Genomic DNA, 144,179 nt, shown 5'->3' on the forward strand with positions numbered 1-144,179 from the left:
TATATAATACTCCACAGAGGGGTAATTATTGCCTAGGCAGTTTAAACCCCACTCACATATTTTTTAAAATATTAGTTGCCGGTACATCAAAGGTGGCTTGTTGTTAACACACTACATAGTACTCTACAGGGGGGTAATTATTGAATCGGCGATTTATACACCCCTCCAATATTTCATTAAATACACGTTGTCGGTACGTCAAAGGTGGCTTATTGTTAACACATTGCATAATACTCAGCAGGGGGGTAGTTATTGGCTAGGCAATTTATACCTCCCTACGATATTTCATTAAATACTAGTTGTCGGTACATCAAAGGTGGCTTATTGTTTACAAACTACATAGTACTCTACAGGGAGTAATTATTGCATAGGCAATTTATACCTCCCTACCATATTTCATTAAATACACATTGTCGGTACTTTAAAGGTGGCTTATTGTTAAAATATTACATAATATTCTACAGGGGGTAATTATCGCCTATGCAATTCATACCCCCTCCCATATTTTATTAAATACACATTGTCGGTACATCCAAGGTAGCTTATTGTTAACACAATACATAATACTCTACAGTTGGTAATTATTGCATAGGCAATTTATACCTCCCTACCATATTTCATTAAATACACATTGTCGTACATTAAAGGTGGCTTATTGTTAACACACTACATAATAATCTACAGGGCGGTAATTATTGCATAGGCTATTTATACCTCCCTACCATATTTCATTAAATACTAGATGTCGGCTCATCAAAGGTGGCTTATGTTAACACATTATATAATATTCTACAGGGGGGTAATTAATGCATAGGCAATTTATAATTTTCTACCATATTTCATTAAATACACATTCTCGGTACATCAAAGGTAGCTTATTGTAAACACACTGCATAATACTCAAAAGGGGGGTAATTATTGCCTAGGCGATTTATACACCCCTCCCATATTTCATTAAATACAGTTGTCTGTACATCAAAGGTGGCTTATTGTTAATACACTACATAATACTCTACAGTGTATTATTATTGCCTAGGCAATTTATAACTCCCTACCATATTTCATTAAATACTAGTTGTCGGCTCATCAAAGGTGGCTTATTGTTAACACATTACATAATACTCTACAGGGCGGTAATTATTGCATAGGCTATTTATACCCCCCTCCCATATTTCATTAAATACACATTGTCGGTACGTCAAAGGTGGCTTATTGTTAACACACTACATAATATTCTAGCGGGCGGTAATTATTGCATGGGCTATTTATACCTCCCTACCCTATTTCATTACATACACATTGTCGGTACATCAATGGTGGCTTATTGTTAACACATTTCATAATACTCAGCAGAGGGTAATTATTGCCTAGGCAGTTTATACCTTCCTACGATATTTCATTAAATACTAGTTGTCGGTACATCAAAGGTGGCTTATTGTAACACACTACATTATACTCTACGGGGGGGGTAACTATTGCATAGGCAACTTATACCTCCCTACGATATTTCATTAAATACACATTATCGGTACATCCAAGGTAGCTTATTTTTAACACAATACGTAATACTCTACAGGGGAGAATTATTGCATAGGGAATTTATACCTCCCTACCATATTTCATTAAATACACATTGTCGTACATTGAAGGTGTCTTTTTGTTAACCCACTACATAATATTCTACAGGGAGGTAATAAATGCATAGGCTATTTATACCTCCCTCCCATATTTCATTAAATACACATTGTCGGTACATCAAAGGTGCCTTACTGTTAACACATTGCATAATACTCAGCAGTGGGGTAATTATTGGCTAGGCAATTTATACCTCCATACGATATTTCATTAAATACTAGTTGTCGGTACATCAAAGGCGGCTTATTGTTAACACACTACATAATACTCTTCTGGGGTTTTATTATTGCCAAGGCAATTTATACCCCACTCCCATATTTCATTAAATACTAGTTGTCTGTACATCAAAGGTGGCTTATTGTTAACACACTACATAATACTCTACAGGGTTTAATTATTGCCTACGCAATTTATACCTCCCTACCATATTTCATTAACTACTATTTGTCGGCTCATCAAAGGTGGCTTATTGTTAACACATTATATAATATTCTACAGGGGATAATTATTGCCTAGGCAATTTTTATCCACTCCCATAATTATTGCATAGGCAATTTATACCTTTTCACCATATTTCATTAAATACACATTGTCGGTTCATCAAAGGTAGCTTATTGTTAACACACTATATAATACTCCACAGAGGGGTAATTATTGCCTAGGCAATTTATACTCCCCTCCCATATTTCATTAAATATTAGTTGTCAGTACATCAAAGGTGGCTTATTGTAACACACTACATAATACTCTACAGGAGGAAATTATTGCCTAGGCAATTTATACCTCCCTACCATATTTCATTAAATACACTTTGTCGGTACATCAAAGGTAGCTTATTGTTAACACACTACATATTACTAGACATGTGGATAATTACTGCCTAGGCAATTTATACCCCCTCCCATATTTCATTTAATATTAGTTGTCGGGACATCAAAGGTGGCTTATTGTTAACACTCTACATAACACACTACAGGGGGTAATTATTGCCTAGGCAATTTATACCTCCCTACCATATTTCATTAAATACACATTGTCGGTACATCAAAGGTGGCTTATTGTTAACACACTACATAATTCTCTACAGGGGAATAATTTTTGCCAGGGCAATTTATACTCCCCTCCCATATTTCATTAAATATTAGTTGTCAGTACATCAAAGGTGGCTTATTGTTAACACACTACATAATACTCTGCAGGGGTAATTATTGCCTAAGCAATTTATAAAACCTCCCATATTTCATTAAATACACATTGTCGGTACATCCAAGGTAGCTTATTTTTAACACAATACATAGTACAACACAGGGGTGTAATTATTGCCTACGCAATTTATACCTCCCTCACATATTTCATTAAATTCTAGTTGTCGGTACATCAAAGGTGGCTTATTTTTAAAACAATACATAATACTCAACAGGGGGGTAATTATTGCCTAAGCTATTTATAACCCCTCCCATATTTTTTTAAATATTAGTTGCTGGTACATCCAAGGTAGCTTATTGTTAACACACTATATAATACTCCACAGAGGGGTAATTATTGCCTAGGCAGTTTATACCCCACTCACATATTTTTTAAAATATTAGTTGCCGGTACATCAAAGGTGGCTTGTTGTTAACACACTACATAGTACTCTACAGGGGGGTAATTATTGAATCGGCGATTTATACACCCCTCCAATATTTCATTAAATACACGTTGTCGGTACGTCAAAGGTGGCTTATTGTTAACACATTGCATAATACTCAGCAGGGGGGTAGTTATTGGCTAGGCAATTTATACCTCCCTACGATATTTCATTAAATACTAGTTGTCGGTACATCAAAGGTGGCTTATTGTTAACAAACTACATAGTACTCTACAGGGAAAAATTATTGCATAGGCAATTTATACCTCCCTACCATATTTCATTAAATACACATTGTCGGTACTTTAAAGGTGGCTTATTGTTAACATATTACATAATATTCTACAGGGGGTAATTATCGCCTATGCAATTCATACCCCCTCCCATATTTTATTAAATACACATTGTCGGTACATCCAAGGTAGCTTATTGTTAACACAATACATAATACTCTACTGTTGGTAATTATTGCATAGGCAATTTATACCTCCCTACCATATTTCATTAAATACACATTGTCGTACATTAAAGGTGGCTTATTGTTAACACACTACATAATAATCTACAGGGCGGTAATTATTGCATATGATATTTAAAACCCCTTCCCATATTTCATTAAATACACATTGTCGGTACGTCAAAGTTGGCTTATTGTTAACACACTCCATAATATTCTATTGGGCGGTAATAATTGCATAGGCTATTTATACCTCCCTACCATATTTCATTAAATACTAGTTGTCGGCTCATCAAAGGTGGCTTATGTTAACACATTATATAATATTCTACAGGGGGGTAATTAATGCATAGGCAATTTATAATTTTCTACCATATTTCATTAAATACACATTCTCGGTACATCAAAGGTAGCATTATTGTAAACACACTGCATAATACTCAAAAGGGGGGTAATTATTGCCTAGGCGATTTATACACCCCTCCCATATTTCATTAAATACAGTTGTCTGTACATCAAAGGTGGCTTATTTTTAATACACTACATAATACTCTACAGTGTATTATTATTGCCTAGGCAATTTATAACTCCCTACCATATTTCATTAAATACTAGTTGTCGGCTCATCAAAGGTGGCTTATTGTTAACACATTACATAATACTCTACAGGGCGGTAATTATTGCATAGGCTATTTATACCCCCCTCCCATATTTCATTAAATACACATTGTCGGTACGTCAAAGGTGGCTTATTGTTAACACACTACATAATGTTCTAGCGGGCGGTAATTATTGCATGGGCTATTTATACCTCCCTTCCATATTTCATTACATACACATTGTCGGTACATCAATGGTGGCTTATTGTTAACACATTTCATAATACTCAGCAGGGGGTAATTATTGCCTAGGCAGTTTATACCTTCCTACGATATTTCATTAAATACTAGTTGTCGGTACATCAAAGGTGGCTTATTGTAACACACTACATTATACTCTAAGGGGGGGGGGTAATTATTGCATAGGCAACTTATTCCTCCCTACAATATTTCATTAAATACACATTATCGGTACATCCAAGGTAGCTTATTTTTAACACAATACATAATACTCTACAGGGGAGAATTATTGCATAGGGAATTTATACCTCCCTACCATATTTCATTAAATACACATTGTCGTACATTGAAGGTGTCTTTTTGTTAACCCACTACATAATATTCTACAGGGAGGTAATAAATGCATAGGCTATTTATACCTCCCTCCCATATTTCATTAAATACACATTGTCGGTACATCAAAGGTGCCTTATTGTTAACACATTGCATAATACTCAGCAGTGGGGTAATTATTGGCTAGGCAATTTATACCTCCATACGATATTTCATTAAATACTAGTTGTCGGTACATCAAAGGCGGCTTATTGTTAACATACTACATAATACTCTTCTGGGGTTTTATTATTGCCAAGGCAATTTATACCCCACTCCCATATTTCATTAAATACTAGTTGTCTGTACATCAAAGGTGGCTTATTGTTAACACACTACATAATACTCTACAGGGTTTAATTATTGCCTACGCAATTTATACCTCCCTACCATATTTCATTAACTACTATTTGTCGGCTCATCAAAGGTGGCTTATTGTTAACACATTATATAATATTCTACAGGGGTTAATTATTGCCTAGGCAATTTTTATCCACTCCCATAATTATTGCATAGGCAATTTATACCTTTTCACCATATTTCATTAAATACACATTGTCGGTACATCAAAGGTAGCTTATTGTTAACGCACTGCATAATATTCAACAGGGGGTAATAATTGCGTAGGCAATTTATACCCCCCTACTATATTTCATTAAATACACATTGTCGGTACATCAAAGGTGGATTATTGTTAACACACTACATAATACTCTACAGGAGGAAATTATTGCCTAGGCAATTTATACCTCCCTACCATATTTCATTAAATACACATTGTCGGTACATCAAAGGTAGCTTATTGTTAACACACTACATATTACTAGACATGTGGATAATTACTGCCTAGGCAATTTATACCCCCTCCCATATTTCATTTAATATTAGTTGTCGGTACATCAAAGGTGGCTTATTGTTAACACACTATATAACACACTACAGGGGGTAATTATTGCCTAGGCAATTTATACCTCCCTACCATATTTCATTAAATACACATTGTCGGTACATCAAAGGTGGCTTATTGTTAACACACTACATAATTCTCTACAGGGGAATAATTTTTGCCAGGGCAATTTATACTCCCCTCCCATATTTCATTAAATATTAGTTGTCAGTACATCAAAGGTGGCTTATTGTTAACACACTACATAATACTCAACAGGGCGGTAATTATCGCCTAGGCAATTTATAAGACCTCCTATATTTCATTAAATACACATTGTCGTTACATCAAAGGTTGCTTATTGTTAACACACTACATAATACTCTACAGGGACGTAATTATTGCCTAGGCAATTTTTAGCTCCTTACCATACTTCATTAAATACACATTGTCGGTACATCGAAAGTGACTTATTGTTAACACACTTCTTAACACTCTACAAGGGGGTAATTATTGACTAGGAAATTTATATCCCTTTCCATATTTCATTAAGTAAACTTTGTCGGTACATCCAAGGTACCTTATTGTTAACACACTACATAATACTCCACAGGGGGTAATTATTGCCTAAGCAGTTTATACCCCCCTCCCATATTTTTTTTAATATTAGTTGCCGGAATATCAAAGGTGGCTTATTGTTAACACACTACATAATACTCTACACGATTGTAATTATTTCTTAGGCGATTTATACACTCCTCCCATATTTCATTAAATACTAGTTGTATGTACATCAAAGGTGGCTTATTGTTAACACACTACATAATACTCAGCAGGGGGTTATTATTGCCTAGGCAATTTATACCTCCCTACGATATTTCATTAATTACTAGTTGTCGGTACATAAAAGGTGGCTTATTGTTAACACACTACATAATACTCTACAGGCGGGTTATTATTGCCTAGCCAATTTATACCTCCCTACCATATTTCATTAAGTACACATTGTCGGTACATCAAAAGTAGTTTATTGTTAACACACTGCACATTACTCGACATGTGGGTAATTATTGCCTAGGCAATTTATAACCAACTCCCATATTTCATTAAATATTAGTTGTCGGTACATCAAAGGTGGGTTATTGTTAACACACTACATAATACTCTACAGGGTGTAATTATTGCCTAGGCAATTTATACCTCCCTACCATATTTCATTAAATACACATTGTCGGTACATCAAAGGTGGCTTATTGTTAATACACAACATAATAGTCCACAGTGGAATAATTGTTGCCTAGTCAATTTATACCTCCCTACCATATTTCATTAGATACACATTGTCGGTAGATCAAAGGTGGCTTATTGTTTACACACTACATAATACTCTGCAGGGGTAATTATTGCCTAGGCAATTTATAAAACCTCCCATATTTCATTAAATACGCATTGTCGGTACATCCAAAGTAGTTTATTGTAACACTCTACATAATACAACACAGGGGTGTAATTATTGCCTACGCAATTTATACTTCCCTCCCATATTTCATTAAATACTAGTTGTCGGTACATCAAAGGTGGCTTATTTTTAAAACACTACATAATACTCTAGAGGGTGGTAATTATTGCCTAAGCTATTTATACCCCCTCCAATATTTTTTTAAATATTAGTTGCTGGTACATCCAAGGTAGCTTATTGTTAAAACACTACATAATACTCCACAGAGGGGCAATTATTCCCTAGGCAGTTCATACCCCACTCCCATATTTTTTGAAATACTAGTTGCCGGTACATCAAAGGTGGCTTCTTGTTAACACACTACATAGTACTCTACAGGGGGGTAATTATTGCATAGTCGATTTATACACCCCTCACATATTTCATTAAATACTAGAAGTCTGTACATCAAAGGTGGCTTATTGTTAATACACTACATAATACTCTACAGGGTATTATTATTGCCTAGGCAATTTATACCTCCCTACCATATTTCATTAAATACTAGTTGTCGGCACATCAAAGGTGGCTTATTGTTAACACACTACATAATACTCTACAGGGCGGTAATTATTGCATAGGCTATTTATACCCCCTCCCATATTTCATTAAATACACATTGTCGGTACGTCAAAGGTGGCTTATTGTTAACACATTTCATAATACTCAGCAGTGGGGTAATTATTGGTTAGGCAATTTATACATCCCTACGATATTTCATTAGATACTAGTTGTCGGTACATCAAAGGTGGCTTATTGTTAACACACTACTAATATTCTACAGGGGGTAATTATTGCCTAGGCAATTTATACCTCCCTACCATATTTCATTAAATACTAGTTGTCGGCTCATCAAAGGTTGCTTATTCTTAACACATTATATAACACTCTACAGGGGGGAATTATTGCCTAGGCAATTCATACCTCCCTACCATATTTATTAAATACACATTGTCGTTACATCAAAGGTAGCTTATTGTTAACACACTGCATATTACTCGACATGTGGATAATTATTGCCTGTTCAATTTATACGCCCCTCCCGTATTTCATTAAATATTAGTTGTCGGTATATAAAAGGTGGCTTATTGTTAACACACTACATAATACTCTACAAGGGGGTAATTATTGCCTAGGCAATTTAGACCTCTCTACCATTCTTCATAAAATACATATTGTCGGTACATCAAAGGTGGCTTATTGTTAACACACTTCATAACACTCTACGGGGGGTAATTATTGCCTAGGCAATTTATACCCCCTCCCATATTTCATTAAATACACATTGTCGGTACATCCAGAGTACATTATTGTTAACACACTACATAATACTCCACAGGGGGGTAATAATTGCCTAGGCAGTTTATACCCCCCCATATTTCATTAAATACACATTGTCAGTACGTCAAAGGTGGCTTATTGTTAACACATTGCATAATACTCAGCAGTGGGGTAATTATTGGTTAGGCAATTTATACCTCCCTACGATATTTCATTAGATACTAGTTGTCGGTACATCAAAGGTGGCTTATTGTTAACACACTACATAATATTCTACAGGGGGTAATTATTGCCTAGGCAATTTATACGTCCCTACCATATTTCATTAGATACACATCGTCGGTACATCAAAGGTGGCTTTTTGTTAACACACTACATAATACTCTGCAGGGGTAATTATTGCCTAGGCATTTTATAAAACCCTCATATTTCATTAAATACAAATTGTCGGTACATCCAAGGTAGCTTAATGTTAACACTCTACATAATACTCCACAGGGGGTAATTATTGGCTACGCAATTTATACCCCTCTCCCATATTTCATTAAATACTAGTTGTCTTTACATCAGGGGTAGCTTATTGTTAACACAGTACATAATATTCTACAGGGTGGAAATTTTTGTTTAGGCAATTTATACCCCCCTTTCATATTTCTTTAAATACTAGTTTTCGGCTCATCAAAGGTGGCTTATTGTTATCACACTACATAATACTTTACAAGGGGTAATTACTGGATAGGCAATTTATACCTCCCTACCTTATTTCATTAAATACACATTGCAGGTACATCAAAGGTGGCTTATTGTTAACACATTGCATAATACTCAGCAGGGGGTAATTATTGCCTAGGCAATTTGTACCTCCCTACGATATTTCATTAAATACTAGTTGTCGGAACATCAAAGGTGGCTCATTGTTAACACACTACATAATACTCTACAGGCGGGTAATTATTGCCTAGCCAATTTATACCTCCCTACCATATTTCATTAAATACACATTGTCGGTACATCAAAGGTAGCTTATTGTTAACACACTACATAATACTCTGCAGGGGTAATTATTGCCTAGGCAATTTATAAAACCTCCCATATTTCATTAAATACACATTGTCGGTACATCCAAGGTAGCTTATTTTTAACACTCTACATAGTACAACACAGGGGTGTAATTATTGCCTATGCAATTTATACCTCCCTCATATATTTCATTAAATTCTAGTTGTCGGTACATCAAAGGTGGCTTATTTTTAAAACACTACATAATACTCAACAGGGGGGTAATTATTGCCTAAGCTATTTATACCCCCTCCCATATTTTTTTAAATATTAGTTGCTGGTACATCCAAGGTAGCTTTTTGTTAACACACTATATAATACTCCACAGAGGGGTAATTATTGCCTAGGCAGTTTATACCCCACTCACATATTTTTTAAAATATTAGTTGCCGGTACATCAAAGGTGGCTTGTTGTTAACACACTACATAGTACTCTACAGGGGGGTAATTATTGCCTAGGCGATTTATACATCCCTCCCATATTTCATTAAATACTAGTTGTCTGTACATCAAAGGTGGCTTATTGTTAATACACTACATAATACTCTACAGGGTATTATTATTTCCTAGGCAATTTATACCTCCCTACCATATTTAATTAAATACTAGTTGTCGGCTCATCAAAGGTGGCTTATTGTTAACACACTACATAATACTCTACAGGGCGGTAATTATTGCATAGGCTATTTACACCCCCCTCCCATATTTCATTAAATACACGTTGTCGGTACGTCAAAGGTGGCTTATTGTTAACACATCACATAATACTCAGCAGGGGGGTAATTATTGGCTAGGCAATTTATACCTCCCTACGATATTTCATTAAATACTAGTTGTCGGTACATCAAAGGTGGCTTATTGTTAACACACTACATAGTACTCTACAGGGGGTAATTATTGCATAGGCAATTTATACCTCCCTACCATATTTCATTAATTACACATTGTCGGTACATAAAGGTGGCTTATTGTTAACACATTACATAATATTCTACAGGGGGTAATTATTGCCTATGCAATTCATACCCCCTCCCATATTATATTAAATACACATTGTCGGTACATCCAAGGTAGCTTATTGTTAACACAATACATAATACTCTAGAGTTGGTAATTATTGCATAGGCAATTTATACCTCCCTACCATATTTCATTAAATACACATTGTCGTACATTAAAGGTGGCTTATTGTTAACACACTACATAATAATATACAGGGCGGTAATTATTGCATAGGCTATTTAAAGCCCCCTCCCATATTTCATTAAATACACATTGTCGGTACGTCAAAGGTGGCTTATTGTTAACACACTACATAATATTCTAGCGGGCGGTAATTATTCCATAGGCTATTTATACCTCCCTACGATATTTCATTAAATACTCGTTGTCGGAACATCAAAGGTGGCTCATTGTTAACACACTACATAATACTCTACAGGCGGGTAATTATTGCCTAGCCAATTTATACCTCCCTACCATATTTCATTAAATACACATTGTCGGTACATCAAAGGTAGCTTAATGTTAACACACTGCATAATACTCAACAGGGGGGTAATTATTGCCTAGGTAATTTAAACCCCCCTCCCATTTTTCATTAAATAATAGTTGTCAGTACATCAAAGGTGGCTTATTGTTAACGCACTGCATAATATTCAACAGGGGGTAATTATTGCCTAGGCAATTTATACCTCCCTACAATATTTCATTAAATACACATTGTCGGTACATTAAAGGTGGCTTATTGTTAACACACTACATAATTCTCTACAGGGGAATAATTGTTGCCAGGGAGAAGTGGACCATACTCATGGTTCTTAAAAATACAGTTTCTACATGCCTTACACCTCACGACCACGTTTCTACGTTAGCAAGTAAGAGGTTTCTGTTTAGGTTAGGCTGGTCAATAGTTTTGCAAAGGGGCCCGGTTTAGCTCTTACACACCACAGGTGCGAAAAGGGAGCAAAACACTTTTTCTCTCTCTCTCTCTCTGTGTCTATTTATCTATCTATCTGTAACGCTACTTGTGAATGCCATAACTACAATAATTTTCAGCGGATTGATTCGAAACTTGGCACAAACATTAATTGTTCAAATATGTTGATGAGTTCGTTAACCAGAATAATCAGACGAAAATGTTCAAAATGGCGGCCCTTCAAACTCTTAAAAACTTGTGTGCAGAGACTTATTGAAATATTGGACCCGAATAATCGCATAAAGAAGGTTCACGCCCTTTTGCTACGGTCAGGATTTTTTTTTTTTGCAGGAGGGGGTTATTTTCGTATCGGAACAAGATGATTGTTAGTGATGATAAGAAATTACACATTGAAAGTGAAGTAACTTGTGAAACGTGTTATTTGAAAGAATAATATAATAAATGTGCTTTCCTCTAACACAGAGAACTGTAAATCATGTATTTCGAGTTCTGGGGCGTGAATGGCGAGGAGTGTTATTTGATTTGCTTTTTAGTAACACATTGCATTGCAAATAAAGGTAGGCAATATTAGTGGTAAGTAAAACTAAAACAACAACAACAACAACAACAATAATAATGATAATAATAATAATAATAATAATAATAATAATAATAATAATAATAATAATAATAATAATAATAGTTGTTGTTTGTTGCAAGGCAATATCTTCCTCAATTCTTCTTCAACCGTAATGATTGTAACGCCATATCTCCCTTACAAACAAAATACTAGCAATTTATATCGAGAGAACGGGAAATTGTAGAGTGATGGGAGCAACGTTGGATAGTAAGCACTCATAGTACTCAGAAAAATAAGCGATTTCAATGCAAAATGAACGAAGAGTCATTGTCATGGATAGTCATGTAGCCACGGCAGAGCCGTCTTTACGCAAAATGTCAATAACTTATATCGAGAGAACAGGAGGTGATAGTGAGATGGCATTAACGTTGGACACCGTGGACCCATAAGGCGCATCGAAAAAATTAGGAGGGGGGGGGGGGGCAACCAGCCTTACTTATTTCCACATAATAATATAAAAATATATTGTCGAAATACACACACGAGTTAGCTAGTGATATTTCTTATTATTATTATTATTATTATTATTATTATTATTATTATTATTATTATTATTATTATTATTATTATTATTATTTTGACAGTGTCTTTTCATTACGTGTGCATGTTTGACATGAAGCCAAAGAGAAGATCCATCATTCGTAGAAAGAATAAGAATAGTCAGTTACTTTAACTTTGAACGATGCCGAAAAATACAAAAAGAGTGTCTACCTGTAGCGAAAATAAACATACTTTCTCTCAAATGAATAAAAAATAAGCAGAGATAGATTTGAACTTGCATGGACGGCGCGAAAAGCCAGTTCATTGTCCACCTTTTATTTTAACTGACTCACCGAACGTGTTTTAGTAACTTACTTATTGCTAATTTTACTTGCTTCACTCGTTGAACTTGCTTTTTCTAATAACTTATAACGACACGGACACGAACACAGAAACATCGAGTACAGTTAAAAATCATAGATGCTCTCCCGCCGGGAATCGAACCCGGGACACCATACACCAAAGGTGCACGTGCTAGCCACTACACCAGCGGGGAGGGCACGGCTAACCCTCTGTGTCGTTTGGAATTACGACCACTGTATTGCCAGCTATCACTTCTGTGGGTTGTATACTATGATCACATGTTTCTTCTTTGCTAGAAAAGTTAAACCTACATTCTATGTAATATATGATGTATTTAGACCTACATGCTCTTCATATAATGTAATAAAAGGGTCATGCTGATTATAAGAAAAAGAACATTCCTTGGACAAAACGGAAACTATTGGCAACAGAAATATTTACCTACGAGGCATGCGCAGTAGCATATTTCAGAATAGTTACTGTTTAGTTCAGTAAACGAAGAAAGGGGTATAAAAAAGCAAATATTTCGCGTCAACGAGACCGACCAGAGTTGACAGAGGCGAAAGCAGATGTGTAGTAATACAACAACTTGGTTAAATTGATAATTGGTTCTTTATTCTGTAGTAGATCGTATCACAACTTTACGGAGGAGCAAAGAAAGACTTACTAACGCTGTCATGTAGTAAGCTTTAGTAACACGATCATATAGACACAAATGGATGTAACTGTGAGTACTACAACTTGGATTTAACAAAAGCCGTTTAGATATTCAGTAGTTTGCAGGGTTTTATAAGACACAAAAAGATAAGACACAATACAATTCTTCATTCCTCAGCTTCCAGTAACTAGATACATGCAATTTCTGGATAGATACTGAAACTGCTGTTGGATTTTAATACATGACGTATTGCAGGATACAAAATGCTTTGCATTACTTGTATGTTTATAGACAGCTACTAGCTTAGTGTTCTGAAAGGTTCTGTATAAACTAGAGATAGCCAATTCCGGAATTATTACTTTTCGGACTCCCGAAAGTAAAACCGGACAAATTCCGGAATTCGGAAAATTCCGATTTTGGAATAATTCCGGAATTCGGAAAAATCCGGAATTTAGAAATTACTGAAATCCATAATTTTCCGAAATCCGTAAAGTTAAAAATTCGCTTCCAAAAAATGAATTTATTTTGCTTAATATGAATAGTGGCGGAAATAAGTCTTTGACCAGGTAATTGCGACTGCTTTGAAAGAAATGGGGTGTATGAGAGTTCAATCTGAAATATTTGTAGTTTCGTGTGGAGAAAAAACAAACTTGTGAACCAGCGGTTTAAGAACAACTCAAGTTATTAATGTAAACTTTTCCGACTTCATAAAAGAAATATGAAATACATTTTGAATCGAAGAAATATAACATACAAGTTTGCAAGCGGAGACAAAGGAACCTAACGTAACCAGACTAAAACCGAATCTTTTACCGCGTAGCGATCGCAGTTCAGTGGTCAAGGTGCTTGTGCGAATGTATATTGTAATTTTTTTTACTTTAGGATTTTTGATGGCGATTGATCGGCGATAACATACGTTTTATTATATTCAGATATTTGAATACTCGGATGTTTCAATACTTGAACTATCAAATCTTCAGGAATAATAATAGTAATAATTATAAACTAATAATAATTATTATTATCTCGTAGAAGATTAAAAGCTAGTAGCTAATTATCGCTCAGGTCATACCATTACAAGCAGAAACGTGACATTTGGAAAGAATATTTGGGTTTGGATTAATGTTGCTCACGAGAAGAGGAGTTTCTGATCTCGTTTCTAAAACAAATAAAATAACATGAGAATTGACATTTTACATTCAAGACGGGTCAAGGCTAACTCAAAATTTTCGTCTTTCTTTGGAGATGAGAATCGAGACGAGACGAAAAGTATCGTAAACATTTTCTCTCTTGTCTCGATTCTCGAAATAGTGTATGTCCATTCTTTAAGTAACAATTGCTCTGTAGACTGAATCTCATAGGCTATTTCGTTACATTATATTTCAGAGTTCATTGAATTATGCTCTGTGTAGGTATTTTGTAGCAATGCTTTTATATTTAGCTCTGCATATCCTAAAAATTAGTTTATTATATTCCTTACTGTTGCGTGATATTCAGTTATATTTATTACAGTTATTTCAGGCAAGTTTAAAATTATTATTATTACTAGCAGCGTTCACCCCGCTTCGCTGCGGTCACCCCGGAACGCAATAAACTTTGTTACTTAGATAATTTTTACTTTTTCGCTTTCAAGTGATATGATAAAAACCATAGAAGATTGCAGTAAATGTTAACATTATATCGCCTGTCATTTATGTTAACCCGCCCCGCTTCGCTGCGGTCACCCCCGAACGCAATAAACTTTGTTACTTAGATAATTTTTACTTTTTCGCTTTCAAGTGATATGATAAAAACCATTATAACGCCTGTCATTTATGTTAACCCGCCGAGTGACACGGTCATGCGGGTTGCATATACATACGTTTATTTTTATACCTATGATGAACTAACAAAGGATTTGTACGTAATGGACACCTGAATGGTCAATTATCTCAAGACACTGGTAATTGAAAATTAAAGTGATATGATAAAAACCATCTAGGGTCCAAATCCTAATAACCTCCCAAAAATAAAAGAAATTGGTTCAGCCGTATTAGCGTGATGAGCGGACAAAGGATTTGTACGTTCTCTTTTATATATATAGATTATTATTATTATTATTATTATTATATCAACACCGTGTATAATCTTTAAAAGATATGCGGTTTGTATCTGAATATTAAAAGCTAATTGACTGTCGATCTCGGTCGTCGAGAAGTCTTCAGGAGGTAAGGACATTGGTCACGTTCTGGGTTTGAGTTCCGAAGGGGCAAGTATTTGGGCTCGAGCCAAAAATTGTTAAAAGTTATAGGCTTCAGCCAAACATATTCAAAACATCTCGGACCGGGTTTAGGCTTCTCAACGGCTCGAGCGGCTCGGCTTACAGCTCATTCACTATCGAACCGAACCGAGAAGTGAGCCGAGCCAACAGGTCACCCAACCGTGCCGATTTGAGCCATCGGCTTAGTTGAGCTGAATCGAAACGTGCCGATGGACTAGTTTCAACTTTGTTGGCTTGAACCGGTTCACATGAGCCGAGTAGGGGACCCATCCCAACCGAGAAAGCTCGAGCCATCGGCTCAATTGAGCTGAGTCGATGGCTCGTTCCAACTGAGCCGGCTCAGGGCATCGGCTAATCCCAAACGAGCCGACTCGAGCTGTTCGCTCAGTTGATACGAGCCGAGCCGGTTGATATCACTACCCAAGTTGGTCTTCTGCTTGGGCTCAAGAATTCGACCGTGCAGGTCTCAGCCTTGATTTTAAGAACTACAGTATATACTTATATTGGTGATTACGACATTTGAAGTTGTCTCGTAATAATAATAAAAAAACTCTTGTCTTCTCGTTATCTAGACGAGACGAGATACACTGAAATTGCCCCACGAGATGCACTAAAATGACGAGACGAGATACACTGAAATTGAACCACGAGATGCACTAAAATTACGAGACGAGACGCACCCCTGTCGTGAGCTACACTAAAAATATTCCACATTACTGCTTACATTTCTCATGGCTTTCGCTTTCCAGTCTAATCAGGTCATTATTTCAAAACGAGCTAAAACGAGCTGAACTAGCGAGCGAGCCATTATCAAACTCGACTCAACTCGAAACTCGACCTCGAAAACAGCTTGACCTTGATCGCTACGCGGTAAACGATTCGTCTTTAGTCTGGTTATGTTAGGTTTCTTTGTCTCCGCTTGCAAACTTGTGTGTTATATTTCTTCGATTCGAAATGTCTTTCGTATTTCTTTTATAATGTCGGCAAAGCTTTCATTAATAACTTGAGTTTTTCTTAAACCGTTGGTTCACAAGTTTGTTTTTTCTCCACACGAAACTACAAATATGACAGTTTGAATTCTCATAATCTCTATAACTTTCAAAGCAGTGGCCATTACCAGGTCAAAGATTTATTTCCGCCACATTTCATATTAACCAAAATAAATTCATTTTTTGGAAGCGGAACTTTCACTTTACGGACTTCGGAAAAATATGGAATTCAGCTAAACTTCCCAATTGAGAAGAATTCCAGAACTCGGGAAGAATCCGGAATTTAGAAAAGTCCGGAATTCAGAAAAACTCCGGATTTCGAAAAAATCCGGATTTTTCCGAATTCCGGAATTTGTCCGGTTTTACCTTCGGAAGTCCGGAAAGCAATAATACACATTGTCGGTACATCCAAGGAAGCTTATTGTTAAAACACTACATAATACTCTACAGGGGGGTAAGTATTGCATAGGCAATTTATACCTCCCTAAGATATTTCATTAAATACACATTGTCGGTACACCAAAGGTGGCTTATTGTTAACACAATACATAATACTCTACACGGAGGTAATTATTGCCTATTCAAATTATACCCCCTTCCATATTTCATTAAATACTAGTTCTCGGTACTTCAAAGGTGGCTTATTGTTAACACGTTGCATAATACCCAGCAGGGGGGTAATTATTGCCTAGGCAATTTATACCTCCCTACAATATTTCATTAAATACTAATTGTCGGTACATCAAAGGTGGCTTATTGTTAACACATTACATAATACACTAAAGGGGGTAATTATTGCATAGACAATTTATACCCTCCTCCCATATTTCATTAAATACTTGTTTTCTGTACATCAAAAGTGGCTTATTGTTATTCACTACATAATGCTCTACAGGGCTGTAATTATTGCCTAGGCAATATTTACCTCCCTACCATATTTCATTAAATACTAGTTGTCGGCTCATCATAGGTGGCTTGTGGTAACACACTACATATTACTCTACAGGGGGGTAATTATTGCCTAGGCAATTTATACCTCCCTACATATTTCATTAAATACACATTGTCAATACATCAAAAGTGGCTTATTGTTAACACACTACATAATATTCTACTGGGCTGTAACTATTGCCTAGGCAATTTATACCCCCTCCCATTTTTAAATAAATACACATTGTCGGTACATCCAAGGTAGCTTATTGTTAACACACTACATAATACTCGACAGAGTGGTAATTATTTCCTAGGCAATTTATACCCCCTCCCATATTTCATCAAATACACATTGTCGGTACATCCAAGGTAGCTTATTCTTAACACACTACATAATACTCCACAGGGGGGTAATTATTGCCTAGGCAATTTATACCCTCCTCCCAATTTTTTTTAAATATTACTTGCCGGTACATCAAAGGTGGCTTATTGTTAACACACTACATAATACTCTACAAGGGGTTATTATTGCCTAGACAATTTATACCTTCCTCCCATATTTCATTAATTACTAGTTGTCGGTACATAAAAGGTGGCTTATTGTTAACATTCTACATAATATTCTACAGGGGGGTAATTATTGTCTAGGCAATTTATACCGCCTCACATACTTCATTAAATACACATTGTCGGTACATCAAAGATGGCTCATTGTTAACACACTATATAATACTCTACAGGGGGTAATTATTGCCTAGGCAATTTATACCCCCCCTCCCAAATTTCATTAAATAATAGTTGGCGGTACATCAAAGGTGGCTTATTGTTAACACACTACATAATACTTTACAGGGTGATAATTATTGCCTAGGCAATTTATACCCCTCCCATATTTCATTAAATACTAGTTGTCTGTACATCAAAGGTGGCTTATTGTTAACACACTACATAATATTCTACAGGGGAGTATTATCCCCTAGGCAATTTATACCCCCCTCCCATATTTCATTAAATACACATTGTCGGTACGTCCAATTGTGTTAACAATAAGCTTCCTTGGATGTACCGGCAATGTGTATTTAATGAAATATGGGAGGGGGGTATAAATTGCCTAGGCAATAATATTCCTCTGTAGAATATTATGTAGTGTGTTAATAATAAGCCACCTTTGATGTACCGACAATGTGTATTTAATGAAATATGGTAGGAGGGTATAAGTTGCCTAGGCAATTATTCCCCCCTGTAGATAGATATGTATTATGTTAACAATAAGCCACCTTTGATGTACCGACAATGTGTAATTAATGAAATATCACAGGGAGGTATAAATTGCCTAGGCAATAATTATCCCCCTGTTGAGTATTGTGCAGTGTGTTAACAATAAGCCACCTTTGATGTACCAACAACTAATATTTAATGAAATGTTGAAGGGGGTATAAATTACCTAGGCAATAATTACCCCCTGTTGAGTATTATGCACTGTGTTAACAATAAGCCACCTTTGATGTACCGACAACTAATATTTAATGAAATATCGTAGAGACGTATAAATTGCATAGGCAATAATTATCCCCCTGTAGAGTATTATGTAGTGTGTTAACAATAAGCCACATTTGATGTACCGACAATGTATATTTAATGAAATATGGTAGGGAGATGTAAATCACCTTGGCAGTAATTACCCCACATTAGAGTATTATGTTGTGTGTTAACAATAAGCAACATTTGGCGTACCGACAAAGTGTATTTTATGAAATATTGTAGGGGGTATAAATTGCCTAAGCAATAATTACCCCCCTGTTCAGTATTATGTAGTGTATTAACAATAAGCCACCTTTGATGTACCGACAGCTAATATTTTATGAAATATGGGAGGGGAGTATAAATTGCCTAGGCAGTAATTACCCAAATTTAGAGTATTATGTAGTGATTTAACAATAAGCCACCTTTGATGTACCGACAACTAGTATTTAAAGAAATATGGTAGGGAGGTATTAACTGTCTAGGCAATAATTACCCCCCTGTAGAGTGTTGTGTATTGTGTTAACAATAAGACACATTTGATGTACCGACAATGTGTATATAATGAAATATGGGAGGGAGGTATAAATTGCGTAGGCAACAATTACCCCCCTGTTGAGTATTATGCAGTGTGTGAACAACAAGCTAACTTTGATGTACCGACAACTAGTATTTAATGAAATATTGGAGGGGGCATAAATTGCCTAGGCAATAATTTCCCCCCTGTTGAGTATTGTGTAGTGTGTTAACAATAACCCACCTTTGATGTACCGACAATGTGTAATTAATGAAATATCATAGGGAGGTATAAATTGCCTAGGCAATAATTACCCCCCTGTTGAGTATTGTGCAGTGTGTTAACAATAAGCCACCTTTGATGTACCGACAACTAATATTTAATGAAATGTTGGAGGGGGTATAAATTACCTAGGCAATAATTACCCCCTGTTGAGTATTATGCACTGTGTTAACAATAAGCCACCTTTGATGTACCGACAACTAATATTTAATGAAATATCGTAGAGACGTATAAATTGCATAGGCAATAATTATCCCCCTGTAGAGTATTATGTAGTGTGTTAACAATAAGCCACATTTGATGTACCGACAATGTATATTTAATGAAATATGGTAGGGAGATGTAAATCACCTTGGCAGTAATTACCCCACATTAGAGTATTATGTAGTGTGTTAACAATAAGCAACATTTGGCGTACCGACAAAGTGTATTTTATGAAATATTGTAGTGGGGTATAAATTGCCTAAGCAATAATTACCCCCCTGTTGAGTATTATGTAGTGTATTAACAATAAGCCACCTTTGATGTACCGACAGCTAATATTCTATGAAATATGGGAGGGGAGTATAAATTGCCTAGGCAGTAATTACCCAAATGTAGAGTATTATGTAGTGATTTAACAATAAGCCACCTTTGATGTACCGACAACTAGTATTTAAAGAAATATGGTAGGGAGGTATTAACTGTCTAGGCAATAATTACCCCCCTGTAGAGTGTTGTGTATTGTGTTAACAATAAGACACATTTGATGTACCGACAATGTGTATGTAATGAAATATGGGAGGGAGGTATAAATTGCGTAGGCAACAATTACCCCCCTGTTGAGTATTATGCAGTGTGTGAACAATAAGCTAACTTTGATGTACCGACAACTAGTATTTAATGAAATCTTGGAGGGGGCATAAATTGCCTAGGCAATAATTTCCCCCCTTTTGAGTATTGTGTAGTGTGTTAACAATAACCCACCTTTGATGTACAGACAACTAGTATTTAATGAAATATGAGAGGGAGCATAAATTGCCTAGGCAATAATTACCCCCCTGCAGTATATTATGTAGTGTGTTAACAATAAGCCAACTTTGATATACCGACAATGTGTATTTAATGAAATATGGGAGGGGGTATAAATTGCCTAGGCAATAATTACCCCCCCCCCGTAGATTATTTTGTAGTGTGTTAACAATAAGTCACCTTTCATGTACCGACAATGTGTATTTAATTAAATATTGTAGGGAGGTATAAATTAGATGGGCAATAATTCCCCCTGTAGAGTATTATGTAGTGTGTTAACAATAAGCCACCTTTGATGTACCGACAATGTGTATTTAATGAAATATCGTAGGGAGGTATAAATTGCCTATGCAGTAATTACCCCCCTTAGTATTATGTAGTGTGTTAACAATAAGCCACCTTTGAAGTACCGACAACTAATATTTAATGAAATATGGGAGGTGGGTGTAAATTGCCTAGGCAATAATTACCCCCTGTCGAGTATTATGTAGTGTGTTAACAATAAGCTACCTTGGATGTACCGACAATGTTTATATAATGAAATATGGGAGGGAGTATAAATTACCTAGGCAATAATTACCCCCTGTAGAGTATTATGTAGTGTGTTAACAATAAGTCACCTTTGATGTACCGACAATGTGTATTTAATGAAATATGGTATGAGGTATAAATTGCCTAGGCAATAATTACCATCCTGTAGAGTATTATCTAGTGCTGTAACAATAAGCCACCATTGATGAACCGACAACTAGTATTTAATAAAATATCGTAGGGACGTGTAAATTGCCTAGGAAATAATTACCCCCCTGCTGAGTATTATGCAATGTGTTAACAAGAAGCCACCTTAGATGTACTAACAATGTGTATATAATGAAATATGGTAGGGAGGTATGAACTGCCTATGCAATAATTGCACCCCTGTAGAGTATTATGAAGTGTGTTAACAATAAACCACCTTTGATGAGCCGACAACTTGTATTTTAATGAAATATGGTGGGAAGGTATAAATTGCCTATGCAATTATTACCACCCTGTAGAGTATTATTAAGTGTGTTAACAATAAGATACCTTTCATGTACAGACAACTAGTATTTAATGAAATATGGTAGGGAGGTAAAATTGCCTAGGCAATAATCATCCCCCTTAGAGTATTATGTAGTGTGTTAACAATAAGCCATCTTTGAAGTACCGACAACTAATATTTAATAAAATATGGGAGGTGGGTGTAAATTGCCTACGCAATAATTGCCCCCTGTTGAGTATTATGCAGTGTCTTAACAATAAGCCACATTTGATGTACCGACAACTATTATTTAATGAAATATGGGAGGGGCGTATAAATTGCCTATCAATAATTACCCCCATGTAGAGTATTATATAGTGTTTTAGCAATAAGCCACCTTTGATGTACCGACAATGTGTATTTAATGAAGTATGTGAGGCGGTATAAATTGCCTAGGCAATAATTAGCCCCCTGTAGAATATTATGTAGGATGTTAACAAAAACCCACCTTTGATGCACCGACAATGTGTATTTAACGAAATATGGTAGGGAGGTATAAATTGCATAGGCAGTTATTCCCCCTGTAGATTATTATGTAGTGTGTAAAAAAAGCCACCTTTGATGTAACGACAATGTGTATTTAATGAAATATCATGGGGAGGTATAAATTGCCTCGGCAATAATTACCCCCCTGTTGAGTATTATGCAGTGTCTTAACAATAAGCCAAATTTGATGTACCGACAACTATTATTTAATGAAATATGGGAGGGGCGTATAAATTGCCTAGCAATAATTACCCCCATGTAGAGTATTATATAGTGTGTTAGCAGTAAGCCACCTTTGATGTACCGACAATGTGTATTTAATGAAGTATGTGAGGCGGTATAAATTGCCTAGGCAATAACTACCCCACTGTAGAATATTATGTAGGATGTTAACAAAAAGCCAACTTTGATGTACCGGCAATGTATTTTTAACGAAATATGGTAGGGAGGTATAAATTGCATAGGCAGAAATTCCCCCTGTAGATTATTATGTAGTGTTTTAACAATAAACCACCTTTGATGAGCCGACAACTAGTATTCAATGAAATATGGTAGGGAGGTAAAATTGCCTAGGCAATAATTATCCCCCTTAGAGTATTATGTAGTGTGTTAACAATAAGCCACCTTTGAAGTACCGACAACTAATATTTAATGAAATATGGGAGGTGGGTTTAAATTGCCTAGGCAATAATTATCCCCCTGTCGAGTATTATGTAGTGTGTTAACAATAAGCTACCTTGGATGTACCGACAATGTTTATATAATGAAATATGGGAGGGAGTATAAATTACCTAGGCAATAATTACCCCCTGTAGAGTATTATGTAGTGTGTTAACAATAAGCCACCTTTGATGTACCGACAATGTGTATTTAATGAAATATGGTAAGGAGGTATAAATTGCCTAGGCAATAATTACCACCCTGTAGAGTATTATCTAGTGCGGTAACAATAAGCCACCATTGATGTACCGACAACTAGTATTTAATAAAATATCGTAGGGATGTGTAAATTGCCTAGGCAATAATTACCCCCCTGCTGAGTATTATGCAATGTGTTAACAAGAAGCCACCTTAAATGTACTCACAATGTGTATTTAATGAAATATGGCAGGGAGGTATAAACTGCCTATGCAATAATTGCACCCCTGTAGAGTATTATGAAGTGTGTTAACAATAAACCACCTTTGATGAGCCGACAACTTGTATTTTAATGAAATATGGTAGGAAGGTATAAATTGCCTATGCAATTATTACCACCCTGTAGAGTATTATTATGTGTGTTAACAATAACATACCTTTCATGGACAGACAACTAGTATTTAATGAAATATGGTAGGGAGGTAAAATTGCCTAGGCAATAATTATCCCCCTTAGAGTATTATGTAGTGTGTTAACATTAAGCCACCTTTGAAGTACCGACAACTAATATTTAATGAAATATGGGAGGTGGGTGTAAATTGCCTACGCAATAATTACCCCCCTGTTGAGTATTATGCAGTGTCTTAACAATAAGCCACATTTGATGTACCGACAACTATTATTTAATGAAATATGGGAGGGGCGTATAAATTGCCTAGCAATAATTACCCCCATGTAGAGTATTATATAGTGTGTTAGCAATAAGCAACCTTTGATGTACCGACCATGTGTATTTAATGAAGTATGTGAGGCGGTATAAATTGCCTAGGCAATAATTAGCCCCCTGTAGAATATTATGTAGGATGTTAACAAAAAGCCACCTTTGATGTACCCACAATGTGTATTTAACGAAATATGGTAGGGAGGTATAAATTGCATACCCAGTTATTCCCCCTGTAGATTATTATGTAGTGTGTAAAAAAAAGCCACCTTTGATGTAACGACAATGTGTATTTAATGAAATATCATGGGGAGGTATAAATTGCCTAGTCAATAATTACCCCCCTGTTGAGTATTATGCAGTGTCTTAACAATAAGCCACATTTGATGTACCGACAACTATTATTTAATGAAATATAGGAGGATCGTATAAATTGCCTAGCAATAATTACCCCCATGTAGAGTATTATATAGTGTGTTAGCAGTAAGCCACCTTTGATGTACCGACAATGTGTATTTAATGAAGTATGTGAGGCGGTATAAATTGCATAGGCAATAATTACCCCCCTGTAGAATATTATGTAGGATGTTAACAAAAAGCCACCTTTGATGTACCGACAATGTGTATTTAACGAAATATGGTAGGGAGGTATAAATTGCATAGGCAGTAATTCCCCCTGTAGAGTATTATGTAGTGTGTAAAAAAAAGCCACCTTTGATGTACCGACAATGTGTATTTAATTAAATATCATGGGGAGGTATAAATTGCCTAATATGGGAGGGGCCTATAAATTGCCTAGCAATAATTACCCCCATGTAGAGTATTATATAGCGTGTTAGCAGTAAGCCACCTTTGATGTACCGACAATGTGTATTTAATGAAGTATGTGAGGAGGTATAAATTGCATAGGCAATAATTATCCCCCTGTAGAATATTATGTAGGATGTTAACAAAAAGCCACCTTTGATGTACCGACAATGTGTATTTAACGAAATATGGTAGGGAGGTATAAATTGCATATGCAGTAATTCCCCCTGTAGAGTATTATGTAGTGTGTAAAAAAAAGCCACCTTTGATGTACCGACAACGTGTATTTAATTAAATATCAAGGGGAGGTATAAATTGCCTAGGTAATAACTACCCCCTGTTGAATATTATGCAGTGTGTTTACAATAAGCCACCTTTGATATACCGACAACTAGTATTTAATGAAATATGGTAGGGAGGTATAAATTGCCTAGGCAATAGTTACAACAATGTAGAGTATTATAGTAGTGTGTTAACAAGAAGCCACCTTTGATGAGCCGACATCTAATATTTAAAGAAATATGGAAGAGGGGTATAAATTGCCTAGGCAATAATTACCAACCTTTAGTGTATTATGTAATGTGTTAACAATAACCCATTTGATGTACCGACAACTAATATATAATGAAATATGGGAGGGGTATAAATTGCCTAGGCAATAACTACCCCCCTGTAGTATATTATGTAGCCTGTTAACAATAAGCCACCTTTGATGTACCGACAATGTGTATTTAATGAAATATTGTAGGGAGGTATAAATTATCTAGGCAATAATTACCCCAATGTAGACTATTATGAAGTGTGTTAACAATAAGCTACTTTTGATGTACCGACAAAGTGTATTTTATGAAATATGGTAAAGATATATAAATTGCCTAGGCAATATGTAACCCCCTGTTGAGTATTATGAAGTGTGTTAACAATATGCCACCTTTGATGTACCGACAGCTAATATTTAATGAAATATGGGATCGGAGTATAAATTGCCTAGGCAATAATTAACCCCCTGTAGAGTATTATGTAGTGTGTTAACAATAAGCGACCTTTGATGTACCGACAATGTGTATTTAACAAAATATGGTAAGGAGTTATAAATTGCCTAGGCAATAATTACCCCCTGTAGATTATTATGTTGTGTGTTAACAATAAGCCACGTTTGATGTACCGACAATGTGTATCTAATGAAATATGTGAGAGGGCATAAATTGCCTAGGCAATAATTACCCCCTGTAGAATATTATGTAGTGTGTTAACAATAAGTCACCTTTGATGTTCCGACAATGTTTATTTAATGAAATATGGTAGCTAGGTATAAATTACATAGGCAATAATACCCCCTGTAGAGTATTATGTAGTGTATTAACAATAAGCCATCTTTGATGTACCGACAATGTGTATTTAATGAAATAACGTAGGGAGGTATAAATTGACTACGCAATAATTACCCCCCTGTTGAGTATTATGCAGTGTGTTAACAATAAGCCACATTTGATGTACCGACAATTTTTATTTAATGAAATATGGGAAGGGCGTATAAATTGCCTAGCAACAATTACCCCCTGTAGAGTATTATATAGTATGTTAACAATAAGCCATCTTTGATGTACCGACAATGTGTTTTTAATGAAGTATGTGAGGCGGTATAAATTGCCTAGGCAATAATTACCCCCCTGTAGAATATTATGTAGAATGTTAACAATAAGCCACCTTTGATGTACCGACAATGTGTATTTAATGAAATATGGTAGGGAGGTATAAATTGCATAGGCAATAATTCCCCCTGTAGAGTATTATGTAGTGTGTTAACAATAAGCCACCTTTGATATACTGACAATGTGTATTTAATGAAATATGGTACGGAGGTATAAACTCCCTAGTCAATAACTACCCCCTGTAAAGTATTATGTAGTGTGTTAACAACAAACCACCGTTGATGAGCCGACAACTAGTATTTAATGAAATATGGTAGGGAGGTATAAATTTCCTAGGCAATAGTTACAGCCCTGTAGAGTATTATAGTAGTGTGTTAACAAGAAGCCACCTTTGATGAGCCGACAACTAGTATTTAATGAAATATGGTAGGGAGGTAAAATACCTAGGCAATAATTACTCACCTGTAGAGTATTATGTAGTGTGTTAACAATAAGCCACCTTTGATGTACCGAGAACTAATATTTAATGGAATATGGGAGGGGGTATAAATTGCCTATGCAATAGTTACCCCCCTGTATAGTATTCTGTAGCGTGTTAATAATAATCCACCTTAGATGTACCGGAAACTAATATTTAATGAAATATGGGAGGGGGGTATAAATTGCCTAGGCAATAATTACCCCCCTGTAGAGTATTATGTAGTGTGTTAACAAAAAGCCACCTTTGATGTACCGACAACTATTATTTAATGCAATATGGGAGGGGGGTATAAATTTCCTAGGCAATAATTACCCTCTGAGGAGTATTATGTAATGTGTTAACAATAAGCCACCTTTGATGTATCGACAACTAGTATTTAATGAAATATCGTAGGGGACGTGTAAATTGCGTAGGCAATTATTACCCCCCTGTAGAGTATTTTGTAGTGTGTTAACAATAAGCCACCTTTGATGTACCGACAATGTGTATCTAATGAAATATGGTAGGGAGTTATAAATTGCCTAGGCAATAATTAGCACCCTGTAGAATATTATCTTGTGTGTTAACAATAAGCCACCTTGATGTACCGACAACTAATATTTCATGAAATATGTAAGGTGGGTGAAAATTGCCTAGACAATAACTACCCCCCTGTGGAGTAGTATGTAGTGTGATAACAATAAGCTACCTTGGATGTACCGACAATGTTTATTTAATGAAATATGGGAGGGGTTATAAATTACTTTTTCAATTATTACCCCCCTGTAGAGTATTTGGTTGTGTGTTAACAATAAGCCACCTTTGTTGTACCGACAATGTGTATTTAATGAAATATGGTAGGGAAGTATAAATTGCCTAGGCAATAATTACCACCCTGTAGAGTATTATCTAGTGTGTTAACAATAAGCCACCTTTGATGTACCGACAATGTGTATCTAATGAAATATTTGAGGGGGTATAAATTGCCTAGGCAATAATTATCCCCCTGTGGAATATTATGTAGTGTGTTAACGATAAGATACCTTGGATGTATCGACAATGTGTATTTAATGAAATATGGGAAGGGGTATAAATTATATAGGCAATAATTACCCCCCCCCCGTAGAATATTATGTAGTGTGTTAACAATAAGCCACCTTTGATGTACCGACAATGTGTATTTAGTGAAATATTTTAGGGAGGTATAAATTGCATAGGCAATAATTCCCCCTGTAGAGTATTATGTAGTGTGTTAACAATAAGCCACCTTTGATCTACCGACAATGTGTATTTAATGAAATATCGTAGGGAGGTATAAATTGCCTACGCAATAATTACCCCCCTGTAGATTATTATGTAGTGTGTTAACAATAAGCCACCTTTGATGTACCGACAATGTGTATTTAACGAAATATGGTAGGGAGGTATAAATTGCATAGGCAGTAATTCCACCTGTAGAGTATTATGTAGCGTGTAAAAAAAAGCCACCTTTGATGTACCGACAATGTGTATTTAATTAAATATCATGAGGAGGTATAAATTGCCTAGGCAAAAATTACCCCCTGTTGAATATTATGCAGTGTGTTTACAATAAGCCACCTTTGATATACCGACAATGTGTATTTAATGAAATATGGTAGGAGGTATAAATTGCCAAGGCAATAATTACACCCCCTGTTGAGTATTATGTAGTGTGTTAACAATATGCCATCTTTGATGTACTCACAATGTGTATTTAATGAAATATGGCAGGGAGGTATAAACTGCCTATGCAATAATTGCACCCCTAGAGAGTATTATGAAGTGTGTTAACAATAAACCACCTTTGATGAGCCGACAACTTGTATTTTAATGAAATATGGTATGAAGGTATAAATTGCCTATGCAATTATTACCACCCTGTAGAGTATTATTAAGTGTGTTAACAATAAGATACCTTTCATGTACAGACAACTAGTATTTAATGAAATATGGTAGGGAGGTAAAATTGCCTAGGCAATAATTATCCCCCTTAGAGTATTATGTGGTGTGTTAACATTAAGCCACCTTTGAAGTACCGACAACTAATATTTAATGAAATATGGGAGGTGGGTGTAAATTGCCTACGCAATAATTACCCCCCTGTTGAGTATTATGCAGTGTCTTAACAATAAGCCACATTTGATGTACCGACAACTATTAGTTAATGAAATATGGGAGGGGCGTATAAATTGCCTAGCAATAATTACCCCCATGTAGAGTATTATATAGTGTGTTAGCAATAAGCAACCTTTGATGTACCGACAATGTGTATTTAATGAAGTATGTGAGGCGGTATAAATTGCCTAGGCAATAATTAGCCCCCTGTAGAATATTATGTAGGATGTTAACAAAAAGCCACCTTTGATGTACCCACAATGTGTATTTAACGAAATATGGTAGGGAGGTATAAATTGCATACCCAGTTATTCCCCCTGTAGATTATTATGTAGTGTGTAAAAAAAGCCACCTTTGATGTAACGACAATGTGTATTTAATGAAATATCATGGGGAGGTATAAATTGCCTAGTCAATAATTACCCCCTGTTGAGTATTATGCAGTGTCTTAACAATAAGCCACATTTGATGTACCGACAACTATTATTTAATGAAATATGGGAGGATCGTATAAATTGCCTAGCAATAATTACCCCCATGTAGAGTATTATATAGTGTGTTAGCAGTAAGCCACCTTTGATGTACCGACAATGTGTATTTAATGAAGTATGTGAGGCGGTATAAATTGCATAGGCAATAATTACCCCCCTGTAGAATATTATGTAGGATGTTAACAAAAAGCCACCTTTGATGTACCGACAATGTGTATTTAACGAAATATGGTAGGGAGGTATAAATTGCATAGGCAGTAATTCCCCCTTTTGAGTATTATGTAGTGTGTAAAAAAAAAGCCACCTTTGATGTACCGACAATGTGTATTTAATTAAATATCATGGGGAGGTATAAATTGCCTAATATGGGAGGGGCCTATAAATTGCCTAGCAATAATTACCCCCATGTAGAGTATTATATAGCGTGTTAGCAGTAAGCCACCTTTGATGTACCGACAATGTGTATTTAATGAAGTATGTGATGAGGTATAAATTGCATAGGCAATAATTATCCCCCTGTAGAATATTATGTAGGATGTTAACAAAAAGCCACCTTTGATGTACCGACAATGTGTATTTAACGAAATATGGTAGGGAGGAATAAATTGCATATGCAGTAATTCCCCCTGTAGAGTATTATGTAGTGTGTAAAAAAAGCCACCTTTGATGTACCGACAACGTGTATTTAATTAAATATCATGGGGAGGTATAAATTGCCTAGGTAATAACTACCCCCTGTTGAATATTATGCAGTGTGTTTACAATAAGCCACCTTTGATATACCGACAACTAGTATTTAATGAAATATGGTAGGGAGGTATAAATTGCCTAGGCAATAGTTACAACAATGTAGAGTATTATAGTAGTGTGTTAACAAGAAGCCACCTTTGATGAGCCGACATCTAATATTTAAAGAAATATGGAAGAGGGGTATAAATTGCCTAGGCAATAATTACCAACCTTTAGTGTATTATGTAATGTGTTAACAATAACCCATTTGATGTACCGACAACTAATATATAATGAAATATGGGAGGGGTATAAATTGCCTAGGCAATAACTACCAACCTGTAGTATATTATGTAGCCTGTTAACAATAAGCCACCTTTGATGTACCGACAATGTGTATTTAATGAAATATTGTAGGGAGGTATAAATTATCTAGGCAATAATTATCCCAATGTAGACTATTATGAAATGTGTTAACAATAAGCTACTTTTGATGTACCGACAAAGTGTATTTTATGAAATATGGTAAAAATATATAAATTGCCTAGGCAATATGTAACCCCCTGTTGAGTATTATGAAGTGTGTTAACAATATGCCACCTTTGATGTACCGACAGCTAATATTTAATGAAATATGGGATCGGAGTATAAATTGCCTAGGCAATAATTAACCCCCTGTAGAGTATTATGTAGTGTGTTAACAATAAGCGACCTTTGATGTACCGACAATGTGTATTTAATAAAATATGGTAAGGAGTTATAAATTGCCTAGGCAATAATTACCCCCTGTAGATTATTATGTTGTGTGTTAACAATAAGCCACGTTTGATGTACCGACAATGTGTATCTAATGAAATATGTGAGAGGGCATAAATTGCCTAGGCAATAATTACCCCCTGTAGAATATTATGTAGTGTGTTAACAATAAGTCACCTTTGATGTTCCGACAATGTTTATTTAATGAAATATGGGAGCTAGGTATAAATTACATAGGCAATAATACCCCCTGTAGAGTATTATGTAGTGTATTAACAATAAGCCATCTTTGATGTACCGACAATGTGTATTTAATGAAATAACGTAGGGAGGTATAAATTGACTACGCAATAATTACCCCCCTGTTAAGTATTATGCAGTGTGTTAACAATAAGCCACATTTGATGTACCGACAATTATTATTTAATGAAATATAGGAAGGGCGTATAAATTGCCTAGCAACAAATACCCCCTGTAGAGTATTATATAGTATGTTAACATTAAGCCATCTTTGATGTACCGACAATGTGTTTTTAATGAAGTATGTGAGGCGGTATAAATTGCCTAGGCAATAATTACCCCCCTGTAGAATATTATGTAGAATGTTAACAATAAGCCACCTTTGATGTACCGACAATGTGTATTTAATGAAATATGGTAGGGAGGTATAAATTGCATAGGCAATAATTCTTCCTGTAGAGTATTATGTAGTGTGTTAACAATAAGCCACGTTTGATGTACCGACAATGTGTATGTAATGAAATATCGTAGGTAGGTATAAATTGCCTAGGCAATAATTACCCTCTGTTGAATATTATGCAGTGTGTTTACAATAAGCCACCTTTGATATACCGACAATGTGTATTTAATGAAATATGGAAGGGAGGTATAAATTGCCTAGGCAATAATTCCCCCCCCCCTGTTGAGTATTATGTAGTTTGTTAACAAAAAGCCACCTTTGATGTACCGACAATGTGTATTTAATGAAATATGGTACGGAGGTATAAACTCCCTAGTCAATAACTACCCCCTGTAAAGTATTATGTAGTGTGTTGACAACAAACCACCGTTGATGAGCCGACAACTAGTATTTAATGAAATATGGTAGGGAGGTATAAATTTCCTAGGCAATAGTTACAGCCCTGTAGAGTATTATAGTAGTGTGTTAACAAGAAGCCACCTTTGATGAGCCGACAACTAGTATTTAATGAAATATGGTAGGGAGGTAAAATACCTAGGCAATAATTACTCACCTGTAGAGTATTATGTAGTGTGTTAACAATAAGCCACCTTTGATGTACCGACAACTAATATTTAATGGAATATGGAAGGGGGTATAAATTGGCTATGCAATAGTTACCCCCCTGTATAGTATTCTGTAGCGTGTTAATAATAATCCACCTTAGATGTACCGGAAACTAATATTTAATGAAATATGGGAGGGGGGTATAAATTGCCTGGGCAATAATTACCCCCCTGTAGAGTATTATGTAGTGTGTTAACAAAAAGCCACCTTTGATGTACCGACAACTATTATTTAATGCAATATGGGAGGGGGGTATAAATTTCCTAGGCAATAATTACCCTCTGAGGAGTATTATGTAATGTGTTAACAATAAGCCACCTTTGATGTATCGACAACTAGTATTTAATGAAATATCGTAGGGGACGTGTAAATTGCGTAGGCAATTATTACCCCCCTGTAGAGTATTATGTAGTGTGTTAACAATAAGCCACCTTTGATGTACCGACAATGTGTATCTAATGAAATATGGTAGGGAGTTATAAATTGCCTAGGCAATAATTAGCACCCTGTAGAATATTATCTTGTGTGTTAACAATAAGCCACCTTGATGTACCGACAACTAATATTTCATGAAATATGGAAGGTGGGTGAAAATTGCCTAGGCAATAAATACCCCCTGTGGAGTAGTATGTAGTGTGATAACAATGAGCTACCTTGGATGTACCGACAATGTTTGTTTAATGAAATATGGGAGGGGTTATAAATTACCTTTTCAATTATTACCCCCCTGTAGAGTATTTTGTTGTGTGTTAACAATAAGCCACCTTTGTTGTACCGACAATGTGTATTGAATGAAATATGGTAGGGAAGTATAAATTGCCTAGGCAATAATTACCACCCTGTAGAGTATTATCTAGTGCGCTAACAATAAGCCACCTTTGATGTACCGACAATGTGTATCTAATGAAATATTTGAGGGGGTATAAATTGCCTAGGCAATAATTATCCCCCTGTGGAATATTATGTAGTGTGTTAACGATAAGATACCTTGGATGTATCGACAATGTGTATTTAATGAAATATGGGAAGGGGTATAAATTGTATAGGCAATAATTACCCCCCCCGTAGAATATTATGTAGTGTGTTAACAATAAGCCACCTTTGATGTACCGACAATGTGTATTTAGTGAAATATTTTAGGGAGGTATAAATTGCATAGGCAATAATTCCCCCTGTAGGGTATTATGTAGTGTGTTAACAATAAGCCACCTTTGATCTACCGACAATGTGTATTTAATGAAATATCGTAGGGAGGTATAAATTGCCTACGCAATAATTACCCCCCTGTAGATTATTATGTAGTGTGTTAACAATAAGCCACCTTTGATGTACCGACAATGTGTATTTAACGAAATATGGTAGGGAGGTATAAATTGCATAGGCAGTAATTCCACCTGTAGAGTATTATGTAGCGTGTAAAAAAAAGCCACCTTTGATGTACCGACAATGTGTATTTAATTAAATATCATGAGGAGGTATAAATTGCCTAGGCAAAAATTACCCCCTGTTGAATATTATGCAGTGTGTTTACAATAAGCCACCTTTGATATACCGACAATGTGTATTTAATGAAATATGGTAGGAGGTATAAATTGCCTAGCAATATTTAACCCCATGTAGAGTATTATATAGTGTGTTAGCAATAAGCCACTTTTGATGTACCGACAATGTGTATTTAATGAAGTATGTGAGGCGGTATAAATTGCCTAGGCAATAATTACCCCCCTGTAGAATATTATGTAGGATGTTAACAAAAAGCCACTTTTGATATACCGACAATGTGTATTTGATGAAATATGGTAGGGAGGCATAAATTGCCTAGGCAATAATTACACCCCCTGTTGAGTATTATGTAGTGTGTTAACAATAAGCCACCTTTGATGTACCGACAATGTGTATTTAATGAAATATGGTAGGGAGGTATAAATTGCCTAGGCAATAATTACCCCCTGTTGAATATTATGTAGTGTGTTAACAATAAACCACCGTTGATGAGCCGACAAGTAGTATTTAATGAAATATGGTAGGGAGGTATAAATTGCCTAGGCAATAGTTACAAGCCTGTAGAGTATTATAGTAGTGTGTTAACAAGAAGCTACCTTTGATGAGCCGACAACTAGTATTTAATAAAATACCGTAGAGACGTATAAATTCGCTAGGCAATAATTGCCACCCTGTAGAGTATTATTTTGTGTGTTAACAATAAGCTACATTTGATGCACAGACAACTAGTATTTAATGAAATATGGGACGGGGTATAAATTGCCAAGGCAATAATTACCCCCCTGTAGAGTATTATGTAGTGTGTTAACAATAATTCACCTTTAATGTACCGACATTTAATATTTAAAGAAATATGGGAGAGGGGTATAAATTGCCTATGCAATAATTACCAACCTTTAGTGTATTATGTAATGTGTTAACAATAACCCATTTGATGTACCGACAACTAATATATAATGAAATATGGGAGGGGTATAAATTGCCTAGGCAATAATTACCCCCCTGTGGTATATTATGTAGCCTGTTAACAATAAGCCACCTTTGATGTACCGACAATGTGTATTTAATGAAATATTGTAGGGAGGTTTAATTACCTTGGCAATAATTACCCCCCTGTAGACTATTATGTAGTGTGTTAACAATAAGCGACTTTTGATGTACCGACAAAGTGTATTTTATGAAATATGGTAAAGATATATAAATTGCCTAGGCAATATGTATCCCCCTGTTGAGTATTATGTAGTGTGTTAACAATAAGCCACATTTGATGTACCGACAGCTAATATTTAATGAAATATGGGATCGGAGTATAAATTTCTTAGGCAATAATTACCCCCTTGTAGAGTATTATGTAGTGTGTTAACAATAAGCGACCTTAGATGTACCGACAATGTGAATTTAATGAAATATGGTAAGGAGGTATAAATTGCGTAGGCAATAATTACCCCCTGTAGATTATTATGTTGTGTGTTAACAATAAGCCACGTTTTATGTTCCGGCAATGTGTATCTAATGACATATGTGAGAGGGCATAAATTGCCTAGGCAATAATTACCCCCCTGTAGAATATTATGTAGTGTATTAACAATAAGTCACCTTTGATGTTCCGACAATGTGTATTTAATGAAATATTGTAGGGAGGTATAAATTCCATAGGCAATAATACCCCTGTAGAGTATTATGTAGTGTGTTAACAATAAGCCACCTTTGATGTACCGACAATGTGTATTTAATCAAATATCGAAGGGAGGTATAAATTGCCTACGCAATAATTTCCCCCTGTTGAGTATTATGCAGTATGTTAACAATAAGCCACCTTTGATGTACCAACAACTAATATTTAATGAAATAAGGGAGGGGGTATAAATTGCCTAGGCAATAATTACCCCCCTGTAGAGTAGTATGTAGTGTCTTACTACATACATAATAAGCCACATTTGATGTACCGACAACTAATATTTAATGAAATATTGGAGGGGGATATAAATTTCGTAGGGAATAATTACCCCTTGTGGAGTATTATGTAGTGTGTTAACAATAAGCCACCTTTGATGTACCGACATTATGCATTTAATGAAATATGGTAGAGAGGTATAAATTGCCTAGGCAATAATTACCCCCTGTATATTATTATGTTGTGTGTTAACAATAAGCCACGTTTGATGTACCGACAATGTGTATCTAATGAAATATGTGAGAGGGCATAAATTGCCTAGGCAATAATTACCCCCTGTAAAATATTATGTAGTGTGTTAACAACAAGTCACCTTTGATGTTCCGACAATGTGTATTTAATGAAATATGTTAGGGAGGTATAAATTGCATATGCAATAATATCCCCTGTAGAGTATTATGTAGTGTGTTAACAATAAGCCACCTTTGATGTACCGACAATGTGTATTTAATGAAATATCGTAGGGAGGTATAAATTGTCTACGCAATAATTACCCCCTTGTTGAATATTATGCAGTGTGTTAACAATAAGCCACATTTGAAGTACCGATAACTATTATTTAATGAAATATGGGAAGGGCGTATAAATTCCCTAGCAACAATTACAACCCTGTAGAGTATTATATAGTGTGTTAACAATAAGCCATCTTTGATGTACCGACAATGTGTTTTTAATGAAGTATGTGAGGCGGTATAAATTGCCTAGGCAATAAGTACCCCCCGGTAGAATATTATGTAGAATGTTAACAATAAGCCACCTTTGATGTACCGACCATGTGTATTTAATGAAATATGGTAGGGAAGTATAAATTGCATAGGCAATAATTCCCCCTGTAGAGTATTATGTAGTGTGTTAACAATAAGCCACGTTTGATGTACCGACAAGGTGTATGTAATGAAATATCGTATATAAATATAAATTGCCTAGGCAAGAATTACCCTCTGTTGAATATTATGCAGTGTGTTTACAATAAGTCACCTTTGTTATACCGAAAATGTGTATTTAATGAAATATAGAAGGGAGGTAGAAATTGCATAGGCAATAATTACCACCCCCCTGTTGAGTATTATCTAGTGTGTTAACAATAAGCCACCTTTGATGTACCGACAAATAATATTTAATGAAATATGGGAGGGGGTATAAATTGCCTAGGCAACAATTACCCCCCTGTAGAGTATTATATAGTGTGTTAACAATAAGCCATCTTTGATGTACCGACAATGTGTTTTTAATGAAGTATGTGAGGCGGTATAAATTGAATATTCAATAATTACCCCCCTGTAGAATATTATGTAGTGTTAAATATAAGCCACATGTGATGTACCTGCAACTAATATTTCATGAAATATTTGAGGGGCTATAAATTGCCTAGGCAATAATTACCCCCCTGTAGAGTATTATGTAGTGTGTTAACAATAAGCTACCTTTGAAGTACCGGCAACTAATATTTAATGAAATATGGGAGGTGAGTGTAAATTGCCTAGGCAATAATAACCCACCTGTGGAGTATTATGTAGTGTGTTAACAATAAGCTACATTGAATGTACCGACAATGTTTATTTAATGAAATATGGGAGGGGGTATAAATTACCTAGGCAATAATTACCCACCTGTAGAGAATTATGTAGTGTGTTAACAATAAGCCACCTTTGGTGTACCGACAACTAATATATAATGAAATATGGGATGGAGTATAAATTGCCTAGGCAATAATTACCCCCCTGAAGTATATTATGTAGTGTGTTAACAATAAGCCACCTTTGGTGTACCGAGAAAGTGTATTTTATTTAATATGGTAGGGAAGTATAAATTGCCTAGGCAATAATTACCCCCTGTTGAGTATTATGTAGTGTGTTAACTATAAGCCACCTTTGATGTACCGACAATGTGTATTTAATGAAATATTGTAGGGAAGTATAAATTGCCTAGGCAATAATTACCCCCTGTTGAGTATTATGTAGTGTGTTAACGATAAGCCACCTTTGATGTACCGACAATGTGTATTTAATGAAATATCGTAGAGAGGTATAAATTGAATACGCAATAATTACCCCCCTGTTGAGTATTATGCAGTGTCTTAAAAATAAGCCACATTTGATGTACCGACAACTATTGTTTAATGAAATATGGGAGGGGCGTATAAATTGCCTAGCAATAATTACCCCCATGTAGAGTATTATATAGTGTGTTAGCAATAAGCAACTTTTGATGTACCGACAATGTGTATTTAATGAAGTATGTGAGGCGTTATAAATTGCTTAGGCAATAATTACCCCCCTGTAGAATATTATGTAGGATTTTAAAAAAAGCCACCTATGATATACCGACAAGGTGTATTTAATGAAATATGGTAGGGAGGTATAAATTGCCTAGGCAATAATTACACCCCTGTTGAGTATTATGTAGTGTGTTAACAATAAGCCAACTTTGATGTACCGACAATGTGTATTTAATGAAATATGGTAGGGAGGTATAAATTGCCTAGGCAATAATTACCCCCCTGTATAGTATTATGTAGTTTGTTAACAATAAACCACCGTTGATGAGCCGACAACTAGTATTTAATGAAATATGGTAGGGAGGAATAAATTGCCTAGGCAATAGTTACAGCCCTGTAGAGTATTATAGTAGTGTGTTAACAAGAAGCCACCTTTGATGAGCCGACAACTAGTATTTAATGAAATATGGTAGGGAGGTAAAATTGCCTAGGCAATAATTACCCCACTGTAGAATATTATGTAGTGTGTTAACAATAAGCCACATTTGATGTACTACAATGGGGTAATTATTGCCTAGGCAATTTATACCTCACTACCATATTTCATTAAATACTAGTTGTCGGTACATCAAAGGTGGCTTATTGTTAACACACTACATAATATTCTACAGGGGGGTAATTATTGCCTAGGCAATTCATACCCCCATCCCATATTTCATTAAACACACATTGTGGGTACATCAAAGGTGGCTTATTGTTAACAAACTACATAATGCTCCACAGGGGGGTAATTATTGCCTAGGGAATTTATACCCCCTCCCATATTTAATTAAATATTAGTTGTCGGTACATCAAAGGTGGCTTATTGTTAACACACTACTTAATACTCTACAGGGGGGTAATTATTGCCTAGGCAATTTATACCCCCTACCATATTTCATCAAGTACACATTGTCGGTACATCAAAAGTGGCTTATTGTTAACACACTACATAATACTCTACAAGGTGGTAATTATTGCCTAGGCAATTTATACCCCCATCGCATATTTCATTAAATATTAGTTGTCGGTACATCAAAAGTGGCTTATTGTTAACACACAACATAGCACTCCACTGGGGATAATTATTACCTAAGCAATTTATTCCCCCTCCTATATTTCATTATATACTAGTTGCCGGTACATCAAAGGTTGCTTATTGTTAACACACTGCATAATACTCACCAGGGGTAAAATTATTTCCTAGGCAATTTATACCACCCTCCCATATTTCATTAAATACTAGTTGTCGGTACATCAAAGGTAGCTTATTGTTAACAAACTGCATAATACTCAACAGGGGGGAATTATTGCCTAGGCAATTTATACCTCCCTACCATATTTCATTAAATATTAGTTGACGGTACATCAAAGGTGGCTTATTGTTAAAACACTACATAATATTCTACAGGGGGGTAATTATTGCCTAGGCAATTTATACCCCCATCCCATATTTCATTAAACACATATTGTGGGTACATCAAAGGTGGCTTATTGTTAACAAACTACATAATGCTCCACAGGGGGTAATTATTGCCTAGGGAATTTATACCCCCTCCCATATTTAATTAAATATTAGTTGTCGGTACATCAAAGGTGGCTTATTGTTAACACACTACTTAATACTCTACAGGGTGGTAATTATTGCTTAGGCAATTTATACCCCCTACCATATTTCATCGAGTACACATTGTCGGTACATCAAAAGTGGCTTATTGTTAACACACTACATAATACTCTACAAGGTGGTAATTATTGCCTAGGCAATTTATACCCCCATCCCATATTTCATTAAATATTATTTGTCGGTACATCAAAGGTGGCTTATTGTTAACACACAACATAGCACTCCACTGGGGTAATTATTACCTAAGCAATTTATTCCCCCTCCTATATTTCATTATATACTAGTTGCCGGTACATCAAAGGTGGCTTATTGTTAACACACTGCATAATACTCACCAGGGGTAAATTTATTTCCTAGGCAATTTATACCACCCTCCCATATTTCATTAAATACTAGTTGTCGGTACATCTAAGGTGGCTTATTGTTAAAACACTACATAATATTCTACAGGGGGGTAATTATTGCCTAGTCAATTTATACCCCCATCCCATATTTCATTAAACACACATTGTGGGTACATCAAAGGTGGCTTATTGTTAACAAACTACATAATGCTCTACAGGGGGGAATTATTGCCTAGGCAATTTATACCTCCCTACCATATTTCATTAAATATTAGTTGACGGTACATCAAAGGTGGCTTATTGTTAAAACACTACATAATATTCTACAGGGGGTAATTATTGCCTAGGCAATTTATACCCCCATCCCATATTTCATTAAACACACATTGTGGGTACATCAAAGGTGGCTTATTGTTAACAAACTACATAATGCTCCACAGGGGGGTAATTATTGCCTAGGGAATTTATACCCCCTCCCATATTTGATTAAATATTAGTTGTCGGTACATCAAAGGTGGCTTATTGTTAACACACTACTTAATACCCTACAGGGGGGTAATTATTGCCTAGGCAATTTATACCCCCTACCATATTTCATCAAGTACACATTGTCGGTACATCAAAAGTGGCTTATTGTTCACACACTACATAATACTCTACAAGGTGGTAATTATTGCCTAGGCAATTTATACCCCCATCCCATATTTCATTAAATATTATTTGTCGGTACATCAAAGGTGGCTTATTGTTAACACACAACATAGTACTCCACAGGGGATAATTATTACCTAAGCAATTTATACCCACTCCCATATTTCATGAAATACACATTGTCGGTACATCCAAGGTAGCTTATTTTAACACACTACATAATAATCCACAGGGGGTAATTATTGCCTAGAGAATTTATACCCCCCTCCCATATTGCATTAAATATTAGTTGTCAGTAAATCAAATGTGGCTTATTGTTAACACACTACATAATACTCTACCGGGGGTAATTATTGCCTAGGCAATTTATACCTCCCTACTATATTTCATTAAATACACATTGTCGGTGCATCAAAGGTGGATTATTCTTAACACACTACATAATACTGAACAGGGGGGGTAATTATTGCCTAGGCAATTTACCTCCCCACCATATTTCATTAAATTCACATTGTCGGTACATCAGAGGTAGCATATTGTTAACAGATTGAATAATACTCAGCAGGGGATAATTATTGCCTAGGCAATTTATACGTATCTACGATATCTCATTAAATACTAGTTGTCGGCTCATCAAAGGTGACTTATTGTTAACACACTGCATAATACTCTATAGGGAGGTAATTATTGCCTAGGCAATTTCTACCTCCGTACGTTATTTCATTAAACACACATTGTCGGTACATCAAAGGTGGCTTCTTGTTAACACATTACATAATGCTCTACAGGAGGGATTTATTGCCTAGGCAATTTATACCTCCCTACCATATTTCATTAAATACTAGTTGACGGTACATCCAAGGTAGCATACTGTTAACACATTGCATAATACTCAGCAGGGGGATAATTATTGCCTAGGCAATTTATACGTATCTCCGATATCTCATTAAATACTAGTTGTCGGCTCATCAAAGGTGACTTATTGTTAACACACTAAATAATACTCTACAGGGGGTAATTATTGCCTAAGCAATTTATACCACCCTACCATATTTCACTAAATACACATTGTCGGTACATCAAAGATGGATTATTCTTAACATACTACATAATACTGAACAGGGGGGTAATTATTGCCTAGGCAATTTATACCTCCCCACCATATTTCATTAAATACACATTGTCGGTACATCAGAGGTAGCATATTGTTAACACATTGCATAATACTCAGCAGGGGATAATTATTGCCTAGGCAATTTATACGTATCTACGATATCTCATTAAATACTAGTTGTCGGCTCATCAAAGGTGGCTTATTGTTAACACACTAAATAATACTCTACAGGAAGTAATTATTGCCTAAGCAATTTATACCTCCCTACCATATTTCATTAAATACACATTGTCGGTACATCAAAGGTGGATTATTCTTAACACACTACATAATACTGAACGGGGGGGTATTATTGCCTAGGCAATTTATACCTCCCCACCATATTTCATTAAATACACATTGTCGGTTCATCAGAGGTAGCATATTGTTAACAGATTGCATAATACTCAGCTGGGGGATAATTATTGCCTAGGCAATTTATACGTATCTACGATATCTCATTAAATACTCGTTGTCTGTATATGAAAGGCGGCTTATTGTTAACACACTGCATAATACTCAACAGGGGGGTTATTACTGTGAAACCTGTCAACTTGGCCACCTCTCTAAGTTGGCCACCTGCTTATCTTGGCCTAGTTCGTCTTGAACCTGCATTTTCCCATAAGACATTCGTTACTTACTACTCTATAAGTTGACCACCTGTCTATCTTGGAAGTTGGCCACACTGAAGCAATGTTTACCCTGTGATGATAATGATAAATTTACCTGCGTATCTTGGCCACGAAAAATACAGTTTTGTTATTTTTCTTAACTCTTTCGAATTCCCATATGAGAGGCAGATGTTCTGTATTTGTGACTGAACACAAAGGAGCATAGATTCGCACGATTTGTTCTTGGAGGTCAATGGCCAGAACACTACCCTCATAATGGGGTGGTGAAGGAAGATGTGAATAAGAAAAAGCACGTACAGGAATTCAGGAAATGGTTGTACGTATTTGTTTACCCTGTCTGTTTTGGTAAAACCATTAGCTATATCTACTCCTCTCATCAGTGGGGAGCTATAGTAATTCCGGAAAATTCTCAAGATTAAAACTAACCATCTCAATTGTCAACAATTGGCACCTGTCGGCTTGTCAAAAGATAGCGGAGTTTTTTATATATGAATTCCCTCAAGATTTTCTCAAAACATCTTTTGCTCCGAGGGAAACACTTCTTTAGAATGTGCATATCTGCCAAAAAGAAAAAAGCAAATATGTCTAGAATGAACCACCATTCAGTAACAACTGAAAAGAAGTCATATAAATAGCATATGAATTTCTCAATTTATAACTTAGCTTTTCTTGTTTTCAATCTGAATAACTCACTATAATATCAATTTCAATAAACTGCGTACATACACTTCTATTTCATGGTTGTTTGTGTTATTGTGTTTTCAATCCGAATAATCCAATGTACCAGACTAGTTTTCAGGAAGAGAAAAGTATGCATATATATTAAACATACTATCAAGAGCGCCGATCCTGGGGGGACCGAGGGGGCTCGGGCCCCCAAAGCTCATGTGGCCCCTATTTTATTTATGAGTATACAATATTTGGTATAATTTGAGTGCAATTTGTCTTAAAATCTTCATATATATACCTTCTGCATCTGAATTCCCCCAACCCAAATTTACAGAGAAATCGGCGCTCTTGCATACTATAGTAATATTTTCTAGTACTGTATACTTTTATGATTACTCTATATACATTATTTATAAGTAGCTGTCGTGCCACTGCTACAATCAAGTAATACTAGAAATCCTATTCTAAATATACACAAATCACACTTATTTTCTGTAAGTTGGCCACCTGTCTAAGTTGGCCACTTTTCGATGGAACCGATGGTGGCCAACATAGACAGGTTTGACTGTACTGTTAGGCAATTTATACCTCCCTACGATATTTCATTAAATACACATTGTCGGTACATCAAAGGTGGCTTATTGTTAACACACTACATAATACTCTACAGGGGGAATTATTGCCTATGATATTTATACCTCCCTAGCATATTTCATTAAATACACATTGTCGGTACATCAAAGGTGGCTTATTGTTAACACACTACATAATATTCTACAGGGGGGTAATTATTGCCTAGGCAATTTATACCCCCCTCCCATATTTCATTAAATACACATTGTCGGTACATCCAAGGTAGCTTATTGTTAACACACTACACAATACTCGACACGGGGGTAATTATTGACTATTCAATTTATACCCCTTCACATATATTTCATTAAATACACATTGTCGGTACATCAAAGGTGGCTTATTGTTAACAAACTACATAATACTCTACAGGGGGTATTTATTGCCTAGGGAATTTATACATCCCTACCATATTTCATTAAATACACATTGTCGGTACATCAAAGTTGGCTTATTGTTAACACACTACATAATACTCTAAAGGGGGGTAATTATTGCTTAGGCAATTTATACTCCCCTTCCATATTTCATTAAAAATTAGCTGTCGGTACATGAAAATTGGCTTATTGCTAACACACTACATAATACTCAATAGGGGTTTAATTATTGCCTAGGCAATTTATACCTCCCTACAATCTTTCATAAAATACTTTTTGTCGGTACATCTAAGGTTGCTTATTGTTAACACACTACATAATACTCTACAGGGGGGTAATTATTCCCTAGGTAATTTATACCTCCTCCGATATTTCATTAAATAAACATTGTCGGTACATCCAAGGTAGCTTATTGTTAACACACTACATAATACTCTACAGGGTCGTAATTATTGCCTAGGCAATTTATACCTCCCTACCATATTTCATTAAATACAAGTTGTCGGCTCATCAGAGGTGGCTTATTGTTAACACACTACATAATAGTCTACAAGGGTGCAATTATTGCATAGGCAATTTATACCTCCCTACCATATTTCATTAAATACAGATTGTGGGTACATCAAATGTGGCTTATTGTTAACACATTGCATAATACTCAGCAGGGGGGTAATTATTGCCTAGGCAATTTACACGCACTACGATATTTCATTAAATACTAGTTGTCGGTACATCAAAGGTGGTTTATTGTTAACACACTACATAATACTCTACAAGGGGGTAATTATTGCCTAGGCAATTTATACCCTCATCCCATATTTCATTAAACATTAGTTGTCGGTACATCAAAAGTGGTTTATTGTTAACACACAACATAGCACTCCACTGGGGATAATTATTACCTAAGCAAATTATACCCCCTCCCATATTTCATTAAATACTAGTTACCGGTACATCAAAGGTGGCTTATTGTTAACACACTGCATAATACTCACAAGGGGTAAAATTATTGCCTAGGCAATTTATACCACCCTCCCATATTTCATTAAATACTAGTTGTTGGTACATCAAAGGTAGCTTATTGTTAACAAACTGCATAATACTCAAGAAGGGCGAAATTATTGCCTATTCAATTTATACCCCCATCCCATATTTCGTTAAATATTAGTTGTCGGTACATCAAAGGTGGCATATTGTTAACACACAACATAGTACTCCACAGGGGATAATTATTACCTAAGCAATTTATACCCACTCACATATTTCATGAAATACACATTGTCGGTACATCCAAGGTAGCTTATTGTTAACACTAAATAATACTCCACAGGGGGTAATTATTGCCTAGGGAATTTATACCCCCCTCCCATCTTGCTTTAAATATTAGTTGTCAGTACATCAAAGGTGGCTTATTGTTAACACACTACATAATACTCTACCGGGGCTAATTATTGCCTAGGCAATTTATACCCCGTCACATATTTCATTAAATATTATTTGTCGGCACATCAAAGGTGGCTTATTGTTAACACATTAAATATTATCCTACAGGGTGGTAATTATTGCCTAGGCAATTTATACCACCCTACCATATTTCATTAAATACAAATTGTGGGTACATCAAAGGTGGCTTCTTGTTAACACATTGCATAATACTCAGCAGGGGGGTAATTATTGCCTAGGCAATTTACACGTCCCTACGATATTTCATTAAATACTACTTGTCGGTACATCAAAGGTGGCTTATTGTTACTGCACTACATAATACTCTACAGGGGGTAATTATTGCCTAGGCAATTTACACGTCCCTACGATATTTCATTAAATACTACTTGTCGGTACATCAAAGGTGGCTTATTGTTACCGCACTACATAATACTCTACAGGGGGGTAATTATTGCCTAGGCAATTTATACACCCTACTTTATTTCATCAAATATTAGCTGTCGGTACATCAAACGTGGCTTATTGTTAACACTACATAATCCTCTACAGGGGGTAATTATTGCCTAGGCAATTTTACCTCCCAACCATATTTCATAAAATACACATTGTCGGTACATGAAAGGTGACTTATTGTTAACACACTACATAATATTCTACGGGGGGGGGTAATTATTACCTAGGCAATTTATACCCATTCTCATATTTCATTAAATACACATTGTCGGTACATCAAAGGTGGCTTATAGTTAACACACTACATAATATTCAACAGGGGGTAATTATTGCCTTTTCAATTTATACCTCCCTACCATATTTCATTAAATACACATTGTAGGTACATTAACGGTGGCTTATTGTTAACACACTACATAATACTCTACAGGGGGAATTATTGCCTATGCAATTTATACCTCACTACAATATTTCATTAAATACACATTGTCGGTACATGAAAGGTGACTTATTGTTAACACACTACATAATATTCTACGGGGGGATTAATTATTGCCTAGGCAATTTATACCGCCTCCCATATTTCATTATATACACATTGTCGGTACATCAAAGGTGGCTTATAGTTAACACACTACATAATACACAACAGGGGGTAATTATTGCCTAGGCAATTTATACCTCCCTACCATATTGCATAAAATACACTTTGTCGGTACATCAAAATTCGCTTATTGTTAACACACTACATAATACTCTACAGGGGGGTAATTATTGCCTACGTAATTTACACCTCCCTACTATATTTCATGAAATAAACATTGTCGGGATATCAAAGGTGGCTTATTGTTAACACACATTACATAATATACTACAGGGGGTAATTATTGACTAGGCAATTTATACCTTCCTACAATATTTCATTAAATACACATTGTCGGTACATCAAAAGTAGATTATTGTTAACACACTAAATATTACTCTACAGGGTGGTAATTATTGCATAGGCAATTTATACCTTCGTACCATATTTCATCAAAATACAGGTTCTCGGCTCATCAAAGGTGGCTTATTGTTAACACACTACATAATACTCTACAGGGGTACAATTTTTGCATAGGCAGTTTATACCTCTCTACCATATTTCATTAAATACTCATTGTGAGTACATCTAAGGTGGCTTCTTGTTAACACATTGCATAATACTCAGCAGGGGGTAATTATTGCCTAGGCAATTTACACGTCCCTACGATATTTCATTAAATACTAGTTGTCGGTACATCAATGGTGGCTTATTGTTACCGCACTAGATAATACTCTACAAGGTGGTAATTATTGCCTAGGCAATTTATACCTACTTACCATATTTCATTAAATACACGTTGTCGGTACATCAAAGGTGGCTTATTGTTAACACACTACATAATACTCTACAGGGGGTAATTATTGCCTAGGTAATTTATACCCCCTCCCATATGTCATTAAATAAACATTGTCGGTACATCCAAGGTAGCTTATTGTTAACACACTACATAATACTCAACGGGGAGGTAATTATTGCCTAGGGAATTTACACCCACCTCCCATATTAAATTAAATATCAATTGTCGGTATATCAAAGGTGGCTTTTTGTTAACATCCTACATAATATTCTACAGGGGGGTAATTATTGCCTAGGCAATTTATACCGCCTCACATATTTCATTAAATATTAGTTGCAGGTACATCAAATGTGGCTTATTGTTAACACACTACATAATATTCTACAGGGGGGTAATTATTGCCTAGGCAATTTTACCTCCCTACCATATTTCATTAAATACTAGTTAACGGCTCATCAAAGGTGGCTTCTTGTTAACACACTACTATAATACTCTACAGGGCTGTAACTATTGCCTTTTCAATTTATACCTCCCTACTATATTTCATTAAATACTAGTTGTCGTCTCATCAACGGTAGTTTATTGTTAACAAACTACATAATACTCTACAGGGGTGTTATTATGGCCTAGGCAATTTATACCTCCCTACCATATTTCATTAAATACACATAGTCGGTACATCAAAGGTGGCTTATTGTTAACACACTACATAATACTCAACAGTGGGGGGGTAATTATTGCCTAGGCAATTTATACCTCCGTACCATATTTCATTAAATACACATTGTCGGTATATCAAAGGTGGCTTTTTGTTAACATCCTACATAATATTCTACAGGGGGGTAATTATTGCCTAGGCAATTTATACCGCCTCACATACTTCATTAAATACACATTGTCGGTACATCAAAGGTGGCTTATTGTTAACACACTACATAATACTCTACAGGGGTGTAATTATTGCCTAGGTAATTTATACCCCCTCCCATATGTCATTAAATAAACATTGTCGGTACATCCAAGGTAGCTTATTGTTAACACACTACATAATACTCAGCGGGGGGGTAATTATTGCCTAGGCAATTTACACCCACCTCCCATATTTAATTAAATATCAATTGTCGGTATATCAAAGGTGGCTTTTTGTTAACATCCTACATAATATTCGACAGGGGGGTAATTATTGCCTAGGCAATTTATACCGCCTCACATATTTCATTAAATATTAGTTGCAGGTACATCAAACGTGGCTTATTGTTAACACACTACATAATATTCTACAGGGGGGTAATTATTGCCTAGGCAATTTTACCTCCCTACCATATTTCATTAAATACTAGTTGTCGGCTCATCAAAGGTGGCTTCTTGTTAACACACTACTATAATACTCTACAGGGCTGTAACTATTGCCTTTTCAATTTATACCTCCCTACCATATTTCATTAAATACTAGTTGTCGGCTCATCAACGGTGGTTTATTGTTAACAAACTACATAATACTCTACAGGGGGGTTATTATGGCCTAGGCAATTTATACCTCTTTACCATATTTCATTAAATACACATTGTCGGTACATCAAAGGTGGCTTATTGTTAACACACTACATAATACTGAACAGGGGGGGTAATTATTGCCTAAGCAATTTATACCTCCCTACCATATTTCATTAAATACACATTGTCGGTATATCAAAGGTGGCTTTTTGTTAACATCCTACATAATATTCTACAGGGGGGTAATTATTGCCTAGGCAATTTATACCGCCTCACATACTTCATTAAATACACATTGTCGGTACATCAAAGGTGGCTTATTGTTAACACACTACCTAATACTCTACAGGGGGGTAATTATTACCTAGGTAATTTATACCCCCTCCCATATGTCATTAATTAAACATTGTCAGTACATCCAAGGTAGCTTATTGTTAACACACTACATAATACTCCACAGGGGGGTAATTATTGTCTAGGCAATTTACACCCACCTCCCATATTTCATTAAATATTAATTGTAAGTACTTCAAAGGTGGCTTATTGTTAACACACTACATAGTACTCTACAGGGGGGTAATTATTGACTTGGCAATTTATACCTCCCTATCATATTGCATAAAATACACATTGTCGGTACATCAAAAGTCGCTTATTGTTAACACACTACATAATACTCTACAGGGGGGTAATTATTGCCTAGGTAATTTATACCTCCCTACTATATTTCATGAAATACAAATTGTCGGTACATCAAAGGTGGCTTATAATTAACACACTACATAATACTCTACCGGAGGGAAATTATTGCCTAGGCAATTTATACCCCCTCCCTTATTTCATTAAATATTAGTTGTCGGTATATCAAAGGTGGCTTCTAGTTAAAACTACATAATACTCTACAGGGGGATAATTATTGCCTAAGCAATTTATACCCCCCTCCCATATTTCATTAAATATTAGTTGCAGGTACATCAAATGTGGCTTATTGTTAACACACTACATAATACTCAACAGTGGGGGCGTAATTATTGCCTAGGCAATTTATACCCCCTTTCATATTTCATTAAATATTAGTTGTCGGTACATCACAGGTGGCTTATTGTTAACACACTACATAATACTCTACAGGGGGGTAATTATTTCCTAGGCAATTTATACGTCCCTACCATATTTCATTAAATACACATTGTCGGTACATCAAATTTGGTTTATTGTTAACACACTACATAATACTTAACAGGGGGGGTAATTATTGCCTAGGCAATTTATACCTCCCTATCATATTCCATTAAATACTAGTTGATCGGCTCAGCAAAGTTGGCTTATTGTTAACACACTACATAATACTCTACAGGGATGCAATTATTGCATAAGCAATTTATGCCTCCCTACCAGATTTCATTAAATACACATTGTGGGTACATCAAAGGTGGCTTATTGTTACCACATTGCATAATACTTAGCAGGGGGTAATAATTGCCTAGGCAATTTACACGTCCCTACGATATTTTATTAAATACTAGTTGTCGGTACATCAAAGGTGGCTTATTGTTACCGCACTACATAAGACTTTAAATTGTTTAAATTATAGCCTAGGAAATTTATACCTTCTACCATATTTCACTAAATATTAGTTGTCGGTACATCAATTGTGGCTTATTGTTAACACACTACATAATACTCTTCAGGGGGGTAATTATTGCCTAGGCAATTAATACCCCCCCTTATTTCATTAAATATTAGTTGTCGGTACATCAAAGGTGGGTTATTGTTAAAACTACATAATACTCTACAGGTGGGTAATTATTGCCTAGGCAATTTTACTTCCCTACGATATTTTATTAAATACACATTGTCGGTACATCAAAGGTGGCTTATAGTTAACACACTACATAATACTCAAAAGGGGGTAATTATTGCCTAGGCAATTTATACCTGCCTACCATATTTCATTAAATACATATTGTAAGTACATTAACGGTGGCTTATTGTTAACACACTACATAATACTCTAGAGGGGGAATTACTGCCAAGCAAATTTATACCCCCTCCCATATTTCATTAAATACACATTGTCGGTACAAAAAAGTGGCTTATAATTAACACACTACATAATACTCAACAGGGGGTAATTTTTGCCTAGGCAATTTATATCTCCCTACCATATTGCATAAAATACACTTTGTCGGTACATCAAAAGTCGCTTATTGTTAACACACTACATAATACTCTACAGGGGGGTAATTATTGCCTAGGTAATTTATACCTCCCTACTATATTTCATGAAATACACATTGTCGGTACATCAAAGGTGGCTTTTTGTTAACACTCTACATAATATACTACAGGGGGGTAATTATTGCCTAGGCAATTTATTCTCCCTCCCATATTTCATTATATATTAGTTGTCGGTACAACAAAGGTGGGTTATTGTTAACACATTACATAATACACTAAAGGGGGTAATTATTGACTATGCAATTTGTACCCCCCTCCCATATTTCATTAAATATAGTTGTCTGTACATCAAAGGTAGCTTATTGTTAACACACTAAATAATACTCTACAGGGTGGTAATTATTGCTTAGGCAATATATCCGTCCCTACGATATTTCATTAAATACTAGTTGTCGGTACATCAATGGTGGCATATTGTTACCGCACTAGATAATACTCTACTGGGTGGTAATTATTGCCTAGGCAATTTATACCTCCCTACCATATTTCATTAAATACTCATTGTCGGTAAATCAAAGGTGGCTTATTGTTAACACACTACATAATACTCTACAGGGGGGTAATTATTGCCTAGGTAATTTATACCTAATCCCATATGTCATTAAATAAACATTGTCGGTACATCCAAAGTAGCTTATTGTTAACACACTACATAATACTCCACAGGGGGGTATTTATTGCCTAGGCAATTTACACCCACATCCCATATTTAATTAAATATTAGTTGTAGGTACTTCAAAGGTGGCTTATTGTTAACACACTACATAGTACTCTACAGGGGGTAATTATTACCTTGGCAATTTATACCCGGTCCCATATTTCATTTAATACTATTTTTCTGCATATCAAAGGTAGCTTATGTTAACACACTTAGTAATACTCTATAGGGTTATAATTATTGCCTAGGCAATTTATACCTCCCTACCATATTTCATTAAATACAAGTTGTCGGCTCATCAAAGTTGGCTTATTGTTAACACACTACATAATACTCTACAGGGGTGCAATTATTGCATAGTCAATTTATACCTCCCTACCATATTTCATTAAATACACATTGTGGGTACATCAAAGTTGGCTTATTGTAACACATTACATAATACTCTACAGGGGGGTAATTATTGCCTAGGTAATTTATACCCAATCCCATATGTCATTAAATAAACATTGTCGGTACATCCAAGGTAGCTTATTGTTAACACACTACTTAAAACTCCACAGGGGGTAGTTATTGCCTAGGAAATTTATATCCCCCTCCCATATTTCATTAAATATTAGTTGTCGGTACATCAAATGTGGCTTATTGTTAACATACTACATAAAACTCTACAGAAGGGTAATTATTGCCTAGGCAATTTATTCTCCCTCCCATATTTCATTATATATTAGTTGTCGGTACAACAAAGGTGGGTTATTGTTAACACATTACATAATACACTAAAGGGGGTAATTATTGACTATGCAATTTGTACCCCCCTCCCATATTTCATTAAATATAGTTGTCTGTACATCAAAGGTAGCTTATTGTTAACACACTAAATAATACTCTACAGGGTGGTAATTATTGCTTAGGCAATATATCCGTCCCTACGATATTTCATTAAATACTAGTTGTCGGTACATCAATGGTGGCATATTGTTACCGCACTAGATAATACTCTACTGGGTGGTAATTATTGCCTAGGCAATTTATACCTCCCTACCATATTTCATTAAATACTCATTGTCGGTAAATCAAAGGTGGCTTATTGTTAACACACTACATAATACTCTACAGGGGGGTAATTATTGCCTAGGTAATTTATACCTAATCCCATATGTCATTAAATAAACATTGTCGGTACATCCAAAGTAGCTTATTGTTAACACACTACATAATACTCCACAGGGGGGTATTTATTGCCTAGGCAATTTACACCCACATCCCATATTTAATTAAATATTAGTTGTAGGTACTTCAAAGGTGGCTTATTGTTAACACACTACATAGTACTCTACAGGGGGTAATTATTACCTTGGCAATTTATACCCGGTCCCATATTTCATTTAATACTATTTTTCTGCATATCAAAGGTAGCTTATGTTAACACACTTAGTAATACTCTATAGGGTTATAATTATTGCCTAGGCAATTTATACCTCCCTACCATATTTCATTAAATACAAGTTGTCGGCTCATCAAAGTTGGCTTATTGTTAACACACTACATAATACTCTACAGGGGTGCAATTATTGCATAGTCAATTTATACCTCCCTACCATATTTCATTAAATACACATTGTGGGTACATCAAAGTTGGCTTATTGTAACACATTACATAATACTCTACAGGGGGGTAATTATTGCCTAGGTAATTTATACCCAATCCCATATGTCATTAAATAAACATTGTCGGTACATCCAAGGTAGCTTATTGTTAACACACTACTTAAAACTCCACAGGGGGTAGTTATTGCCTAGGAAATTTATATCCCCCTCCCATATTTCATTAAATATTAGTTGTCGGTACATCAAATGTGGCTTATTGTTAACATACTACATAAAACTCTACAGAAGGGTAATTATTGCCTAGGCAATTTATACACCCCTCCCATATTTCATTAAATATTTGTTGCAGGTACATCAAATGTGGTTTATTGTTTTCACTCTACATAATACTCTACAGTGGGGTAATTATTGCCTAGGCCATTTATACCCCCTCCCATATTTCATTAAATATTAGTTGTCGGTACATCAAAGGTGGCTAATTGTTAACACACTACATAATACTCTACAGGGGTGCAATTATTGCATAGGCAATTTATACCTCCCTACCATATTTAATTAAATACACATTGTGGGTACATCAAAGTTGGCTTATTGTTACCATATTGCACAATACTCAGCAGGGGGGTAATAATTGCCTAGGCAATTTACACGTCCCTACGATATTTTATTAAATACTAGTTGTCGGTACATCAAAGGTGGCTTATTGTTACCGCACTACATAATACTTTACAGGGTGGAAATTATTGCCTAGCCAATTTATAACTCCCTACCATATTTCATTAAATACATATTTTCGGTACATCAAAGGTAGCTTATTGTTAACACACTACATAATACTCCACAGGGGGTAATTATAGACTAGGAAATTTATATCCACCTCCCATATTTCATTAAATATTAGTTGTCGGTACATCAAATCTGGCTTATTGTTAACACACTACATAATACTCTACAGGGGGGTAATTATTGCCTAGGCAATTTATACACCCTCCCTTATTTCATTAAATATTAGCTGTCGGTACATGAAAATTGGCTTATTGCTAACACACTACATAATACTCAATAGGGGTTTAATTATTGCCTAGGCAATTTATACCTCCCTACAATCTTTCATAAAATACTTTTTGTCGGTACATCAAAGTTTGCTTATTGTTAACACACTACATAATACTCTACAGGGGGGTAATTATTCCCTAGGTAATTTATACCTCCTCCGATATTTCATTAAATAAACATTGTCGGTACATCCAAGGTAGCTTATTGTTAACACACTACATAATACTCTACAGGGTCGTAATTATTGCCTAGGCAATTTATACCTCCCTACCATATTTCATTAAATACAAGTTGTCGGCTCATCAGAGGTGGCTTATTGTTAACACACTACATAATAGTCTACAAGGGTGCAATTATTGCATATACAATTTATACCTCCCTACCATATTTCATTAAATACAGATTGTGGGTACATCAAATGTGGCTTATTGTTAACACATTGCATAATACTCACCAGGGGGGTAATTATTGCCTAGGCAATTTACACGCACTACGATATTTCATTAAATACTAGTTGTCGGTACATCAAAGGTGGTTTATTGTTAACACACTACATAATACTCTACAAGGGGGTAATTATTGCCTAGGCAATTTATACCCTCATCCCATATTTCATTAAACATTAGTTGTCGGTACATCAAAAGTGGTTTATTGTTAACACACAACATAGCACTCCACTGGGGATAATTATTACCTAAGCAAATTATACCCCCTCCCATATTTCATTAAATACTAGTTACCGGTACATCAAAGGTGGCTTATTGTTAACACACTGCATAATACTCACAAGGGGTAAAATTATTGCCTAGGCAATTTATACCACCCTCCCATATTTCATTAAATACTAGTTGTTGGTACATCAAAGGTAGCTTATTGTTAACAAACTGCATAATACTCAAGAAGGGCGAAATTATTGCCTATTCAATTTATACCCCCATCCCATATTTCGTTAAATATTAGTTGTCGGTACATCAAAGGTGGCATATTGTTAACACACAACATAGTACTCCACAGGGGATAATTATTACCTAAGCAATTTATACCCACTCACATATTTCATGAAATACACATTGTCGGTACATCCAAGGTAGCTTATTGTTAACACTAAATAATACTCCACAGGGGGTAATTATTGCCTAGGGAATTTATACCCCCCTCCCATATTGCTTTAAATATTAGTTGTCAGTACATCAAAGGTGGCTTATTGTTAACACACTACATAATACTCTACCGGGGCTAATTATTGCCTAGGCAATTTATACCCCGTCACATATTTCATTAAATATTATTTGTCGGCACATCAAAGGTGGCTTATTGTTAACACATTAAATAATATCCTACAGGGTGGTAATTATTGCCTAGGCAATTTATACCACCCTACCATATTTCATTAAATACAAATTGTGGGTACATCAAAGGTGGCTTCTTGTTAACACATTGCATAATACTCAGCAGGGGGGTAATTATTGCCTAGGCAATTTACACGTCCCTACGATATTTCATTAAATACTACTTGTCGGTACATCAAAGGTGGCTTATTGTTACCGCACTACATAATACTCTACAGGGTGGTAATTATTGCCTAGGCAATTTATACCTCCTTACCATATTTCATTAAATACACATTGTCGGTACATCAAAGGTGGCTTATTGTTAAAACACTACATAATACTCTACAGGGTGTAATTATTGCCTAGGTAATTTATACCCCCTCCCATATTTCATTAAATAAACATTGTCGGTACATCCAAGGTAGCTTATTGTTAACACACTATATAATACTCCACAGGGGGGTAAGTATTGCCTAGGCAATTTACACCCACCTATCATATTTCATTAAATATTAGTTGTAGGTACTTCAAAAGTGGCTTATTGTTAACACACTAGATAGTACTCTACAGGGGGGTAATTATTGCCTTGGAAATTTATACCCGGTCCCATATTTCATTTAATACTATTTGTCTGTACATCAAAGGTAGCTTATTTTTAACACACTTAGTAATACTCTACAGGGTTGTAATTATTGGCAAGGCATTTTATATCTCCCTAACATATTTCATTAAATACAAGTTGTCGGTACATCAAATGTGGCTTATTGTTAACACACTACATAATACTCTACAGGGGGGTAATTATTGCCTAGGCAATTTATACACCCTCCCTTATTTCATTAAATATTAGCTGTCGGTACATCAAACGTGGCTTATTGTTAACACACTACATAATACTCTACTGGGGGTAATTATTGCCTTGGCAATTTATACCCGGTCCAATATTTCATTTAATACTATTTGTCTGTATATCAAAGGTAGCTTATTGTTAACACACTCAGTAATACTCTATAGGGTTATAATTATTGCCTAGGCAATTTATACCTCCCTTCCATATTTCATTAAATACAAGTTGTCGGCTCATCAAAGTTGGCTTATTGTTAACACACTGCATAATACTCTACAGAGGGTAATTATTTCCTAGGCAATTTATACCTCCCTACTATATTTCATTAAATACACATTGTCGGTACATTAATTTGGCTTATTGTTAACACACTACATAATACTCAACAGGGGGTGTAATTATTGCCTAAGCAATTTATACCTCCCTACCATATTTCATTAAATACAAGTTGTCGGCTCATCAAAGTTGGTTTATTGTTAACACACTACATAATACTCTACAGGGGTGCAATTATTGCATAGGCAATTTATACCTCCCTACCATATTTCATTAAATACACATTGTGGGTACATCAAAGTTGGTTTATTGTTACCACATTGCAAAATTCTCAGCAGGGGGGTAATAATTGCCTAGGCAATTTACACGTCCCTGCGATATTTTATTAAATACTAGTTGTCGGTACATCAAAGGTGGCTTATTGTTACCGCACTACATAATACTTTACAGGGTGGAAATTATTGCCTAGGCAATTTATACCTCCCTACCATATTTCATTAAATACATATTGTCGGTACATCAAATGTGGCTTATTGTTAACACACTACATAATACTCTACAGGGGGGTAATTATTGCCTAGGCAATTTATACACCCTCCTTTATTTCATCAAATATTAGCTGTCGGTACATCAAACGTGGCTTATTGTTAACACTACATAATCCTCTACAGGGGGTAATTATTGCCTAGGCAATTTTACCTCCCAACCATATTTCATAAAATACACATTGTCGGTACATGAAAGGTGACTTATTGTTAACACACTACATAATATTCTACGGGGGGGGGGAATTATTACCTAGGCAATTTATACCCATTCTCATATTTCATTAAATACACATTGTCGGTACATCAAAGGTGGCTTATAGTTAACACACTACATAATATTCAACAGGGGGTAATTATTGCCTTTTCAATTTATACCTCCCTACCATATTTCATTAAATACACATTGTAGGTACATTAACGGTGGCTTATTGTTAACACACTACATAATACTCTACAGGGGGAATTATTGCCTATGCAATTTATACCTCACTACAATATTTCATTAAATACACATTGTCGGTACATGAAAGGTGACTTATTGTTAACACACTACATAATATTCTACGGGGGGATTAATTATTGCCTAGGCAATTTATACCGCCTCCCATATTTCATTATATACACATTGTCGGTACATCAAAGGTGGCTTATAGTTAACACACTACATAATACACAACAGGGGGTAATTATTGCCTAGGCAATTTATACCTCCCTACCATATTGCATAAAATACACTTTGTCGGTACATCAAAATTCGCTTATTGTTAACACACTACATAATACTCTACAGGGGGGTAATTATTGCCTACGTAATTTACACCTCCCTACTATATTTCATGAAATAAACATTGTCGGGATATCAAAGGTGGCTTATTGTTAACACACATTACATAATATACTACAGGGGGTAATTATTGACTAGGCAATTTATACCTTCCTACAATATTTCATTAAATACACATTGTCGGTACATCAAAAGTAGATTATTGTTAACACACTAAATATTACTCTACAGGGTGGTAATTATTGCATAGGCAATTTATACCTTCGTACCATATTTCATCAAAATACAGGTTCTCGGCTCATCAAAGGTGGCTTATTGTTAACACACTACATAATACTCTACAGGGGTACAATTTTTGCATAGGCAGTTTATACCTCTCTACCATATTTCATTAAATACTCATTGTGAGTACATCTAAGGTGGCTTCTTGTTAACACATTGCATAATACTCAGCAGGGGGTAATTATTGCCTAGGCAATTTACACGTCCCAACGATATTTCATTAAATACTAGTTGTCGGTACATCAATGGTGGCTTATTGTTACCGCACTAGATAATACTCTACAAGGTGGTAATTATTGCCTAGGCAATTTATACCTACTTACCATATTTCATTAAATACACGTTGTCGGTACATCAAAGGTGGCTTATTGTTAACACACTACATAATACTCTACAGGGGGTAATTATTGCCTAGGTAATTTATACCCCCTCCCATATGTCATTAAATAAACATTGTCGGTACATCCAAGGTAGCTTATTGTTAACACACTACATAATACTCAACGGGGAGGTAATTATTGCCTAGGGAATTTACACCCACCTCCCATATTAAATTAAATATCAATTGTCGGTATATCAAAGGTGGCTTTTTGTTAACATCCTACATAATATTCTACAGGGGGGTAATTATTGCCTAGGCAATTTATACCGCCTCACATATTTCATTAAATATTAGTTGCAGGTACATCAAATGTGGCTTATTGTTAACACACTACATAATATTCTACAGGGGGGTAATTATTGCCTAGGAATTTTACCTCCCTACCATATTTCATTAAATACTAGTTGTCGGCTCATCAAAGGTGGCTTCTTGTTAACACACTACTATAATACTCTACAGGGCTGTAACTATTGGCTTTTCAATTTATACCTCCCTACCATATTTCATTTAATACTAGTTGTCGTCTCATCAACGGTAGTTTATTGTTAACAAACTACATAATACTCTACAGGGGGGTTATTATGGCCTAGGCAATTTATACCTCCCTACCATATTTCATTAAATACACATAGTCGGTACATCAAAGGTGGCTTATTGTTAACACACTACATAATACTCAACAGTGGGGGGGTAATTATTGCCTAGGCAATTTATACCTCCGTACCATATTTCATTAAATACACATTGTCGGTATATCAAAGGTGGCTTTTTGTTAACATCCTACATAATATTCTACAGGGGGGTAATTATTGCCTAGGCAATTTATACCGCCTCACATACTTCATTAAATACACATTGTCGGTACATCAAAGGTGGCTTATTGTTAACACACTACATAATACTCTACAGGGGGGTAATTATTGCCTAGGTAATTTATACCCCCTCCCATATGTCATTAAATAAACATTGTCGGTACATCCAAGGTAGCTTATTGTTAACACACTACATAATACTCAGCGGGGGGGTAATTATTGCCTAGGCAATTTAAACCCACCTCCCATATTTAATTAAATATCAATTGTCGGTATATCAAAGGTGGCTTTTTGTTAACATCCTACATAATATTCGACAGGGGGGTAATTATTGCCTAGGCAATTTATACCGCCTCACATATTTCATTAAATATTAGTTGCAGGTACATCAAATGTGGCTTATTGTTAACACACTACATAATATTCTACAGGGGGGTAATTATTGCCTAGGCAATTTTACCTCCCTACCATATTTCATTAAATACTAGTTGTCGGCTCATCAAAGGTGGCTTCTTGTTAACACACTACTATAATACTCTACAGGGCTGTAACTATTGCCTTTTCAATTTATACCTCCCTACCATATTTCATTAAATACTAGTTGTCGGCTCATCAACGGTGGTTTATTGTTAACAAACTACATAATACTCTACAGGGGGGTTATTATGGCCTAGGCAATTTATACCTCTTTACCATATTTCATTAAATACACATTGTCGGTACATCAAAGGTGGCTTATTGTTAACACACTACATAATACTGAACAGGGGGGGTAATTATTGCCTAAGCAATTTATACCTCCCTACCATATTTCATTAAATACACATTGTCGGTATATCAAAGGTGGCTTTTTGTTAACATCCTACATAATATTCTACAGGGGGGTAATTATTGCCTAGGCAATTTATACCGCCTCACATACTTCATTAAATACACATTGTCGGTACATCAAAGGTGGCTTATTATTAACACACTACCTAATACTCTACAGGGGGGTAATTATTACCTAAATAATTTATACCCCCTCCCATATGTCATTAATTAAACATTGTCGGTACATCCAAGGTAGCTTATTGTTAACACACTACATAATACTCCACAGGGGGGTAATTATTGTCTAGGCAATTTACACCCACCTCCCATATTTCATTAAATATTAATTGTAAGTACTTCAAAGGTGGCTTATTGTTAACACACTACATAGTACTCTACAGGGGGGTAATTATTGACTTGGCAATTTATACCTCCCTATCATATTGCATAAAATACACATTGTCGGTACATCAAAAGTCGCTTATTGTTAACACACTACATAATACTCTACAGGGGGGTAATTATTGCCTAGGTAATTTATACCTCCCTACTATATTTCATGAAATACAAATTGTCGGTACATCAAAGGTGGCTTATAATTAACACACTACATAATACTCTACCGGAGGGAAATTATTACCTAGGCAATTTATACCCCCTCCCTTATTTCATTAAATATTAGTTGTCGGTATATCAAAGGTGGCTTCTAGTTAAAACTACATAATACTCTACAGGGGGATAATTATTGCCTAAGCAATTTATACCCCCCTCCCATATTTCATTAAATATTAGTTGCAGGTACATCAAATGTGGCTTATTGTTAACACACTACATAATACTCAACAGTGGGGGCGTAATTATTGCCTAGGCAATTTATACCCCCTTTCATATTTCATTAAATATTAGTTGTCGGTACATCACAGGTGGCTTATTGTTAACACACTACATAATACTCTACAGGGGGGTAATTATTTCCTAGGCAATTTATACGTCCCTACCATATTTCATTAAATACACATTGTCGGTACATCAAATTTGGTTTATTGTTAACACACTACATAATAATTAACAGGGGGGGTAATTATTGCCTAGGCAATTTATACCTCCCTATCATATTCCATTAAATACTAGTTGATCGGCTCAGCAAAGTTGGCTTATTGTTAACACACTACATAATACTCTACAGGGATGCAATTATTTCATAGGCAATTTATGCCTCCCTACCAGATTTCATTAAATACACATTGTGGGTACATCAAAGGTGGCTTATTGTTACCACATTGCATAATACTTAGCAGGGGGTAATAATTGCCTAGGCAATTTACACGTCCCTACGATATTTTATTAAATACTAGTTGTCGGTACATCAAAGGTGGCTTATTGTTACCGCACTGCATAAGACTTTAAAGGGTTTAAATTATAGCCTAGGAAATTTATACCTTCTACCATATTTCACTAAATATTAGTTGTCGGTACATCAATTGTGGCTTATTGTTAACACACTACATAATACTCTTCAGGGGGGTAATTATTGCCTAGGCAATTAATACCCCCCCTTATTTCATTAAATATTAGTTGTCGGTACATCAAAGGTGGGTTATTGTTAAAACTACATAATACTCTACAGGTGGGTAATTATTGCCTAGGCAATTTTACTTCCCTACGATATTTTATTAAATACACATTGTCGGTACATCAAAGGTGGCTTATAGTTAACACACTACATAATACTCAAAAGGGGGTAATTATTGCCTAGGCAATTTATACCTGCCTACCATATTTCATTAAATACATATTGTAAGTACATTAACGGTGGCTTATTGTTAACACACTACATAATACTCTAGAGGGGGAATTACTGCCAAGCAAATTTATACCCCCTCCCATATTTCATTAAATACACATTGTCGGTACAAAAAAGTGGCTTATAATTAACACACTACATAATACTCAACAGGGGGTAATTTTTGCCTAGGCAATTTATATCTCCCTACCATATTGCATAAAATACACTTTGTCGGTACATCAAAAGTCGCTTATTGTTAACACACTACATAATACTCTACAGGGGGGTAATTATTGCCTAGGTAATTTATACCTCCCTACTATATTTCATGAAATACACATTGTCGGTACATCAAAGGTGGCTTATTGTTAACACTCTACATAATATACTACAGGGGGGTAATTATTGCCTAGGCAATTTATTCTCCCTCCCATATTTCATTATATATTAGTTGTCGGTACAACAAAGGTGGGTTATTGTTAACACATTACATAATACACTAAAGGGGGGTAATTATTGACTATGCAATTTGTACCCCCCTCCCATATTTCATTAAATACTAGTTGTCTGTACATCAAAGGTAGCTTATTGTTAACACACTAAATAATACTCTACAGGGTGGTAATTATTGCTTAGGCAATTTATCCGTCCCTACGATATTTCGTTAAATACTAGTTGTCGGTACATCAATGGTGGCATATTGTTACCGCACTAGATAATACTCTACTGGGTGGTAATTATTGCCTAGGCAATTTATACTTCCCTACCTTATTTCATTAAATACTCATTGTCGGTACATCAAAGGTGGCTTATTGTTAACACACTACATAATACTCTACAGGGGGGTAATTATTGCCTAGGTAATTTATACCTAATCCCATATGTCATTAAATAAACATTGTCGGTACGTCCAAAGTAGCTTATTGTTAACACACTACATAATACTCCACAGGGGGGTATTTATTGCCTAGGCAATTTACACCCACATCCCATATTTAATTAAATATTAGTTGTAGGTACTTCAAAGGTGGCTTATTGTTAACACACTACATAGTACTCTACAGGGGGTAATTATTACCTTGGCAATTTATACCCGGTCCCATATTTCATTTAATACTATTTTTCTGCATATCAAAGGTAGCTTATGTTAACACACTTAGTAATACTCTATAGGGTTATAATTATTGCCTAGGCAATTTATACCTCCCTACCATATTTCATTAAATACAAGTTGTCGGCTCATCAAAGTTGGCTTATTGTTAACACACTACATAATACTCTACAGGGGTGCAATTATTGCATAGTCAATTTATACCTCCCTACCATATTTCATTAAATACACATTGTGGGTACATCAAAGTTGGCTTATTGTAACACACTACATAATACTCTACAGGGGGGTAATTATTGCCTAGGTAATTTATACCCAATCCCATATGTCATTAAATAAACATTGTCGGTACATCCAAGGTAGCTTATTGTTAACACACTACTTAAAACTTCACAGGGGGTAGTTATTGCCTAGGAAATTTATATCCCCCTCCCATATTTCATTAAATATTAGTTGTCGGTACATCAAATGTGGCTTATTGTTAACATACTACATAAAACTCTACAGAAGGGTAATTATTGCCTAGGCAATTTATACACCCCTCCCATATTTCATTAAATATTTGTTGCAGGTACATCAAATGTGGGTTATTGTTTTCACTCTACATAATACTCTACAGTGGGGTAATTATTGCCTAGGCCATTTATACCCCCTCCCATATTTCATTAAATATTAGTTGTCGGTACATCAAAGGTGGCTAATTGTTAACACACTACACAATACTCTACAGGGGTGCAATTATTGCATAGGCAATTTATACCTCCCTACCATATTTAATTAAATACACATTGTGGGTACATCAAAGTTGGCTTATTGTTACCATATTGCACAATACTCAGCAGGGGGGTAATAATTGCCTAGGCAATTTACACGTCCCTACGATATTTTATTAAATACTAGTTGTCGGTACATCAAAGGTGGCTTATTGTTACCGCACTACATAATACTTTACAGGGTGGAAATTATTGCCTAGCCAATTTATAACTCCCTACCATATTTCATTAAATACATATTTTCGGTACATCAAAGGTAGCTTATTGTTAACACACTACATAATACTCCACAGGGGGTAATTATAGACTAGGAAATTTATATCCACCTCCCATATTTCATTAAATATTAGTTGTCGGTACATCAAATCTGGCTTATTGTTAACACACTACATAATACTCTACAGGGGGGTAATTATTACCTAGGCAATTTATACACCCTCCCTTATTTCATTAAATATTAGCTGTCGGTACATCAAAGGTGGCTTATTGTTAACACTACATAATCCTCTACAGGGGGGTAATTATTGCCTAGGAAATTTTACCTCCCAACCATATTTCATAAAATACACATTGTCGGTACATGAAAGGTGACTTATTGTTAACACACTACATAATATTCTACGGGGGGTAATTATTACCTAGGCAATTTATACCCATTCCCATATTTCATTAAATACACATTGTCGGTACATCAAAGGTGGCTTATAGTTAACACACTACATAATATTCAACAGGGGGTAATTATTGCCTAGGCAATTTATACCTCCCTACCATATTTAATTAAATACACATTGCAGGTACATTAACGGTGGCATATTGTTAACACACTACATAATACTCTACAGGGGGAATTATTGCCTATGCAATTTATACCTCACTACAATATTTCATTAAATACACATTGTCGGTACATGAAAGATGACTTATTGTTAACACACTACATAATATTCTACGGGAGGGTATTTATTACCTAGGCAATTTATACCCATTCCCATATTTCATTAAATACACATTGTCGGTACATCAAAGGTGGCTTATAGTTAACACACAACATAATACTCAACAGGGGGTAATTATTGCCTAGACAATTTATACATCCCTACCATATTGCATAAAATACACTTTGTCGGTACATCAAAAGTCGCTTATTGTTAACACACTACATAATACTCTACAGGGGGGTAATTATTGCCTAGGTAATTTATACCTCCCTACTATATTTCATGAAATACACATTGTCGGGACATCAAAGGTGGCTTATTGTTAACACACATTACATAATATACTACAGGGGGGTAATTATTGCCTAGGCAATTTATACTCCCTCCCATATTTCATTATATATTAGTTGTCGGTACAACAAAGGTGGGTTATTATTAACACATTACATAATACACTAAAGGGCGGTAATTATTGTCTAGGCAATTTATACCACCCTACAATATTTCATTAAATACACATTGTCGGTACATCAAAAGTAGATTATTGTTAACACAGTAAATAATACTCTACAGGGTGGTAATTATTGCATAGGCAGTTTATACCTCTCTACCATATTTCATTAAATACACATTGTGAGTACATCTAAGGTGCCTTGTTGTTAACACATTGCATAATACTCAGCAGGGGGATAATTATTGCCTAGGCAATTTACACGTCCCTACGATATTTCATTAAATATTAGTTTTCGGTACATCAAAAGTGGCTTATTGTTAATACACAACATTATACTCCACAGGGAGTAATTATTACCTAAGCAATATATACCCCTACCATATTTCATTAAATATTAGTTGTTGGTACATCCAAGGTAGGTTATTGTTAACACACTACATAATACTCCACAGGGGGGTAATTATTGCCTAAGCACTTTACACCCACCTCCCATATTTTATTAAATATTTAATGAAATATGGGAGGCGGTATAAATTGCCTAGGCAATAATTACCCCCCGTAGAATATTATGTAGTGTGTTAACAATAAGTCACCTTTCATGTACCGACAATGTGTATTTAATGAAATATTGTAGTGAGGTATAAATTGCATAGGCAATAATTCCCCCTGTAGAGTATTATGTAGTGTGTTAACAATAAGCCACCTTTGATGTACGGACACACTAGTATTTAATGAAATATGGGAGAGGGTATAAATTGCCTTGGCAATAATTACCCCACTGTACAGTATTATGTAGTGTGTTAACAATAAGCCACCTTTGATGTACCAACAAATAATATTTAATGAAATATGGGAGGAGGTATAAATTGCTTAGGTAATAATTACCCCCGTTGGAGTATAATGTTGTGTGTTATCAATAAGCCACTTTTGATGTACCGACAACTAATATTTAATGAAATGTGGGAGGTGGGTATAAATTGCCTAGGCAATAATTACCCCCATGTGGATTATTATGTACTGTGTTAACAATAAGTTACCTTGGATGTACCGACAATGTGTATTTAATGAAATATGGTAGGGAGGTATAAATTGTCTAAGCAATAATTACCTCCTGGTGAGTATCAAGTAGTGTGTTAACAATAAGCCACCTTTGGTGTACTGACAACTAATATTCAATGAAATATGGGAGCGGGTAAAAATTTCCTAGGCAATAATTACCCCCTGTAGAGTATTATGTAGTGTGTTAACAATAAGCCACCTTTGATGTACCGACAACTAATATTTAAATAAATATGTGACGGGAGGAAAAATTGCCTAGGCAATACTTACCCCCCTGTAGAGTATTATGTAGTGTGTTAACAATAAGCCACATTTGATGAGCCGACAACTAGTATTTAATGAAAAATGGAAGGGATTTAAAAATTGCCTAGGCAATAATAACCCCCTTGTAGAGTATTATGTAGTGTGTTAACAATAACCCACCTTTGATGTACGGACAACTAGTATTTAATGAAATATGGGAGAGGGTATAAATTGCCTATGCAATAATAACTCCCCTGTAGAGTATTATGTAGTGTGTTAAAATTAAGCCACATTTGATGTACCAACAACTAATATTTAATGAAATATGGGAGGGGGTATAAATTGCTTAGGTAATAATTACCCCATGTGGAGTATAATGTTGTGTGTTAACAATAAGCCACTTTTGATGTACCGACAACTAGTATTTAATGAAATATCGTAGGGAGGTATAAATTACCTAGGCAATAATTACCCCCCTGTGGAGTATTATGTAGTGTGTTAACAACAAGCCACTATTGATGAGCCGACAACTAGTATTTAATGAAATATCGTAGGGAGGTATAAATTGCCAAGGCAATTATTACCCTCTTGTAGAGTTTTATGTAGTGCGTTAACAATAAGCCACATTTGATGAGCCGACGACTAGTATTTAATGAAATATGGAAGGGAGGTAAAAATTGCCTAGGCAATAATTACCCTCCTGTAGAGTATTATGTAGTGTGTTAACAATAAGCCACCTTTGATGTACCAACAACTAATATTTAATGAAATATGGTAGGGGTATATATTGCTTAGGTAATAATTACTCCCTGTGGAGTATAATGTTGTGTATTAACAATAAGCCACTTTTGATGTACCGAAAACTAATATTTAATGAAATGTGGGAGGTGGGTATAAATTACCTAGGCAATAATTACCCCCATGTGGATTATTATGTACTGTGTTAACAATAAGCTACCTTGGATGTACCGACAATGTGTATTTAATGAAATATGGGAGGAGGTATAATTTGCATAAGGAATAATTACCCCCCTGTAGAGTATTATGTAGTGTGTTAACAATTAGCTACCTTGGATGTACCGACAATGTGTATTAATGAAATATGGTAGGGAGGTATAAATTGTCTAGGCAATAATTACCCCCTGGTGAGTATCAAGTAGTGTGTTAACAATAAGCCACCTTTGGTGTACTGACACCTAATATTCAATGAAATATGGGAGGGGGTAAAAATTTCCTAGGCAATAATTACCCCCTGTAGAGTATTATATAGTGTGTTAACAATAAGCCACCTTTGATGTACCGACAACTAATATTTAATTAAATATGTGTGTGGAGCAAAAGTTGCCTAGACAATACTTACCCCCTGTAGAGTATTATGTGTTGTGTTAAGAATAAGCCACCTTGACGTACCGACAGTGTGTATTTAATGAAATATGATAGGGAGGTATAAATTCCCTAGGCAATAATTACCCCCTGTAGAATACTATGTAGTGTGTTAACAATAAGCCACCTTTGATGTACAAACAATGTGTATTTAATGAAATATGGGAGGGGTTATAAATTGCCTAGGCAAAAATTACCCCCCTGTGGAGTATTATGTAGTGTGTTAACAATAAGCCACCTTTGATGTACCAACAACTAACATTTAATGAAATATGGGAGGGGTATATATTGCTTAGGTAATAATTACTCCCTGTGGAGTATAATGTTGTGTATTAACAATAAGCCACTTTTGATGTACCGACAATGTGTGTTTAATGAAATGTAGGAAGGTATAAATTGCCAAGGCAATAATTACACCCCTGTAGAGTATTATGCAGTGTGTTAACAATAAACCATCTTTGATGTACCGCAAAATAGTATGTAATGAAATATTTTAGAGACGTATAAATTGCCTAGGCAAAAATTACCCCCCTGTGGAGTATTATGTAGTGTGTTAACAATAAGCTACCTTGGATGTACCGACAATGTGTATTTAATGAAATATGGAATGGGGGTATAAATTGCCTAGGCAATAATTACCCCCTGTATAATATTATGTAGTGTTTTAACAATAAGCCACCTTTGATGTACCGAAAACTAATATTTAATGAAATATGGTAGGGAGGTATAAATTGCCTAGGCAATAATTCCCCCCTGTAGAGCGTTATGTAGTGTGTCAACAACAAACCACCTTTGATGTACCGACAATGTGTGTTTAATGAAATGTAGGGAGGTATAAATTGCCTAGGCAATAATTACCCCCTGTAGAGTATTATGTAGTGTGTTAACAATAAGCCACCTTTGATGTACAAACAACTAGTATTTAATGAAATATGGTAGGGAGGTGTAAATTGCCTACTTAATAATTACCCCCCGCTGAGTATTATACAATATGTTAATAGTAAGCCACCTTTGATGTACCGACAATGTGTATTTAATGAAACGTCGTAGGAAGATATAAATTGCCTAGGCAATAATTACCCCCCCCTTTGAGTATTATGCAATGTGTTAACAATAACCCACCATTGATGTACCGACAATATGTATTTAATGAAATATGGTAGGGAGATATAAATTGCCTAGGCAATAATTAATCCCCGTAGATAATTATACAGTGTGTTAACAATAAACCACCCTTGATGAGCCGACAATGTGTATATAATGAAATATGGCAGGGAGGTATAAATTGCATAGGCAATAATTTACCCCCTGTAGAGTATTGGGTAGTGTGTTAGCAATAAGCTACCTCTGATGTACAGACAACTAGTATTTAATGAAATATGGGGGGTATAACTTGCCTAAGCAATAATTACACCCCTGTAGAGTATTGTGTAGTGTGTTAACAATAAGCCACCTTTGATGTACCGACAATGTGTATTTAATGAAATATCGTAGGGAGGTATAAATTGCCTAGGCAATAATTACCCGCTGTTGAGTGTTATGTAGTGTGTTAAGAAAAAGCCACCTTTGATAAGCAGTCAACTAGTATTTAATGAAATATTGGAGGGGGTTATAAATTGCGTAGGTAATAATTACCCGCTGTAGAGTATTATGTAGTGTGTTAACAATAAGCCACCTTTGATATACAGACAATGAGTATTTAATGAAATATAGTAGGGAGGTATAATTTGTCTATTCAATAATTACCCCGGTGTAGAGTATTATGTAGAGTGTTAACAATAAGAAACCTTTGATGTACCGACAATTTTTATTTAATGAAATATGGTAGGGAGGTATAAATTGTCTAGGCAATATTTACCCCCTGGTGAGTATCAAGTAGTGTGTTAACAATAAGCCACCTTTGGTGTACTGACAACTAATATTCAATGAAATATGGGAGGGGGGTAAAAATTTCCTAGGAAATAATTACCCCCTGTAGAGTATTATGTAGTGTGTTAACAATAAGCTACCTTTGATGTACCGACAACTAATATTTAAATAAATATGTCTGGAGCTAAAATTGCCTAGGCAATACTTACCCCCCTGTAGAGTATTATGTAGTGTGTTAACAATAAGCCACATTTGATGAGCCGACAACTAGTATTTAATGAAATATGGAAGGGAGGTAAAAATTGCCTAGGCAATAATTACCCCCATGTAGAGTATTATGTAGTGTGTTAACAATAACCCACATTTGATGTACGGACAACTAGTATTTAATGAAATATCGTAGGGAGGTAAAAATTACCTAGGCAATAATTACCCCCCTGTAGAGTATTGTGTAGTGTGTTAACAACAAGCTACTTTTGATGAGCCGACAACTAGTATTTAATGAAATATCGTAGGGAGGTATAAATTGCCAAGGCAATAATTACCCTCTTGTAGAGTATTATGTAGTGTGTTAACAACAAGCCACATTTGATGAGCCGACAACTAGTATTTAATGAAATATGGAAGGGACGTAAAAATTGCCTAGGCAATAATTACCCCCCTGTAGAGAATTATGTAGTGTGTTAACAATAACCCACCTTTGATGTAAGGAAAACTAGTATTTAATGAAATATGGGAGAGGGTATAAATTGCATAGGCAATAATTACCCCCTGCAGAGTATTATGTAGTGTGTTAACAATAAGCCACCTTTGACGTACCAACAAATAATATTTAAAGAGATATAGGAGGGGTATATATTGCTTAGGTAATAATTACCCCCTGTGGAGTATAATTTTTTGTGTTAACAATAAGCCACTTTTGATGTACCGACAACTAATATTTAATGAAACGTGGGAGGTGGGTATAAATTACCTAGGCAATAATTACCCCCATGTGAATTATTATGTACTGTGTTAACAATAAGCTACCTTGGATGTACCGACAATGTGTATTTAATGAAAAATGGGAGGAGGTATAATTTGCCCAAGGAATAATTACCCCCTGTAGAGTATTATGTAGTGTGTTAACAATAAGCTACCTTGGATGTACCGACAATGTTTATTAATGAAATATGGTAGAGAGGTATAAATTGTCTAGGCAATAATTACCCCCTGGTGAGTATCAAGTAGTGTGTTAACAATAAGCCACCTTTGGTGTACTGACAACTAATATTCAATGAAATATGGGAGAGGGTAAAATTTCCTAGGCAATAATTACCCCCTGTAGAGTATTATGTAGTGTGTTAACAATAAGCCACCTTTGATGTACCGACAACTAATATTTAATTAAATATGTGTGGGGAGCAAAAATTGCCTAGGCAATACTTACCCCCCTGTAGAGTATTATGTTGTGTGGTAACAATAATCCACCTTTGATGTACCGACAATGTGAATTTAATGAAATATGATAGGGAGGTATAAATTGCCTAGGCAATAATTACCCTCTGTAGAGTATTATGTAGTGTGTTAACAATAAGCCACCTTTGATGTACAAACAATGTGTATTTAATGAAATATGGGAGGGGTTATTAATTGCCTACGCAAAAATTACCCACTTGTGGAGTATTATGTAGTGTGTTAACAATAAGCTACCTTGGATGTACCGACAATGTGTATTTAATGAAATATGGGATGGGGGTATAAATTGCCTAGGCAATAATTACCGCCCTGTATAATATTATGTAGTGTTTTAACAATAAACCACCTTTGATGTACCGAAAACTAACATTTAATGAAATATGGTAGGTAGGTGTAAATTGCCTAGGCAATAATTCCCCCCTGGAAAGCATTATGTAGTGTGTTAACAACATGCCACCTTTGATGTACCGACAATGTGTGTTTAATGAAATGTAGGAAGGTATAAATTGCCTAGGCAATAATTAACCCCCTGTATAGTATTATGCAGTGTGTTAACAATAAACCATCTTTGATGTACCGCAAAATAGTATGTAATGAAATATTTTAGAGACGTATAAATTGAATTGGCAATAATTATCCCCCTTCTGAGTATTATGCAATGTGTTAACAATAAGAAATTTTTGATATACCGACAATGTGTATTTAATGAAGTATGGTAGGGAGGTATAATCTGCCTAGGCATTAATTACCCCCCGGTAGAGTATTATGTAGTGTGTTAACAATAAGCCACCTTTGATGTACCGACAACTATTATTTAATGAAATATCGTAGGGAGGTATAAATTGCCTAAGCAATAATTACCCCCCTGTAGAGTATTATGTAGTGGGTTTAACAAAAGGCCACATTTCATGAGCCGACAATGTGTATTTAATGAAATATGGAAGGGGGGAAAAATTGCATAGGCAATAACTACCCCCCTGTAGAGTATTATGTAGTGTGTTAGCAATAAGCTACCTTTGATGTACCGACAACTAGTATTTAATGAAATATGGGAGGGGGTATAAATTGCCTACGCAATAATTACCCCCATGTGGATTATTATGCAGTGTGTTAACATTAAGCCACTTTTCATGTACCCACAATGTGTATTTAATGAAATATGGAAAAGGGTATGAATTCCCTAGGCAATAATTTACCCCCTGTTGAGTATTGTGCAGTGTGTTAGCAATAAACTACCTTTGATGTACCGACAACTAGTATTTAATGAAATATAGTACTGAGATATATATTGCCTAAAAAATAATTACCGCACTGTAGAGTATTATGTAGTGTGTTAACAATAAGCTACCTTTGATGTACCGACAACTAGTATTTAATGAAATATCGTAGGGAGGTTTAAATTGCCTAGTGAATAATTACCCCCTGCTGAGTATTATGCAATGTGTTAATAGTAAGCCACCTTTGATGTACTGACAATGTGTATTTAATGAAATGTCGTAGGGAGATATAAATTGCCTAGGCAATAATTATCCCTCCTTTGAGTATTATGTAGTGTGTTAACAATGAGCAACCTTTGATGTACCGACAACTAGTATTTAATGAAATATTGGAGGGGGTATAAATTGCCTAGCCAATAGTTACTCCCCTGCTGAGTATTATGCAATGTGCTAACAAAAAACCACCCTATGAGCCGACAATGTGTATTTAATGAAATATTGTAGGGAGGAATAAATTGCATAGGCAATAATTACTCCCCTGTAGAGTATTATGTAGTGTGTTAGCAATAAGCTACCTTTGATGTACAGACAACTAGTATTTAATGAAATATGGGGGGTATAATTTGCCTAGGCAATAATTACCCCCTGTAGAGTATTATGTAGTGTGTTAACAATAAGCCACCTTTGATGTACCGACAACTAGTATTTAATGAAATATGGGAGGGGGTATAAATTGACTAGGCAATAATTACCCCCTGTGGAGTATTATGTAGTGTGTTAACAATAAGTTACCTTGCATGTACCGACAATGTGTATTTCATGAAATATGGGAGGGAGTATAAATTGCCTAGGCAATAATTACCCCTGCAGAGTATTATGTAGTGTGTTAACAATAGGACACCTTTTACATACCGACAATAAGTATTTAATGAATTATGGTACGGAGGTATAAATTGCCTAGGCAATAATTCCCCCCTGTCGAGCATTATGTAGTGTGATAACAACAAGCCACCTTTGATATACCGACAATGTGTGTTTAATGAAATATCGTAGGGAGGTATAAATTGCCTAGGCAATAATTACCCCCCTGTAGAGTACTATGCAGTGTGTTAACAATAAACCGCCTTTGATGTACCGCGAAATAGTATTTAATGAAATATTTTAGAGACGTATAAATTACCTTGGCAATAATTATCCCCCTGCTGAGTATTATGCAATGTGTTAACAATAAGCTACCTTTGATGTACCGACAATGTGTTTTTAATGAAGTATGGTAGGGAGGTATAAACTGCCTAGGCAATAATTACCCCCCTGTAGTGTATTATGTAATGTGTTAACAATAAGCCACCTTTGATGTACCGACAACTATTATTTAATGAAATATCGTAGAGAGGTATAAATTGCCTAAGCAATAATTACCCCCCTTTAGAGTATTATGTAGTGGGTTTAACAAAAGGCCACATTTGATGAGCCGACAACTAGTATTTAATTACATATGTGAGGGGAGCAAAAATTCCCTAGGCAATACTTACCCCCTGTAGAGTATTATGTTGTGTGTTAACAATAAGCCACCTTTGATGTACCGACAATGTGTATTTAATGAAATATGGTAGGGAGGTATAAATTGCCTAGGCAATAATTACCCCCTGTAGAGTATTATGTAGTGTGTTAACGATAAGCCACCTTTGATGTACAAACAATGTGTATTTAATGAAATATGGGAGGGGTTATAAATTGCCTAGGCAAAAATTACCCCCCTGTGGAGTATTATGTAGTGTGTTAACAATAAGCTACCTTGGATGTACCGACAATGTGTATTTAATGAAATATGGGATGTGGGTATAAATTGCCTAGGCAATAATTACCCCCCTGTATAATATTATGTAGTATTTTAACAATAAGCCACCTTTGATGTACCGAAAACTAATATTTAATGAAATATGGTAGGGAGGTATAAATTGCCTAGGCAATAATTCCCCTCTGTAGAGCATTATGTAGTGTGTCAACAACAAGCCACCTTTGATGTACCAACAATGTGTGTTTAATGAAATGTAGGGAGGTATAAATTGCCTAGGCAATAATTACCCCCCTGTAGAGTAATATTCAGTGTGTTAACAATAAACCATCTTTGATGTACCGGAAAATAGTATGTAATGAAATATTTTAGAGACGTATAAATTGCCTTGGCAATAATTATCCCCCTGCTGAGTTTTATGCAATGTGTTAACAATAAGCTACCTTTGATGTACCGACAATGTGTATTTAATGAAATATAGTAGGGAGTTATAAACAGCCTAGGTATTAATTACCCCCCGGTAGAGTATTATGTAGTGTGTTAACAATAAGCCACCTTTGATGTACCGACAACTAATATTTAATGAAATATCGTAGGGAGGTATAAATTGCCTAAGCAATTATTACCCCCCTGTAGAGTATTATATAGTGTGTTAACAAAAGGCCACACTTGATGAGCCGACAACTAGTATTTAATGAAATATGGAAGGGGGTAAAAATTGCCTAGGCAATAATTACCCCCCTGTAGAGTATTATGTTGTGTGTTAACAATAAGCCACCTTTGATGTACCGACAATGTGTATTTAATGAAATATGGTAGGGAGGTATAAATTGCCTAGGCAATAATTACCCCTGTAGAGTATTATGTAGTTTCTTAACAATAAGCCACCTTTGATGTACAAACAATGTGTATTTAATGAAATATGCGAGGTGTTATAAATTTCCCAGGCAAAAATTACCCCCGTGTGGAGTATTATGTTGTGTGTTAACAATAAGCTACCTTTGATGTACCGACAATGTGTATTTAATGAAATATGGGATGGGGGTATAAATTGCCTAGGCAATAATTACCCAATGTATAATATTATGTAGTGTTTTAACAATAAGCCACCTTTGATGTACCGAAAACTAATATTTAATGAAATATGGTGGGAGGTATAAATTGCCTAGGCAATAATTCCCCCCTGTAGAGCGTTATGTAGTGTGTCAACAACAAGCCACCTTTGATGTACCGACAATGTGTGTTTAATGAAATGTAGGGAGGTATAAATTGCCTAGGCAATAATTACCCCCCTGTAGAGTAATATGCAGTGTGTTAACAATAAACCATCTTTGATGTACCGACAACTAATATTTAATGAAATATCGTAGGGAGGTGTAAATTGCCTAAGCAATAATTACCCCCCTTTAGAGTATTATATAGTGTGTTAACAAAAGGCCACATTTCATGAGCCGACAACTAGTATTTAATGAAACATGGAAGGGGGTAAAAATTACCTAGGCATTAATTACCCCCCGGTAGAGTATTATGTAGTGTGTTAACAGTAAGACACCTTTGATGTACCGACAACTAATATTTAATGAAATATCGTAGGGAGGTATAAATTTCCTAAGCAATAATTACCCCCCTGTAGAGTATTATATAGTGTGTTAACAAAAGGCCACATTTGATGAGCCGACAACTAGTATTTAATGAAATATGGAAGGGGGTAAAAATTGCCTAGGCAATAATTACCCCCCTGTAGAGTATTATGTAGTGTGTTAACAATAAGCCACCTTTGATGTACGGACAACTAGTATTTAATGAAATATGAGAGAGGGTATAAATTGCCTTGGCAACAATTACCCCCCTGTAGAGTATTATGTAGTGTGTTAACAATAAGTCACCTTTGATGTACCAACAACTAATATTTAATGAAATATTGGAGGGGCTAAAAATTGCTTAGGTAATAATTACCCCCTGTGGAGTATGATGTTGTGTGTTAACAATAAGCCACTTTTGATGTACCGACAACTAATATTTAATGAAATGTGGGAGGTGGGTATAAATTGGCTAGGTAATAATTACCTTCATGTGGATTATAATGTACTGTGTTAACAAAAAGCTACCTTGGATGTACCGACAATGTGTATTTAATGAAATATGGGAGGAGGTATAATTTGCCTAGGGAATAATTACCCCTCTGTAGAGTATTATGTAGTGTGTTAACAATAAGCTACCTTGGATGTACCGACAATGTGTATTAATGAAATATGGTAGGGAGGTATAAATTGCATTGGCAATAATTACACCCCTGTAGAGTATTATGTAGTATGTTAGCAATAAGCTACCTTTGATGTACCGACAACTAGTATTTAATGAATAATGGGAGGGGGGTATAAATTGCCTAAGCAATAATTTCCCCTGTTGAGTATTATGCTGTGTGTTAACAGTAAGCCACTTTTCATGTACCGACAATGTGTATTTAATGAATTATCGGAGGGGGTATAAGTTCCCTAGGCAATAATTTACCCCCTGTTGAGTATTGTGCAGTGTGTTAGCAATAAACTTCCTTTGATGTACCGACAACTAGTATTTAATGAAATATAGTACTGAGGTATAAATTGCCTAGGCAATAATTACCCCACTGTAGAGTATTATGTAGTGTGTTAACAATAAGCCACCTTTGATGTACCGACAACTAGTATTTAACGAAATATCGTAGGGAGGTGTAAATTGCCTACTCAATAATTACCCCCCGCTGAGTATTATGCAATGTGTTAATAGTAAGCCACCTTTGATGTACCGACAATGTGTATTTAATGAAACGTCGTAGGAAGATATAAATTGCGTAGGCAATAATTACATACCCTTTGAGTATTATGTAGTGTGTTGACAATGAGCAACCTTTGATGTACCGACAACTAGTATTAAATGAAATATGGGAGGGGGTATAAATTGCCTAGCCAATAGTTACTCCCCTGCTGAGTATTATGCAATGTGTTAACAATAACCCACCATTGATGTACCGACAATATGTATTTAATGAAATATGGTAGGGAGATATAAATTGCCTGGGCAATAATTAATCCCTGTAGATAATTATGCAGTGTGTTAACAATAAACCACCCTTGATGAGCCGACAATGTGTATATAATGAAATATGGCAGGGAGGTATAAATTGCATAGGCAATAATTTACCCCCTGTAGAGTATTGGGTAGTGTGTTAGCAATAAGCTACCTTTGATGTACAGACAACTAGCATTTAATGAATTATGGGGGGTATAACTTGCCTAGGCAATAATTACACCCCTGTAGAGTATTGTGTAGTGTGTTAACAATAAGCCACCTTTGATGTACCGACAATGTGTATTTAATGAAATATCGTAGGGAGGTATAAATTGCCTAGGCAATAATTACCCGCTGTTGAGTGTTATGTAGTGTGTTAAGAAAAAGCCACCTTTGATAAGCAGTCAACTAGTATTTAATGAAATATTGGAGGGGGTTATAAATTGCGTAGGTAATAATTACCCCTGTAGAGTATTATGTAGTGTGTTAACAATAAGCCACCTTTGATATACAGACAATGAGTATTTAATGAAATATGGTAGGGAGGTATAATTTGTCTATTCAATAATTACCCCCGTGTAGAGTATTATGTAGTGTGTTAACAATAAGAAACCTTTGATGTACCGACAATTTTTATTTAATGAAATATGGTAGGGAGGTATAAATTGTCTAGGCAATAATTACCCCCTGGTGAGTATCAAGTAGTGTGTTAACAATAAACCACCTTTGGTGTACTGTCAACTAATATTCAATGAAATATGGGATGGGGGTAAAAAATTCCTAGGCAATAATTACCCCCTGTAGAGTATTATGTAGTGTGTTAACAATAAGCCACCTTTGATGTACCGACAACTAATATTTAAATAAATATGTGTGGAGCTAAAATTGCCTAGGCAATACTTACCCCCCTGTAGAGAATTATGTAGTGTGTTAACAATAACCCACCTTTGATGTAAGGACAACTAGTATTTAATGAAATATGGGAGATGGTATAAATTGCATAGGCAATAATTACCCCCCTGTAGAGTATTATGTAGTGTGTTAACAACAAGCCACTTTTGATGAGCCGACAACTAGTATTTAATGAAATATCGTAGGGAGGTATAAATTGCCAAGGCAATAATTACCCTCTTGTAGAGTATTATGTAGTGTGTTAACAACAAGCCACATTTGATGAGCCGACAACTAGTATTTAATGAAATATGGAAGGGATGTAAAAATTGCCTAGGCAATAATTACCCCCCTGTAGAGAATTATGTAGTGTGTTAACAATAACCCACCTTTGATGTAAGGACAACTAGTATTTAATGAAATATGGGAGATGGTATAAATTGCATAGGCAATAATTACCCCCCTGTAGAGTATTATGTAGTGTGTTAACAATAAGCCACCTTTGATGTACCAACAAATAATATTTAAAGAGATATAGGAGGGGTATATATTGCTTAGGTAATAATTACCCCCTGTAGAGTATAATGTTGTGTATTAACAATAAGCCACTTTTGATGTACCGACAACTAATATTTAATGAAATGTGGGAGGTGGGTATAAATTACCTAGGCAATAATTACCCCCATGTGAATTATTATGTACTGTGTTAACAATAAGCTACCTTGGATGTACCGACAATGTGTATTTAATGAAATATGGGAGGAGATATAATTTGCCCAAGGAATAATTACCCCCCTGTAGAGTATTATGTAGTGTGTTAACAATAAGCTACCTTGGATGTACCGACAATGTTTATTAATGAAATATGGTAGGGAGGTATAAATTGTCTAGGCAATAATTACCCCCTGGTGAGTATCAAGTAGTGTGTTAACAATAAGCCACCTTTGGTGTACTGACAACTAATATTCAATGAAATATTTGAGAGGGTAAAATTTCCTAGGTAATAATTACCCCCTGTAAAGTATTATGTTGTGTGTTAACAATAAGCCACCTTTGATGTACCGACAATGTGAATTTAATGAAATATGATAGGGAGGTATAAATTGCCTAGGCAATAATTACCCCCTGTAGAGTATTATGTAGTGTGTTAACAATAAGCCACCTTTGATGTACAAACAATGTGTATTTAATGAAATATGGGAGGGGTTATTAATTGCCTAGGCAAAAATTACCCCCTTGTGGAGTATTATGTAGTGTGTTAACAATAAGCTACCTTGGATGTACCGACAATGTGTATTTAATGAAATGTGGGATGGGGGTATAAATTGCCTAGGCAATAATTACCCCCCTGTATAATATTATGTAGTGTTTTAACAATAAACCACCTTTGATGTACCGAAGACTAACATTTAATGAAATATGGTAGGTAGGTGTAAATTGCCTAGGCAATAATTCCCCCCTGTAGAGCATTATATAGCGTGTTAACAACAAGCCACCTTTGATGTACCGACAATGTGTGTTTAATGAAATGTAGGAAGGTATAAATTGCCTAGGCAATAATTACCCCCCTGTAGAGTATTATGCAGTGTGTTAACAATAAACCATCTTTGATGTACCGCAAAATAGTATGTAATGAAATATCTTAGAGACGTATAAATTGAATTGGCAATAATTATCCCCCTGCTGAGTATTATGCAATGTGTTAACAATAAGCTATTTTTGATATATCGACAATGTGTATTTAATGAAATGTAGGGAGGTATAAACTGCCTAGGCATTAATTACCCCCCGGTAGAGTATTATGTAGTGCGTTAACAATAAGCCACCTTTTATGTACCGACAACTAATATTTAATGAAATATCGTAGGGAGGTATAGATTGCCTAAGCAATAATTACCCACCTGTAGAGTATTATATAGTGTGTTAACAAAAGGCCACATTTGATGAGCCGACAACTAGTATTTAATGAAATATGGAAGGGGGTAAAAATTGCCTAGGCAATAATTACCCCCTGTAGAGTATTATGTAGTGGTTTAACAATAAGCCACCTTTGATGTACGGACAACTAGTATTTAATGAAATATGGGAGAGGGTATAAATTGCCTTGGCAATAATTACCCAACTGTAGAGTATTATGTAGTGTGTTAACAATAAGCCACCTTTGATGTACCAACAACTAATATTTAATGAAATATGGGAGTGGCTAAAAATTGCTTAGGTAATAATTACCCCCTGTGGAGTATGATGTTATATGTTAACAATAAGCCACTTTTGATGTACCGACAACTAATATTTAATGAAATGTGGGAGGTGGGTATAAATTGCCTAGGCAATAATTACCTTCATGTGGATTATAATGTACTGTGTTAACAATAAGCTACCTTGGATGTACCGACAATGTGTATTTAATGAAATATGGGAGGGGGTATAATTTGCCTAGGGAATAATTCCCCCCCTGTAGAGTATTATGTAGTGTGTTAACAATAAGCTACCTTGGATGTACCGAATATGTGTATTAATGAAATATGGAAGGGAGGTATAAATTGCATAGGCAATAATTACCCCCCTGTAGAGTATTATGTAGTATGTTAGCAATAACCTACCTTTGATGTACCGACAACTAGTATTTAATGAAATATGGGAGGAGGTATAAATTGCTAAGCAATAATTTCCCCCTGTTGAGTATTATGCAGTGTGTTAACAGTAAGCCACTTCTCATGTACCGACAATGTGTATTTAATGAAATATTGGAGGGGGTATAAATTCCCTAGGCAATAATTTACCCCCTGTTGAGTATTGTGCAGTGTGTTAGCAGTAAACTTTCTTTGATGTACCGAAAACTAGTATTTAATGAAATATAGTACTGAGGTATAAATTGCCTAGGCAATAATTACCCCACTGTAGAGTATTATGTAGTGTGTTAACAATAAGCCACCTTTGATGTACCGACAACTAGTATTTAATAAAATATCGTAGGGAGGTGTAAATTGCCTACTCAATAATTACCCCCAGCTGAGTATTATGCAATGTGTTAATAGTAAGCCACCTTTGATGTACCGACAATGTGTATTTAATGAAACGTCGTAGGAAGATATAAATTGCCTAGGCAATAATTACCCCCCCCCTTTGAGTATTATGTAGTGTGTTGACAATGAGCAACCTTTGATGTACCGACAACTAGTATTAAATGAAATATGGGAGGGGGTATAAATTGCCTAGCCAATAGTTACTCCCCTGCTGAGTATTATGCAATGTGTTAACAATAACCCACCATTGATGTACCGACAATATGTATTTAATGAAATATGGTAGGGAGATATAAATTGCCTAGGCAATAATAATCCCTGTAGATAATTATGCAGTGTGTTAACAATAAACCACCTTTGATGAGCCGACAATGTGTATATAATGAAATATGGCAGGGAGGTATAAATTGCATAGGCAATAATTTACCCCCTGTAGAGTATTGGATAGTGTGTTAGCAATAAGCTACCTTTGATGTACAGACAACTAGTATTTACTGAAATATGGGGGGTATAACTTGCCTAGGCAATAATTACACCCCTGTAGAGTATTGTGTAGTGTGTTAACAATAAGCCACCTTTGATGTACCGACAATGTGTATTTAATGAAATATGGGAGGGGGTATAAATTGCCTAGGCAATAATTACCCCCTGTGGAGTATTATGTAGTGTGTTAACAATAAGCAACCTTTGATGTACCGACAATGTGTATTTAATGAAATATCGTAGGGAGGTATAAATTGCCTAGGCAATAATTACCAGCTGTTGAGTGTTATGTAGTGTGTTAAGAAAAAGCCACCTTTGATAAGCAGTCAACTAGTATTTAATGAAATATTGGAGGGGGTTATAAATTGCGTAGGTAATAATTACCCCCTGTAGAGTATTATGTAGTGTGTTAACAATAAGCCACCTTTGATATACAGACAATGAGTATTTAATGAAATATGGTAGGGAGGTATAATTTGTCTATTCAATAATTACCCCCGTGTAGAGTATTATGTAGTGTGTTAACAATAAGAAACCTTTGATGTACCGACAATTTTTATTTATTGAAATATGGTAGGGAGGTATAAATTGTCTAGGCAATAATTACCCCCTGGTGAGTATCAAGTAGTGTGTTAACAATAAGCCACCTTTAGTGTACTGACAACTAATATTCAATGAAATATGGGAGGGGGTAAAATTTTCCTAGGCAATAATTACCCCCTGTAGAGTATTATGTACTGTGTTAACAATAAGCCACCTTTGATGTACCGACAACTAATATTTAAATAAATATGTGAGGGGAGCAAAAATTGCCTAGGCAATACTTACCCCCCTGTAGATTATTATGTAGTGTGTTAACAATAAGCCACATTTGATGAGCCGACAACTAGTATTTAATGAAATATGGAAGGCAGGTAAAAATTGCCTAGGCAATAATTACCCCCATGTAGAGTATTATGTAGTGTGTTAATAATAACCCACCTTTGATGTACGGACAACTAGTATTTAATGAAATATGGGAGAGGGTATAAATTGCCTAAGCAATAATTACCCCCCTGTAGAGTATTATGTAGTGTGTTAACAATAAGCCACATTTGATGTACCAACCACTAATATTTAATTAAATATGGGAGGGGGTATAAATTGCTTAGGTAATAATTACCCCCTGTGGAGTATAATGTTGTGTGTTAACAATAAGCCACTTTTGATGTACCGACAACTAGTATTTAATGAAAGATCGTAGGGAGGTATAAATTACCTAGGCAATAATTACCCCCTGTAGAGTATTATGTAGTGTGTTAACAACAAGCCACTTTTGATGAGCCGACAACTATATTTAATGAAATATCGTATGGAGGTATAAATTGCCAAGACAATAATTACCCTCTTGTAGAGTATTATGTAGTGTGTTAACAATAAGCCACCTTTCATGTACCAACAACTAATATTTAAAAAGATATAGGAGGGGTATATATTGCTTAGGTAATAATTACCCCCCTGTAGAGAATTATGTAGTGTGATAACAATAACCCACCTTTGATGTAAGGACAACTAGTATTTAATGAAATATGGGAGAGGGTATAAATTGCCTAGGCAATAATTACCCCCCTGTAGAGTATTATGTAGTGTGTTAACAATAAGCCACCTTTCATGTACCAACAACTAATATTTAAAGAGATATAGGAGGGGTATATATTGCTTAGGTAATAATTACCCCCTGTAGAGTATAATGTTGTGTATTAAAAATAAGCCACATTTGATGTACCGACAACTAATATTTAATGAAATGTGGGATGGGGGTATAAATTACCTAGGCAATAATTACCCCCATGTGAATTATTATGTACTGTGTTAACAATAAACTACCTTGGATGTACCGACAATGTGTATTTAATGAAATATGGGAGGAGGTATAATTTGCCCAAGGAATAATTACCCCCCTGTAGAGTATTATGTAGTGTGTTAACAATAAGCTACCTTGGATGTACCGACAATGTTTATTAATGAAATATGGTAGGGAGGTATAAATTGTCTAGGTAATAATTACCCCCTGGTGAGTATCAAGTAGTGTGTTAACAATAAGCCACCTTTGGTGTACAGACAACTAATATTCAATGAAAAATGGGAGGGGGTAAAAATTTCCTAGGCAATAATTACCCCCTGTAGAGTATTATGTAGTGTGTTAACAATAAGCCACCTTTGATGTACCGACAACTAATATTTAATTAAATATGTGTGTGGAGCAAAAATTGCCTAGGCAATACTTACCCCCCTGTAGAGTATTATGTTGTGTGTTAACAATAAGCCACCTTTGATGTACCGACAATGTGAATTTAATGAAATATGATAGGGAGGTATAAATTGCCTAGGCAATAATTACCCCCTGTAGAGTATTATGTAGTGTGTTAACAATAAGCCACCTTTGCTGTACCGACAATGTTTATTAATGAAATATGGTAGGGAGGTATAAATTGTCTAGGCAATAATTACCCCCTGGTGAGTATCAAGTAGTGTGTTAACAATAAGCCACATTTGGTGTACAGACAACTAATATTCAATGAAAAATGGGAGGGGGTAAAAATTTCCTAGGCAATAATTACCCCCTGTAGAGTATTATGTAGTGTGTTAACAATAAGTTACCTTGGATGTACCGACAATGTGTATTTAATGAAATATGGGATGGGTGTATAAATTGCCTAGGCAATACTTACCCCCCTGTATAATATTATGTAGTGTTTTAACAATAAGCCACCTTTGGTGTACCGAAAAGTAACATTTAATGAAATATGGTAGGTAGGTATAAATTGCCTAAGCAATAATTACCCCCCTGTAGAGTATTATGTAGTGGGTTTAGCAAAAGGCCACATTTCATGAGCCGACAATGTGTATTTAATGAAATATGGAAGGGGGTAAAAATTGCCTAGGCAATAATTACCCCCTGTAGAGTATTATGTAGTGTGTTAACAATAAGCCACCTTTGATGTACGGACAACTAGTATTTAATGAAATATTTTAGAGACTTATAAATTGAATTGGCAATAATTATTCCCCTGCTGAGTATTATGCAATGTGTTAACAATAAGCTATTTTTGATATACCGACAATGTGCATTTAATGAAGTATGGCAGGGAGGTATAAACTGATTAGGTATTAATTACCCCCCGGTAGAGTATTATGTAGTGTGTTAACAATAAGCCACCTTTGATGTACCGAAAACTATTATTTAATGAAATATCGTAGGGAGGTATAAATTGCCTAAGCAATAATTACCCCCCTGTAGAGTATTATGTAGTGGGTTTAACAAAAGGCCACATTTCATGAGCCGACAATGTGTATTTAATGAAATATGGAAGGGGGGTAAAAATTGCCTAGGCAATAATTACCCCCTGTAGAGTATTATGTAGTGTGTTAACAATAAGCCACCTTTGATGTACGGACAACTAGTATTTAATGAAATATGGGAGAGGGTATAAATTGCCTTGGCAATAATTACCCAACTGTAGAGTATTATGTAGTGTGTTAACAATAAGCCACCTTTGATGTACCAAGGACTAATATTTAATGAAATATGGGAGGGGGTATAAATTGCTTAGGTAATAATTACCCCCTGTGGAGTATAATGTTGTGTGTTAACAATAAGCCACTTTTGATGTACCGACAACTAATATTTAATGAAATGTGGGAGGTGGGTATAAATTGCCTAGGCAATAATTACCCCATTTGGATTATTATGTACTGTGTTAACGATAAGCTACCTTGGATGTACCGACAATGTGTATTTAATGAAATATGGGAGGGGGTATAATTTGCCTAGGGAATAATTACCCCTTTAGAGTATTATCTAGTGTGTTAACAATAAGCTACCTTGGATGTACCGACAATGTTTATTAATGAAATATGGTAGGGAAGTATAAATTGCATAGGCAATAATTACCCCCCTGTAGAGTATTATGTAGTGTGTTAGCAATAAGCTACCTTTGATGTACCGACAACTAGTATTTAATGAAATATGGGAGGGGGTATAAATTGCCTACGCAATAATTACCCCCATGTGGATTATTATGCAGTGTGTTAACAGTAAGCCCCTTTTCATGTACCGACAATGAGTATTTAATGAAATATGGAAGGGGGTATGAATTCCCTAGGCAATAATTTACCCCCTGTTGAGTATTGTGCAGTGTGTTAGCAATAAACTACCTTTGATGTACCGACAACTAGTATTTAATGAAATATCGTAGGGAGGTTTAAATTGAATAGGGAATAATTACCCCCTGCTGAGTATTATGCAATGTGTTAATAGTAAGCCACCTTTGATGTACTGACAATGTGTATTTAATGAAATGTCGTAGGGAGATATAAATTGCCTAGGCAATAATTATCCCTCCTTTGAGTATTATGTAGTGTGTTAACAATGAGCAACCTTTGATGTACCGACAACTAGTATTTAATGAAATATTGGAGGGGGTATAAATTGCCTAGCCAATAGTTACTTCCCTGCTGAGTATTATGCAATGTGCTAACAACAAACCACCCTATGAGCCGACAATGTGTATTTAATGAAATATTGTAGGGAGGAATAAATTGCATAGGCAATAATTACTCCCCTGTAGAGTATTATGTAGTGGGTTAGCAATAAGCTACCTTTGATGTACAGACAACTAGTATTTAATGAAATATGGGGGGTATAACTTGCCTAGGCAATAATTACCCCCCTGTAGAGTATTATGTAGTGTGTTAACAATAAGCCCCTTTGATGTACCGACAACTAGTATTTAATGAAATATGGGAGGGGGTATAAATTGACTAGGCAATAATTACCCCCTGTGGAGAATTATGTAGTTTGTTAACAATAAGTAACCTTGCATGTACCGACAATGTGTATTTCATGAAATATGGGAGGGAGTATAAATTGCCTAGGCAATAATTACCCCTGTAGAGTATTATGTAGTGTGTTAACAATAGGCCACCTTTTATATACCGACAATAAGTATTTAATGAATTATGGTACGGAGGTATAAATTGCCTAGGCAATAATTCCCCCCTGTCGAGCATTATGTAGTGTGATAACAACAAGCCACCTTTGATATACCGACAATGTGTGTTTAATGAAATATCGTAGGGAGGTATAAATTGCCTAGGCAATAATTACCTCCCTGTAGAGTATTATGCAGTGTGTTAACAATAAACCACCTTTGATGTACCGCAAAATAGTATTTAATGAAATATTTTAGAGACGTATAAATTACCTTGGCAATAATTATCCCCCTGCTGAGTATTATGCAATGTGTTAACAATAAGCTACCTTTGATGTACCGACAATGTGTATTTAATGAAGTATGGTAGGGAGGTATAAACTGCCTAGGCAATAATTACCCCCCTGTAGTGTATTATGTAATGTGTTAACAATAAGCCACCTTTGATGTACCGACAACTAGTATTTAATGAAATATCGTAGGGAGGTATAAATTGCCTAGGCAATAATTACACCCATGTAGAGTTTTATGTAGTGTTTTAACTACAATCCATATTTGATGAGCCGACAACTAGTATTTAATGAAATATGTAAGGGAGGTAACAATTGCCTAGGCAATAATTACCCCCCTGTAGAGTATTATATAGTGTGTTAACAATAACCCACCTTTGATGTACGGACAACTAGTATTTAATGAAATATGGGAGAGTGTATAAATTGCCTTGGCAATAATTACCCCCCTGTAGAGTATTATGTAGTGTGTTAACAATAAGCCACCTCTGATGTACCAACAACTAATATTTAATGAATTATGGGAGGGGGTATAAATTGCTTAGGTAATAATTATACCCTGTGGAGTATAATGTTGTGTGTTAACAATAAGCCACTTTTGATGTACCGACAACTAATATTTAACGAAATGTGCGAGGTGGGTATAAATTGCCTATTCAATAATTACCCCCATGTGGATTATTATGTACTGTGTTAACAATAAGCTACCTTGGATGTACCGACAATGTGTATTTAATGAAATATGGGAGGGGGTATAATTTGCCTAGAAATAATTACCCCCCTGTAGAATATTATGTAGTGTGTTAACAATAAGCTACCTTGGATGTACCGACAATGTGTATTAATGAAATATGGTAGGGAGGTATAAATTGCATAGGCAATAATTACCCCCCTGTAGAATATTATGTAGTGTGTTAGCTATAAGCTACCTTTGATGTAACGACAACTAGTATTTAAAGAAATATGGGATGGGGTATAAATTTCCTAGGTAATAATTTCCCCGTGTTGAGTATTATGTAGTGTGTTAACAATAAGCCACCTTTCATGTACCGACAATGTGTATTTAATGAAATATGGGAGGGGGTATAAATTCCCAAGACAATAATTAACCACCTGTTGAGTATTATGCAGTGTGTTAGCAATAAACCACCCTTGATGAGACGACAATGTGTATTTAATGAAGTATGGTAGGGAGGTATAAATTGCCTATTCAATAATTACCCCCTGTGGAGTATTATGTATTGTCTTAACAATAAGCTACCTTGGATGTACCGACCATGAGTATTTAATGAAATATGGTAGGGAGGTATAAATTGCCTAGGCAATAATTACCCGCTGTTGAGTGTTATGTAGTGTGTTAAGAAAAAGCTATCTTTGATGTACTGACAACTAATATTTAATGAAATATGGGAGGGGATAAAAATTTCCAAGGCAATAATTTCCCCCTGTAGATTATTATGTAGTGTGTTAACAATAAGCCACCTTTGATGTACCGACAACTAATATTTAATGAAATATGGGAAGGGAGTATAAATTGTTTAGGCAATGATGACCCCCTTGTAGATTATTATGTTGTGTGTTAACAATAAGCCACCTTTGATGTATCGACAATTATTATTTAATGAAATATGGTAGGGAGGTATAAATTGCCTAGGCAATAATTTCCCCCTGTAGAGTATTATGTAGTGTGTTAACAATAAGCCACCTTTGATGTACCAACAATGTGTATTTAATGAAATATCGTAGGGAGGTATAAATTGCCTAGGCAATAATTACCCCCCTGTTGAGTATTATGCAGAGTGTTAACAATAAGCCACCTTTGATGTACCGACAACTAATATTTAATGAAATATGGGAGGAGGTATAAATTGCCTAGGCAATAATTACCCCCGTGTTGAGTATTATTGAGTGTGTTAACAATAAGCTATCTTTAATGTACCGACAACTAGTTTTAAATGAAATATGTTAGGGAGGTATAAATTGCCTAGTCAATAATTACCCCCCTGTAGAGTGTTATGCAGAGTGTTAACAATAAGCCACCTTTAATGTACCGCAAAATAGTATTTAATGAAATATTTTAGAGTCGTATAAATTGCCTTGGCAATAATTATCCCCCTGCAGAGTATTATGCAATGTGTTAACAATAAGCTACCTTTGATGTACCGACAATGTGTATTTAATGAAATATGGTAGAGGTATGGATTGCCTAGGCAATAATTACCCCCATGTAGAGTATTATGTAGTGCGTTAACAATAAGCCACCTTTGAAGTACCGACAACTAATATTTAATGAAATATTGTAGGGAGGTATAAATTGCATAGGTAATAATTCCACCTGTAGAGTATTATGTAGTGTGTTAACAATAAGCCACATTTCTTGTACCGACAATGTGTATTTAATGAAATATGGTAGGGAGGTATAAATTGCTTAGGCAATAATTACCCCCTATAGAGTATTATGTATTGTGTTAACAACAAGCCACCTTTCATGAGCCAACAACTAGGATTTAATGAAATATGGTAGGGAGGTAAAAGTTGCCTAGGCAATAATTACCCCTTGTAGAGTATTATGTAGTGTGTTAACAATAAGCCACCTTTGATGTACCGACAAGTAATATTTAATGAAATATGGGAGGGGGTATAAATTGCCTACGCAATAATTAGCCCCGGTAGAGTATTATGTAGTGTGTTAACAATAAGCCACCTTTCATGTACTGACAACTAATATTTTATGCAATATTGGAAGGGGGTATATATTCCCTAGGCAATAATTACCCCCTGTGGAGTATTATTTAGTGTTTTAACAATAAGCTACCTTGGATGTACCGACAATGTGTATTTCATGAAATATGTGAGTGGGTATAAATTGCTTAGGTAATAATTATCCCCTGTGGAGCACTATGTTGTGTGTTAACAATAAGCCACATTTGATGTACCGACAACTAATATTTAACGAAATATGGGATGGGGGTATAAATTGCCTAGGCAATAATTACCCCCCTGTTGAGTATTATGCAGTTTGTTAACAATAAGCTACCTTTGATGTACCGACAACTAGTATTTAATGAAATGTGGGAGGGTGGTATAAATTGCCTAGGCAATAATTTTACCCCTGGTGAGTATTATGCAGTGTGTTAACAATAAGACACCTTTGATGTACCGGCAACTTGTATTTAATGAAAAATGGGAGGGGCGTGTAAATTGCCTAGGCAATAATTACCCCCCTGCTGAGTATTATGCAATGTGTTAACAATAAGCCACCTTTCATGTAGCCAAAATGTGTATTTAATGAAATATGGAAGGGATGTATAAATTGCCTATGCAATAATTGCACCCTTGTAGACTATTATGTAGTGTGTTAACAATAAGCCACCTCTGATGAGCCGACAACTTGTATTTAATGAAATATGGTAGGGAGGTATAAATTGCCTAGGCAATAATTACGACCCTGTAGAGTATTATGTAGTGTGTTAACAATAAGCTACCTGTTGGGAATCACTTGGTGCGGTTCATTTTTAGGTGATACCCCGGAAGATGTTGTGAGTGAAAGTGTTAAAAGTTAGTGTATATATTGTATAAACAAAAGAAGATCGTAATTAAGATTAGAACGATGGTTTAAAAAATCAAAAGGGTAACGAGGTGATTGTTTATATGTGTATTTAGTTGATGACTGAAATGAGCCAGATGTGGCTGAAATTGTTTGTATGTTCAAGAAGTATTACAGCCTAGTGTGGCTATTGATATTTTAAGTGTTGTATAGCCAGGTGTGGCTTACATTACTGAAATGGTTTTCAGAATACAGGAAGGTTCCTGTTTAGTGGATGTAGTGGTATAAGTGAAGTAAAGATAGATCGGGAAAGAAAGTGGTATAGTCATTGATTTGTAAAACCTATTAGTTTAAGAAGTTAATTAAAGTAAATACCTTTGCACTAACTAATATTCTAACAACGTATCAAATGGCAAAGTCGAACTTCAAAGAATCTACGGCTAAAGATATGTTACAGCAATTGAAAAGTCGAAGTCAAAAAGAGCTTTATGTATGGCTGCTGAACGAGTTCAGGAAACGGGACCTAATAATTTGTCAATTACAGTCAGAAATTAAGGAGTTGAAAGCTAATCAAAATCAACTTAGCTACACATTGAGGGGCCTAGGTAAACCAAGAGGGTTGAATCAACGAAATAAAGATTCGTCGTCATTTCGCTCTCCGAGTCAGACAAACGAAGGTCCAAATAGGTGCAAAAGATGCAGGAAATCACATATAACAGAACAGTGTCCAGCTTATGGAAAGTGTTGTTTCAGCTGCACTGGGTTGCACCATTTTGCAAGAGCTTGCATATTAAGATCTGGACGGACAGAAAAGAAATATTTGAAAGTGGAAGACTTCCTAGAAAGTAACAGCAAGTCAAGAAGTGAAAATACTAAAACAGCTGATGTTAGAACAGAAGGTTTAGAATTAAAAAAAGTGGATGACGCTAATCAGGTTTTAAATATAGGGACAATGTTTCTACAATCGGCTGAAGCCAGTCAAGAATGTAGTCAAACAAGAGAAAATGGTTCACCAAATTCAAACATAGCAGCAGACCATGCCGTAGGAAGGTTTATTAGGGCAGAAAATGGAGGAGTCACTAGCAGAATCTTAAATAAGGCTGACAGATCTAGAATATATAGACAAAAGGAAGGAGGACAAAAACCTCAAAATACCAGACAGTGTAAACCAAACGAGAAGAAAGAGGAGCAGATCTTGAACCAAAAGCAGGAAGTGTTACAGTGTATGTTTATGGAGTTCATGTCTAGGGATCAGAATATGCAGGCGATCAGTGACAAGATTTTGGAAATGGAACAACGGATGAGAAGATTGGAATGCAAAGGAACAAGAAAGAAAGTTAATGAGAGATAGTAACCCAAAATCTTGATAGTGAAGTTGGTGCAGTTCATTTTTATGTGTACCCGGGAGGATGTTGGGAATCACTTGGTGCGGTTCATTTTTAGGTGATACCCCGGAAGATGTTGTGAGTGAAAGTGTTAAAAGTTAGTGAATATATTGTATAAACCAAAGAAGAACGTAATTAAGATTATAACGATGGTTTAAAAAATAAAAAGGGTAACGAGGTGATTGTTTATATGTGTATTTAGTTGATGACTGAAATGAGCCAGATGTGGCTGAAATTGTTTGTATGTTCAAGAAGTATTACTTCCTAGTGTGGCTATTGATATTTTAAGTGTTGTATAGCCAGGTGTGGCTTACAATACTGAAATGGTTTTCAGAATACAGGAAGGTTCCTGTTTAGTGGATGTAGTGGTATAAGTGAAGTAAAGATAGATCGGGAAAGAAAGTGGTATAGTCATTGATTTGTAAAACCTATTAGTTTAAGAAGTTAATTAAAGTAAATACCTTTGCACTAACTAATATTCTAACAACGTATCACTACCTTGGATGTACCGACAATGTTTATTTAATGAAATATCGGAGGAGGTATAAATTACCTAGGGAATAATTACCCCCCTGTAGAGTATTATGTAGTGTGTTAACAATAAGCAACCTTTGATGTACCGACAAAAAGTATTTTATGAAAGATTGTAGGGAGGTATAAATTGCCTAGGCAATAATTAAACCCCTGTTGAGTATTATGTAGTGTGTTAACAATAAGCCACTTTTGATGTACCGACAGCTAATTTTTAATGAAATATGGAAGGGGAGTATAAATTGCCTAAGCAATAATTACCCCCTTTAGAGTATTATGTAGTGTGTTAACAATAAGCCAACTTTGATGTACCGACAATGTGTATTTAATGAAATATGGTAGGGATGTATAAATTGCCTAGGCAATAATTACCCCCTGTAGAATATTATGTAGTGTGTTAACAATAAGCCACCTTTGATGTACCGACAATTTGTATTTAATGAAAAATATGTGAGGGGGTATAAATTGCCTAGGCAATAATTACCCCCGTTTCGAATATTGTGTAGTGTGTTAACAATAAGCTACCATGGATGTACCGACAATGTGTATTTAATGAAATATGGGAGGGGGTTTAAAGTGCCTAGGCAATAATTACCCCCCTGTAGAATATTATGTAGTGTGTTAACAATAAGCCACTTTTGATTTACCGACAATGTGTATTTAATGAAATATGCTAGGGAGGTATAAATATCATAGGCAATAATTCCCCCTGTAGAGTATTATGTAGTGTGTTAACAATAAGCCACCTTTGATGTACCGACAATGTGTATTTAATGAAATATCGTAGGGAGGTATAAATTGCCTAACAGTAATAACCCCCCTGTTGAGTATTATGCAGTGTGTTAACAATAAGCCACCTTTGATATACCGACAACTAGTATTTAATGAGATATCGTAGATACGTATAAATTGCCTAGGCAATAATTATCCCCCAGCTGAGTATTATGCAATCTGTTAACAATATGCTACCTCTGATGTACCGACAACGTGTATTTAATGAAATATGGTGGGGAGGTATAAATTGCCTAGGCAATAATTACCCCCCTGTTCAGTATTATGTAGTGTGTTAAGAATAATCCACCTTTGATGTACCGACAATGTGTATTTAATGAAATATGGTAGGGAGGTATAAATTGCTTAGGCAATAATTACCCCCTGTAGAGTATTATTTAGTGTTTTAACAATAAGCCACCTTTGATGAGCCGAAAACTAGTATTTAATGAGATATCGTAGATACGTATAAATTGCCTAGGCAATAATTATCCCCTGCTGAGTATTATGCAATGTGTTAACAATATGCTACCTCTGATGTACCGACAATGTGTATTTAATGAAATATGGTGGGGAGGTATAAATTGCCTAGGCAATAATTACCCCCCTGTTCAGTATTATGTAGTATGTTAAGAATAATCCATCTTTGATGTACCGACAATGTGTATTTAATGAAATATGGTAGGGAGGTATAAATTGCTTAGCCAATAATTACACCCTGTAGAGTATTATTTAGTGTGTTAACAATAAGTCATCTTTGATGAGCCGACAACTAGTATTTAACGAGATATCGTAGATACGTATAAATTGCCTAAGCAATAATTATCCCCCTGCTGAGTATTGTGCAATGTGTTAACAATATGCTACCTTGGATGTACCGTCAACTAATATTTAATGAAATATGGTAGGGAGGTAGAAATTGCCTAGGCAATAATTACCCCCCTGTAGAGTATTATGCAGTGTGTTAACAATAAGCCACCTTTGATGTACCTCAAAGTAGTATTTAATGAAATATTTTTGAGACGTATAAATTGCCTAGGTAATAATTATCCCCTGCTGAGTATTATGCAATGTGTTAACAATGAGCCACCTTTGATGTACCGACAATGTGTATTTAATGAAGTATGGAAGGGAGGTATAAATTGCTTATTCAATAATTACTCCCTGTAGAGTATTATTTGGTGTGTTCACAATAAGTCACCTTTGATGAGCCGACAACTAGTATTTAATGAGATATCGTAGATACGTATAAATTGCCTAGGCAATAATTATCCCCCTGCCGAGTATTATGCAATCTGTTAACACGTTGACTGCCGCGTCGGGCACGTGTGCCCGATTCTAAGAAATCCCTACCCGCCGCGTCGGTCACTGGTGACCGACAAAACAATGGTTTCTTTATTTATTTCAACAATAGAACTGAATTGCTGCACAAACTTTAAATTTGCTTCTGAGTACACACAATGGATTGTAGAAGAAAGTGCACTACTAAACTTTTCCCCCAATTACTATTTTTGCTTTCAAGAACACAATAAATTTCGGAGCGAGATATTTATATTTTCCATACATTATTCAATAAACAAATATTGTTTTACATATTGTAATATATATCTGAAGCAATATTGTGTTACATAGTGCTTACATAAGATAGAAATAACATATATAATGCTTACATAAAATATAAATAATATTTTTATGTGAAATTCGTAGAAAATGTTACATACAGTAAATTGTTTAGTATCAAATTTTGTTTTATATATTGCAAATTGTGTCTTACATTATGAATGTTTGTAAACTTAACATAAACATTTATTTACATGGAAAGATCTCTGTGACATTTGTTGAAGCACTTCAAACAAAGCGTTGGTTCACCTTCACATCCTGTGCAGTAGGTAACTACTTCCTTCGTACGATTTGCTGCCAACTTCCTTGACATCACTGTAGTATTCTCTTTGTAACAGTTTTTACAGTATTTTCTTGTTTGTTTTGCTTTTCCTTGTCGTCTTCTTAATTCGTGTCGAAATCTTCTGGGCCTGCACATTGGAATTGCTTTTTCTGCTGGTTGAATGTTTTGAGTGACCAGGTAACGGATTACTGATTTTCTGAATTCCACAACTTTTATATTATCTCCAGTAACTTCTTTGTACAAAATCAGGGCATTCACCATTGATGTAGAAAGTAGTAATTCGAAGGCCAGCTTGCGGTACCATTTCAAAGCTTTTCTTAGAGGAGATGAATACGCCGCCATTTGATCTGACATATCTACAGATGATTTTGCTTTGTTATATTCCACTATCATCTTAGGTTTCTCGATTTGTCCGCATCTGCGCTGCACATTTACAACTTCATCTGAATGTTTGGTCGACAGAACTAGAACCTTTCTTTTATCATTCCATTTTAACACCGTTATTCCTCTTTCATTTTGATTAGCTACAACTTCATTTCTTTTGAGATTCTTGTTTACAATATCTTGTTTACAACAATAAGCTACCTTTGATGTACCGACAACTAGTATTTAATGAAATATGGGAAGGTGGTATAAATTGCCTAGGCAATAATTTTACCCCTGGTGAGTATTATGCAGTGTGTTAACAATAAGCCACCTTTGATGTACCGGCAACTAGTATTTCATGAAATATGGGAGTGGGTATAAATTGCTTAGGTAATAATTATTCCCTGTACAGTACTATGTTGTGTGTTAACAATAAGCCACCTTTGATGTACCGACAATGTGTACTTAATGAAATATGGTAGGGGGTATAAATTGCCTAGGCAATAATTACCCCCCTGTAGAGTATTAAGTAGTGTGTTAACAATAAGCCACCTTTGATGTACCGACAACTAATATTTAATTAAATATGGGAGGGGGGTATAAATTCCCTAGGCAATAATTACCCCCCTGTGGAGCATTATGTAGTTTGTTAACAATAAGCCACCTTTGATGTACCCACAATGTGTATTGAATGAAATATGGGAGGAGGTATAAATTGCCTAGGCAATAATTACCCCCTGTAGAATATTATGTAATGTTTTAACAATAAGCCACCTTTGATGTACCGCCAACTAATATTTAATGAAATATGGTAGGAAGGTATAAATTGCCTAGGCAATAATTCCCCCCTGTAGAGCATTATGTAGTGTGTTAACAACAAGCCACCTTTGATGTACCGACAATGTGTGTTTAATGAAATATCGTAGGGAGGTATAAATTGCCTAGGCAATAATTACCCCCCTGTAGAGTATTATGCAGTGTGTTAACAATAAGCCACCTTTGATGTACCTCAAAGTAGTACTTAATGAATAATTTTTGAGACGTATAAATTGCCTTGGCAATAATTATCCCCCTGCTGAGTATTATGCAATGTGTTAACAATAAGCTACCTTTGATGTACCGACAATGTGTATTTAATGAAGTATGGAAGGGAGGTATAAACTGCCTAGGCAATAATTACCCCTTGTAGAGTATTATGTAGGGTTTTAACAACAAGCCACATTTGATGAGCCGACAACTAGTATTTAATGAAATATTGAAGGGAGGCAAAAATTGCCTAGGCAATAATTACCCCCCTGTAGAGTATTATGTAGTTTGTTAATAATAAGCTACCTTGGATGTACCGACAATGTGTATTTAATGAAATATGAGAGGGGGTATAAATTCCCTAGGCAATAATTACCCCCATGTTGAGTATTATGCAGTGTGTTAGCAATAAGCTTCCTTTGATGTACCGACAACTAGTATTTAATGAAATATAATACTGAGGTATAAATTGCCTAGGCAATAATTATCCCCCTGCTGAGTATTATGCAATGTGTTAACAATAAGCTACCTTTGATGTACCGACAATGTGTATTTAATGAAGTATGGAAGGGAGGTATAAACTGCCTAGGCAATAATTACCCCTTGTAGAGTATTATGTAGGGTTTTAACAACAAGCCACATTTGATGAGCCGACAACTAGTATTTAATGAAATATTGAAGGGAGGCAAAAATTGCCTAGGCAATAATTACCCCCCTGTAGAGTATTATGTAGTTTGTTAATAATAAGCTACCTTGGATGTACCGACAATGTGTATTTAATGAAATATGAGAGGGGGTATAAATTCCCTAGGCAATAATTACCCCCATGTTGAGTATTATGCAGTGTGTTAGCAATAAGCTTCCTTTGATGTACCGACAACTAGTATTTAATGAAATATAATACTGAGGTATAAATTGCCTAGGCAATAATTACCCCACTGTAGAGTATTATGTAGTGTGTTAACAATAAGCCACCTTTCATGTACCGACAACTAGTATTTAATGAAATATCGTAGGGAGGTGTAAATTGCCTAGGCAATAATCACCCCCCGCTGAGTATTATGCAATGTGTTAATAGCAAGCCACCTTTGACGTACCGACAATGTGTATTTAATGAAATGTCGTAGGGAGATATAAATTCCCTAGGCAATAATTACCCCCCTTTGAGTATTATGTAGTGTGTTAACAATGAGCAACCTTTGATGTACCGACAATGTGTATTTAATGAAATTTGGCAGGGGGTATAAATTCCCCAGGCAATAATCACCCCCCTGTTGAGTATTATGCAGTGTGTTAGCAATAAGCTACCTTTGATGTACCGACAACTAGTATTTAATGAAATATAGTACTGAGGTATAAATTGCCTAGGCAATAGTAACCCCACTGTAGAGTATTATGTAGTGTGTTAACAATAAGCCACCTTTGATGTACCGACAACTAGTATTTAATGAAATATCGTAGGGAGGTGTAAATTGCCTAGGCAATAATCACCCCCTGCTGAGTATTATGCAATGTGTTAACAGCAAGCCACCTTTGATGTACAGACAATGTGTATTTAATGAAATGTCGTAGGGAGATATAAATTGCCTAGGCAATAATTACCCCCCTTTGAGTATTATGTAGTGTGTTAACAATGAGCAAACTTTGATGTACCGACAATGTGTATTTAATGAAATTTAGGAGGGGGTATAAATTCCCTAGGCAATAATCACCCCCCTGTTGAGTATTATGCAGTGTGTTAGCAATAAGCTACCTTTGATGTACCGACAACTAGTATTAAATGAAATATAGTACTGAAGTATAAATTGCCTAGGCAATAGTTACCCCACTGTAGAGTATTATGTAGTGTGTTAACAATAAGCCACCTTTGATGTACCGACAACTAGTATTTAATGAAATATCGTAGGGAGGTGTAAATTGCCTAGGCAATAATCACCCCCTGCTGAGTATTATGCAATGTGTTAATAGCAAGCCACCTTTGATGTACCGACAATGTGTGATTAATGAAATGTCGTAGGGAGATATAAATTGCCTAGGCAATAATTACCCCCCTTTGAGTATTATGTAGTGTGTTAACAATGAGAAACCTTTGATGTACCGACAATGTGTATTTAATGAAATTTGGGAGGGGGTATATATTCCCTAGGCAATAATTACCCCCCTGTTTAGTATTATGCAGTGTGTTAGCAATAAGCTACTTTTGATGTACCGACAACTAGTATTTAATGAAATATAGTACTGAGGTATAAATTGCCTAGGCAATAATTACCCCACTGTAGAGTATTATGTAGTGTGTTAACAATAAGCCACCTTTGATGTACCGACAACTAGTATTTCATGAAATATGCGAGGGGGTATAAATTGCCTAGCCAATAGTTACTCCCCTGCTAAGTATTATGCAAAGTGTTAACAATAAGCCACCATTGATGTACCGACAATGTGTATTTAATGAAATATGGTAGGGAGATATAAATTGCTTAGGCAATAGTTACCCACCTGTAGATAATTGTGCAGTGTGTTAACAGTAAACCACCCTTGATAAGCCGACAATGTGTATTTAATGAAGTATGGTAGGGATGTATAACTTGCATAGGCAATATTTACCCCCGTGTAGAGTATTATGTACTGTGTTAGCAATAAGCTACCTTTGATGTACAGACAAGTAGTATTTAATGAAATATGGGGGGTATGACTTGCCTTGGCAATAATTACCCCACTGTAGAGTATTATGTAGTGTGTTAACAATATGCCTCCTTTGATGTAACGACAACTAATATTTAATGAAATATGGTAGGGAGGTATAAATTGCCTAGGCAATAATTCCCCCCTGTAGAGCATTATGTAGTGTGTTAACAGCAAGCCACCTTTGATGTACCGACAATGTGTGTTTAATGAAATATCGTAGGGAGGTATATATTGCCTAGGCAATAACTACCCCCCTGTAGAGTATTATGCAGTGTGTTAACAATAAGCCACCTTTGATGTACCGCAAAGTAGTATTTAATGAAATATTTTTGAGAAGAATAAATTGCTTTAGCAATAATTATCCCCCTGCTGTGTATTATGCAATGTGTTAACAATAAGCTACCTTTGATGTACCGACAATGTGTATTTAATGAAGTATGGTAGGGAGTTATAAACTGCCTAGGCAATAATTAACCCCCTGTAGAGTATTTTGTATTGTGTTAACAATAAGCCAGCTTTGATGTACCGACAACTAGTATTTAATGAAATATCGTAGGCAGGTATAAATTGCCTAGGCAATAATTATCCCCTGTAGAGTATTATGTAGTGTGTTAACAACAAGCCATATTTGATGAGCCGATAACTAGTATTTAATGAAATATGGGAGATTGTGTAAATTGCCTGGGCAATAATTTCCCCCTGTAGAGCATTATGTAGTGTGTTAACAATGAGCCACCTTTGATGTACCAACAACTAATATTTAATGAAATATGAGAGGGGTATAAATTGCTTAGGTAATAATTACCCCCTGTGGAGTATTATGTTGTGTGTTAACAATAAGCCACTTTTGATGTACAGACAAGTAATATTTAATGTAATGTGGGAGGTGGGTATAAATTGCCTAGGCAATAATTACCCAAATGTGTATTATTATGTACTGTGTTAACATAAAGCTACCTTGGATGTACCGACAATGTGTATTTAATGAAATATGGGAGGGGGTATAATTTGCCTAGGGAATAATCACCCCCTGTAGAGTATTATGTAGTGTGTTAGCAATAATCTACCTTTGATGTACCGACCACTAGTATTTAATGAAATATTGGAGGGGGTATAAATTGCCTAGGCAATAATTTCCCCCCTGTTGAGTATTATGCAGTGTGTTAACAATAAGCCACATTTCATGTACCGACAATGTCTATTTAATGAAATTTGGGAGGGGGTATAAATTCCATAGGCAATAATTACCCCCCTGTTGTGTATTATGCAGTGTGTTAGCAATAAGCTACCTTTGATGTACCGACAACTAGTATTTAATTAAACATAGTACTGAGGTATAAATTGCCTAAGCAATAATTACCCCACTGTAGAGTATTATGTAGTGTGTTAACAATAAGCCACCTTTGATGTACCGACAACTAGTATTTAATGAAATATCGTAGAGAGGTGTAAATTACCTAGGCAATAATTACCCCCCAGTAGAGTATTATGTAGTGTGTTAACAATAAGCAACCTTTGATGTACCGACAACTAGTATTTAATGAAATATGGAAGGGGGTATAAATTCGCTACGCAATAGTTACCCCCCTGTGGAATATTATGTAGTGTGTTAAAATAAGCAACCTTTGATGTTCCGACAATGTGTATTTAATGAAATATGTTAGGGAGGCATAAAATTGCCTAGGCAATAATTACCCGCTGTTGAGTGTTATGTAGTGTGTTAAGAAAAAGCCACCTTTCATGTACTGACAACTAGTATTTAATGAAATATGGAATGGGGGTATAAATTGCCTAGGCAATAATTACCCCCTGGTGAGTATCAAGTACTGTGTTAACAATAAGCCACCTTTGATGTACCGACAACTAGTATTTAATGAAATATCGTAGGGAGGTGTAAATTGCCTAAGCAATAATTACCCCCCGCTGAGTATTATGCAATGTGTTAATAGTAAGCCATCTTTGATGTACCGACAATGTGTATTTAATGAAACGTCGTAGGGAGATATAAATTGCCTAGGCAATAATTACCCCCACCGCTTTGAGTATTATGTAGTGTGTTGACAATGAGCAACCTTTGATGTACCGACAACCAGTATTTAATGAAATATGGGAGGGGGTATAAATTGCCTAGCCAATAGTTACTCCCCTGCTGAGTATTATGCAATGTGTTAACAATAAGCCACCATTGATGTACCGACAATGTGTATTTAATGAGATATGGTAGGGAGGTATAAATTGCATAGGCAATAATTTACCCCCTGTAGAGTATTGGGTAGTGTGTTAGCAATAAGCTACCTTTGATGTACAGACAACTAGTATTTAATGAAATATGGGGGGTATAACTTGCCTAGGCAATAATTACCCCCCTGTAGAGTATTGTGTAGTGTGTTAACAATAAGCCACCTTTGATGTACCGACAATGTGCATTTAATGAAATATGGGAGGGGGTATAAATTGCCTAGGCAATAATTACCCCCTGTGGAGTATTATGTAGTGTGTTAAGAAAAAGCCACCTTTGATAAACAGACAACTAGTATTTAATGAAATACTGGAGGGGGGTATAAATTGCCTAGGTATTAATTACCACCTGTAGAGTATTATGTAGTGTGTTAACAATAAGCCACATTTGATGAGCCGACAACTAGTATTTAATGAAATATGGAAGGGAGGTAAAAATTGCCTAGGCAATAATTACCCCCTGTAGAGTATTATCTAGTGTGTTAACAATAACCCACCTTTGATGTACGGACAACTATTATTTAATGAAATATGGGAGAGGGTATAAATTGCCTAGGCAATAATTACCCTCCTGTAGAGTATTATGTAGTGTGTTAACAATAACCCACCTTTGACGTAAGGACAACTAGTATTTAATGAAATATGGGAGAGGGTATAAATTGCCTAGGCAATAATTACCCCAATGTAGAGTATTATGTAGTGTGTTAACAATAAGCCACCTTTGATGTACCAACAACTAATATTTAATGAAATATGGGAGGGGTATATATTGCTTAGGTAATAATTACCCCCTGTTGAGTATAATTTTTTGTGTTAACAATAAGCCACTTTTGATGTACCGACAACTAATATTTAATGAAATGTGGGAGGTGGGTATAAATTGCCTAGGCAATAATTACCCCCATGTGGATTATTATGTACTGTGTTAACAATAAGCTACCTTGGATGTACCGACAATGTGTATTTAATGAAATATGGGAGGGGGTATAATTTGCCTAAGGAATAATTACCCCCCTGTAAAGTATTATGTAGTGTGTTAACAATAAGCTACCTTGGATGTACCGACAATGTGTATTAATGAAATATGGCAGGGTAGGTATAAATTGTCTAAGCAATAATTACCCCTGGTGAGTATCAAGTAGTGTGTTAACAATAAGCCCCCTTTGTGTACTGACAACTAATATTGAATTAAATATGTGAGGGGAGCAAAAATTGCCTAGGCAATACTTACCCCCCTGTAGAGTATTATATTGTGTGTTAACATTAAGCCATCTTTGATGTACCGACAACTAATATTTAATTAAATATGTGAGGGGAGCAAAAATTGCCTAGGCAATACTTATCCCCCTGTAGAGTATTATATTGTGTGTTAACAATAAGCCACCTTTGATGTACCGACAATGTGTATTTAATGAAATATGGTATTGAGGTATAAATTGCCTAGGCAATAATTACCCCCTGTAGAGTATTATGTAATGTGTTAACAATAAGCCACCTTTGATGTACAAACAATGTGCATTTAATGAAATATGGGAGGGGTTATAAATTGCCTAGGCAATAATTACCCCCTGTAGAGTATTATCTAGTGTGTTAACAATAACCCACCTTTGATGTACGGACAACTAGTATTTAATGAAATATGGGAGAGGGTATAAATTGCCTAGGCAATAATTACCCACTGTAGAGTATTATGTAGTGTGTTAACAATAAGCCACATTTGATGTACCGAAAACTAGTATTTAATGAAATATCGTAGGGAGGTGTAAATTGCCTAGGCAATAATCACCCCCTGCTGAGTGTTATGCAATGTGTTAATAGCAAGCCACCTTTGATGTACCGACAATGTGTATTTAATGAAATGTCGTAGGGAGATATAAATTGCTTAGGAAATAATTACCCCCCTTTGAGTATTATGTAGTGTGTTAACAATGAGCAACCTTTGATGTACCGACAATGTGTATTTAATGAAAATTGGGAGGGGGTATAAATTCCCTAGGCAATAATTACCCCCTGTCTAGTATTATGCAGTGTGTTAGCAATAAGCTACTTTTGATGTACCGACAACTAGTATTTAATGAAATATAGTACTGAGGTATAAATTGCCTAGGCAATAATTACCCCACTGTAGAGTATTATGTAGTGTGTTAACAATAAGCCACCTTTGATGTGCCGACAACTAGTATTTAATGAAATATGGGAGGGGGTATAAATTGCCTAGCCAATAGTTACTCCCCTGCTAAGTATTATGCAAAGTGTTAACAATAAGCCACCATTGATGTACCGACAATGTGTATTTAATGAAATATGGTAGGGAGATATAAATTGCTTAGGCAATAGTTACCCACCTGTAGATAATTGTGCAGTGTGTTAACAGTAAACCACCCTTGATAAGCCGACAATGTGTATTTAATGAAGTATGGTAGGGATGTATAACTTGTATAGGCAATAATTACCCCCGTGTAGAGTATTATGTACTGTGTTAGCAATAAGCTACCTTTGATGTACAGACAAGAAGTATTTAATGAAACATGGGGGTTATGACTTGCCTTGGCAATAATTACCCCACTGTAGAGTATTATGTAGTGTGTTAACAATATGCCTCCTTTGATGTAACGACAACTAATATTTAATGAAATATGGTAGGGAGGTATAAATTGCCTAGGCAATAATTCCACCCTGTAGAGCATTATGTAGTGTGTTAACAGCAAGCCACCTTTGATATACCGACAATGTGTGTTTAATGAAATATCGTAGGGAGGTATATATTGCCTAGGCAATAACTACCCCCCTGTAGAGTATTATGCAGTGTGTTAACAATAAGCCACCTTTGATGTACCGCAAAGTAGTATTTAATGAAATATTTTTGAGAAGAATAAATTGCTTTAGCAATAATTTTCCCCCTGCTGTGTATTATGCAATGTGTTAACAATAAGCTACCTTTGATGTACCGACAATGTGTATTTAATGAAGTATGGTAGGGAGTTATAAACTGCCTAAGCAATAATTAACCCCCTGTAGAGTATTTTGTATTGTGTTAACAATAAGCCACCTTTGATGTACCGACAACTAGTATTTAATGAAACATCGTAGGCAGGTATAAATTGCCTAGGCAATAATTATCCCCTGTAGAGTATTATGTAGTGTGTTAACAACAAGCCATATTTGATGAGCCGATAACTAGTATTTAATGAAATATGGGAGATTGTGTAAATTGCCTGGGCAATAATTTCCCCCCTGTAGAGCATTATGTAGTGTGTTAACAATGAGCCACCTTTGATGTACCAACATCTAATATTTAATGAAATATGAGAGGGGTATAAATTGCTTAGGTAATAATTACCCCCTGTGGAGTATTATGTTGTGTGTTAACAATAAGCCACTTTTGATGTACAGACAAGTAATATTTAATGTAATGTGGGAGGTGGGTATAAATTGCCTAGGCAATAATTACCCCCATGTGGATTATTATGTACTGTGTTAACAATAAGCTACCTTGGATGTACCGACAATGTGTATTTAATGAAATATAGGAGCGGGTATAATTTGCCCAAGGAATAATTACCCCCCTGTAAAGTATTATGTAGTGTGTTAACAATAAACTACCTTGGATATACCGACAATGTGTATTAATGATATATGGCAGGGTAGGTATAAATTGTCTAAGCAATAATTACCCCTGGTGAGTATCAAGTAGTGTGTTAACAATAAGCCCCCTTTGTGTACTGACAACTAATATTCAATTAAATATGTGAGGGGAGCAAAAATTGCCTAGGCAATACTTACCTCCCTGTAGAGTATTATATTGTGTGTTAACAATAAGCCACCTTTGATGTACCGACAACTAATATTTAATTAAATATGTGAAGGGAGCAAAAATTGCCTAGGCAATACTTACCCCCCTGTAGAGTATTATATTGTGTGTTAACAATAAGCCACCTTTGATGTACCGACAATGTGTATTTAATGAAATATGGTAGGGAGGTATAAATTGCCTAGGCAATAATTACCCCCTGTAGAGTGTTATGTAGTGTGTTAACAATAAGCCACCTTTGATGTACAAACAATGTGTATTTAATGAAATATGGGAGAGGTTATAAATTGCCTAGGCAAAAATTACCCCCCTGTGGAGTATTATGTAGTGTGTTAACAATAAGCTACCTTGGATGTACGGACAATGTGTATTTAATGAAATATGGGATTGGGGTATAAATTGACTAGGCAATAATCACCCCCTGTAGAATATTATGTAGTGTTTTAACAATAAGCCACCTCTGATGTACCGAAAACTAATATTTAATGAAATAAGGTAGGGAGGTATAAATTCCCTAGGCAATAATTTCCCCCTGTAGAGCATCATGTAGTGTGTTAACAACAAGCCACCTTTGATGTACCGACAATGTGTGTTTAATGAAATGTAGCGAGGTATAAATTGCCTAGGCAATAATTACCCCCTGTAGAATATTATGCAGTGTGTTAACAATAAACCATCTTTGATGTACCGCAAAATAGTATGTAATGTAATATTTTAGAGACGTATAAATTGCCTTGGTAATAGTTATCCCCCTGCTGAGTTTTATGCAATGTGTTAACAATGAGCTACCTGTGATGTACCGAAAATGTGTTTTTAATGAAGTATGGTAGGGAGGTAAAAACTGCCTAGGCATTAATTACCCCCCGGTAGAGTATTATGTAGTGTGTTAACAATATGCCACTTTTGATGTACCGACAACTAATATTTAATGAAATATCGTAGGGAGGTATAAATTGCCTAAGCAATAATTACCCCCTGTAGAGTATTATGTAGTGTTAACAAAAGGCCACATTTGATGAGCCGACAACTAGTATTTAATGAAATATGGAAGAGGGTAAATATTGCCTAGGCAATAATTACCCCCCTGTGGAGTATTATATAGTGTGTTAACAATAAGCCACCTTTGATGTACGGACAACTAGTATTTAATGAAATATGGGAGAGGGTATAAATTGCCTTGGCAATAATTACCCCCCTGTAGAGTATTATGTAGTGTGTTAACAATAAGCCACCTTTGATGTACCAACAACTAATATTTAATGAAATATGGAAGGGGGTATAAATTGCTTAGGTAATAATTACCCCCTGTGGAATATAATGTTGTGTGTTAACAATAAGCCACTTTTGATGTACCGACAACTAATATTAAATGAAATGTGGGAGATGGGTATAAATTGCCTAGGCAATAATTACTCCCATGTGGATTATTATGTACTGTGTTAACAATAAGCTACCTTGGATGTACCGACAATGTGTATTTAATGAAATATTGGAGGAGGTTCAATTTGCCTAGGCAATTATTACCTCCTGTAGAGTATTAAGTAGTGTGTTAGCAATAAGCTACCGTTGATGTACCGACAACTAGTATTTAATGAAGTATGGGAGGGAGGTATAAATTGCCTAGGCAATAATTTCCCCCTGTTGAGTATTATGCAGTGTGTTAACAGTAAGCCACTTTTCATCTACCGACAATGTGTATTTAATGAAATATGGGAGGGGGTATAAACTCAGTAGGCAATAATTTACCCCCTGTTGAGTATTGTGCAGTGTGTTAGCAATAAACTACCTTTGATGTACCGACAACTATTATTTAATGAAATATAGTACTGAGGTATAAATTGCCTAGGCAATAATTACCCCACTGTAGAGTATTATGTAGTGTGTTAACAATAAGCCACCTTTGATGTACCGACAACTAGTATTTAATGAAATATCGTAGGGAGGTGTAAATTGCCTAGGCAATAATTACCCCCTGCTTTGTATTATGCAAAGGGTTAATAGTAAGCCACCTTTGATGTACTGACAATGTGTATTTAATGAAATGTCGTAAAGAGATATAAATTGCCTAGGGAATAACTACCCCCCCCTTGAGTATTATGTAGTGTGTTAACAATGAGCAACCTTTGATGTACCGACAACTAGTATTTAATGAAATATGGCAAGGGGTATAAATTTCCTAGCCAATAGTTACTCCCCTGCTGAGTATTATGCAATGTGCTAACAATATACCACCCTTGATGAGCCGACAATGTGTATTTAATGAAATATGGTAGGGAGGAATAAATTGAATAGACAATAATTACTCCCCTGTAGAGTATTATGTAGTATGTTAGCAGTAAGCTACCTTTGATGTACAGACAACAAGTATTTAATGAAATATGGGGGGTATATCTTGCCTAGGCAATAATTTCCCCCCTGTAGAGTATTATGTAGTGTGTTAACAGTAAGCCACCTTTGATGTACCGACAACTAGTATTTAATGAAATATGGGAGGGGGTATAAATTGCATAGGCATAAATTACCACCTGTGGAGTATTATGTAGTGTGTTAACAATAAGCTACCTTGGATGTACCGACAATGTGTATTTCATGAAATATGGGAGGGAGTATAAATTGCCTAGGCAATAATTACCCCTGTAGAGTATTATGTAGTGTGTTAACAATAAGCCACCTTTTATATACCGACAATATGTATTTAATGAAATATGGTAGGGAGGTATAAATAGCCTAGGCAATAATTCCCCCCTGTAGAGCATTATGTAGTGTGTTAACAACAAGCCACCTTTGATATACCGACAATGTGTGTTTAATGAAATATCTTATTGAGGTATAAATAGCCTAGGCAATAATTTCCCCCTGTAGAGCATTATGTAGTGTGTTAACAACAAGCCACCTTTGATATACCGACAATGTGTGTTTAATGAAATATCGTTTTGAGGTATAAATTGCCTAGGCAATAATTACTCCCCTGTAGAGTATTACGTAGTGTGTTAGCAGTAAGCTACCTTTGATGTACAGACAACTAGTATTTAATTAAATATGGGGGGTATAACTTGCCTAGGCAATAATTACTCCCCTATAGAGTATTATGTAGTGTGTTAACAATAAGCCACATTTGATGTACCGACAACTAGTTTTTAATGAAATATTGGAGGGGGTATAAATTGCCTAGGCAATAATTACCCCCCGTGGAGTATTATGTTCTGTGTTAACAATAAGCTACCTTGGATGTACCGACAATGTGTATTTCAGCAAATATGGGAGGGAGTATAAATTGCCTAGGCAATAATTACCCCTGTAGAGTATTATGTAGTGTGTTAACAATAAGCCACCTTTTATATACCGACAATAAGTATTTAATGAAATATTGTAGGGAGGTATAAATAGCCTAGGCAATAATTATCCCCCTGTAGAGTATTATGCAGTGTGTTAACATAAACCACCTTTGATGTACCGCAAAATACTATTTAATGAAATATTTTAGATACGTATAAATTGCTTTGGCAATAATTACCCCCCTGCTGAGTATTATGCAATGTGTTAACAATAAGCTACCTTTGATGAACCGACAATGTGTATTTAATGAAGTATGGTAGGGAGGTATAAACTGCCTAGGCAATAATTACCCCCCTGTAGTGTATTATGTAATGTGTTAACAATAAGCCACAATTGATGTACCGTCAACTAGTATTTAATGAAATATCGTAGGGAGGTATAAATTGCCTAGGCAATAATTACCCACCTGTAGAGTATTATGTAGTGTGTTAACAACAAGCCACATTTGATCAGCCGACAACTAGTATTTAATGAAATATATAAGGGAGGTAAAAATTGCCTAGGCAATAATTACCCCCTGTAGAGTATTATGTAGTGTGTTAACAATAACCTATCTTTGATGTACGGACAACTAGTATTTAATGAAATATGGGAGAGATTATAAATTGCCTTAGCAATAATTACCCCTCTGTAGAGTATTATGTAGTGTGTTAACAATAAGCCACCTTGATGTACCAAAAACTAATATTTAATGAAATATGGGAGGGGGTATAAATTGCTTAGGTAATAATTACCCCCTGTGAAGTATAATGTGTGTTAACAATAAGCCACTTTTGATGTACCGACCACTAATATTTAATGAAATGTGGGAGGTGGGTATAAATTGCCTAGGCAATAATTACCCCCATGTGGATTATTATGTACTGTGTTAACAATAAGCTACCTTGGATGTACCGACAATGTGTATTTAATGAAATATGAGAGGGGGTATAATTTGCCTAGAAATAATTACCCCCCTGTAAAGTATTATGTAGTGTGTTAACAATAAGCTACCTTGGATGTACCGACAATGTGTATTAATAAAATATGGTAGGGAGGTATAAATTGCATAGGCAATAATTACCCCCCTGTAGAGTATTATGTAGTGTGTTAGAAATAAGCTACCTTTGATGTACCGACAACTAGTATTTAATGAAATATGGGAGGGGGTATAAATTTCCTGGGTTATAATTTCCCCGTGTTGAGTATTATGCAGTGTGTTAACAATAAGCCACCTTTCATGTACAGACAATGTGTATTTAATGAAATATGGGAGGGGGTATAAATTCCATAGGCAATAATTAACCACCTGTTGAGTATTATGCAGTGTGTTAGCAATTAACTACCTTTGATGTACCGACAACTAGTATTTAATGAAATATATTACTGAGGTATAAATTGCCTAGGCAATAATTACCCCCTGTAGAGTATAATGTAGTGTTTAAACAATAAGCCACCTTTGATGTACCGACAACTAGTTTTTAATGAAATATGGTAGGGAGGTATAAATTGCATAGGCAATAATTTACCCCCTGTAGATTATTGGGTAGTGTGTTAGCAATAAGCTACCTTTCATGTACAGAACATAGTATTTAATGAAATATGTCGGGTATAACTTGCCTAGGCAATAATTACCCCCCTGTAGAGTATTGTGTAGTGTGTTAACAATAAGCCACCTTTGTTGTACCGACAATGTGTATTTAATGAAATATGGGAGGGGGTATAAATTGCCTAGGCAATAATTACCCACAGTGGAGTATTATGTAGTGTGTTAAGAAAAAGCCACCTTTGATAAACAGACAACTAGTATTTAATGAAATATTGGAGGGGGGTATAAATTGCCTAGGTAATAATTACCACCTGTAGATTTTTATGTAGTGTGTTAACAATAAGCCACATTTGATGAGCCGACAACTAGTATTTAATGAAATATGGAAGGGGGTAAAAATTGCCTAGGCAATAATTACCCCCTGTAGAGTATTATCTAGTGTGTTAACAATAACCCACCTTTGATGTACGGACAACTAGTATTTAATGAAATATGGGAGAGGGTATAAATTGCCTCGGCAATAATTACCCCCTGTAGAGTATTATGTAGTGTGTTAACAATAAGCCACATTTGATGTACCAACAACTAATATTTAATGAAATATGGGAGGGGGTATAAATTGCTTAGGTAATAATTACCCCCTGTGGAGTATAATGTTGTGTGTTAACAATAAGCCACTTTTGATGTACCAACAACTAGTATTTAATAAAATATGGTAGGGAGGTATAAATTACCTAGGCAATAATTACCCCCCTGTAGAGTATTATGTAGTGTGTTAACAACAAGCCACATTTGATGAGCCGACAACTAGTATTTAATGAAATATCGTAGGGAGATATAAATTGCCTAGGCAATAATTATCCTCTTGTGGAGAATTATGTAGTGTGTTAACAACAAGCCACATTTGATGAGCCGACAACTAGTATTTAATGAAATATGGAAGGGAGGTAAAAATTGCCTAGGCAATAATTACCCTCCTGTAGAGTATTATGTAGTGTGTTAACAATAATCCACCTTTGATGTAAGGACAACTAGTATTTAATGAAATATGGGAGAGGGTATAAATTGCCTAGGCAATAATTACCCCCCTGTAGAGTATTATGTAGTGTGTTAACAATAAGCCACCTTTGATGTACCAACAACTAATATTTAATGAAATATGGGAGGGGTATATATTGCTTAGGTAATAATTACCCCCTGTGGAGTATAATTTTTTGTGTTAACAATAAGCCACTTTTGATGTACCGACAACTAATATTTAATGAAATGTGGGAGGTGGGTATAAATTGCCTAGGCAAAAATTACCCCCATGTGGATTATTATGTACTGTTTTAACAATAAGCTACCTTGGATGTACCGACAATGTGTATTTAATGAAATATGAGAGGGGGTATAATTTGCCCAAGGAATATTTACCCCCCTGTAAAGTATTATGTAGTGTGTTAACAATAAGCTACCTTGGATGTACCGACAATGTGTATTAATGAAATATGGTAGGCAGGTATAAATTGTCTATGCAATAATTACCCCCTGGTGAGTATCATGTAGTGTGTTAACAATAAGCCATCTTTGGTGTACTGACAACTAATATTCAATTAAATATGGGAGGGGGTAAAAATTTCCTAGGCAATAATTACCCCCTGTAGAGTATTGTGTAGTGTGTTAACAATAAGCCACCTTTGATGTACCGACAAGTAATATTTTATTAAATATGTGAGGGGAGCAAAAATTGCCTAGGCAATACTTACCCCCCTGTAGAGTATTATATTGTGTGTTAACAATAAGCCACCTTTGATGTACCGACAATGTGTATTTAATGAAACATGGTAGGGAGGTATAAATTGCCTAGGCAATAATTACCCCCTGTAGAGTATTATGTAGTGTGTTAACAATAAGCCACCTTTGATGTACAAACAATGTGTATTTAATGAAATATGGGAGGGGTTATAAATTGCCTAGGCAAAAATTACCCCCCTTTGGAGTATTATGTAGTGTGTTAACAATAAGCTACCTTGGATGTACGGACAATGTGTATTTAATGAAATATGGGATTGGGGTATAAATTGACTAGGCAATAATCACCCCCCTGTAGAATATTATGTAGTGTTTTAACAATAAGCCACCTTTGATGTACCGAAAACTAATATTTAATGAAATATGGTAGGGAGGTATAAATTGCCTCCCCCTGTAGAGCATCATGTAGTGTGTTAACAACAAGCCACCTTTGATGTACCGACAATGTGTGTTTAATGAAATGTAGGGAGGTATAAATTGCCTAGGCAATAATTACCCCCTGTAGAGTATTATGCAGTGTGTTAACAATAAACCATCTTTGATGTACCGCAAAATAGTATGTAATGTAATATTTTAGAGACGTATAAATTGCCTTGGCAATAGTTATCCCCTGCTGAGTATTATGCAATGTGTTAACAATGAGCTACCTGTGATGTACCGAAAATTTGTTTTAATGAAGTATGGTAGGGAGGTAAAAACTGCCTAGGCATTAAGTACCCCCCGGTAGAGTATTATGTAGTGTGTTAACAATAAGCCACCTTTGATGTACCGACAACTAATATTTAATGAAATATCGAAGGGAGGTATAAATTGCCTAAGCAAAAATTACCCCCTGTAGAGTATTATGTAGTGTTAACAATAGGCCACATTTGCTGAGCCGACAACTAGTATTTAATGAAATATGGAAGTGGGTAAAAATTGCCTAGGCAATAATTACCCCCCTGTCGAGTATTATATAGTGTGTTAACAATAAGCCACCTTTGATGTACGGACAACTAGTATTTAATGAAATATGGCAGAGGGTATAAATTGCCTTGGCACTAATTACTCCCCTGTAGAGTATTATGTAGTGTGTTAACAATAAGCCACCTTTGATGTACCAACAACTAATATTTAATGAAATATGGGAGGGGGTATAAATTGCTTAGGTAATAATTACCCCCTGTGGAATATAATGTTGTGTGTTAACAATAAGCCACTTTTGATGTACCGACAACTAATATTTAATGAAATGTGGGAGATGGGTATAAATTGCTTAGGCAATAATTACCCCCATGTGGATTATTATGTACTGTGTTAACAATAAGCTACCTTGGATGTACCGACAATGTGTATTTAATGGAATATTGGAGGAGGTTTAATTTGCCTAGGCATTAATTACCCCCTGTAGAGTATTATCTAGTGTGTTAGCATTAAGCTACCGTTGATATACCGACAACTACTATTTAATGAAGTATGGGAGGAGGTATAAATTCCCTAAGCAATAATTTACCCCCTGTTGAGCATTGTGCAGTGTGTTAGCAAGAAACTACCTTTGATGTACCGACAACTATTATTTAATTTAATATAGTACTGAGGTATAAATTGCCTAGGCATTAATTACCCCACTGTAGAGTATTATGTAGTGTGTTAACAATAAGCCACATTTGATGTACCAACAACTAATATTTAATGAAATATGGGAGGGGGTATAAATTGCTTAGGTAATAATTACCCCCTGTGGAGTATAATGTTGTGTGTTAACAACAAGCCACATTTGATGAGCCGACAACTAGTATTTAATGAAATATGGAAGGGAGGTAAAAATTGCCTAGGCATTAATTACCCCCTGTAGAGTATTATGTAATGTGTTAGCATTAAGCTACTTTGATGTACCGACAACTAATATTTAATGAAATATCGTAGGGAGGTGTAAATTGCATAGGCAATAATTACCCCCTGCTGAGTATTATGCAAAGTGTTAATAGTAAGCCACCTTTGATGTACTGACAATGTGTATTTAATGAAATGTCGTAAAGAGATATAAATTGCCTAGGGAATAACTAACCCCCCTTGAGTATTATGTAGTGTGTTAACAATGAGCAACATTTGATGTACTGACAACTAGTATTTAATGAAATATGGCAAGGGGTATAAATTGCCTAGCCAATAGTTACTCCCCTGCTGAGTATTATGCAATGTGCTAACAATAAACCACCCTTGATGAGCCGACAATGTGTATTTAATGAAATATGGTAGGGAGGAATAAATTGCATAGGCAATAATTACTCCCCTGTAGAGTATTATGTAGTGTTAACAATAGGCCACATTTGATGGGCCGACAACTAGTTTTTAATGAAATATGGTAGGGAGGTTTAAATTGCATAGGCAATAATTTACCCCCTGTAGATTATTGGGTAGTGTGTTAGCAATAAGCTACCTTTGATGTACAGAACATAGTATTTAATGAAATATGTCGGGTATAACTTGCCTAGGCAATAATTACCCCCCTGTAGAGTATTGTGTAGTGTGTTAACAATAAGCCACCTTTGTTGTACCGACAATGTGTATTTAATGAAATATGGGAGGGGGTATAAATTGCCTAGGCAATAATTACCCACAGTGGAGTATTATGTAGTGTGTTAAGAAAAAGCAACCTTTGATAAACAGACAACTAGTATTTAATGAAATATTGGAGGGGGGTATAAATTGCCTAGGTAATAATTACCACCTGTAGAGTATTATGTAGTGTGTTAACAATAAGCCACATTTGATGAGCCGACAACTAGTATTTAATGAAATATGGAAGGGGGTAAAAATTGCCTAGGCAATAATTACCCCCTGTAGAGTATTATCTAGTGTGTTAACAATAACCCACCTTTGATGTACGGACAACTAGTATTTAATAAAATATGGTAGGGAGGTATAAATTACCTAGGCAATAATTACCCCCCTGTAGAGTATTATGTAGTGTGTTAACAACAAGTCACATTTGAAGAGCCGACAACTAGTATTTAATGAAAAATCGTAGGGAGATATAAATTGCCTAGGCAATAATTATCCTCTTGTAGAGAATTATGTAGTGTGTTAACAACAAGCCACATTTGATGAGCCGACAGCTAGTATTTAATGAAATATGGAAGGGAGGTAAAAATTGCCTAGGCAATAATTACCCTCCTGTAGAGTATTATGTAGTGTGTTAACAATAATCCACCTTTGATGTAAGGACAACTAGTATTTAATGAAATATGGGAGAGGGTATAAATTGCCTAGGCAATAATTACCCCCCTGTAGAGTATTATGTAGTGTGTTAACAATAAGCCACCTTTGATGTACCAACAACTAATATTTAATGAAATATGGGAGGGGTATATATTGCTTAGGTGATAATTACCCCCTGTGGAGTATAATTTTTTGTGTTAACAATAAGCCACTTTTGATGTACCGACAACTAATATTTAATGAAATGTGGGAGGTGGGTATAAATTGCCTAGGCAAAAATTACCCCCATGTGGATTATTATGTACTGTTTTAACAATAAGCTACCTTGGATGTACCGACAATGTGTATTTAATGAAATATGAGAGGGGGTATAATTTGCCCAAGGAATAATTACCCCCCTGTAAAGTATTATGTAGTGTGTTAACAATAAGCTACCTTGGATGTACCGACAATGTGTATTAATGAAATATGGTAGGGAGGTATAAATTGTCTAGGCAATAATTACCCACTGGTGAGTATCATGTAGTGTGTTAACAATAAGCCATCTTTGGTGTACTGACAACTAATATTCAATTAAATATGGGAGGGGGTAAAAATTTCCTAGGCAATAATTACCCCCTGTAGAGTATTGTGTAGTGTGTTAACAATAAGCCACCTTTGATGTACCGACAAGTAATATTTAATTAAATATGTGAGGGGAGCAAAAATTGCCTAGGCAATACTTACCCCCCTGTAGAGTATTATATTGTGTGTTAACAATAAGCCACCTTTGATGTACCGACAATGTGTATTTAATGAAACATGGTAGGGAGGTATAAATTGCCTAGGCAATAATTACCCCCTGTAGAGTATTATGTAGTGTGTTAACAATAAGCCACCTTTGATGTACAAACAATGTGTATTTAATGAAATATGGGAGGGGTTATAAATTGCCTAGGCAAAAATTACCCCCCTTTGGAGTATTATGTAGTGTGTTAACAATAAGCTACCTTGGATGTACGGACAATGTGTATTTAATGAAATATGGGATTGGGGTATAAATTGACTAGGCAATAATCACCCCCCTGTAGAATATTATGTAGTGTTTTAACAATAAGCCACCTTTGATTTACCGAAAACTAATATTTAATGAAATATGGTAGGGAGGTATAAATTGCCTCCCCCTGTAGAGCATCATGTAGTGTGTTAACAACAAGCCACCTTTGATGTACCGACAATGTGTGTTTAATGAAATGTAGGGAGGTATAAATTGCCTAGGCAATAATTACCCCCTGTAGAGTATTATGCAGTGTGTTAACAATAAACCATCTTTGATGTACCGCAAAATAGTATGTAATGTAATATTTTAGAGACGTATAAATTGCCTTGGCAATAGTTATCCCCTGCTGAGTATTATGCAATGTGTTAACAATGAGCTACCTGTGATGTACCGAAAATTTGTTTTAATGAAGTATGGTAGGGAGGTAAAAACTGCCTAGGCATTAAGTACCCCCCGGTAGAGTATTATGTAGTGTGTTAACAATAAGCCACCCTTGATGTACCGACAACTAATATTTAATGAAATATCGAAGGGAGGTATAAATTGCCTAAGCAAAAATTACCCCCTGTAGAGCATTATGTAGTGTTAACAATAGGGCACATTTGATGAGCCGACAACTAGTATTTAATGAAATATGGAAGGGGGTAAAAATTGCCTAGGCAATAATTACCCCCCTGTCGAGTATTATATAGTGTGTTAACAATAAGCCACCTTTGATGTACGGACAACTAGTATTTAATGAAATATGGGAGAGGGTATAAATTGCCTTGGCAATAATTACCCCCCTGTAGAGTATTATGTAGTGTGTTAACAATAAGCCACCTTTGATGTACCAACAACTAATATTTAATGAAATATGGGAGGGGGTATAAATTGCTTAGGTAATAATTACCCCCTGTGGAATATAATGTTGTGTGTTAACAATAAGCCACTTTTGATGTACCGACAACTAATATTTAATGAAATGTGGGAGATGGGTATAAATTGCCTAGGCAATAATTACCCCCATGTGGATTATTATGTACTGTGTTAACAATAAGCTACCTTGGATGTACCGACAATGTGTATTTAATGGAATATTGGAGGATGTTTAATTTGCCTAGGCATTAATTACCCCCTGTAGAGTATTATCTAGTGTGTTAGCATTAAGCTACCGTTGATATACCGACAACTAGTATTTAATGAAGTATGGGAGGGAGGTATAAATTGCCTAGGCAATAATTTCCCCCTGTTGAGTATTATGCAGTGTGTGAACAGTAAGCCACTTTTCATGTACCGACAATGTGTATTTAATGAAATATGGGAGGAGGTATAAATTCCCTAAGCAATAATTTACCCCCTGTTGAGCATTGTGCAGTGTGTTAGCAAGAAACTACCTTTGATGTACCGACAACTATTATTTAATTTAATATAGTACTGAGGTATAAATTGCCTAGGCAATAATTACCCCACTGTAGAGTATTATGTAGTGTGTTAACAATATGCCACCTTTGATGTACCGACAACTAATATTTAATGAAATGTGGGAGATGGGTATAAATTGCCTAGGCAATAATTACCCCCATGTGGATTATTATGTACTGTGTTAACAATAAGCTACCTTGGATGTACCGACAATGTGTATTTAATGAAATATTGGAGGAGGTTTAATTTGCCTAGGCATTAATTACCCCCTGTAGAGTATTATGTAATGTGTTAGCATTAAGCTACCGTTGATGTACCGACAACTAATATTTAATGAAATATCGTAGGGAGGTGTAAATTGCATAGGCAATAATTACCCCCTGCTGAGTATTATGCAAAGTGTTAATAGTAAGCCACCTTTGATGTACTGACATGTGTATTTAATGAAATGTCGTAAAGAGATATAAATTGCCTAGGGAATAACTAACCCCCCTTGAGTATTATGTAGTGTGTTAACAATGAGCAACATTTGATGTACCGACAACTAGTATTTAATGAAATATGGCAAGGGGTATAAATTGCCTAGCCAATAGTTACTCCCCTGCTGAGTATTATGCAATGTGCTAACAATAAACCACCCTTGATGAGCCGACAATGTGTATTTAATGAAATATGGTAGGGAGGAATAAATTGCATAGGCAATAATTACTCTCCTGTAGAGTATTATGTAGTGTGTTAGCAGTAAGCTACCTTTGATGTACAGACCACTAGTATTTAATGAAATATGGGGGGTATAACTTGCCTAGGCAATAATTACCCCCCCTGTTGAGTATTATGTAGTGTGTTAACAATAAGCCACTTTTGATGTACCGACAACTAGTATTTAATCAAATATGGGAGGGGGTATAAATTGCCTAGGCAATAATTACCCCCTGTGGAGTATTATGTAGTGTGTTAACAATAAGCTACCTTGGATGTACCGACAATGTGTATTTCATGAAATATGGGAGGGAGTATAAATTGCCTAGGCAATAATTACCCCTGTAGAGTATTATGTAGTGTGTTAACAATAAGCCATCTTTTATATACCGACAATAAGTATATAATGAAATATGGTAGGGAGGTATAAATAGCCTAGGTAATAATTCCCCCCTGTAGAGCATTATGTAGTGTGTTAACAACAAGCCACCTTTGATATACCGACAATGTGTGTTTAATGAAATATCGTATTGAGGTATAAATAGCCTAGGCAATAATTCCCCCTGTAGAGCATTATGTAGTGTGTTAACAACAGCCACCTTTGATATACCGACAATGTGTGTTTAATGAAATATCGTATTGAGGTATAAATTGCCTAGGCAATAATTACTCCCCTGTAGAGTATTATGTAGTGTGTTAGCAGTAAGCTACCTTTGATGTACAGACAACTAGTATTTAATGAAATATGGGAGGTATAACTTGCGTAGGCAATAATTACCCCCCTGTAGAGTATTATGTAGTGTGTTAACAATATGCCACCTTTGATGTACCGACAACTAGTATTTAATGAAATATGGGAGGGGGTATAAATTGCCTAGGCAATAATTACCCCCTGTGGAGAATTATGTAGTGTGTTAACAATAAGCTACCTTGGATGTACCGACAATGTGTATTTCATGAAATATGGGAGGGAGTATAAATTGCCTAGGCAATAATTACCCCCTGTAGAGTATTATGTAGTGTGTTAACAATAAGCCACCTTTTATATACCGACAATAAGTATTTAATGAAATATGGTAGGGAGGTATAAATAGCCTAGGCAATAATTACCCCCCTTAGAGTATTATGCAGTGTGTTAACAATAAACCACCTTTGATGTACCGCAAAATAGTATTTAATGAAATATTTTAGAGACGTATAAATTGCCTTGGCAATAATTATCCCCCTGCTGAGTATTATGCAATGTGTTAACAATAAGCTACCTTTGATGTACCGACAATGTGTATTTAATGAGGTATGGTAGTGAGGTATAAACTGCCTAGGCAATAATTACCGCCCTGTAGTGTATTATGTAATGTGTTAACAATAAGCCACCTTTGATGTACCGTCAACTAGTATTTAATGAAATATCGTAGGGAGGTATAAATTGCCTAGGCAATAATTACCCACCTGTAGAGTATTATGTAGTGTGTTAACAACAAGCCACATTTGATCAGCCGACAACTAGTATTTAATGAAATATGTAAGGGAGGTAAAATTGCCTAGGCAATAATTACCCCCTGTAGAGTATTATGTAGTGTGTTAACAATAACCTATCTTTGATGTACGGACAACTAGTATTTAATGAAATATGGGAGAGATTATAAATTGCCTTAGCAATAATTACCCCCCTGTAGAGTATTATGTAGTGTGTTAACAATAAGCCACCATGATGTACCAACAACTAATATTTAATGAAATATGGGAGGGGGTATAAATTGCTTAGGTAATAATTACCCCCTGTGGAGTATAATGTGTGTTAACAATAAGCCACTTTTGATGTACCGACAACTAATATTTAATGAAATGTGGGAGGTGGGTATAAATTGCCTAGGCAATAATTACCCCCATGTAGATTATTATGTACTGTGTTAACAATAAGCTACCTTGGATGTACCGACAATGTGTATTTAATGAAATATGAGAGGGGTATAATTTGCCTAGAAATAATTACCCCCCTGTAGAGTATTATGTAGTGTGTTAGCAATAAGCTAACTTTGATGAACCGACAACTAGTATTTAATGAAATATGGGAGGGGGTATAAATTTCCTAAGTAATAATTTCCCCGTGTTGAGTATTATCCAGTGTGTTAACAATAAGCCACCTTTCATGTACAAAAAATGTGTATTTAATGAAATATGGGAGGGGGTATAAATTCCCTAAGCAATAATTAACCCCCTGTTGAGTATTATGCAGTGTGTTAGCTATAAACTCCCTTTGATGTACCGACAACTAGTATTTAATGAAATATATTACTGAGGTATAAATTGCCTAGGCAATAATTACCCCATGTAAAGTATTATGCAGTGTGTAAACAATAAGCCACCTTTGATGTACCGACAACTAGTATTTAATGAAATATCGTAGGGAGGTGTAAATTGCCTAGGCAATAATTACCCCCCTGCTGAGTATTATGCAATGTGTTAATAGTAAGCCACCTTTGATGTACTGACAATGTGTATTTAATGAAATGTCGTAGGGAGATATAAATTGCCTAAGCAATAATTACCCCTCTTTGAGTATTATGTAGTGTGTTAACAATGAGCAACCTTTGATGTACCGACAACTAGTATTTAATGAAATATGAGAGTGAGTATAAATTGCCTAGCCAATAGTTACTCCCCTCCTGAGTATTATGCATTGTGCTAACAATAAACCACCCTTGATGAGCCGACAATGTGTATTTAATGAAGTATGGTAGGGAGGTATAAATTGCCCCCTGTGGAGTATTATGTAGTGTGTTAACAATAAGCTACCTTGGATGTACCGACAATGTGTATTTCAAGAAAAATGTGAGTAGGTATAAATTGCCTAGGCAATAATTACCCAGGTAGAGTATTATGTAGTGTGTTAACAATAACCCATCTTTTATGTACCGACAATGAGTATTTAATGAAATATGGTAGGGAGGTATAAATTGCCTAGGCAAAAATTACCCGCTGTTGAGTGTTATGTAGTGTGTTAAAAAAAAGCCACCTTTGATGTACTGACAACTAATATTTAATGAAATATGGGAGGGGTAAAAATTTCCTAGGCAATAATTACCCCCTGTAGATTATTATGTAATGTGTTAACAATAAGCCACCTTTGATGTACCGACAACTAATATTTAATGAAATATGGGAGGGGAGTATAAATTGCATAGGCAATAATTACCCTCTTGTAGAGAATTATGTAGTGTGTTAACAACAAGCCACATTTGATGAGCCGACAACTAGTATTTAATGAAATATGGAAGGGAGGTAAAAATTGCCTACGCAATAATTACCCTCCTGTAGAGTATTATGTAGTGTGTTAACAATAACCCACCTTTGATGTAAAGACAACTAGTATTTAATGAAATATTGGAGAGGGTATAAATAGCCTAGGCAATAATTACCCCCCTGTAGAGTATTATGTAGTGTGTTAACAATAAGCCACCTTTGATGTACCAACAACTAATATTTAATGAAATATGGGAGGGGTATATATTGCTTAGGTAATAATTACCCCCTGTGGAGTATAAATTTTGTGTTAAAATTAAGCCACTTTTGATGTACCGACAACTAATATTTAATGAAATGTGGGAGGTGGGTATAAATTGCCTAGGCAAAAATTACCCCATGTGGATTATTATGTACTGTGTTAACAATAAGCTACCTTGGATGTACCGACAATGTGTATTTAATGAAATATGGGAGGGGGTATAATTTGCCCAAGGAATAATTACCCCCCTGTAAAGTATTATGTAGTGTGTTAACAATAAGCTACCTTGGATGTACCGACAATGTGTATTAATGAAATATGGTAGGGAGGTATAAATTGTCTAGGCAATAATTACCCCCTGGTGAGTATCATGTAGTGTGTTAACAATAAGCCACCTTTGGTGTACTGACAACTAATATTCAATTAAATATGGGAAGGGGTAAAAATTTCCTAGGCAATAATTACCCCCTATAGAGTATTGTGTAGTGTGTTAACAATAAGCCACCTTTGATGCACCGACAACTAATATTTAATTAAATATGTGAGGGGAGCAAAAATTGCCTAGGCAATACTTACCCCCCTGTAGAGTATTATATTGTGTTAACAATAAGCCACCTTTGATGTACCGACAATGTGTATTTAATGAAATATGGTAGGGAGGTATAAATTGCCTAGGCAATAATTACCCCCTGTAGAGTATTATGTAGTGTGTTAACAATAAGCCACCTTTGATGTACAAACAATGTGTATTTAATGAAATATGGGAGGGGTTATAAATTGCCTAGGCAAAAATTACCCCCCTGTGGAATATTATGTAGTGTGTTAACAATAAGCTACCTTGGATGTACGGACAATGTGTATTTAATGAAATATGGGATTGGGGTATAAAATGACTAGGCAATAATCACCTCCCTGTAGAATATTATGTAGTGTTTTAACAATAAGCCACCTTTGATGTACCGAAAACTAATATTTAATGAAATATGGTAGGGAGGTATAAATTGCCTCCCCCTGTAGAGCATCATGTAGTGTGTTAACAACAAGCCACTTTTAAGGTACCGACAATGTTGGTTTAATGAAATGTAGGGAGGTATAAATTGCCTAGGCAATAATTACCCCCTGTAGAGTATTATGCAGTGTGTTAACAATAAACCATCTTTGATGTACCGCAAAATAGTATGTAATGTAATATTTTAGAGACGTATAAATTGCCTTGGCAATAGTTATCCCCTGCTGAGTATTATGCAATGTGTTAACAATGAGCTACCTGTGATGTACCGAAAATGTGTTTTAATGAAGTATGGTAGGGAGGTAAAAACTGCCTAGGCATTAAGTACAGCCCGGTAGAGTATTATGTAGTGTGTTATTAATAAGCCACCTTTGATGTACCGACAACTAATATTTAATGAAATATCGAAGGGAGGTATTAATTGCCTAAGCAACAACTACCCCCTGTAGAGTATTATGTAGTGTTAACAAAAGGCCACATTTGATGAGCCGACAACTAGTATTTAATGAAATATGGAAGGGGGTAAAAATTGCCTAGGCAATAATTACCCCCTGTCGAGTATTATATAGTGTGTTAACAATAAGCCACCTTTGATGTACGGACAACTAGTATTTAATGAAATATGGGAGAGGGTATAAATTGTCTTGGCAATAATTACCCCCCTGTAGAGTATTATGTAGTGTGTTAACAATAAGCCACCTTTGATGTACCAACAACTAATATTTAATGGAATATGGGTGGAGGTATAAATTGCTTAGGTAATAATTACCCCCTGTGGAATATAATGTTGTGTGTTAACAATAAGCCACTTTTGATGTACCGACAACTAATATTTAATGAAATGTGGGAGATGGGTATAAGTTGCCTAGGCAATAATTACCCCCATGTGGATTATTATGTACTGTGTTAACAATAAGCTACCTTGGATGTACCGACAATGTGTATTTAATGAAATATTGGAGGAGGTTTAATTTGCCTAGGCATTAATTACCCCCTGTAGAGTATTAACTAGTGTTTTAGCATTAAGCTACCGTTGATGTACCGACAACTAGTATTTAATGAAGTATGGGAGGGTGGTATAAATTGCCTAGGCAATAATTTCCCCCTGTTGAGTATTATGCAGTGTGTGAACAGTAAGCCACTTTTCATGTACCGACAATGTGTATTTAATGAAATATGGGAGGAGGTATAAATTCCCTAGGCAATAATTTACCCCCTGTTGAGTATTGTGCAGTGTGTTAGCAATAAACTACCTTTGATGTACCGACAACTATTATTTAATGAAATATAGTACTGAGGTATAAATTGCCTAGGCAATAATTACCCCACTGTAGAGTATTATGTAGTGTGTTAACAATATGCCACTTTTGATGTACCGACAACTAGTATTTAATGAAATATGGGAGGGGATATAAATTGCCTAGGCAATAATTACCCCCTGTGGAGTATTATGTAGTGTGTTAACAATAAGCTACCTTGGATGTACCGACAATGTGTATTTCATGAAATATGGGAGGGAGTATAAATTGCCTAGGCAATAATTACCCCTGTAGAGTATTATGTAGTGTGTTAACAATAAGCCACCTTTTATATACCGACAATAAGTATTTAATGAAATATGGTAGGGAGGTATAAATAGCCTAGGCAATAATTACCCCCCTGTAGAATATTATGCAGTGTGTTAAGAATAAACCACTTTTGATGTACCGCAAAATAGTATTTAATGAAATATTTTAGAAACGTATAAATTGCCTTGGCAATAATTATCCCCCTGCTGAGTATTATGCAATGTGTTAACAATAAGCTACCTTTGATGTACCGACAATGTGTATTTAATGAGGTATGGTAGGGAGGTATAAACTGCCTAGGCAATAATTCCCCCCTGTAGAGCATTATGTAGTGTGTTAACAACAAGCCACATTTGATCAGCCGACAACTAGTATTTAATGAAATATCGTATTGAGGTATAAATTGCCTAGGCAATAATTACTCCCCTGTAGAGTATTATGTAGTGTGTTAACAATAAGCCACCTTTGATGTACCGACAACTAGTATTTAATGAAATATGGGAGAGATTATAAATTGCCTAGGCAATAATTACCCCCTGTGGAGGATTATGTAGTGTGTTAACAATAAGCTACCTTGGATGTACCGACAATGTGTATTTCATGAAATGTAGAAGGGAGTATAAAGTGCCTAGGCAATAATTACCCCTGTAGAGTATTATGTAGTGTGTTAACAATAAGCCACCTTTTATATACCGACAATAAGTATTTAATGAAATATGGTAGGGAGGTATAAATAGCCTAGGCAATAATTACCCCCCCTGTAGAGTATTATGCAGTGTGTTAAGAATAAACCACTTTTGATGTACCGCAAAATAGTATTTAATGAAATATTTTAGAAACGTATAAATTGCCTTGGCAATAATTATCCCCCTGCTGAGTATTATGCAATGTGTTAACAATAAGCTACCTTTGATGTACCGACAATGTGTATTTAATGAGGTATGGTAAGGAGGTATAAACTGCCTAGGCAATAATTACCCCCCTGTAGTGTATTATGTAATGTGTTAACAATAAGCCACCTTTGATGTACCGTCAACTAGTATTTAATGAAATATCGTAGGGAGGTATAAATTGCCTAGGCAATAATTACCCCCCTGTAGAGTAATATGTAGTGTGTTAACAACAAGCCACATTTGATCAGCCGACAACTAGTATTTAATGAAATATGTAAGGGAGGTAAAATTGCCTAGGCAATAATTACCCCCTGTAGAGTATTATGTAGTGTGTTAACAATAACCTATCTTTGATGTACGGACAACTAGTATTTAATGAAATATGAGAGAGATTATAAATTGCCTTAGCAATAATTACCCCCCTGTAGAGTATTATGTAGTGTGTTAACAACAAGCCACATTTGATCAGCCGACAACTAATATTTAATGAAATATGGGAGGGGGTATAAAGTGCTTAGGTAATAATTACCCCCTGTGGAGTATAATGTGTGTTAACAATAAGCCACTTTTGATGTACCGACAACTAATATTTAATGAAATGTGGGAGGTGGGTATAAATTGCCTAGGCAATAATTACCCCCATGTAGATTATTATGTACTGTGTTAACAATAAGCTACCTTGGATGTACCGACAATGTGTATTTAATGAAATATGAGAGGCGATATAATTTGCCTAGAAATAATTACCCCCCTGTAGAGTATTATGTAGTGTGTTAGCAATAAACTACCTTTGATGTACCGACAACTAGTATTTAATGAAATATATTACTGAGGTATAAATTGCCTAGGCAATAATTACCCCCTGTAAAGTATTATGTAGTGTGTAAACAATAAGCCACCTTTGATGTACCGACAACTAGTATTTAAGGAAATATCGTAGGGAGGTGTAAATTGCCTAGGCAATAATTACCCCCCTGCTGAGTATTATGAAATGTGTTAATAGTAAGCCACCTTTGATGTACTGACAATGTGTATTTAATGAAATGTCGTAGGGAAATATAAATTGCCTAAGCAATAATTACCCCTCTTTGAGTATTATGTAGTGTGTTAACAATGAGCAACCTTTGATGTACCGACAACTAGTATTTAATGAAATATGGGAGTGGGTATAAATTGCCTACCCAATAGTTACTCCCCTGCTAAGTATTATGCAATGTGCTAACAATAAACCACCCTTGATGAGCCGACAATGTGTATTTAATGAAATATGGTAGGGAGGTATAAATTGCCCCCTGTGGAGTATTATGTAATGTGTTAACAATAAGCTACCTTGGATGTACCGACAATGTGTATTTCAAGAAAAATGTTAGTAGGTATAAATTGCTTAGGCAATAGTTAACCAGGTAGAGTATTATGTAGTGTGTTAACAATAAGCCATCTTTTATGTACCGACAATGAGTATTTAATGAAATATGGTAGGGAGTTATAAATTGCATAGGCAAAAATTACCCGCTGTTGAGTGTTATGTAGTGTGTTTAAAAAAAAGCCACCTTTGATGTACTGACAACTAATATTTAATGAAATATGGGAGGGGGTAAAAATTTCCTAGGCAATAATTGCCCCCTGTAGATTATTATGTAATGTGTTAACAATAAGCCACCTTTGATGTACCGACAACTAATATTTAATGAAATATGAGAGGGGAGTATAAATTGCCTAGGCAATGATTACCCGATGTAGAGTATTATGTAGTGTGTTAACAATAAGCCACCTTTTATATACCGACAATAAGTATTTAATGAAATATCGTAGGGAGGTATAAATTGCCTAGGCAATAATTACCCCCCTTGAGAGTATTATGTAGTGTGTTAACAACAAGGCACATTTGATGAGCCGACAACTAGTATTTGATGAAACATGTAAGGGAGGTAAAAATTGCCTAGGCAATAATTACCCCCCTGTGGAGTATTATGTAGTGTGTTAACCATAAGCCACATTTGATGAGCCGACAACTAGTATTTAATGAAACATGTAAGGGAGGTAAAAATTGCCTAGGCAAAAATTACCCCCCTGTGGAGTATTATGTAGTGTGTTAACCATAAGCCACCTTTGATGTACGGACAACTAGTATTTAATGAAATATGGGAGAGGGTATAAATTGCCATGGCAATAATTACCCCCCTGTAGAGTATTATGTAGTGTGTTAACAATAAACCACCTTTGATGTACCGCAAAATAGTATTTATTGAAATATTTTAGAGACGTATAAATTGCCTTGGCAATAACTATCCCCCGGCTGAGTATTATGCAATGTGTTAACAATAAGCTACCTTTGATGTACCGACAATGTGTATTTAATGAAGTATGGTAGGGAGGTATAAACTGCCTAGGCAATAATTAACCCCCTGTAGTGTATTATGTAATGTGTTAACAATAAGCCACCTTTGGTGTACCGACAACTAGTATTTAATGAAATATCGTAGGGAGGTATAAATTGCCTAGGCAATAATTACCCCCCTGTAGAGTATTATGTAGTGTGTTAACAACAAGCCACATTTGATGTGCCGACAACTAGTATTTAATGAAACATGTAAGGGAGGTAAAAATTGCCTAGGCAATAATTACCCCCCTGTGGAGTATTATGTAGTGTGTTAACCATAAGCCACCTTTGATGTACGGACAACTAGTATTTAATGAAATATGGGAGAGGGTATAAATTGCCTTGGCAATAATTACCCCCCTGTAGAGTATTATGTAGTGTGTTAACAATAAGCCAACTTTGATGTACCAACAACTAATATTTAATGAAATATGGGAGAGGTTATAAATTGCTTAGGTAATAATTACCCCCTGTGGAGTATAATGTTGTGTGTTAACAATAAGCCACTTTTGATGTACCGACAACTAATATTTAATGAAATGTGGGAGGTGGGTATAAATTGCCTAGGCAATAATTACCCCCATGTGGATTATTATGTACTGTGTTAACAATAAGCTACCTTGGATGTACCGACAATGTGTATTTAATGAAATATTGGAGGGGGTATAATTTGCCTAGAAATAATTACCCCCCTGTAGAGTATTATGTAGTGTGTTAAAAATAAGCTACCTTGGATGTACCGACAATGTGTATTAATGAAATATGGTAGGGAGGTATAAATTGCATAGGCAATAATTACCCCCCTGTAGAGTATTATGTAGTGTGTTAGCAATAAGCTACCTTCGATGTACCGACAACTAGTATTTAATGAAATATGGGAGGGGGGTATAAATTTCCTAGGTAATAATTTCCCCGTGTTGAGTATTATGCAGTGTGTTAACAATAAGCCACCTTTCATGTACCGACAATGTGTATTTAATGAAATATGGGAGGGGGTATAAATTCCCTAGGCAATAATTACCCCCCTGTTGAGTATTATGCAGTGTGTTAGCAATAAACTACCTTTGACGTACCGACAACTAATATTTAAAGAAATATAGTACTGAGGTATAAATTGCCTAGGCAATAATTACCCCACTGTAGAGTATTATGTAGTGTGTAAACAATAAGCTACCTTTGATGTACCGACAACTAGTATTTAATGAAATATCGTAGGGAGGTGTAAATTGCCTAGGCAATAATTATCCCCTGCTGAGTATTATGCAATGTGTTAATAGTAAGCCACCTTTGATGTACTGACAATCTGTATTTAATGAAATGTCGTAAAGAGATATAAATTGCCTAGGGAATAACTAACCCCCCTTGAGTATTATGTAGTGTGTTAACAATGAGCAACATTTGATGTACCGACAACTAGTATTTAATGAAATATGGCAAGGGGTATAAATTGCCTAGCCAATAGTTACTCCCCTGCTGAGTATTATGCAATGTGCTAACAATAAACCACCCTTGATGAGCCGACAATGTGTATTTAATGAAATATGGTAGGGAGGAGTAAATTGCATAGGCAATAATTACTCCCCTGTAGAGTATTATGTAGTGTGTTAGCAGTAAGCTACCTTTGATGTACAGACAACTAGTATTTAATGAAATATGGGGGGTATAACTTGCCTAGGCAATAATTACCCCCCTGTTGAGTATTATGTAGTGTGTTAAAAATAAGCCACTTTTGATGTACCGACAACTAGTATTTAATGAAATATGGGAGGGGGTATAAATTGCCTAGGCAATAATTACCCCCTGTGGAGTATTATGTAGTGTGTTAACAATAAGCTACCTTGGATGTACCGACAATGTGTATTTCATGAAATATGGGAGGGAGTATAAATTGCCTAGGCAATAATTACCACTGTAGAGTATTATGTAGTGTGTTAACAATAAGCCATCTTTTATATACCGACAATAAGTATATAATGAAATAAGGTAGGGAGGTATAAATAGACTAGGTAATAATTCCCCCCTGTAGAGCATTATGTAGTGTGTTAACAACAAGCCACCTTTGATATACCGACAATGTGTGTTTAATGAAATATCGTATTGAGGTATAAATAGCCTAGGCAATAATTCCCCCTGTAGAGCATTATGTAGTGTGTTAACAACAGCCACCTTTGATATACCGACAATGTGTGTTTAATGAAATATCGTATTGAGGTATAAATTGCCTAGGCAATAAATACTCCCCTGTAGAGTATTATGTAGTGTGTTAGCAGTAAGCTACCTTTGATGTACAGACAACTAGTATTTAATGAAATATGGGGGGTATAACTTGCCTTGGCAATAATTACCCCCCTGTAGAGTATTAAGTAGTGTGTTAGCAATAAGCTACCGTTGATGTACCGACAACTAGTATTTAATGAAGTATGGGAGGGAGGTATAAATTGCCTAGGCAATAATTTCCCCCTGTTGAGTATTATGCAGTGTGTTAACAGTAAGCCACTTTTCATCTACCGACAATGTGTATTTAATGAAATATGGGAGGGGGTATAAACTCAGTAGGCAATAATTTACCCCCTGTTGAGTATTGTGCAGTGTGTTAGCAATAAACTACCTTTGATGTACCGACAACTATTATTTAATGAAATATAGTACTGAGGTATAAATTGCCTAGGCAATAATTACCCCACTGTAGAGTATTATGTAGTGTGTTAACAATAAGCCACCTTTGATGTACCGACAACTAGTATTTAATGAAATATCGTAGGGAGGTGTAAATTGCCTAGGCAATAATTACCCCCTGCTTTGTATTATGCAAAGGGTTAATAGTAAGCCACCTTTGATGTACTGACAATGTGTATTTAATGAAATGTCGTAAAGAGATATAAATTGCCTAGGGAATAACTACCCCCCCCCTTGAGTATTATGTAGTGTGTTAACAATGAGCAACCTTTGATGTACCGACAACTAGTATTTAATGAAATATGGCAAGGGGTATAAATTTCCTAGCCAATAGTTACTCCCCTGCTGAGTATTATGCAATGTGCTAACAATAAACCACCCTTGATGAGCCGACAATGTGTATTTAATGAAATATGGTAGGGAGGAATAAATTGAATAGGCAATAATTACTCCCCTGTAGAGTATTATGTAGTATGTTAGCAGTAAGCTACCTTTGATGTACAGACAACAAGTATTTAATGAAATATGGGGGGTATATCTTGCCTAGGCAATAATTTCCCCCCTGTAGAGTATTATGTAGTGTGTTAACAGTAAGCCACCTTTGATGTACCGACAACTAGTATTTAATGAAATATGGGAGGGGGTATAAATTGCATAGGCATAAATTACCACCTGTGGAGTATTATGTAGTGTGTTAACAATAAGCTACCTTGGATGTACCGACAATGTGTATTTCATGAAATATGGGAGGGAGTATAAATTGCCTAGGCAATAATTACCCCTGTAGAGTATTATGTAGTGTGTTAACAATAAGCCACCTTTTATATACCGACAATATGTATTTAATGAAATATGGTAGGGAGGTATAAATAGCCTAGGCAATAATTCCCCCCTGTAGAGCATTATGTAGTGTGTTAACAACAAGCCACCTTTGATATACCGACAATGTGTGTTTAATGAAATATCTTATTGAGGTATAAATAGCCTAGGCAATAATTTCCCCCTGTAGAGCATTATGTAGTGTGTTAACAACAAGCCACCTTTGATATACCGACAATGTGTGTTTAATGAAATATCGTTTTGAGGTATAAATTGCCTAGGCAATAATTACTCCCCTGTAGAGTATTACGTAGTGTGTTAGCAGTAAGCTACCTTTGATGTACAGACAACTAGTATTTAATTAAATATGGGGGGTATAACTTGCCTAGGCAATAATTACTCCCCTATAGAGTATTATGTAGTGTGTTAACAATAAGCCACATTTGATGTACCGACAACTAGTTTTTAATGAAATATTGGAGGGGGTATAAATTGCCTAGGCAATAATTACCCCCCGTGGAGTATTATGTTCTGTGTTAACAATAAGCTACCTTGGATGTACCGACAATGTGTATTTCAGGAAATATGGGAGGGAGTATAAATTGCCTAGGCAATAATTACCCCTGTAGAGTATTATGTAGTGTGTTAACAATAAGCCACCTTTTATATACCGACAATAAGTATTTAATGAAATATTGTAGGGAGGTATAAATAGCCTAGGCAATAATTATCCCCCTGTAGAGTATTATGCAGTGTGTTAACATAAACCACCTTTGATGTACCGCAAAATACTATTTAATGAAATATTTTAGATACGTATAAATTGCTTTGGCAATAATTATCCCCCTGCTGAGTATTATGCAATGTGTTAACAATAAGCTACCTTTGATGAACCGACAATGTGTATTTAATGAAGTATGGTAGGGAGGTATAAACTGCCTAGGCAATAATTACCCCCCTGTAGTGTATTATGTAATGTGTTAACAATAAGCCACAATTGATGTACCGTCAACTAGTATTTAATGAAATATCGTAGGGAGGTATAAATTGCCTAGGCAATAATTACCCACCTGTAGAGTATTATGTAGTGTGTTAACAACAAGCCACATTTGATCAGCCGACAACTAGTATTTAATGAAATATATAAGGGAGGTAAAAATTGCCTAGGCAATAATTACCCCCTGTAGAGTATTATGTAGTGTGTTAACAATAACCTATCTTTGATGTACGGACAACTAGTATTTAATGAAATATGGGAGAGATTATAAATTGCCTTAGCAATAATTACCCCTCTGTAGAGTATTATGTAGTGTGTTAACAATAAGCCACCTTGATGTACCAAAAACTAATATTTAATGAAATATGGGAGGGGGTATAAATTGCTTAGGTAATAATTACCCCCTGTGAAGTATAATGTGTGTTAACAATAAGCCACTTTTGATGTACCGACCACTAATATTTAATGAAATGTGGGAGGTGGGTATAAATTGCCTAGGCAATAATTACCCCCATGTGGATTATTATGTACTGTGTTAACAATAAGCTACCTTGGATGTACCGACAATGTGTATTTAATGAAATATGAGAGGGGGTATAATTTGCCTAGAAATAATTACCCCCCTGTAAAGTATTATGTAGTGTGTTAACAATAAGCTACCTTGGATGTACCGACAATGTGTATTAATAAAATATGGTAGGGAGGTATAAATTGCATGGGCAATAATTACCCCCCTGTAGAGTATTATGTAGTGTGTTAGAAATAAGCTACCTTTGATGTACCGACAACTAGTATTTAATGAAATATGGGAGGGGGTATAAATTTCCTGGGTTATAATTTCCCCGTGTTGAGTATTATGCAGTGTGTTAACAATAAGCCACCTTTCATGTACAGACAATGTGTATTTAATGAAATATGGGAGGGGGTATAAATTCCATAGGCAATAATTAACCACCTGTTGAGTATTATGCAGTGTGTTAGCAATTAACTACCTTTGATGTACCGACAACTAGTATTTAATGAAATATATTACTGAGGTATAAATTGCCTAGGCAATAATTACCCCCTGTAGAGTATAATGTAGTGTTTAAACAATAAGCCACCTTTGATGTACCGACAACTAGTTTTTAATGAAATATGGTAGGGAGGTATAAATTGCATAGGCAATAATTTACCCCCTGTAGATTATTGGGTAGTGTGTTAGCAATAAGCTACCTTTCATGTACAGAACATAGTATTTAATGAAATATGTCGGGTATAACTTGCCTAGGCAATAATTACCCCCCTGTAGAGTATTGTGTAGTGTGTTAACAATAAGCCACCTTTGTTGTACCGACAATGTGTATTTAATGAAATATGGGAGGGGGTATAAATTGCCTAGGCAATAATTACCCACAGTGGAGTATTATGTAGTGTGTTAAGAAAAAGCCACCTTTGATAAACAGACAACTAGTATTTAATGAAATATTGGAGGGGGGTATAAATTGCCTAGGTAATAATTACCACCTGTAGAGTATTATGTAGTGTGTTCACAATAAGCCACATTTGATGAGCCGACAACTAGTATTTAATGAAATATGGAAGGGGGTAAAAATTGCCTAGGCAATAATTACCCCCTGTAGAGTATTATCTAGTGTGTTAACAATAACCCACCTTTGATGTACGGACAACTAGTATTTAATGAAATATGGGAGAGGGTATAAATTGCCTCGGCAATAATTACCCCCTGTAGAGTATTATGTAGTGTGTTAACAATAAGCCACATTTGATGTACCAACAACTAATATTTAATGAAATATGGGAGGGGGTATAAATTGCTTAGGTAATAATTACCCCCTGTGGAGTATAATGTTGTGTGTTAACAATAAGCCACTTTTGATGTACCAACAACTAGTATTTAATAAAATATGGTAGGGAGGTATAAATTACCTAGGCAATAATTAGCCCCCTGTAGAGTATTATGTAGTGTGTTAACAACAAGCCACATTTGATGAGCCGACAACTAGTATTTAATGAAATATCGTAGGGAGATATAAATTGCCTAGGCAATAATTATCCTCTTGTAGAGAATTATGTAGTGTGTTAACAACAAGCCACATTTGATGAGCCGACAACTAGTATTTAATGAAATATGGAAGGGAGGTAAAAATTGCCTAGGCAATAATTACCCTCCTGTAGAGTATTATGTAGTGTGTTAACAATAATCCACCTTTGATGTAAGGACAACTAGTATTTAATGAAATATGGGAGAGGGTATAAATTGCCTAGGCAATAATTACCCCCCTGTAGAGTATTATGTAGTGTGTTAACAATAAGCCACCTTTGATGTACCAAAAACTAATATTTAATGAAATATGGGAGGGGTATATATTGCTTAGGTAATAATTACCCCCTGTGGAGTATAATTTTTTGTGTTAACAATAAGCCACTTTTGATGTACCGACAACTAATATTTAATGAAATGTGGGAGGTGGGTATAAATTGCCTAGGCAAAAATTACCCCCATGTGGATTATTATGTACTGTTTTAACAATAAGCTACCTTGGATGTACCGACAATGTGTATTTAATGAAATATGAGAGGGGGTATAATTTGCCCAAGGAATATTTACCCCCCTGTAAAGTATTATGTAGTGTGTTAACAATAAGCTACCTTGGATGTACCGACAATGTGTATTAATGAAATATGGTAGGCAGGTATAAATTGTCTATGCAATAATTACCCCCTGGTGAGTATCATGTAGTGTGTTAACAATAAGCCACCTTTGATGTACCGACAAGTAATATTTAATTAAATATGTGAGGGGAGCAAAAATTGCCTAGGCAATACTTACCCCCCTGTAGAGTATTATATTGTGTGTTAACAATAAACCACCTTTGATGTACCGACAATGTGTATTTAATGAAACATGGTAGGGAGGTATAAATTGCCTAGGCAATAATTACCCCCTGTAGAGTATTATGTAGTGTGTTAACAATAAGCCACCTTTGATGTACAAACAATGTGTATTTAATGAAATATGGGAGGGGTTATAAATTGCCTAGGCAAAAATTACCCCCCTTTGGAGTATTATGTAGTGTGTTAACAATAAGCTACCTTGGATGTACGGACAATGTGTATTTAATGAAATATGGGATTGGGGTATAAATTGACTAGGCAATAATCACCCCCCTGTAGAATATTATGTAGTGTTTTAACAATAAGCCACCTTTGATGTACCGAAAACTAATATTTAATGAAATATGGTAGGGAGGTATAAATTGCCTCCCCCTGTAGAGCATCATGTAGTGTGTTAACAACAAGCCACCTTTGATGTACCGACAATGTGTGTTTAATGAAATGTAGGGAGGTATAAATTGCCTAGGCAATAATTACCCCCTGTAGAGTATTATGCAGTGTGTTAACAATAAACCATCTTTGATGTACCGCAAAATAGTATGTAATGTAATATTTTAGAGACGTATAAATTGCCTTGGCAATAGTTATCCCCTGCTGAGTATTATGCAATGTGTTAACAATGAGCTACCTGTGATGTACCGAAAATTTGTTTTAATGAAGTATGGTAGGGAGGTAAAAACTGCCTAGGCATCAAGTACCCCCCGGTAGAGTATTATGTAGTGTGTTAACAATAAGCCACCTTTGATGTACCGACAACTAATATTTAATGAAATATCGAAGGGAGGTATAAATTGCCTAAGCAAAAATTACCCCCTGTAGAGTATTATGTAGTGTTAACAATAGGCCACATTTGCTGAGCCGACAACTAGTATTTAATGAAATATGGAAGGGGGTAAAAATTGCCTAGGCAATAATTACCCCCCTGTCGAGTATTATATAGTGTGTTAACAATAAGCCACCTTTGATGTACGGACAACTAGTATTTAATGAAATATGGCAGAGGGTATAAATTGCCTTGGCACTAATTACTCCCCTGTAGAGTATTATGTAGTGTGTTAACAATAAGCCACCTTTGATGTACCAACAACTAATATTTAATGAAATATGGGAGGGGGTATAAATTGCTAAGGTAATAATTACCCCCTGTGGAATATAATGTTGTGTGTTAACAATAAGCCACTTTTGATGTACCGACAACTAATATTTAATGAAATGTGGGAGATGGGTATAAATTGCCTAGGCAATAATTACCCCCATGTGGATTATTATGTACTGTGTTAACAATAAGCTACCTTGGATGTACCGACAATGTGTATTTAATGGAATATTGGAGGAGGTTTAATTTGCCTAGGCATTAATTACCCCCTGTAGAGTATTATCTAGTGTGTTAGCATTAAGCTACCGTTGATATACCGACAACTACTATTTAATGAAGTATGGGAGGAGGTATAAATTCCCTAAGCAATAATTTACCCCCTGTTGAGCATTGTGCAGTGTGTTAGCAAGAAACTACCTTTGATGTACCGACAACTATTATTTAATTTAATATAGTACTGAGGTATAAATTGCCTAGGCATTAATTACCCCACTGTAGAGTATTATGTAGTGTGTTAACAATAAGCCACATTTGATGTACCAACAACTAATATTTAATGAAATATGGGAGGGGGTATAAATTGCTTAGGTAATAATTACCCCCTGTGGAGTATAATGTTGTGTGTTAACAACAAGCCACATTTGATGAGCCGACAATTAGTATTTAATGAAATATGGAAGGGAGGTAAAAATTGCCTAGGCATTAATTACCCCCTGTAGAGTATTATGTAATGTGTTAGCATTAAGCTACCGTTGATGTACCGACAACTAATATTTAATGAAATATCGTAGGGAGGTGTAAATTGCATAGGCAATAATTACCCCCTGCTGAGTATTATGCAAAGTCTTAATAGTAAGCCACCTTTGATGTACTGACAATGTGTATTTAATGAAATGTCGTAAAGAGATATAAATTGCCTAGGGAATAACTAACCCCCCTTGAGTATTATGTAGTGTGTTAACAATGAGCAACATTTGATGTACTGACAACTAGTATTTAATGAAATATGGCAAGGGGTATAAATTGCCTAGCCAATAGTTACTCCCCTGCTGAGTATTATGCAATGTGCTAACAATAAACCACCCTTGATGAGCCGACAATGTGTATTTAATGAAATATGGTAGGGAGGAATAAATTGCATAGGCAATAATTACTCCCCTGTAGAGTATTATGTAGTGTTAAGAATAGGCCACATTTGATGGGCCGACAACTAATTTTTAATGAAATATGGTAGGGAGGTTTAAATTGCATAGGCAATAATTTACCCCCTGTAGATTATTGGGTAGTGTGTTAGCAATAAGCTACCTTTGATGTACAGAACATAGTATTTAATGAAATATGTCGGGTATAACTTGCCTAGGCAATAATTACCCCCCTGTAGAGTATTGTGTAGTGTGTTAACAATAAGCCACCTTTGTTGTACCGACAATGTGTATTTAATGAAATATGGGAGGGGGTATAAATTGCCTAGGCAATAATTACCCACAGTGGAGTATTATGTAGTGTGTTAAGAAAAAGCAACCTTTGATAAACAGACAACTAGTATTTAATGAAATATTGGAGGGGGGTATAAATTGCCTAGGTAATAATTACCACCTGTAGAGTATTATGTAGTGTGTTAACAATAAGCCACATTTGATGAGCCGACAACTAGTATTTAATGAAATATGGAAGGGGGTAAAAATTGCCTAGGCAATAATTACCCCCTGTAGAGTATTATCTAGTGTGTTAACAATAACCCACCTTTGATGTACGGACAACTAGTATTTAATAAAATATGGTAGGGAGGTATAAATTACCTAGGCAATAATTACCCCCCTGTAGAGTATTATGTAGTGTGTTAACAACAAGCCACATTTGATGAGCCGACAACTAGTATTTAATGAAATATCGTAGGGAGATATAAATTGCCTAGGCAATAATTATCCTCTTGTAGAGAATTATGTAGTGTGTTAACAACAAGCCACATTTGATGAGCCGACAGCTAGTATTTAATGAAATATGGAAGGGAGGTAAAAATTGCCTAGGCAATAATTACCCTCCTGTAGAGTATTATGTAGTGTGTTAACAATAATCCACCTTTGATGTAAGGACAACTAGTATTTAATGAAATATGGGAGAGGGTATAAATTGCCTAGGCAATAATTACCCCCCTGTAGAGTATTATGTAGTGTGTTAACAATAAGCCACCTTTGATGTACCAACAACTAATATTTAATGAAATATGGGAGGGGTATATATTGCTTAGGTGATAATTACCCCCTGTGGAGTATAATTTTTTGTGTTAACAATAAGCCACTTTTGATGTACCGACAACTAATATTTAATGAAATGTGGGAGGTGGGTATAAATTGCCTAGGCAAAAATTACCCCCATGTGGATTATTATGTACTGTTTTAACAATAAGCTACCTTGGATGTACCGACAATGTGTATTTAATGAAATATGAGAGGGGGTATAATTTGCCCAAGGAATAATTACCCCCCTGTAAAGTATTATGTAGTGTGTTAACAATAAGCTACCTTGGATGTACCGACAATGTGTATTAATGAAATATGGTAGGGAGGTATAAATTGTCTAGGCAATAATTACCCACTGGTGAGTATCATGTAGTGTGTTAACAATAAGCCATCTTTGATGTACTGACAACTAATATTCAATTAAATATGGGAGGGGGTAAAAATTTCCTAGGCAATAATTACCCCCTGTAGAGTATTGTGTAGTGTGTTAACAATAAGCCACCTTTGATGTACCGACAAGTAATATTTAATTAAATATGTGAGGGGAGCAAAAATTGCCTAGGCAATACTTACCCCCCTGTAGAGTATTATATTGTGTGTTAACAATAAGCCACCTTTGATGTACCGACAATGTGTATTTAATGAAACATGGTAGGGAGGTATAAATTGCCTAGGCAATAATTACCCCCTGTAGAGTATTATGTAGTGTGTTAACAATAAGCCACCTTTGATGTACAAACAATGTGTATTTAATGAAATATGGGAGGGGTTATAAATTGCCTAGGCAAAAATTACCCCCCTTTGGAGTATTATGTAGTGTGTTAACAATAAGCTACTTTGGATGTACGGACAATGTGTATTTAATGAAATATGGGATTGGGGTATAAATTGACTAGGCAATAATCACCCCCTGTAGAATATTATGTAGTGTTTTAACAATAAGCCACCTTTGATTTACCGAAAACTAATATTTAATGAAATATGGTAGGGAGGTATAAATTGCCTCCCCCTGTAGAGCATCATGTAGTGTGTTAACAACAAGCCACCTTTGATGTACCGACAATGTGTGTTTAATGAAATGTAGGGAGGTATAAATTGCCTAGGCAATAATTACCCCCTGTAGAGTATTATGCAGTGTGTTAACAATAAACCATCTTTGATGTACCGCAAAATAGTATGTAATGTAATATTTTAGAGACGTATAAATTGCCTTGGCAATAGTTATCCCCTGCTGAGTATTATGCAATGTGTTAACAATGAGCTACCTGTGATGTACCGAAAATTTGTTTTAATGAAGTATGGTAGGGAGGTAAAAACTGCCTAGGCATTAAGTACCCCCCGGTAGAGTATTATGTAGTGTGTTAACAATAAGCCACCCTTGATGTACCGACAACTAATATTTAATGAAATATCGAAGGGAGGTATAAATTGCCTAAGCAAAAATTACCCCCTGTAGAGCATTATGTAGTGTTAACAATAGGGCACATTTGATGAGCCGACAACTAGTATTTAATGAAATATGGAAGGGGGTAAAAATTGCCTAGGCAATAATTACCCCCCTGTCGAGTATTATATAGTGTGTTAACAATAAGCCACCTTTGATGTACGGACAACTAGTATTTAATGAAATATGGGAGAGGGTATAAATTGCCTTGGCAATAATTACCCCCCTGTAGAGTATTATGTAGTGTGTTAACAATAAGCCACCTTTGATGTACCAACAACTAATATTTAATGAAATATGGGAGGGGGTATAAATTGCTTAGGTAATAATTACCCCCTGTGGAATATAATGTTGTGTGTTAACAATAAGCCACTTTTGATGTACCGACAACTAATATTTAATGAAATGTGGGAGATGGGTATAAATTGCCTAGGCAATAATTACCCCCATGTGGATTATTATGTACTGTGTTAACAATAAGCTACCTTGGATGTACCGACAATGTGTATTTAATGGAATATTGGAGGATGTTTAATTTGCCTAGGCATTAATTACCCCCTGTAGAGTATTATCTAGTGTGTTAGCATTAAGCTACCGTTGATATACCGACAACTAGTATTTAATGAAGTATGGGAGGGAGGTATAAATTGCCTAGGCAATAATTTCCCCCTGTTGAGTATTATGCAGTGTGTGAACAGTAAGCCACTTTTCATGTACCGACAATGTGTATTTAATGAAATATGGGAGGAGGTATAAATTCCCTAAGCAATAATTTACCCCCTGTTGAGCATTGTGCAGTGTGTTAGCAAGAAACTACCTTTGATGTACCGACAACTATTATTTAATTTAATATAGTACTGAGGTATAAATTGCCTAGGCAATAATTACCCCACTGTAGAGTATTATGTAGTGTGTTAACAATATGCCACCTTTGATGTACCGACAACTAATATTTAATGAAATGTGGGAGATGGGTATAAATTGCCTAGGCAATAATTACCCCCATGTGGATTATTATGTACTGTGTTAACAATAAGCTACCTTGGATGTACCGACAATGTGTATTTAATGAAATATTGGAGGAGGTTTAATTTGCCTAGGCATTAATTACCCCCTGTAGAGTATTATGTAATGTGTTAGCATTAAGCTACCGTTGATGTACCGACAACTAATATTTAATGAAATATCGTAGGGAGGTGTAAATTGCATAGGCAATAATTACCCCCTGCTGAGTATTATGCAAAGTGTTAATAGTAAGCCACCTTTGATGTACTGACATGTGTATTTAATGAAATGTCGTAAAGAGATATAAATTGCCTAGGGAATAACTAACCCCCCTTGAGTATTATGTAGTGCGTTAACAATGAGCAAAATTTGATGTACCGACAACTAGTATTTAATGAAATATGGCAAGGGGTATAAATTGCCTAGCCAATAGTTACTCCCCTGCTGAGTATTATGCAATGTGCTAACAATAAACCACCCTTGATGAGCCGACAATGTGTATTTAATGAAATATGGTAGGGAGGAATAAATTGCATAGGCAATAATTACTCTCCTGTAGAGTATTATGTAGTGTGTTAGCAGTAAGCTACCTTTGATGTACAGACCACTAGTATTTAATGAAATATGGGGGGTATAACTTGCCTAGGCAATAATTACCCCCCCTGTTGAGTATTATGTAGTGTGTTAACAATAAGCCACTTTTGATGTACCGACAACTAGTATTTAATGAAATATGGGAGGGGGTATAAATTGCCTAGGCAATAATTACCCCCTGTGGAGTATTATGTAGTGTGTTAACAATAAGCTACCTTGGATGTACCGACAATGTGTATTTCATGAAATATGGGAGGGAGTATAAATTGCCTAGGCAATAATTACCCCTGTAGAGTATTATGTAGTGTGTTAACAATAAGCCATCTTTTATATACCGACAATAAGTATATAATGAAATATGGTAGGGAGGTATAAATAGCCTAGGTAATAATTCCCCCCTGTAGAGCATTATGTAGTGTGTTAACAACAAGCCACCTTTGATATACCGACAATGTGTGTTTAATGAAATATCGTATTGAGGTATAAATAGCCTAGGCAATAATTCCCCCTGTAGAGCATTATGTAGTGTGTTAACAACAGCCACCTTTGATATACCGACAATGTGTGTTTAATGAAATATCGTATTGAGGTATAAATTGCCTAGGCAATAATTACTCCCCTGTAGAGTATTATGTAGTGTGTTAGCAGTAAGCTACCTTTGATGTACAGACAACTAGTATTTAATGAAATATGGGAGGTATAACTTGCCTAGGCAATACTTACCCCCCTGTAGAGTATTATGTAGTGTGTTAACAATATGCCACCTTTGATGTACCGACAACTAGTATTTAATGAAATATGGGAGGGGGTATAAATTGCCTAGGCAATAATTACCCCCTGTGGAGAATTATGTAGTGTGTTAACAATAAGCTACCTTGGATGTACCGACAATGTGTATTTCATGAAATATGGGAGGGAGTATAAATTGCCTAGGCAATAATTACCCCAGTAGAGTATTATGTAGTGTGTTAACAATAAGCCACCTTTTATATACCGACAATAAGTATTTAATGAAATATGGTAGGGAGGTATAAATAGCCTAGGCAATAATTACCCCCCTTAGAGTATTATGCAGTGTGTTAACAATAAACCACCTTTGATGTACCGCAAAATAGTATTTAATGAAATATTTTAGAGACGTATAAATTGCCTTGGCAATAATTATCCCCCTGCTGAGTATTATGCAATGTGTTAACAATAAGCTACCTTTGATGTACCGACAATGTGTATTTAATGAGGTATGGTAGTGAGGTATAAACTGCCTAGGCAATAATTACCCCCCTGTAGTGTATTATGTAATGTGTTAACAATAAGCCACCTTTGATGTACCGTCAACTAGTATTTAATGAAATATCGTAGGGAGGTATAAATTGCCTAGGCAATAATTACCCACCTGTAGAGTATTATGTAGTGTGTTAACAACAAGCCACATTTGATCAGCCGACAACTAGTATTTAATGAAATATGTAAGGGAGGTAAAATTGCCTAGGCAATAATTACCCCCTGTAGAGTATTATGTAGTGTGTTAACAATAACCTATCTTTGATGTACGGACAACTAGTATTTATTGAAATATGGGAGAGATTATAAATTGCCTTAGCAATAATTACCCCCCTGTAGAGTATTATGTAGTGTGTTAACAATAAGCCACCATTATGTACCAACAACTAATATTTAATGAAATATGGGAGGGGGTATAAATTGCTTAGGTAATAATTACCCCCTGTGGAGTATAATGTGTGTTAACAATAAGCCACTTTTGATGTACCGACAACTAATATTTAATGAAATGTGGGAGGTGGGTATAAATTGCCTAGGCAATAATTACCCCCATGTAGATTATTATGTACTGTGTTAACAATAAGCTACCTTGGATGTACCGACAATGTGTATTTAATGAAATATGAGAGGGGTATAATTTGCCTAGAAATAATTACCCCCCTGTAGAGTATTATGTAGTGTGTTAGCAATAAGCTAACTTTGATGAACCGACAACTAGTATTTAATGAAATATGGGAGGGGGTATAAATTTCCTAAGTAATAATTTCCCCGTGTTGAGTATTATCCAGTGTGTTAACAAT

General features: G+C 35.5%; 1 protein-coding gene across 1 annotated transcript; it reads right to left on the reverse strand.

The window, feature by feature from the left end:
- Positions 1–95,754: 95,754 nt before the first annotated feature.
- On the reverse strand, positions 95,755–96,240 carry LOC145685183 (uncharacterized). Its single transcript, XM_081757539.1, has one exon. The coding sequence runs from the start codon at positions 96,238–96,240 to the stop codon at positions 95,755–95,757; it is 486 nt and encodes a 161-aa protein (XP_081613665.1).
- Between the last annotated feature and the right edge of the window lie 47,939 nt (positions 96,241–144,179).

This window comes from Thermobia domestica, chromosome 5 (assembly GCF_964235325.1).
Source record: "Thermobia domestica chromosome 5, izTheDome1.hap1.1, whole genome shotgun sequence".
In the NCBI taxonomy this organism is placed as follows: Eukaryota; Metazoa; Arthropoda; class Insecta; order Zygentoma; family Lepismatidae; genus Thermobia; species Thermobia domestica.

Excerpts from the sequence above, each read along its gene's own strand:
- LOC145685183 (XM_081757539.1), bottom strand. The coding sequence starts at position 96,240 with ATGATAGTGGAATATAACAAAGCAAAATCATCTGTAGATATGTCAGAT.